Below are 142,983 nucleotides of genomic sequence, written 5' to 3'. Positions count from 1 at the left end.
GCTAACGAGCCATACACCTCCAGCATCTGTGTGACACGGCACACGGAGGAAAATACTTGCTGTAGGTCTGCATTTAAAAATACACTCAGGATGTAGTGAGGCGGGTTTAAAAATATCCATTCTTGGAAATTTTGAATCAATTTAAAAATGTAGGCATTAATATATGTGATTCAGCCTCTAGCTGTTGCACATAGGCTTTTTTTATATTTTGCATAGTCTAGTTTTTATGTCATAAAGAACACAAGAGGAAAAATAAACATGCATGTCAAACCGTTATTGGTTAATATAATATAATGAAGTGCTATATGGACTGCACATCCTTCAAATCAGACGTCCACAGAATGAAACATACTGGTGTATGGACATGATATCTTACTGTTATGCCTGCTGAACTCTCACTGAAGTTTTGCTGGAAGAGACCTGAAAATTGATCTGTAGAGAAGAGTAAGAACCCTGGATGAATATTACGTGATTCTAACTGAACGTTTTGTTTGGCTGATTTTTACTTTGTCATTAAATCTTTATAAAATCATTAATAAGTTTCTACCTTGTCTGTCTGAAGGTTGCTGCGGTCTCTGGTGCTTCCCTTGCATGCAGTGCCAGACAGCCTCTGACTACGGCTGGTGCTGCTGTATGCCACTCCTGGACTTTTGTTGTGTGGTGTCCTGCATCCTTCGCTCCTCCATCAGAGAGCGCCACGACATCCCTGTAAGACTGGTCTGGGGTGGTAGTGGGCGGATACGATGCTTTATTAAATGTTGTAACTTAGGTGAATTGGCACTTGATTTGTTACAGAAGTTTGTTTTTCTCTATGCATGAAGCATTAATAGCAAATAGCAGAGTGTGGTATTTCAACATCTCTCTTTAAACCACAACTTGAAACTGCACACAAGGAAGTTACTGTAGCTGTAAAGCACGTACACTAACAGAAGCTGTAGTTTGAGTTCTCCTTTAGGCCCATGAGTAAAACTCCTGCGAGCAGATATGGCAAGGACCACTTCCTCTGTTTCTCTATTGTGAATCCCAAACAGTACATGCATCTACCTAATAATTATTGCTGTGACAGCTGCTTTGATTTGGACTAACTGATAATTGAACATGTCTAAGAAAGAGAGACAACAAACTGTTGATAAAACAATTCAAAGATGCTTTGTGATATCAAACAGACGTGACGACAAAGAAAAGAAAAGTTAAACATATGTCCTATATTCTAAGTAGAGGCTGCAGGGTGGTGCAGAGGTTAGGTTAGTCTCACAGCAAGAAAGTTCCTTGTTTGGGGTGCAGGTGGCCGAGTGGTTAAGGCATGCACCCCATGTACGCGGACGGCATGGGTTTGAATCCTTTACCGCATGTCTTTCCCCCACTGTCATCCCTGTTTCCGACTCTATCCACTATCTTCCTCTATCAAATAAAAGCACAAAAATACCCAAAATAAACCTTAAAAGAAAAAAAAAAAGAAGGTTCCTTGTTTGGATCCCTGTTGTACAGCACTATCGTACAGTGTAGAGTTTGCATGTTCTCCCCATGCACTTGGAGGCTTCTCTCCTGATACTTTCTTCAACAGTCCAAAGACATGCTTGTTAGGTGAATTGGTGGCTCCTCTAAATTGACCATAGATGTGAGTGTGCCCATGACTGGCTGGCAGTCAGTCCAGGGTGTGGAATTGGTTTCAGTCCCCCAACCACCTATCTAAAAACTGGGTGGGCAGTGTCGATAATGGGTGAATGGATTTTTTAAGTTTAAGTTCAATATAGATATGACAAATAATAGATTGACAAAAAACTTGTAATAATAAAATCAACCATAAGAAGTTCTTGAAAATGTCGATTGAGAAGTGTGGCAGTAGAGGCGGAGAATTTCCACCAGACAGAGGTGAAAATTAAAGCAGCGCTGGTTAATAGAGTAACTAATTGACTGTTGAGTGGTAACAATCTCATGGGGAACAAATAAACATTGTAATCTCTGCATATGTGTCATTAAGACAACGTTCTTAAAAGCCTGACATGTCTGTATTTTTATACAGAATATGATAAATGTGCTGTTTATTGGTAATCAATGGATATAAAAGATGATAGGGATAGGAAAATTAAAACTATAAGAACGGTTCATCTAGGCATTGAGAAACTGAGACAGATGGATAAGAGGCATTAACTGATAATTTAGTAAGTTAGGAGTCCAGGAGATTTCAGTCGGATAAAGTACAAATTCAGCTTGATTTTACCCCTGTAAAGAAGTTTTAAGGGGAACGGGGTGATGATACTTTCATTCACATTCTCTGTTGAAGATCTGTCTGAGACAGAATTAGAAATGTCATCGCGTTTTTATTTTATTTCAGAATAAACAGTTCATTAACAGTTAATGTTTTATTGTTAATATAAATTGACTATCATTAAAGAAACAAAAACAAATAACAAGAACATTTAATCTCCAGTGTCTCTAACAGAGAAGTATGACACATGTCTCTGTAGTGTCTCATATTCACAGAGATGAGCTTTATTAAGAGGAGAACATTGATCATGTTCATGAGGGTAAAAAGAGAGCGCAAGTATTTCTAATACTGGAGGTACGTATGATATATAACACATAGTTTCTCAACAACAGAATTGCTGAGTGGCTAGTAACCATTAGCCTCAGTGGATGGTGTAGAAAAAAAGTTCATGACAAGGCAGCCAGATGGCCACAGACAATAACTACCCCACCTTGCTGAGGGTGATAATACAGTACAGGCTTTAAATTCCTTAGAGAAAACGATGCAGACTGGACGTCAGAAGTAGATCATAGAACGCTCATTATGACCATAGGAGACTTGAGACTTGACTTGGACTTGCAAAAAATGACTTGTGTGCATCTCTGGCGGCTGGATAGCTCAGTGGTATGAGAGACTGAGGGTTCAGATCCCTGTCAGAGTATGAGTGTCCAGTGTGGGCCCTTGGTCAAGGTCCTTAACACCAAGAACACCTGTCCCAAATGTAAGTCGCTTTGGATAAAAGCGTCTGCTAAATGACATTGTAAATGACATTGTAATCTCTGGGTCATCAGAGTAACTTTGGCTACATTCACACAGCAGGCCTTAATGCTCAATTCGTACCATTTCTCAGATCAGATTTTTTTGTTTGCCTGTTCACACTGCAGTGAAAAGAACAGAAACGTATCTGATTTAGAACCACATTTAAAAGTGGCCTGGTTCTGGTTTGAAAAGGTCAGATTCAGTGTGACTTGCGCTGTTCACACTGCCAGAAAATAATCAGAAACGAGTCTCATGTGAGCAAAAAAATCAGATTCAGGTCACTTTTAACTGCAGTGTGACTGTTTAGTGGCCCAGATGGCAGTGCATTATGTGAGGACAACTGCTTCTGATCTTTGTGAGTTGAGTTTAATGATTACTGCTAGCCAAAGGAAAAACAGTGCATTGTACACATTGTGCATAATGGCTGGTGTGCGTGTTTAGGGAATTACGTTCAAAGACCTCTAGGGCTACACAAACATTGTCGTTTTTATTGCTCGAGGCAACAAGTAACCCCATTGTTAATCCAGCTTGTAAAGCTTCATCCATTGCTAGAATTTGATTAGCAGTCAGCTGTACATGTAAATAATGTACGTAATGTAATATAGTATTACTGGCTTTCCTACTCTGCAAACAATGGTATCAATGTCCTGTTCCACTGTGCTCCATTCTCCACTTTATTTAGGAGTTTTTAGTGACAACAAATTTCGGGAGAAAAAAAAGATAATACCATAAAAAATCCCCAAAAACCAAAGGAGAAAATGTGTAAATTGATGACCTGATGCCTAACTGCTCACTATGAAAGCAGAAAAAGGAATGAAAGTTGTATTCACTTTCTAAATTGCTCTATGGTAAACAACCGCAGCAGAAGAGGAAGCTGCACCTGGATTCTTTGCAGAAAAGAAACCACAGAGTTTAACCACCCAACTACCACTGTTTTGGTTCTTTCTTTAAAGTGTTAGCAAACCCCAAGCTCAGAACTAACTCCGCCCACTTGAAGATTTCAGAAAATGCACAGAAAGTAAGCAGTTTGGTACTGAGGAAGGAGGGGAAAAGGACGTTTTTGTTGTCGTTGTTGTTTTTTAAGGACGAGGTTTTCCAAAATGCAGAAGTGACCGACTCCCCTTACCAGAAAGTGACACAGAGTCCCACAGCCATGCCTGCAGCATTGCTGCCTCAGAGCGATCTTTGAGGTGGAGGATTTTTCCCCTCCAGAGTCCCCTGAAGCAGGCTGTGGAGTGGTGGCAGACTGTGGTGGTCCTGAACACTACCTGTTTGCGCCATTTGCTCCAGCACCGGCGTTACTAAAGTTACTAGAGCCGAAACAGCGCAGATGCAAGACAGGATATGAGTGGTCTCTGAATGGTTAGAGGTGGTAACGTTCTACATTTTAAAAAGAGTTTGATGCCATAAGCCCCACCTTTTCAGAGGAGATTTTTCAAAGCAGATGTCCGTTTGAGCTAATTAAAAGTCATAAAATGCAGATTTTTTATCAGTTTGGTGCAAATGTCAGAAATAACACCAGCATTGATGTGTTTCATATTAATTCAGTCAGATACCTCAGTGTTCAGCTGAAAAAAAAATGTTAAAGTGTTCACTACTTCTTTAAAAAAAAAGGAAAGCTTCACAGCAATTAATAGGCAGGTTTACAAAGTAAGCAAGGCAGATGTTTTACAGCAATTAAACTTATGTTGAGCCCTTCTTTCTTATATTTTCAGAGGATGTAGGATTTTTTATCTCATAAGGCCAAAGAGTGGATGTTTACTGTCTGATCTTCACTCTGTCTCTCCTCTCTTCGCTTCCTCGCTCAGGGCTCGAACTGCGATGACTGCTGCAAGATACTCTTTTGTTACTCGTGCGTGTGGTGCCAGATGAGCCGTGAGCTGAAGATCAGGGCCGAACACACCAGCAGGGTGGTCACTACGCAGGCTGTGAATTTTTAACAGGAGGGCAAATGACCGTTGCCTAACAAATCACAGCTGATGAGTTAATTTTCATTGTGTCAGAGGGAAAAAAGGAATATAAAAGTTAGTTCTGTTTTTGCTGCAAGCAGTGTTAATTGAAAGATAATTAAAGTAGACTGAAGATGAAGCCAACTCTGTTTATGCTCTTTTACAACAATGTAATGCACACAGACATTTCAAAGTTAACATGCTGTTTATAGAGTTAATGACTCTGTGCCTTTTCTTATGCACGGAACTTCTTTTCTTTTTAAACTGCAGATTTGCTTTTCTTTTCACAAAAGTTAAAACAAGATTTTGTGTGCTGAATGCTAGCATGTTTGATTACACGTTCTTCTCTGACCATTGATTCATTCTAAACAATAAATTGACATTTGTTTAACCAAACAATCTCCTGTAAGTCAGATGGATGAGGTTTATCCTGTGTTTAAATACAAAGTTCGGTAAATGATCAGAACAAAATCACATACCAGCTTAAATTTTTACCAAGTCTTTAAGACTAGTCATGCATCTATAACAAGTTTTTATAGGTACATAAAATACACATTAGAACATCTTAGACTATTTGTTCAGTCAGGAGAGACTAATAAATTAAGATTCATTCTGCAAAGATGTGATACTGAATTATTGCCACAGTCTGAGGTACTTCAACTCTACAGGGACAAAGGATGATCAAACCTGAACTACAAGCGGTGCAAGCGAACATTAGAGACAAAATCCCCTTGGTTTTATTAGTTCCTACTGCAGTATCCAGATAGCATGCAGCAGTTCAGCATGATTCAGCATGGTTTTAAAACCCCCATTGCCCGGTTCCCACTTTACTCTGTCACTCACTTTGAGAGTTAAAAGGAACAAGGAAAGAGGGAGATGACAAGGTATCAGGACTGTCTGACAGGAAGATTGTCGTGGAGGAGGAGGGTCCCATGCGATGATGGGGGAGGAGAAGCCTTGTTTAAAAGACAGTAGCGATATGATAGGCTAATAGATAGGAAGTGGGGCAATGCTACCTAATAGCTGTGATCTGGTGATGTGAACAGCTGATGATTACGTGGAAACGAGTAAGCATGTGTGGAGGAGTGCATGCAACTTAGTATGAGAATGACTGATAAAACCAGCCTGCAGAATATACAGGAGTTTTCCTGCCTAGTTTGTCCTGTAAGCAGACTGTTAGACAGTAGTTGTCCCTACAAGCCCAGTTTGTTTGTCAATACAAACCCACTATATCTGCATATTGATACCACACTTTGTTATTAACGCTAAACATTAACAAAGATAGATTAAAAGAGTGTGTAAAGGTTGGGGGGCATGTGCTTTGATAGTTAAAGTCCAATGCTTGTAAATGAAAAAAGATATACGCCTTCCTAACAAGGACAATGGGATGGGAGCAAAGTCTCACCCAATTTCCCGACGACTTAATTTGCAAATGGACAATGCCGATTAGGGACAATTCTTTTATGTGTCAGGGCTGAAGTTCAAAGTTGTGTAACTGTAAAGTTTATGGTGCCATTACTGGCATTTAATGGTTGCAACACTGTTGTGTAATGTTATAAAATTTCCAGTCAGACCATACTCAACTTTATCCCTTAGGTTGTCTTGTTCTCTATTTATGCATTTCTACTTTATTATAGACTGAAACATCTTTTTGAATTATTGAAGCACTCAGGAGGAAAATTTCTACTGCCAATCACTGTTCTCGGGATGGATCTTACTTATTAATTGATAATTATAAACTTAAATATAGTCAATATAGGCCTCCTATGTCCCAGCACATAAGGACATTATATTTTGGGTTCCCTATTGTGGTGTTTTTTGTCGTTTTATTATCTTATTTTGGTTAGCTTCCGGTTCCGGAGGCTGTTTCTGGCTGCTAACTTTCTTTGCTTTCCCTGAGGCATTCACCCTTCCCCCCCTGGTGCTGTGGAGAGCGCACACCTGCAGCGAATCACTCATCGAGGATCACTATTTAGGACCTGCTGCAGCTCTCTTCAGCGCCTGAGTCTTGCCAACCTTACCTTACGGTAAACGTCAGCTCCAGGCTCCTTCTCTCGAGATCTCCCAGAGAAGTTTCCAGTGCTCTTTTTGAAGAACCTTTTTGAGTAATTTCCAGTGCTTGTATTTTGCTTCTTGTTGTTAACGTGCCTCTCCCTCTTCTTTCCAGTGCCTCCTGCCCTGATCACCGCAGCCAGCTCCAGCACACTCTCACTTTCCCTTGGACTCCTGAGATCCCCCCTCCCTTTGTCACTTACCTGCACAATAAATCTGTTAAATCTGCTCCATCGTCTCCGCATCCTGAGTCCTACCATTACACCTACACAACACCTATGACCGTAAAAAATAAATAAATAAATACAAAAAAACTAATAAATTGAACCATTAATTGTGATTTTTGATGTTATTTGGTTAAATAAGAATTAAAAGTAATGAATCATCAGATTTGAAAACAGTTCAAATAACTATATGCCTTTTACAAGAGAAAATATGATTAAGACTAGAGAAATGTTTTAAAAAAATATTCGATATTAGTTTAGTTTTTATATAGTAGTTTCTTAAAATATTATATTATTTATGGAAATTTGAATGAAATCCAATAATAGCTTTTAATTATCGTTTTCATTGTCTTATAAAACAGTAAGTATCACCTACACTTAACACTTGTTAAGATACAATGTTTATTATACTCATCAGGTCTTACCAATCCCAAATAAGTAGGAAATATCAAAATGCATAACAAATGAAAGCTCGGATCTAAGGAGGTAAGTGTAGTAGCGTTAGCATATAACCTGAATGAACGTTTTAAACATTGTTTTTGTTGTTGATAAATATAAACATGATTTGTTGTTTTATCTAACAAATACACTAAAACTGTGAGTCTCGCTGTTTCTCATGATGGTGGACGGTGAACTAAAGATGACAGGGGAGCTGTTTTGATGCCTGAATTAAAGGAATTTTTAAACACTGAGGAGAATTGCAGCTGTAACTGTGGGAGAGAAATAAGAAAAAAGGGGAACATTTTTCCTTGGAAAGAGCTGAGTCCCTGTAGTGCAGACTGACCCTTTAAACAGTGAGGAGGCATTTCCTGTCAGCCTCTTCCCTGTTTATCTCAGATTTGTCTGATGAGAATGCTTTTGGGTTCATGTTATGGTACTGTTCAGTTCTTCTATTAAGAGAGCCAGAAACCATAATTTCCACACCTCTGCTTCAATCAGGAGGATGTGGTATTAGACAAACATGTCATGCTGCTTTCTTTTTATTGTAGTGAATCGAACAATCTATACTGCTTGATCTGCAAATGTTTAAAGATATCAAAATATTTGCAAGAATACTGGGCTGAGTTAGTATCCCTGAGGAATCCCTATGATAAGGCTGCAGTTGTAAGGAATGAGCTCTTTGTCCCTCTAATCTTCTGACAGGGATCACAATGCAGAACCAAACTGTGCACTATACAGATATATATGGTCTATTAAGATAAATAAGGCAAGGTCTTTTCCCCAAAAAGTTCTTATTTTACTGTAATAAGCCAAAAAATATACATGAAAACTGAGTCGATTGCCCCTTTGTAAATCGATTTACAATTACTTGAGTAAACACACAACACAAAACTCTTCTCGTGGTTTTGTCTGAAAATGTTTCCCATAGTTAAAGACATAAGTTAGAGCTTCTCTCTCTCATTTCCTGTATTTCTTGTTCTTATCTGCCAGGTAGAAAGGGAAGTCTGGCAGCAAATTAAAATGATTCTGCCAAAAATTTGAGTGTGTGACTTCATTTTGACTTTAGGTTCCTGGAGCCTTGAAACTAAGCATTTTAAGCTTACTTGCATGCTTTCTCTGCCCCATATTGGCATACATTTATATATAACAAGTTGTTTATATATAATTACTTAAATTAGTCACAGCTAGTGCATCTGTACATGAGGTGTAATAATACCTCTGCTAATTATGACTTTATAATGGATATAAATGTGTCACAGCCACATTTCTTCGTTAGATTCTCTTTATCTGTGCAGTTTTAAAGTTTGTCTGAAGTACTTGGTGTCACATGAAATGTCACTTTATCGTTTTATTGTTTACAAGCATCCAGTGTTTTATTGCTTTTATTGTTTATTGCCAGCCATGAAGATTTCTCATTTTTGAAGAAGTCCATGACCCAAATCAGCTTCTGATTTCAACGACTGCTCTCCCTATTACTCCTCCGCAAACTGTCTGGGGTACTCATTCTTATGACGGTTACAAGATCTACAGGACGTGTTTTAACGGGCCAATTGAGAACAGAAATAACTGAAGAGCACCTCCTGCAGGAGAAACCCTCTGACCACAGGAATGCTTCCTTCAAGTGCACTCAGAAATATTGGAAATCTTTATGTTGTGTATTTTCAAATGGGGAAGTTCAATTTCATTGCATTAAAAACAGGAATCACACAACTCAAAGTTTGTGATGTGAGTAAGATAGAATGACTGTAGAGATGAACATGCAAAGTGACAGGATTTAGGAGGGATTAATCTTAAAAGTTGTATGGAAAATGGATTTTACTAACTAAAAGCCTTTTAAAGGAACATACCCACCCATGTGCATATAAACCATATAAACAGAAAGTAGGGAAATTTGTGTGTGGTAGAGTATTTCTTTGTTGTAACAATGCTTCTTGGCAATTTATCATGCCTATTTACTCCCATTTTAAATGGTGCCACATTTGTAAGGAACATGCATTTTTGGGATGAGCAGCAGAGCTGAGTATGTGGGTGAAAAATTTGCCAAATCTTCTCTGCCAATGCCAAACAGCTTATTCTGCCATTGATGCTTGTTTGGTGGACTCGATGATTGAAGTCTGATGAAACAAGACATATTGGCAATTTAACAATTTATTCATTTAACAAACAGAAGCCTCAGTAGCGTGTGGAAGAACCATACACAGCCATGACAGCCTGGCACCTCCTCCTCATGCTGGTCACCAGCCTGGTCACACACTGCTGTGGGATGGCATCCCATTCTTCAACCAGCATTTGTCGCAAGTCAGCCAACGTGGTTGTGTTGGTTACTCTGGCATGAACAGCACGCCCAAGCTGATCCCACAAGTGTTCAATGGGGTTGAGGTCAGGACTCTGGCAGGACATTCCATCCTCTCCACTCCCAAATTCTGGAGGTAGTCTCTGATAAACCCCACTCTGTTGGGGCGAGTGTTGTCGCCTTTGAGGATAGAGTTCAGTCCAAGACTGTGGAAATATGGGATTACCACTGGCTGCAGAATCTCATCTCCATATCTCTCTGCACTTAGATCGCCTCGTTTTTCCAGTGAGGGAGATGCTGCCAAACATCATCACACTGCCTCCACTAGAAGATGTTACTCTATCGGTACAGCAATCAGCATAGCAACTTCTCTCTGCAACTTCTCCACACTTTGATCCCAAAATCCAACTGCCATAGGCAGGATCTGAACAGTGTTAATTTTGGCAGCTATTTTTAATTTTAGTCTTAGTTTAAGTCTTTAAATGAAATGCATTTTAATTTAAGTCACATTTCAGTAATTTCTATCTTTTTTAGTTTTAATCTAGTTTTAGTTAACGAAAAATCAAAACATTTTAGTCTAGATTTAGTCCATAAAATGTCCTCACATTTAGTCTTTACTTTTAGTTCAAGCATTTATTTTCTTGACAAAATCTTGAACCAAATCATTGTAGTGTGTTCTATCCACCCTGCCAAACCTGTTGTCCCTGCTTTCTACAGCTGAGAGGCGGAATAGCTACAACTGCATTGTTTTTGACAGATTTTCCCACAGTGGAGAAATATAATGGATTTTGAATGTCCAACGAAAACTACATTACATTTTAGTCTAGTTTTAGTCATCTTGATGAAAACTAAAAAAACTTTAGTCATCACAGATCTATTTTTGTTAATTTTAGTCCAGTTTTTATCATGGAAAAAAGGCTGTGGACGAACATTTTTAGTCATAGTTGTAGTCAACAAAATTAACACTGGATCTGGACTCATCTCTGAGCATAACGTTCTTCTACATGTTCAGGTTCCAGTGCAGGGGTTGCTGAGGGCAGCGCAAACAAGCCTGGCAGTGAAGGGCAGACATAGCAGATGACCATCAAACGAGTGCATTTCCATTGTTCTCTTCAATTTATTGAAGGGTGACATGAGCTTATATACAGTGTGACAAACAAAGGCAAGTTTTACACAAAGCAGTGTACTCTGTCCAAAGTTACATAATTAGGTAATAAGAAATATTAGATGATGCATGATATCATGATTACATAAATGAGGCAATAAGAGACATTGCTTGATCATCAATTTGAGTTACCCTTTGTGCATTATACAAGAACTCCTTGAATTATACAACTAATTACAAATTGCAAAGTCATGTAGTCAAAATAAGAGTCAGTAGCAAAATAAGCTGTTTGGCATTGGAAGAGATTTGGCCCATTTTTCATTGGCGCAACCCAAATACTCAGCTCTGCTGCTCATCCCACAAATGTGTGTTCCATACAAATGTGGCACCATTTAAAAGGGGAGTAAACAGGCTTTCCAACGGTATAAGATTTATTGCCAAGAAGCATTGTTACAACAAAGAAAAAATCTACCAAACACAACTTTCCTCACTTTTAGTGCTAAGTTTAGTTTGATCTTTTGCCAAAACATTCAAACCCAGGTCTGGCCTTAGCAATACTACAAACAAGGCAGCTTTCAAATAAAAGCATAGATAAATCTAAATCAGTATAACTGAAGATCCTTTTTAAAGTTTGATCACATCTGTAATACTGACAACATACTGAAAAAAATATACAGCAACTGATTTAGTTTATAAATTATGGCAAAACACACAAAACACAGACCATTCAAGTTGCTTTTAAAAATGAAAGCAATGGTAGATTGGATGAAAATAGTGACAGCACAGAGAAAACAAAAGATAACACCAAAACCACCAACGGCACACCAAGGTGTTGCTGCATCTGTTTTAACACCCCCGTGAAACATCCGAACCTGAGTGGTGTGACTGTGGTATTTATCATGTCAAGTTTACACCAAGATTATTAAAGCTTCTAAAACTTACATTAGAAAATCACTTTAGTTAACTGAAACAAAATAAAAACTAAGATTTACAAAAATAAATAAATAAATAAATAAATAAACCTCATGGTACGCTTACAAAACTAACTAAAATAAAATACAGACAAAATATCCTTAGTTTTAGTCTTTGACACAACCATACTGACTGGCACCTTCACCCGTCTGGGGAGTGTAAAATTGCCCGAATGGATGGGTTTAGAATTCACACAGTAGTAGTTTAATGTTGGAGTTGTATTCAAACATCATCATTAAACAAATAAAATAATAAGTGAAGAGTAGCCTGTTGAACTATGTTTTTTAACATGTATGATGTTCACTCTGCCCTGACATGCATCTGAAAAAACTAAAACTACCAGTAAAACTAATAAAAACTAAACTAAAACAAAGCAGTTTTGCAAAATAAAAACTAAACCTTAACTTACAAAACAGCAGTAAAAGCTAATTAAAACTAAACTGAAATTGAACACAGAAAGTGAAAACGAAATAAAAAAAAAAACTAATGAAAATCCAAACTATTATAACCTTGGTCCACACAAAGCAGAGAGCGAGAGAGCAGAGAGAAACACCCCCCCACAGTCAATTTCAGGTAAGACACTAAGCATTAGAAATGAAAGGCATAAAGGGATATGCTGTCTTCTGTTTGACTGTAGAGGGCAGCATTGAGCTAAAGAAAGCCTTTAAGCTCCTCAGGGATCATCAGATAGGTTCCGTGGGCACTAACTGCTACTTAAATAAACCTCTCTTTTTTGTCCATAAATCATATATTATATTAATAATATATGATTTATGTCATGTCATTAGACAAGGGGACAAATAAAATAATTATTATGGCTAATGCTACTACATGCTTTCTTGAGCTGTAATTGTATCTGTTAAATAGGACTTGCAGGTTCAGGTACAAATATTTTATAAAATTTAAATTAAATAATGTGCACAATATTATTCTTAATTGTGCTTTAAATGTAATATTCAACACATTATGCAGGGCATGAAAAAGTTGCAAACACTTAGAAGCTTCTGATATTTTTCTGAAATAAAATTTCAGTTTTTTTGGCCCCCCCTGTGGAAAAAGCAGTACTTTGTATCGCTTTATTAGTTCTTCCTGTACATATGTGGTGTACTAAAGAAAAACATCTGCTGTTGCTGTCTTTTCAAAGTCAGTGTTATGACTCAATGTGAATTTTTTCTGTGTAAAATGCTGATGGCCTTGTTTGCTTTCATAGCTCACATGCACGCTTTAGTTTTTATTTGAGTCTGTCAGAAGTGCAGCAGAGCTGTATTAATAATACTGTTCTGCTGAAATCTGCACATTTGGAGGAAGTGAACTGGAACTGTTTGAATGGATTTTTAAAAAAACAGGTGGTAGTTCTCACCGGCTTTAACGGGTTTCACTCAGACAGGAAGCTGTATTTTCCTCTTTTGTGCATCATTAACATATGAGGAAGTTTTTTTTTTTTTTTTTTTTTTTTTTGCTCTACGCGTTCACATGCTCTCAGAGCTCAGCCTGCGCTGTGACGAGAAACATCTGAGAGCTGATGGACATCTACCAGGAGGCTGTGGAGTACCTGGAGTCACAACATGTACCAGGTGAGGGAGGGAGGTGGTTTTATTCTTACAAAAGTTTATAAAAATCTATATAAAAGTTTCTGAGGGAGGGTCAACATCAAGGTGAAACTTTAAAATAAGATGAACTTAAACAGAAAGTACTTTATTCATTTAGTTGAGTGTAAATATGGTAGAATCTACTGAAAATGTGATGTCGATACCTTTAATGTGAATTTGGCTGTGCTAATGATAGAAGAGGAAGTAGACATGAGAACTTTTTTTATTACCTGGCTTCTTCATGTTGTCTGTTGTGTGTATTTATGTGTAGTTGAAGCTGAGGCTGAAGTCCTGGAGGAGGATGTGTTCCAGGAGGATGCAGGGTCCTGTCTGCTTTATCCTCTACACCCAGAGATCTTAGATGACCCAGAAACACCTGTGAGTTTACCTTCCTTCAACAATACAAAACAAAAGGTGAAGACAGAATGATCTGATTGGTTCATTAGACTTGCTGCTATAATATCAAGGTCAGCTCATTCAGGAAGAATCAGTGAGATAAGGATTTGTTTTACTAGAGAGCATACTGTAAAATAAAAACATTTTAGCCAAAATAGTCTAATTAATGTAAATTAATGCATTAGAAAACCTTCAGAGTATCTCCCAATGTGGGAAATTACTTCTGCGTTACACTGTGTTATCTTTAAACATTTAACTCTATATTCAAGAAATAAACAAGTAAAATAAAAACAGTTTAAGTGGTGTTAAATATTAAGTTGGTTAGATGCAAAACGATACAGTGGTTTACTCAAGGTTCTCCCATCAAGCTGCCGTGTAAAGTTGTATATAACTTAATTTCAGCTATTGTAGCCACATACTCAACAAAAAAACATGGCAAGCAATTAAACCCAAAGTGTGGAAACTTTATCAGCGACTAAAAATAAGTGATTATAAATTCACACTCACAATGAAGAAGTGAAACCCAGGTTATTGGTACATTTCAGGAAGAAGGAAAACCCAGAATTGACCTCAACATTACAACGTTTTTGCACCAAACAATGAAGCATTTCATGTTTTGCATGCTTTTGTGGCTTCATATGCAAAGGAACATTTATTATTTGTTTGATATGAATACAGCAAGGTACAAAACAAAATAAGATTCATGTAAGTATTGCAATTTTAAAAGTGAACTCACCATTTAAATTCTTTGGCAACTGACAGACAATGTATAAGCTCAGATTTTCAGACTGACTCTGTTGTATTTATTGTTTGATGGCTGTGATTCAGACGTCTCATAGTCCAGAGGAAATGTTGGAGAGGAGACTGGTGGTCCTGAAAGGCGTCCTGGACAGTGAGGAGGTTTATCTCAGAGAGCTGGAGGCCCTGTTGATGGTAAAACACACGTCAAACATGAAAAACAAGTTCACATATTTTGCTTCAGATCAAAATTAAGGGTTTGAGATGTGAGCTCACGCACTGTCTATTGTGAAAACTTAATAGATTAATTAATCTAACTCTAAATGTCCCTTTTGTTGTCCCTGTGGCACCAGACAAATAAACTATTCTAAGTTACCTCACTTTGTTATTGAACTTTACAGTGACTTTGTATTTTTACTTCACATGAACACAAAGTAGGTCACTGTTATTTATAATGCATTTACTGTATCTGAGCAGTGCTTGTTCTGGTCTGTGGTTAGCACTGAGTAATAAAGTACAATATAATGTGCTGTACTGTTGTCTGCTTTCCTCTTCCACAAGTAGCCAGGTTCCCCTTTTTTCCACTAAGTCCAGGTACTTTTGAAAATATCTCTACTAAATTATAATTAAATAGAGATATTCATAAGATATTAATAACTGCGGATATGTTGATAAATGCGCACTGTGGTATTTAATAAACTCATAAATAAATAGTTTTGTGTAGCCAAAAGCAGTTATAGCCTAACATACAGTGCCTATAAAAAGCATCCACCCCCTTAGATTTTTTACCCTTTTACTGATTTTATAAATTAATCACTGTCAATATAATTTGGCTTTTTTAGACCAAAAAACCCTCATTAATGTCAAAGTGAAAACAGATTTCTACAAAGCATTGTCAATTGAATAAAAACAAAGGTTTGCACACTGCAATTTTACTCCAATCTTCTTCACAAGACTGCTCAAGCTCTGTCAGGTTGAGTGGGGATGGGGCATAAACAGCCCTTTTTAAGCTCAGCCACAAATTCCCTAATGGACTGAGGTCTGGGTTTTGACTCGGCCACTCCAGAACATTCACTTTGTTGTCTTTAGACCATTTCTGTGTAGCTTTCACTGTGCTTTGGGTCATTGTCTTGAAGGAAAATAAATCTCCTCCCAAGCTGTATTTCCCTTGCAGACTGAAAAAGATTGTCCTTTCAGATTGCCCTTGTATTTTGCCGCATTCATTGTACCCTCTACCTTGACAGGCCTTCCAGGGCTAGCTACCAAGAAGCATCCCCACAGCATGATGCTGTCACCACCATACCTTACAGTGGGGATGGTGTGTTTGTGGTGATGCCCAGTGTTTGGTGTCCACCAAACATAGTGTCTTGTCTGATGACCAAAAACCCCATTTTGGTTTCATAAGACCAAAGAACTTTCTTCCACTTGACCATGGAGTCTCCCACATCCCTTTTGGCAAGCTCTATTGGAGATTAAATGACTTTTCTTCAACAGTGTCTTTCTCTCTGCCACATAAAGCTTTGATTGGTAAAGAACCTGGGCAACAGCTTTTGTTTGCAGAGTCTCTCCCATCCCAGCTGCTGAGGCTAACTCCTTCAGAGTAGTCATAGGTGACTTGAAGACCTCTCTTACTAGTCTCCTCTTGCACAGTCACTCAAATTGTGAGGTCGGCCTGATCCAGGCAGATTTACACATGTGCCGTATTACTTAGATTTCTTGATGCTGGATTTAACTAAACTCTGGGGGATGTACAGTGCCGTGGATATCTTTCTTTTGTATCCATCCCCTTACTTATACTTTCCAATAACCTTTTCCCTGAGTTGCTTGGAGTGTTCTTTTGTCTTCATGATGTAATGGGACTGCACCTTCCAGCCACAGGTGTCTTTATCCCCATTTCACTAACTGTTAAGCTAACTGGCCTCTGTTGAATTAGGTCACTTTAAAGGGGGTGAATATTTATGCTGTTACTTATTTTACATTACATATTTTTATTTACTTGACAATACTCTGTAGAAATTTGTTTTCACTTTGATATTCAAGAATTTTTGAAGCCAAATTATATTGATCCTGGTTGATTTGTAAAATCAATAAAAACTTTTAAAGAGGAACTGTACAGGCTATAAGCAAGGCGAAAAAGATGTATGGCTCCTTCTGACAGGTAACAAATTAGCATTTGTCTCATACCATCAAAATGAACCAGACTAATTTCTGGCTGGGCAAGACTACTTCCCGGAGTCTAGCTTGGTTGTTTAAAATGTGGCAACTGCTTCCAGTAAGACTGTAAAGCTAACTCTTGCTAACTCTTACTTTTGATCTAGCAGTTTTAAAAGCGGTTCGGCTCTAAAACGTGAAACCAGTTAGCTGTAGAGGAAACAGTGAGATGTTTCGTTCATGTTTAGACAGCTGCTTTTTCCAACGGTCGAAAGTAAGCTAGCAAAGCAAAGCTACAGTGGCAAGCCGTTTTGATAGCAGCTTAAAGAGTTCTTGTACTTCCAGGAAAATAAAACTAGTAATTCAAAAAGGAAGGAACAAAACCAGTCACAGAAAAAAAGCCACAAGTAGCATTAGTGTTCAAAGTTAATTAACTTTAGGTGATTTATTTAAAACATGCGAAACTAAAGTCAGCGAGGAACGACAATAGCAGTCATTGCCATCACTCACAGCAACAAAGACTAATGTAACCCTTTAAAAACACATTTTAAGGCAGCAATAATGCGTTTGACTTGAAGGGCTACATACTGTTTCGTATTCAAAGTGAGTATGGTTTTTCTCACTTTCAGGCTGAGTAGCTGTATTTAGGTGTTATTTCTGTCATTTTATGTGCCAAAGTCGCTGCTGAAACACATGCAAATGAAGAATTATGCATGTGGGAAGTTAAAACTGTTCTTCATTCTTTTTAGCACATCATCACTGCCTGTTTCTTTTTTTCTTACATTTCCTTCTCACCTACATTGGTTGGCCTTTAGTCTCTGTTTGTTTAGCCAAAAGGTCTTCTGTTCTGTATCTTCTGTTTCTGTAGCCCATGAAGGCTCTGTGGGCCTCAGCGGGGACCTCCAAGCCGGTTCTGTCTAGTCGACAGGTCCAGACAGTTTTCTACCAGGTACCTGAGCTCAGGGACATGCACAAGAGCTTCTACTCGGACCTGAAGGCTCGACTGAGTGCACACTGCCAACCTGAGACGAACCAGTCAGGCTTTGAGCTCATGGTGGGGGATCTGTTTCTGAAAATGGTAAGTTCTCAGTTTCGTCTGGGCTGTTTTGGTTTTGTGCATGTATGCTGCAGTGTGCCTTCAGCGAGGAATTCACTGGGAAATTCCGGGTAAAATAAGTCAAAAACGTCTATCCAGGTATACCTAAATTAAGCTGAATCCTGTGTTTGAACCTGTGTTGAAATGTCCACCAAACCAGGTATGTTCCATGAATAATGCTGGCTCTGTTTGCAACTATTTTTAATAAGACAAAAAATAGCTAAAAGGAATTCCATACACACATCATTTTCAGTGCAAGTAAACATAGCAAGCATCTAATCAAATTTCCACTTATAGCAGGATAGGGGAGAAATTTAACCTAGAAGGACCTGGACAATTTGGGAGATAATTACAGATGAGACACTGTATGGAAAAAAACATTTCATTCATAAAAACAAAAACAATATATCGAACAATACTTTCAATTTCTTGTAACTTCTATTAAAGTGGTATGAAATGTGTCCATGGTTAAATAACAATACAAGCAAAAATCTTAAGGGGATCTTGAAGAGAGATCTAGGATATACAGTGGATGATGAAACATAGGGCAGGATTCTTTCTTTCTAACAATGGAAGATACATAAGAGAAGCTAGGAGCAAATTTACTCAGTGTAAGATATTATTGCACTCCTACACGATTCAGTAATATGGGTTTAATCAAAGACGGTTTGTGTTGGAAGTGTAAAACAGAACAAGGTACTCATGTGTTATGGGATTGCCAAATGGTCTTCCTATTATGGAATTGTGTTTTGGATCTCATGGAGGATTGTTATAATGTTGTTCACCCAGATCACCACAGTTATGTCTCCTCAGAGATAAAACAGTTGTACCTAATTTAAGCAAATACTTATTCAGAGTTTTGATGATTGGTTTGATAATGTGCTCGGTTAATCCTGCGATTCTGAGTCGATAATTCTGACACTAAAATGTGGAAAGAAGACATGATGGCAATAGTTGCATGTGAAAAGATGCTTGGAAAACTAAACAAGAAAAATAACTTATCTAAAGAGGAATGGGATTATTTTGGAAGGATGAGCCTGGAGATGTTGATGGACTGTACAAGCCCATTAGTGTAATTGTTCAGGTCTTGCATCACTGATGGTTCTTTATTAGTGTATCAGATGTACTGTATCCCTATCAAGTTCTGTTGTGCTTCCTGCCTGACCTGTTCCTGTTTATAGATTTGTTTTACCTTTGATTTCTTTATTTGTTTACTATGAAAAAAGCAAAACAAAGGTTGAATTATAAAAAAAAGAATGCACATATCCGCATCAAAAACTCCCAAGTAATGTCCATGTTCTCTAAAGTAAATTCGTACAGTTGTGCCATTGTCCTGTTTCACTTCCATTTAAATTTGCTTTAACATAGACCTTCTCTCCTTTTTATTTGCTCTACAGTGCATCAGGACACAGAACACAGCTAACATGTGCATGTGTTCTTAATACTGTTTGTTGCGCTGGTGGTTTGGGGCCACAGAGGGTGGTTCCTGTATGCTGGAGGTGAACTTAGCTAAATTTAAATCTAGTCCACACAAGGGTGATGGGTATATTTGAAAACAGAGGTTTTTCTGTGCATTTTGGTGTTATCTATACATGTAAACTGCATTTTAGGCCACTGAAAATGCACCTTTTGGAAACAGAAATGAGTTTCAGACTCAAGAGTTACACTAAACCTGCCTTGTTTTTCACAAGGCAGGTTTACGCACTGGGTGTTTTTATGCACTCTTGTGAATAAAATGATTGTACACAGGAATCGCATTCATCCTTTGGTTGTGTTGTGTTCACAGGTGAACCAGATCGGTCTGTATGGGGGTTTCATCCAAAACTATGAGGAAGCTGTTGAAGTTGTTCGAAAGTGTACTCACTCGGACCCTCGCTTCAGAACTCTGGCTGAGGTAACGAGGCTCTACATTTGTCAGCTGCATTCATGGATGTTCTCAGTAGTCTGAATATATCTCTTGATTTTCCAGAGCATGACTACTAACGGCGCTGATAAAACCCGGACCAAATACACCCTTGAAGGTATGTTCTTAAAATTGGTGAGTTTGTAATAGCAACTTCATGACTGACAAAGTCTGACTGTTGTGTTTCTTCTCCCAGCTCTGCTTTACAAACCTCTGGACAGAGTCACCAAAACAACACTAGCACTGCTTGTGAGAAATTCATCCATTCCTGCTGCTCTTCTTTAATTTTGCGCTCTTTCTTAGATCTTCCCATTCACTGTCAACCTTTCTGTCTTGTAGGACCTCCTGAAGACAACACCAGTGGAGCACAAAGATTACGTTTCCTTACAGGAAGCTTTAAGATTGTCCCGCAGCTTCCTGTCTGGTGTCAACGAGAGTTCTCAGAGCAAACGAGAGGTCACACTTAGTCACGGCATGGTGAGACTTTGAAAGCTAGAAAAGATGTACAGAAAAGTGCACAGCTATCAGTTGTTAATATGTGTTTCTATTATGTGTGTTTGTGTTTTTTGTTGCTCTAGAGGCGTCAGCTGATGCGTGATGGCTTTGTGTTAGATGCAAGTGATGGTGAACGCAGCCTGCGTCATCTCTTCCTCTACACCGACCTCCTGCTGTGCACCAGACTCAAACATTCAAGCAGAGGGTGAGGGTAGATGGAGATAGCACCATGGGTTTGTGGGAAATGTGGCTATGTGGTGATGATGTGGTGACTTGTTGTTTGGGTTTCTTCCAGGAAGCAGGACCAGTACAGGTTCAGCTGGTTTCTTCCTCTGGCTGGTTTGAAGCTTCACTGGGTTGCAGAGCAGGAACGCCCGTCAGATACACTCCTTCGCTTACACTCCATACGAACAAAGATGTACCACCTCAGACGGCAGCTACGGCAACACACAGTATGTTTGTCTGCAACATAGGAAAATACACCAAGGGTTAGCAGCCTTTAATTTACAGAAGAGAAGAAATTTACTGTGAAACTTTTCGTTTCATTGGCTTTTATTTTGGACAATTGGTGATATTAGACCAACCTCTCATTATCTTAAAACAGAGCTAGTGCTAGTGTTGGAAAGACTATTTCCCATGTAGCTCCCACTATTTCTGTGAGTGTTGCTGCTTTTCCTTCTTATTTTTGATCTACATACTATTCAACACAAAATGCGAAGGAGTCTGTAATTGAGGCCTGCCCTGTACCTGTCAAATCATGTGGCAACAACAGGCCAATAGAAAAGACTTGGCTTTAAATTAAGATGATCTCTTACAACCTGAATTCTAAAAAAGTTGGAGCGCTGTGTAAAATGTAAATGTAACCAGAATGCAATGATTTGTAAATCTCATGAACCCATATTTTATTCACTATAGAACACTATATCAGCTATATCAGATATTAAAATTGAGACATACCTTTTCATGAACATATAAGCTCATTTTACATTTGATGGCAGCAACACATCTCAAAAAAGTAGGAACAGGGCCATGTTTAACACTGTGTAGCACCCCCTCTTCTTCTATTAAAAGTCTGTAAGCATCTGGAAAATGAGGAGACCCATTGCTGGAGTTTTGGGAGAGGAATGTTGTCCCATTATGAAGATTATGAGCATTAAGGGTCACATATTATGCAAAATACACTTTTTCAGGTTTTTCTAACAAATGTGTTAGTTTGTGGCAGATTGGCAAAGCTCTGCCCACCTTTATTTCTGAGAACCCTGCCTCTCTAATATCCTAATAAGTTGCAAAAATCTTCTCTAGTTTGTCATTAGTACCACTTACTTTTCCAGCCTTTTTTTTGCCTTGTCCCTACTTTTTTGAAATGCGTTGCTAACAAGTTTAAAATTAGCTAATACTTTTCATGAAATGGTAAAGTGTCTCAGTTTAAACATCTGACATGTTGTCTATGTTCTATGGAGAATAAAATATGGGTTTAAGCAATTTGCAAATCATTGCATTTTGTTTTATCAACATTTTACACAGTGCCCCAACGTAAATGTTTTATAAATCTGTTTATAAGGGGACTTGGCCAGCTCGTAGCAGGAGGAAGCTGGAGCAGATGGAGCTTACACTGCTCACACACTCACCTGTGTACAGACTGGAGCTACACAGCCCGAGTGGCAAGGTACACACACATTAACACACTTACACTCACATTCCCATAACAGATGCACTCTTGAGTAACCATTAAGTAAAATAAAACAAAGAATCTGTGTACCCCTCATTTATAGAGTCATACTCTCCTCCACACCTCCCTATATGAACTTGAAGAATGGAGAGAGGCCATCCACAAGCTCACCATAGACAGTAAGTTCACTGCACAGTAAATAAAAGACATATCAGAGAATAATGCAGAGATCTACACATTATTTGATGCTTCCTAAACATAGATCTATCTCTGAAGACAGATTTTATAAAAAATTTGCCTAAACAAACATGTCTGTTGAAGGAGATCAGTCCACTACTGAGTTACTGAGCTGTCTGATCCTGTAGCATAGGCTACAGGTTGTAAACATAATTACCTGCAGGTGTGTCTGTGTCGTTTGCTGCCAATTATCCAGGTGGTAGTGCATTTAAAACAAGTTCATTTTTATTAATCTTCCAAAGCAATGATGTAGACAGTGTCCATAATAGCAAACGACAACATTAAACTTTCATTTAAAGGTGAAACACAACACTCTTACACTCAAAAACCCTTAGCCCTTCCGGGATCACACACCTAACCCAAACATACAAATCCTTAGTATTTATAACCAAGCTGCAGCCATGTAGCTACACCTGTTGACCATATAAAAAAACTACACTTAAAGTACCACTAAATACCATGAATGTTGGCTCTTACAATGTCTTTTGTACTTAAAGCTTCCTTGAGACTCTTTTATTTTGATGATTTTGGCTCAGTCCCTGCCCGTAGCTTAGCTCTACATCATCATGCTCAGCAGTGAACCCGTACGTGCATGTGAACCTGCTGCATGGTCAGAGTGTTGCTGACAGACACTCTAGCTACAGGGGACAGAGCCTTAAAATATTTAAGATGAAACACTTATTCCTCTTCACCATGTTGGATCTGCATATCTGTACGGAAGGGGGGCTTTTGATGTTGTCTGTGGTTCAGGAGCGGCTTGACACTAGGAACACGACTCTTGTAGCCCTTGACATGTCTGTTTGTGGTGGCTCTTGATTCTCAGACTCCATCCTCAGGAGGCTCAGGAAACCTTTTTAGCTATGTTCTAATATTTTGAGATAGTGGATTTTAGATCTTCATGTACTGTAAGCCATAATCATCAAGATTAGAACAGAAAAGTCTAGAAATGAAGAAGTTAAATATCCTGAATTAAATAACAACGAAAGTGAACTTTTTCATGATATTTTATTTTTTTAAAATGCACCTGTTTCTTCACGTGAATTCTGGTAACAATCTGACCTGACTATTGTCTGTATTTCCTCTGTGCTGTTTATCAGACATAGAAACCGTCCCTCCAGACCTGCTAACCCTCACCAGTGCGTGTGTGAAACTGAGAATGACTCAGCAGCCACCACTGCACAGCTCAAACCCTGGTACAACCACAAACACTGCTCAACTCTGTCCTCATTTCCTCCCCACAGGATCACACCCTCAGTCTGAAACACAACACTGTGATCACTCTCGACACTCTCATACATCTTTCTCCTCCTGCTCAGTTTGTTCAGGACAATTAGGTCTAAAGAACTTCAGGATATTTTTGTTTTTTTTGTCTCTCAACAGTGGAACATGAGGAGTGTTTGTGTGGGACTCTGAGTGTGGCGATCCACTCTGCCTCCGGCCTGCTAGAACCAGGATGTGTGTGATATTTCATTCTTTTGCAACTTCAGAAAATGAGCTCTTTATTGAGGAACGAATATTTTTAACTTAATAAGAAACAAGTAACTCGGTTCCTCTTTCTTGCCCTAAGTGACCTAGTGTTTGGTTTCCTTTCATTTTCAGGTGTATATGTGTGCGTGGAAGTGGATGGTTTTGAGTTTTACGATAAACAAGCTCAGACACACTCATCAGTCCACAGCCTCAGCCCACACTGGGATCAGGTTAGAGCATATTAAACTTGAATTAAAGTAAGCAGTAACTGATGTAAAAGGCAGATGATTTATCAGCTGGTAGAGGACTTCATGTCTAGACAGCGCCAGGCTTCAGAGGATTACAGAAGTCAGATAGCTCTGTGACCAGATCCAGACATGCTTTAAACATGATCAGCAGCAGTAAAATCTACACTAAATCTGACTGGTAGCTGGGATCTAAAGGCTTAAAATGAGACATGACTGCTTCTGTTTGTAGCTTTAGGAGACTGATGTCTTCTTTTCATTGTCAGTCACTCTTCTCTGTCAAATAGGAGCTGACGTTCCTGGTGGACGGGGCTCAGGAGCTGAGGGTGCTGTGTGTGAAACAATCTGATGGACAGGATGATATGGTCCTGGGGAAAGCTGCTGTAAAGGTATAAAGACCACCAACCGAGCTTTGACTTCAGCTCTTGGGTTTTGCGTTTACCTAAAAATATGCTGTCTCGTCTGTTTTTCACCATTCGTCCATCAGCTGGAGTCTAAATCCCTGACTCAGCGATGGAGAAGACAGACTTTACACCTGGGGCAAGTGGAAATGGCTCTGTCTCTAAAGTACAGTCCCCACCCGCTAGAACCGCCCAGCTCTACAGCTCAAACACACCCTGTCTTCTGTGTCCCCATAGAGACTGTGGCTCAGTAAGTCCCATAAGGATGTCTCATTACTCAGTCTAGTTTCACAGCTTGCAAATTGAAACTGAAAGCTGAAGTCAAGTCCAGACTTTTATTTCCCCTGTGGAGCTGATAAGAGGGAAGAAGGATTTTTTTCCCAATTGACTTTCATTTGTTTATCAGACAGGAGGGGGTTCTGGTTCCTCATGTGGTCCGCTGTTGTGTGGAGGAAGTGGAGAGGAGAGGCATGGATGAGGTCGGCATCTACAGGATTTCAGGGACCACAAGTGACATCAACACACTCAAGGCTGCGTTCAACAGCAGTAAGGAAAAGCACACAAAAATGTATATCTTTGAACACAGGATGATGACTCAGGAAAGTTCCTATAAACATATTCACCCCCTTGGATGTTTTACCCTTTGATTAATTTTATAAATCAATCACAGTCGATATAATTTGGCTTTTTTTTTTTTTTTTTTAATAAAAAAACCCTCTTTAATGTCAAAGGGAAAACAGATTTTTACAAAGTAATGTCAGTTAAAAAATGTAATGTAAAATAAGTAACAGCATAGATATTCAACCCCTTTAAAGTGACTGATTCATTATAAGAAATGCAGCCAATTATGAGAATAATCATGGTCCATTGCAAGTAAAAAGTATGAGTGTAAAATAGATAAAGCAACAGAAAGACAGCTTCCAGTGATGTAACATTCAGTTACATTTCCATGACAAACATAACATTTTCCTGGCTGTCATGACAAACATGTGCATTACAGCTATGATTTTGAATTATTTGAGTTTTTAAGTACTCAATAACAAAGGAGTCATCATTTTATTTAGTGTAGATATTTATATATAATTGGCTGAAGAAATTAGACAAAACTTTGCAGGTTTTAGTGAATAAAAAAAAAGGCAGAAGACAAAACTTGATTTGTGCTCCTGTTCAGCACTACTAAGAACTATAAAACAAACAGGGAGTACAGTATTGATTATTATCATTATCTATTATTATCAGATCTGCGTGAAGCCGTCAGCAGGCTTAGAAATTCAGATGTGCACGCCGTCTCTGGAGTCCTGAAACTTTACTTCAGAGAGCTACCAGAGTCGCTCATCCCCTCTGAGCTGTTTCAGAGTCTGGCTGCAGCACTGGGTAAGAACAAACATATTCTGCAATATTAACTAAGAGATTCAACTTTGGGTTGTTTGTAGTTGTTGATAGGTTGTTAGGTTGTTTTTTTTTTTTAATTTCTTTGAAATTGATGACATATTTACTCGTCTTTTGGCCTCTGCCAAGTAAGCTGTATTAGGATTGATGCTGAGGCTTTGAATTTCTAATTTGTTTTAATCTTTATTTTGTTTTGACATTTTATTTTCAGTTTCAGTTTAGTTGTTGTAAGTGTAAATGATGTTTTTTTGTTTAGTGTGTTCTTTTGTGTAAATATTTATATATATACAGTACTTAGCAAATTTATTAGACCACCCTAACCCTAACCAAAGTAAGGTTTATGCCACAGCTGCCCTAAATTAACAGCATTGGTAATTAGCAAATTCATTTTTTATGTTTCTGCAATGGTTAATACACCAATATGTAGAAGCTCTTCAACCCAAATGATATTTTTAATGCTAAAATATAATTATTATTGTTATCCATGAATTTTCACATTTACTGATTTACAAAAACCTGGAAAAATTGGAAAGCACATTATTATTTCTTGATTAATATGTCAAATTATAGTTATTTACTTGCATTCCTGAACAGAAAAATCAGTTTTAGTGGTTGAATGTTATGCTTAATGATTCATTTCTGACTTCTCAGAGAAGCCCAGTAAGACGGCTCAAATTTTGGTGAATTCAGTTTGAAATCCCTCATTCCTGTTCAAAATGGTAAAATGTGGAGAACTCACTGAAAATGAAAGAGTCCGCATTAAAGCACTTCATGATGCTGGATGGTCTCTGAGACAAATATGACAGGTGTATATATATATATATATATATATATATATATATATATATATACAGTAATATATATTGTAATTTAATGTGGAAGTAAAAATACCAGAGATCATTCATTAATAACTCTTTTTCTCCTCTGTAGACATCCAGGACATGAACTCTCGTCTTGTCTCCATGTTGTCTTTACTGCAATCCTGTCCTGACCCCAGCCGCCATACTTTCCTCTACCTGCTGCACCACCTGCAACGGTCTGACTACAGGAAAAAACAAACTGAATTCACCTGTTTTTGTCCAGGAAATGATCATATCTTTCCACTAATCTCAGCTCAATGGTTACAGTAGATTGATGGTAATGATTCAACTCTGTGTGTTTTCTTTCTAGACTTTCAGAGAAGCAAGAAATCAACAAGATGTCCCTCCTGAACTTAGCTACAGTGTTTGGGCCGAGCCTTGTGCGCCCCCCTGTGGTTGGAGAGGGGCATTACGGCCCTACTGTTGATATTTCCCAGGAGGTTGTGGTGCAGGTGAGAGTGAGAAAATGAAAAACAGTAGACTGCTGAAAACTAAGAGGCAGGAATGCTATTTGGTTTAACAGTTTATCACGGACACTGTTTCTGACTGAATGACAAAAGGTCATTTTTTTTTTCCTCTGGAGAGGGACAGACCACATCCAAAAAAAGTAAACTGTCTATATAAACATGTTTTTCCTATTTGCAGTCCAAAATAATAAAATGGATACACACACCTGGTTTAAAGACAACAAGATGAATGTTCTGGAGTGGCCGAGTCAAAGCCCAGAGCTCAGTCAAATAGAGAATTTGTGGTTGGACTAGAAAACGGCTAACGGCTAGCTAAACACTGACTTGAAGAGGGTGAATACTCATGCAGTTACTTATTTTACATTACACATTTTTATTTAATTGGTATTACTCTGTAGAAATCTGCTCTCCTCTAGACATTGAAGATATTTTTTGTTACATTGGTTTTGTCAAAAAAAAAAACCGACTTACATTGACCATGACTGATTAATAATATCACTAAAAGGGTAAAACATCCAAGGGGATGAATACTTTTTATAAGCACTGGAAAAGCACATTAAAATCACAACAAAAGCACAGCTCCAGTCTCTCATATCTCTTCATCCTAAGTAAAGCATCTACAATAAAGTAAATTAAACCTACTTAAATCTCATCGAGCACTTTCATTTTTATTTTACAGTATTAGTTACACCAGTATTGTAATTTAAACCTTTTCAGCTGATGGATCAGCTGTTCATCAGTTCCTCTGACAGAAATGTGTGGAGAAGGGAAAAGGAAGCTGACCACAGTAAAGATATTAACAGCCCTCATTTGATGAATAAACAGCAAAAAAATACAAAATAAAAAAAAAAATTGCAACAAGCCCTTTTTAAGTCAAAATCTAATGTATGAAAAATTATACCCTATTAGATTTTGTATTAGAGAAAATACATGGAGCCTATTTCTCACTCCCTCGAGCTTATCCTGTCAAATTTAGGTTAAAAAGCCATAAAAGTAATTAAAAATATATATATACAGTGCTTAACAAATTTATTAGATCACCTGTCATATTTGTGTCAGAGACCATCCAGCATCATGAAGTGCTTTATTGCGGACTCTTTCATTTTCAGTGAGCTCTCCATGTTTTACCATTTTGAACAGGAATGAGGAATTTCAAACTGAATTCACCTTTTTATACCCAAATTTGAGCCTGGCTCAGTGGGCTTCTTTAAGGAGTCAGAAATTATTCAAGCATAACATTCAACCACTAAAACTGATTTTTCTGTTCAGGAATGCAAGTAAATAACTATAATTTGACATATTAATCAAGAAATAATGATGTGCTTTACTATTTTTCGGGTTTTTTGTAAATCATTAAATATGAAAATTCATGGATAACAATAATAATTCTATTTTAGCATTAAAAATATCTTTTCGGTTAAAGAGCTTCTACATATTGGTGTATTAACCATTGCAGAAACATAAAAAATGATTTTGGTTTTACCAATTTTTATCAATGCTGTTAATTTAGGGCAGCTGTGGCATAAACCTTACTTTGGGTGGTGGTCTAACAAATTTGTTTGGCACTGTGTATATATATGTAGGTTGTAGAGTCTTTTCTTAAAAGGTAAAATAAATTCTAATGTAACATTGTATTCTTGTTACTTTTAAGCCATTTTTTGTTGTTTTAGTCAAAAAGAGCTGTCAGTAGTGTTCCTCTCAGCTAAACCTTGACATTCTTCTACATGTCAAACACTTCTTTACACACCTGTTGTGCCTCTCTGTGTTTATATCTTCATCCTATGTGTTTTTTCAGGTCCAGGTGGTTTTCAGCTACCTGCAGTGTAACAACCTCCCTGAAGCTCGGACCTCTCTGCTCCATGACACAGACGGTGAAGATGAGACCACCCACATGTGAGACCACCATCAGCGTCAGACCCTGTGTAACAGAAGATGGCAGCAAGAGCTTCCTTAAAAATAAACTTATTTATTAATTAAAATATGGACTAAGACTCTAACACTGACTGTTTCTGTCTAACCTTTTAAGTTTGGTTGTAACGTCATTAAAGATAAATCTTGACCAGCAGGTAAAAACAGTGATGACAGAATTTTCCATGTATTTACATGTTCATTAAGTTTGCTTTCATACAAACTCATTCTATACTTATTCAGCTTTTTACAACTAGTTCCTTTTAATACAGACTTTCACTTGAAGCCCCAAGTGACCTGTTGATGTTTTCAAAGAAACAAAGAATTTCAAATAATTTAAAGGTGAATATTTTATGGGAAAAAAAATTAGGTTTAATTCCAAGTAAGAATTGTTTTAGTGTATATAATGTGTACCCATAAACCTCAAACATAATAGGTGAATGACAGTGACTGTAAAGCACATTTAAGGCACACATTTAGACTTTTCAGGGATTAATTTGATCACAAATAAAGTGCCCAGAGTGAATAAAACACCATCAAAATAGATCTTTTTATAAAAATAAAATCCTGGGGGAGGAACCCCCAGACCCCTGAAATTCCTCAAGGAGCCGTCTTGGGGCCAATCCTAATCAGTTTGTATATTAACGACCTGCCAAACATCTGTGCTGATATAAGTCTTCAGATGTATGCTGATGACACAGTTATCCATGCATCTTCTTAAACTTGTGGTGCTGTTCCCAATACTTTAACTAAAATGTACAAAAATATCAGCTTGGCTAGAAGCCTTTTGTTTGGCACTACAAAGAAAACAAAGTCAATCTGTTTTTTTATCTAAAAGTTTTCTGATACAGAAACAGAATATTGAAATCAAAGGTGGACGTATTGAACAGGTCACAGAGGCGAAGTATGTGGGGATCATTTTAAAATCTCACTTATATTTTAAAAGCCATGTTGAAAAGATTTGCCACATAAGTAAGGCTTATCACTGTTGTTTTAGGATGATAAGAAACTGCCTGATAACTAATTTTGCTTTGGTTTTACTGCCTGGTCTCAGACAAATCAGTAACTACATGTCCCTACAACAGGCTCTAAAATCCTGAAAAATTACATCATCACTGCCACATGATGAAGTAAATACAAGATTTTAAATGTTCAAATCAACTGGATTATTTGTAAGAAATATTATCAGTTAAATTGAAAATTGCCCCTGGTGAAATTAACAATAAAGTTTTAGTTGTTTTCTGAGTTTGAACAGATAGGTCAGGGGTGCCACACACAGAAATGTGAATATGAAAGCTGTGTGAGGGGTGCAGAAGTTTGAAAAAAAAAAAGGTCAGGGGTCACCTCCACAAGCCTGAAATCCAATCGGTCATGGTTCAAATCCAACTAGACGGAGTTCACTGCGAGTGTACGGCCCATAAAAGTCCCCCCCCACACACACGTATACAGCCAGTGTTCGACCCGTCCACACTACACATGCGAGTCTCTTTTCAATCACACCACCTGGGCAGCCCGGGCTAGTGTTACCCCCAACCTTTTACCCCAAACACCCCCCGTACCCCTCCTTCCTCTGACTCTTTTTGATCACTAATCCTGTACCCTGACTCAGGCTCTGCAGTGCTAATAGACTCTGCGAGAACGCCATAACAACATCCAGAACAAGTCCCAAACTGAAAAAAAGAGAGTCTCCCTGTTGCCCTCTGTGTCGTAAATCACCTGTCCCCTCTAACACGATGGCTGCCAAAATAAAAGCCCTGCCTGGTGACTACAAAGACAGAATGAGGTTCAGACTACAAAGCAGAGGAAGGTCTGAGACATCGCAGACGTATGTGATGGGAGCAGATGGAGGTCGCCACCTGGGGAGGGTGGGAACAGTTTTAACAGGAGAGGTCAGATTCTGAATGTGACGGCACTTTTCCATTCTTCCTGCGCTCCACAGTCACACTGAGGTTTTACCAGCGCTGGTATGGATTCACGGGAAAAGTCTTTGCTCAACAATGTGGTGAAATTTCAGGCATTTTATGGGTTTCCTCTGTTGACTCATTATTGCCTCTTTTTATGCCAATTTTTGCCCATTTTAACCACATTTTACTATTTGGATGCCCGTCTTTGCCATATTAAACCATTTCTGCATATTTCTGCCTATTTTTCTGCCTCAGTTAACCCATTTTTGCCAGTTGAAACTGATTTTTCATCCCATTTCACAAAATTTTCCACCCATTTTTGCCACTTTAAACCCATTTTGACCATTTATTAATCCCCTTTTATCACTTTTATATCAAATTTTTGCCATTTCTAACCAAGCGGCAACCTCTGGTCTTGAAAAATGAAGCCAATGTGGAAGTGCAAAATATTGCAATATGGCATTTGTCCATTTTAGGCTGGCTGCAGGAACACCAGAAGTCCAGTCCAGGGGGGTGAATTTTTTGTACCACAATAGTTTCGATTATATTTGGGAAAAACCTCACTGCGGACTGATTGGCACGTCTCACTTGATTGACAGATAGATTGACAGGCAACCCTAGCTAGCTAGCTGACAGGAAGTTGAGCTTAGTGGGCAGGCGTTAGGTTGATCCAAAGTTCGGTTGAGACCGAATACAGAAGCAGCCACGGATTGGATTTGCTTCAAAAGCTGTTTGAGTCTGCATAAAGTAATCAAACTGCTGACTTCACACAGACTTTGTCCAATTCTTTTTACAGTCTATGCTTATAACCCATTTATGATACTTACAAAATCCCATTTCACCATCTTTTTCAACAATTTTTGCCATTTTTTAAAAACCTTTGCTAATCTGAACACATTTTTGCCACTTTAATACCAATTTTTGTTCATTTTAAACCATTTCCACCAGTTTATTTCTGCCTGTTTTTGCCACTTCTAAACTAATTCTTGCAACTTTCCTCTGGTTGTTGCCTCTGATGACCGATTATTGCCACTATAATCAATGTTTATCACTCTTATGCCAATCTTTGCCAATTTTAACCACATTACATTATATATTATACCTTTATTTTTGTTTATTTTGCCTCTTTTTCTCATTTTTACCAATTCTAACCCATTTCTGCTACATTTAAAATCCCATTTCACTCCCTTTTCCAACAATTTTTGCCAATTTCAAACCATTTTATCAATTTTTAACCCATGGCTATATACTGCAGCACAAATGAATAAAAAGAATTATTATAAAGATTAGATATTAAATATTGGATATCACAGCTTATCTTTTCAATTGACCACGATTTAGCTGATTTCCATGAACCACTGATGTATTGTACTGTTTCCTATCATATCAAATTATATTGTATTGTATCATATTGTAATATCTGATGTCTTACTACATTATATAGCACTCTTACATAACATAATGTGTCCTATCATATTGTATTATATTGTATCGTGTTATAGCGTTTTTTTTATCGTATCAAATCCTATCAGAAAATTTTGTTATAATTCAATGTTCCTTTGATTTGATAATTTGAAACTTTTTGGTGAAATGTCAGTTTCAAAGTGCCATCAAGTCAACTTTTTAAGGACAACCGAAAACTTTTCATGAATAACTTCAAACTCTGCAACCTGCAAGTTATGTGAAGCTCTGAGCACCAGGAGAGAAAGGAAATGAAGAGTTTTTCACTCCATTTATTTCTGCAATCATCTGTAGAAAAATCCAGTAAAAAACATTTCTGGTGTACACATGTTTTGTAGCACAGCGTATGTGTGTGTGTCTGGATGTGTGTCATGGTGTTGCTGCCCGGAGCTGTGCCATGCTTGATTAGTCCTAATCTAGCTGGGAGTCAGGTTGCTGTGTCGGCAGCCTGTCTGTATGGAAGGCATGCAGGCCGCAGATCACAGGGATTGACCCTCTGCCTCTCGGGTTAACAGAAGCCCGTGTCTGTGTGTGATAGAGTGTGTGTCCTGAAAACTGCTGAACTTGGACTTCTCTTGGATGTGAAACAAAAACTTTTCAGTGTTTGAGAAAAAGATGGACAAGCTTTGATTTTAGAGGAAAAGTCAAATTAAAAGAGTGTTAGAGGAAAAGAGAGGATATGAATGAGTGTGTTTGCTGGGGACTACTTGAACTTTGTCTCCTGCTGGACTCACGTCTCATAAAGAATCCCCTCAGCAGGTTGTAAACATAATACCACACACTTTCAACACACACCACTGCCCTGCAAACCAAAAAAGAAGTGAATTCCTACTTCCTCTGAAAGAGTAGAATAGTGTGAGTGTTGATTCTAACTGAACAAATACACACATTTTGCCCCCTCCTCATCTCCGCTGTGGGCTTAAGTCGTCTGTTAGTGTCTGTGTAAGAGTGAGTGTTTGGGGAGTTTTAGGATCAAACCCTCATGTCGACAGTGGCTGCACCAAGGAGACGACCGCTGACAGGTGCTTCCTGCAGCAACACAGCAGGTGCTTCACAGTCACACAGACACTCCGACTATGAGATATTGTGGGTGCTCACACACATTGTCCATCTCTTCTCATTCCCTCACAATGCACGAGTTTTAATCCTTGAGTGAATGCTAGCAAGAGCTTTTTCACATGCTAACTACTAAAGCTGCTATGTTGGTGCACCTCTAGGAATTTTAAAAGCTCAAAGAGATTGCACGCTTCTGTTAGCATACTTAATTGCAGTACTTTTAAATGAAGTATACAACACTTAATCACAGAGGGGTAGTTTTGGTTCCTATTGACATCTTCTGCAAGTTGTAAACAGATGTTTAAATAGATTTGTATTTTATGTTAACATTATTTGCTCAAAGTAAACAAACTTATTTTGCTGTAATTACCTTTGTCTTGATTGAAATGTGCTACTATTGCTATTAACATGTTAGCTAGCAAGCGTGCTAACATTAGCTAATGGATGTAGCAAACAGCTAACCACACTTAGCTGGTCCACTCCATAGTATCCTTTGACTGTGTAAGATTTGGAGTTTTTAGAGTCTGGTTGTTGGTGAATAAATGCAAGACAGGCTGCAGACCAGTCATCTCTGATGGCACTCACAAACTGTTCATCTGAGATGCTATATATACTATAACAGAACAGAAAACACAATAAACTTTAAAAATAAAACTGGATTAAACTTCCGTTTAGGTTTTAGGTAATGGCTGGAATACCAGAAGTTAAGTTAAAAACCTAATTACAAAACTTCTGATAAAGCCAAGCAAACAGTCTGGTTACCAAAACATTCCAACACAGCAAGCGTAGCCTAATTATGTAGCTTACGTAGAGCCCCACTATCTCAAATCTCTTTGCAGATTTGTGTCATCCTTATATTATTTTTAAGGTGACTTTAACGGTACTTGCCGCTCTGCACGGCCTAGACCTTGCTGATACAAATTTGCAACAAATTGTATTTGCACACAAACGTGCTGATGATTTTCCCTTCGGGGATAAATAAAGTTATTGTATTGTAATGAGCTTAAGCTCCACAGACGCCCCTTTTCTGTACAGTATTCAGTCCGGATCAGTCATCAGTCAGCAAGTTTATTTTCTTTCTTTACATTTTCAATCACAGGCTCTATCAACAAGTCCAAAAGCCAGTCACTGATCTGGTTGCTGCTAAAACACCATGGCCTCTCAACAAATAGCAGCCCTATCATCTGTCCTAATATACCCCTCCTCAACACTTCCAGCACTGTTTCCCCTGGGCTATGACGCCACATCTCCCAAATGGAAACACAAAGTCATGACGTTATGTGGGAGTGATGCTTTTTAGATCCATATCAGAGGATTCTTGCATGCTTAGAAAATGAGGCTGAGGTTAGTTTGGTCTCTGGGCCAGCTGTCCAAAGAGCGAGCAGATAAGAGACCGTGTCATTTTCCACAAATAATGGACAGTTAAATGCAAAGTTTGTTTGTGTGCTTGTCTTTTTGAACTAAAGCTACTATCTCTTTTATTACAGCTGATGAAAATGGACGTTAAGTTCAGACTTTTATCAGTGAACCATTTGAGCTGTAAACGCTAAGCTCCAAGTGGACATGCACCTAATTAATTTGCTGAATTTTCCATGAGAAGTAGTAATTTCCTGTTGCTTCCTTGAGCTCCAAACTTACTGTGACCCAGAGAGTGTTACCCAGTTTTCCACTTTAGAGTGCATGGAGCAAGTAGACGGCAGCAGAGATGGAATGGGATGGGGTTGGGGGTACAGTGCAAATTGGGATTGGTGTAGACAGAATGCAGCACACATGGAGCACAGTGCAGACGGAACATGGTGCAGACGGAATGAGGCACAGATTGGAACATGGTACAGAAGGACTGAGGGTTAGGGTATGTTCATATAAAAATGAACAGAAATGATTACAATTTTGTACGTGTATTTTAATGATTTTTAAGTTCAAATTAAACATGGGCTATCTGTTCGTGGTGAAGAGTTTACCTTTGAAAATCAGAAATTTGAAAAGCAATTAGCCAAAAATACTGTGCTGCAATTTGAGTTCTTATGTATTTTGAGAAAGCAATGCTGATTTGCCCATAAGATCCAATAAATCTTGAGAGGTCCCATTACATTTTTTTTTGCTGTTATCACAGGAAAAATAATTGTTTTTCTGTATTAATGAGATTAGTTGAGATCTCATGAAAACAACTTAAATATACTTTTTATCACAGTAAAATTGAGAAATGAATATATATGAATAAGTGCTGTCAAACGATTAAAATTTTTAATAAGATTAATCACAGGGTTGCTGTGGATTAATTTTGATTAATCATGATTAAATAACATTCATTTTTAATCTATATTAATCTTGTTTCATTTTGCAAGCTTGGTGACGCGTTAGCCAAAGTGCTAGCAGAATGTATGCTTCACGTTAATGTGGTATTTTAAGCTGGAAGTGCTTGGGTAAAAAAAGAAAACTCCTTCCTGCAGAATGTGCATAATACTGTTCCGACTGTTCCGTCTTGGGTTTTTTTGTACTCAAATTTCCCATTGAGAGGGCCACCGTGCTGTTTAGCGTCTTCCATATCGAGTTGGTTGGTTACTACCGGATCAACAGCCCATTTGCGCGTGTGCGGCGCCATGCTCGACGGTAGCCCTACAAACTGCCCAAAATGCGTTGCCAGAGATGTTTCAGGGATTTTGAGTCAATCTGCGCTGTAGATGGGTTAATTGCGTTAAAATTTGTAATCTAATTAATCATGATGATGGATTAATCCGCATTAATGCGTTAATTTTGACAGCCCTAGTATGAATTAATCTCATCTTTGGGACTCTATTAATGTAATAAAGATGCACAATTTTAGACTTATAAAGAAAGAAAGAAATGAGAATGGTTTCTTTTATAAAGAAAATATAAATTCCACTCAGACTGAAGCACAATTTTTCCACACATTATATTGTAAACAAGCTTAAACTTACACTGACTCAACTAAATATTGATAGAAAAACAGTTCACAAACATTTGAAATATATATCCTCAGGGTTTTTTCCAGTTTTAAAGCTGTACAAAATGATTAGATATCATTGTGTGTCTTTTCTCCATATGTAAACCACAAATACACTATATTGCCAAAAGTATTCACTCACCCATCCAAAGAATTAAAATCAGGTGTTCCAAACACTTCCATGGCCACAGGTGTATAAAATCAAGCACCTAGGCATGCAGACTGTTTCTACAAACATTTGTGAAAGAATGGATCGCTCTCAGGAGCTCAGTGAATTCCAGCGTAGTACTGTGACAGGATGCCACCTGTGCAACAAGTCCAGTGGTGAATTTCGCTCCTAAATATTCCACAGTCAACTGTCAGTGGTATTATAACAAAGTGGGAGCGATTGGGAACGACAGCAACTCAGCCACAAAGTGGTAGGCCACGTAAAATGATGGAGCGGGGTCAGCAGATGCTGAGGCACATAGTGCGCAGAGGCTGCCAACTTTCTGCAGAGTCAATCGCTACAGACCTCCAAACTTCATGTGGCCTTCAGATTAGCTCAAGAACAGTGCGTAGAGAGCTTCATGGAATGAGTTTCCATGGCTGAGCAGCTGCATCCAAGCCATACGTCACCAAGTGCAATGCTAAGTGTTGGATGCAGTGGTGTAAAGCACGCCGCCACTGGACTCTAGAGCAGTGGAGACGTGTCCTCTGGAGTGACGAATCGTGCTTCTCCATCTGGCAATCTGATGGACGAGTCTGGGTTTGGCAGTTGCCAGGAGGACGGTACTTGTCTGACTGCATTGTGCCGAGTGTAAAGTTTGGTGGAGGGGGAATTATGGTGTGGGGTCGTTTTTCAGGAGCTGGGCTTGGCCCCTTAGTTCCAGTGAAAGGAACTCTGAATGCTTCAGCATACCAAGAGATTTTGGACAATTCCATGCTCCCAACTTTGTGAGAACAGTTTGGGGATGGCCCCTTCCTGTTCCAACATGACTGTGCACCAGTGAACAAAGCAAGGTCCATAAAGACATGGATGAGAGAGTTTTGTGTGGATGAACTTGACTGGCCTGCACAGAGTCCTGACCTCAACCTGATAGAACACCTTTGGGATGAATTAGAGTGGAGACTGAGAGCCAGGCCTTCTTGTCCAACATCAGTGTGTGACCTCACAAATGCATTTCTGGAAGAATGGTCAAAAAATCCCATAAACACACTCCTAAACCTTGTGGAAAGCCTTCCCAGAAGAGTTGAAGCTGTTATAGCGGCAAAGGGTGGACCGACGTCATATTAAACTCTATGGATTAAGAATGGGGTGTCACTTAAGTTCATATGCAAGTCAAGGCAGGTGAGCGAATACTTAGTAAGCAATATACTGTAGTAAGCTACGATAGGGTGATCATCTCAAGCAAAACCTAAACAGACTCATAAAAATATATAAATAACAATGCTCATCATTTTGTTTTTATTTTATTCAAAACATCATAGTCCTTATAAGCTTATGTTACATTTTTTAAGTTATGATTTTGGTTAATCTGCACATTCTGCATCTTATTTAATCTAATTAAACTTTTTTAATTCCACTTCTTTGTGTATGCTATGCCTGTATGTCTTTACCAAGTGTTCCAAAATAAATGTGATCCAAACATTTTTTATAACAAAAATTATAAATATATATAGGACAAAAAATACAGCATGGCATTCCAGTCAGACTTTTATTGTCAAAAGCCTTTTAAGTAGAAAATACTGAAACATAACAAATTGCACCAGTTCTGTTGGTGGAATTCTTGAATATTATCATCGTAAGTCATTTTTTAGCTCTAACATCTAAAAACAAAAAACTGTTTTTCTTCACATTTTTAGATGTGTGTGTTTGTGTCTGTATTTTGAGGAGTTTCTCTGTTGTAAAGTTTTGGTTTATCCTGATGTATTCAGGACAAACATGTAAAAAAGAAAGCTGTCCTCTCCTTGGAGTGACTTGGACTGTCTGGAAAGTGGAGGATAAAAGTCTCTTTTTGTCTCTTTGTGTTTTTACTGTTCTTCATCCTGGACTTTGAGTGGAGCACACCAGTGCTGGCAAGGTTGTCGTGAGTGTGTTCACCTCTCTGTCTGTGTAAGAGTGTGTATGTTGTGAGCTGTGAGTGACGTCCACTTCCACAGAGTGTATTTCCCCACTGTGAGACTTTGTGTGTGTCTCAGTCAGCAGGTGTGGGGGGATGTACCCAGTCTGGGGCTTTGTGTGCTCCCTGTGATGGTGCTGGTTGTTGGATTTGGGCGGACAGCGGCCCCTTTTGTCCTGTCCCCGGAAACCCCTCAGTTTGGGGCTCCAGTGTTCCCGCCACTGGAGGGCCAGGGTGGAGCGGTCTGCCACCAGTCGACTCTCCTCAGGTCCCCAACCCCGCTCCCCCTCCTCTGCACCGATCAGGAGGAAGGTCCGGCCCACATGGAGGGCAGGGCAGCCGCAGCTTAGGTCACGGTCAGGGACCCAGAGGGACTGGGTGCCCCTGCGAACACGAGAGGTGGACCCTGTGCGGAAGACTGTTTGGACGGAGATGGAGAACTGCCACCAGGGACCTGAACGCTCCATCCCTCTCACTTGCACCTTCAGCACTGAGAACAGACAAACAATCAATATTTTTCAGTTTTCAAAGTAGCTCTATGTAGAACTTTTTAAAATTTTCTCATTTAGATACAGTCTACTATTAACCTGACACGGCAGATGGATGTGTTTCACACATCCATCTGGAAAACCTTCGATATACAGTATTTGGGAAAGGGCAGAGTCTTTGAAAAGAAAACCCTGAGGGAAATTTGATGAACGTTCTGTCTGTCACATCTTTACAGACCAATCAGAGCAACAAAACACGTGACGTCGCCACTGCTATCTAGGTACGTGTGAGCAGCTACCAAGGAATAAACTCCATATAGAACTGCATAACGTGAACCGTGATGACTGTAGCCACGTCAGTACACAACTTTTGTTGTTTTTTAAAAGAATACAACTCACTGCTGTTCTTTGTTCTTCTTTTAACGAAGAAATGTCTTCAAGCTCTGATAAAACTGGCGCTTTAGCAGCATCCACGCTAATGTCTTCCGCCAAAACAGCAACGGCCTTTTGATGCTGCTTGCTTAGTTCACGACTCCGCTGCGCCCGAAAGTACTGCCCCTCGTCGCTGATTGGTACTGTCACTTTCTAACTGGGCCCAAACAGTTCAGATGCGAGCTTTGCAAGATGGATTCACCAGTGAAAAACAAGGAAACGGGTGTATCCATCTGCTTTGCAAGGTTAGTCTACTACACAGTGCCTATAAAAAGTATTCAACACCTTGGATGTTTGATCTTTTTATTGGTTTAATATAAATTAATCATGGTCAATATAATTTGTCTTTTTGACACAAAAATTTTACCCCCCAAAAAATCTTTAATATCAAAGTGAAAGCAGACTTCTGCAATGTAAATTAACCAAAAATATACAATTTAAAATAGTTGATTGCCTAAAAATTCCCCCAATTTAAAGTGACTGACCTAATCAGCAGAGGTCCAGCCAATTAGTGCCAGTCGTCTCACAGTTAGTGAAATGGGAATCACCTGAGGGCAGTGAATGTGTCTGAAGTGATTGTAGTATAAAGATACCTGTGTCTGAAAAGCTTTAGTCACTGGTTAATCAGTATTCCTGGCTACCATTACACCATGGAGACAAAAAAAAACACCCCAATCAACTCAGAGAAAAAGTTGTTGAAAAGTATAAGTCAGGGGATGGATACAAAAACATTTTAAGGCACTGAACATCCCCTGAAGGTCAGATAAATCCATCAGGAAATCTAAGAAATATGGCACATGTGTAAATCTGCCTAGATCAGGCAGTCCTCACAAACCAAGTGACCAAGAAGTGTAAGAAGGAGACTAGAGAGAGGCCACCAAGATACCCATGACTACTAACCGTTAATGTATAGTAAGCTGGTTTATGGAAGTTATATACATTGTATATTTTAGCATAGCTGGCCAGATTGTGATTTTAAGAAAAAAGAAATGAAAAATATATTAATAGCATTTGTTTCTTAACGCTAGCAGCATTGGCCTGTTTGCAATCCTAAACTGCTGATAATCTACAATAAATAAAATGAACAGTATGACCACAGCACAAACCCAACAAATACTCTGAGGGAAGATAAGATCTACTAAAAGTGTTTATATTAAAATATATCATGGTGTTCTTATCAATCATTCTACAGTGAGGTGTTGCAAACCCCTTCTGTAAACTCTCCAACATAGGGCCAATCACAATGTGCCACATCATCATATCGGCATACAGCCAGCCATATTCTGTATTCTTCTAGCTGATCAGGACTTTGAGCTGACCTACCGACTGCATCAGTAGGGCGAGGCTGAGTGGTGACAAACAGAAATCCTCTGAAGGCCTGACCATCTAATTTCAGATCAATCTAAGCAGTCTAGGCTGGCTACGGAGGCAGGATCCTCTGTAGGCTGAGTCCTAAAACTTTTAGATCTTTCACATCACATACTACCATTGTAAAATTCAACGCACACATAAACTCAATTTATTAAAGTCTTACTATAGATTGAAGTTGGTAGGAGTAAAAACGAATGAGAATAAGAGAGAGGAAAAACATGTTTTCCTATTTTATAAGAAAATGATCATAAATCATGAAACCTACCAAAATCCTTCAGACAATACGTCTCCAAGTTCATCCTGACTTTAACCTGAGAGGGCTGGCAGTAGGAAACACACTCCTCCGCTGTAACAGAGAGAGAGATAGAGAGAGAGAGAGAGAGAGAGAGAGAGAGAGAGGGGGGCATAAAATGAGAGGGTATCATTTCATAGCAAGCATATCAGCACATGTCTTTTCCCCTAATTACAATATGGCTGCTTGTATTTGTCATCACAATATCCTGTGACTAACAGATGAGCCGGCTGCAGCAGGTGGGACATTCCTCAAGCTGCCACTAGGAGGGAGTGCTTCGCTGCTTTTGTTTTGATATATGAGTACACAGAAGTCATAGTCATGTTTATTTAACATAAATAGGTGACATAAATAGAGACAAAAGAGAAGTTTAGAAAGTTATATTACATTAAAAAAAGAAAAAAGCACAGTATTCAACCGTCTTAGAAGATGAAACTTCAAACAAGCATCATATTAAAATAGATATCGTCTATTACCAGAAACATACAGTTTGCGCTTTTATTAGTTACAAGTTATTCTAAGCATTTTAATTTTTTTTTGATAAGAAAAGGCAAAATGATAAGTTTAAAGGCTCTAAATTTGAGATAAAAAGTTAAGCTAGTTAGTTCAAAAGGTCAAAACAAGAAATGTCAAAATAATGTTTTAAAAAAAGGCAAATTCATGAGATAGAATAAATAAATAAATAAAACAAAATAAAATCATGACTTTTAAAAGTCAAACTATGACTTAAAATTTTTAATTATGAGTCTAAAAAGTCAAAATATGGGATTAAAAGCCAAAATGATAAATTCAAAAGATCAAAATCATAAGTTTAAGTCAGAATTGTGAGATGCAAAATTGAAAATATGAAATGAAAATCCAAATCAACTTCTTTTCCCACATTCCTGACTTTTTGCCTAATTATTTTTACTCTTTACTTTTCAAATTTTTCTGACTTAATAAGGCTCTCTTAAATCATCGAGGTTAGATTTACATTTTTATACTGGAGCAAATCTACAGACCTCATACCCGTGGGCCAGCTATGATTAGAATACGATATGATCTAGCAGGCCCAGTATGACTGTCCCGCAGGCCGGATTTGGCCCCCGGGCCTTGAGGTTGACACATCTTGTTTACGGTAAAAAAGCTTATCCTACATGCAAACATTCTAACGCATAGCCTATGTAGCCTACGCATAGTGTACAGAGCTATGTAGCTAAAGCTAAACTCATGAAGTGGCTATGTCAGCTAAATCAACGTAGCAAAAGTAGCTTTAGCTATGTTTGTTAAAGCTCACATTGCTAAAGCTAACTAAGCTACATTGGCTAATGTAGTAATGTTATTTGCGTAACCAGTGCTACTATGTAAGCTTCAGCTAAAGTCAAAGAAGGTAAAATGAGCCCTGTTTGTGGAACCACTTCTAAAATGAGAATATATATAATTTGATCCTGCCTTTTTCTCTGATTGATTTATAAAACGTTGCTTAGTTTGTAATAGTTTCAATGTGGTTATGTCACGAATATAACTGCCAGACTTTGATTACAAACAAGGTTGATTTTTTTCTTTTAATCTAAAACTGGAAACATGTTGTGCTGGCAAATTACAGCACTTCCATTCTGAGATATACAGTTTGTGGTCTCAGATGAACAGTCTGCAGCCAGACTGTGTTGTTGACTCATGTAGGGGTCAGATTTGTGTGCACACAGGAATGAAGCCATACCCACCTTTTCTTTCTCTATGAGTTATTTTTACATTAAAGTAACACAAGAGAAAGGCAGCATGAAAACTTCCATAGCTTAATTCTTTTCAAACTCCCAGGAGATGTTTGACCAAAGCCAAAATTTAAAGTACTTTAAAAGCAAACAATGAAAAAATGTCTGAATTGCAAAGAAACAGTGCAGCTGAGACAATAATTATGATTTTTTTTTGTTTTGCAAATTTTTATGAAATCATTCTTTTTGTATTACACACTTTAGTTAAGCCACTGCATTGTCTCCCTGCAGCCATAGTGATGTAAATTAAGCACACCAGTGCTCCTTAATGTCTCATTTAACTTAAAAACAGTCACAGACAACTCAGTGGAATAGTCAAGAGTCATTTGCACTTTTTGATATTAAACATTAGCCCTCTAAGTGGTTCTTATTTCCTTTTTCAATCCATGACAAGTTCCTTTTTTTCTCTGGTCAAGTTCATGACCTGAAATCCCTTGTTTATTTAGTCCCTATAGCCAAACAGCAAGTCAATTACCCTCAGCTTAAGGCACTACAAAAATTCAAAATGAAACACAAACCATTTAATAAACAAAACAGTGAAATTTTAAAATGTTACAAAAGTAGAGATTTATTGCAACTAACTATAGAATTAAGTATAGAATTTCTTTTTCTCTTTTTTTGTAAAAACTACCATTTGACAGCTGTAGTTTAGAATCTAAAGCAATGACAAAATAAAATGCAACATTTATGTGTAAAGAAAATTACTAGCCCCCTTTTGCAACAGATCCAAAATAGCTGATTTAAATATTCATCCTTTCAGATAGCAACTTGTGAGTGGGATTTCCATCCAAATGTGTTGCAAAAGTAAAATGAATTTCAGATATTCAGATAAAGAAAATGCAAATTCATGCATGTTTCCATTAACCACTGTTAGGTGAGTATTATGGCCCACAGGTAGAGCAGCAGGTGGTGTATCCATGAGAAAATATTTTAAAGAAAAACACAACAGAAGAAGAGAGTGAAACACAGCACTGCTTTATGATCAGTAGCCTATATCGTAGTTAGCTCCTCATTAGCTTTTAAAAAGACTGATGATTTCAGTTTTTAACATCTTTTTCTAAACTAATGTGCTCTCGCATTAACTCTAGCAACAAACCTGGTGCTTATGTAAACATGTTAATTGAAACATAAGAACATGACACTGCTCATGTTAAATTTGTTCATGTTGTACAACCCTACCAAATCAAACTGAGTAAATTACTAAACTTCCAGTTTAAAAAAAAAATGAAGGGGGCAGCTATTCATCGGTTAACATTTGTGTCATCTGCATGTTTATGAACTCACCTATGCTGTACTGAGGTTGGTATACGGGGGTCGGAGCAACCTCTTGAATTCCTGCAAACATAAACACACTTTCAGACAGGTGACAGGAACAGAAACACACACACCCGAGCTGTCAGGTTGTTGCAGACTGAGTGTGTTTGTTATGTGTGCTATGCAGGGATGCCTTTCATTGCATGCTGGCATGTCTGCTCAGAAGATAAGCAAGTGTCAAAAATGTGTGTGTGGTCCTGTTTTATTGGGCAAGAAACACACACATAAACACAAACTTTACTTTTGGTAATTTAATAAGGCTGAGCCATCACTTCTTGTATGTTTTATGTCTGAAACATGAAGCAGAGTCTAATAAACCTGCCTTGACTCTGTTCACATCTTTAAGCTTGTAAAAGAAAAATGAACAACCTGCTGGTCGGTGCATATATTATCCAGGTCTCTTGTAAAACTCTGTGTGACAGAGCAGCCATATTTTACCAAAGTTCACGCTCCGTCCCCCCGTTCATGTCCTGTCCTCTCTGACACAACTGGGACAGTGACACCCTACACCCCCACCCAGCTGACTGTCCCCCTCTTTTAAAACACAGGAAGGTGCAGTGTGCTTGTGTGAAAATGTACATAAAGTACATCTGAGAAAGCCAATTCATATTTGTAATAAACAAACTAATTCTTAAAGCTTAAGTTAATTTATCACTGAAATACAGTTTTTTTAATCTTTATTTCATTTATTTAAAAAAAACTCTCTCAACTTTAAAAAACCCTCTCACCACAACAGGAAATATCTACTGAGAAAGTAAGCAAATTAATTTAGCTTCTCAACCTGTAAATCAAGATTAAACATTTCATAAAGACAGTCATGTTTTTGCAAACTATTTAACTTTAAAACATCCTAATTACCGATGTCATCATATCTAGGTCCAGTACAGTGCCTTTAAAAAGTATTCACCCGCTTGGATGTTTTACAGCTTATGATTTTATAAATCAATCATGGTCAATGTAATGTGTCTCAAGTGACTGTAGAATAAAGACACCTGTGTCCGGAAGGTCCGGTCACTGGTTAATCAGTATTCCTGGCTACCATTACACCGTGAAGACAAAAGAACACTCCAAGCTACTCAGAGAAAAGGTTATGGAAAAGTATAAGTCGGGGGATGGGTGAAAAAAATTCCAAGGCACTGAACATCCCCCGGAGTTCAGTTAAACCCATCATCAAGAAATGGAGGGAATATGGCACGTGTAAATCTGCCTAGATCAGGCTGTCCTCACAAACTGAGCGACCGTGCAAGAAGGAGACTAGTTAAAGAGGCTACCAAGTACCTATGACTACTCTGAAAGAGCTTCAGCAGCTGGGCTGGGAGAGACTCTGCATACAACAACTGTTACCCTGGTTCTTCACTAGTCGAAGCTTTAAGGGAGAGGGGCAAAGAGAAAGCCACTTTTGAAGAAAAAACTAATTTGACCAGAGTTTGACTAGAGTTCACCAAAAGGCATGTGGGGGACTCTGTGGTGAAGTGGAAGACAATTCTTTGGTCTGATGAAACCAAAAAGGTTCTTTTGGCCATCAGACAAGACAGGCAGACATCAAACACTGCACATCACCACGAACACCCCAGCCCCACTGTAAAGCAAGGTGGTGGCAGCATCATGCTGTGGGGATGCTTCTTGGCAGCTGACACTAGAAGGCTTTGTAAAGATCAAGGGTAAAAGTCATCCAGGAGGAAAATCTTATTCCGTCTGCAAGAGAGCTATGGCTTGTGAGAAGATTTATATTCCAGCTAGACACTGACCTGAAGCACACAGCAAAAGCTACAAAGACAACAAGGTAAATTTTCTAGAGTGGCCGAGTTAAAACCCAGACCTCAATCAAGTAGACAATTTGCCGCTGGACTTGAACAGGGGTTTTCACTTCCAATCCCTGTTACAACCAGACAGAGGCTGAGCAGTTTTGCAAAGAAAAACGGCAGTTTTCAGATCTGCAAGTCTGACTGAGAACTATCCACACAGACTCGATTGCTGCCAAAGGTGAATCTACTAAATACTGATTTGAAGGGTGTGAATATTTATGCACTCAAGCATTTTACATTACATATTTTTATCTAATTGACATTGCTCTGTATAAATCTGTTTTCACTTTGACATTTTAGAGTTTTCTTGTAATATTTTTGGCAAAAAGCCAAATTATATTGACCATGATTGATTTATGAAATCAATAATAAAACATCCAAGGGGTTTGGATACTTTTGAATATGTGCTAGAATATGCTTGAAAGTGATGAATAAACATACAGTTTTGGCAAATTATCTAAATTTTATTATTAGTTTTGTTCATTTGAAATGGCTTTATACTGGCAAAGGTAGCAATTCAAAAAAATTATTTCACTGACTTAGAAGAAGAGATAGTGGCAGCTACTGAAAGCTGGTAGATTTAATCATACGTAGTCCTGTCAAACAACTCTCTTTTTAGCTATGTTAGTAACATTAGCTTTGCTAGAATTCAGCAGTTTTTTCCATAAAGGTAGGAATTAGCTAAAACTAAATCTAACCATTTAGAATGCCCAACTAACTCAAACAAAGATGAGTGCAGGTAATTTTAGCTAGCTAAGGCTAGCTGCAGCTTGCTCACTAGCTTGTTTTCCCTTTAATACCTCAGTAATCTTTTTAGCAAACTGATCAAATATTTAGACTTTACATTTTCCCTTTAAAAACTATGATGGCAAAGAAACAAACTATTCTCTGCTAAGTATATGTGCTGTTTAATGCTAGCTTTAAGTTTAGCCTGTCTGCTGGGTGCCTTATGGTCTGCCTGAAAAGAGGACTGGAGGAGGGTGGGTGCTACGTTGGACTGTGGGGGGTAAGAGATGCTATACATAGCCTGAGATGGTCTGGCAGTAAAAACAAACAAGGTTTTCTTTCACTCACTCCTTTCACTGAGAGAGTTATGAGTCTGGGCCCTGGGTTGGGGGCGTTGTGAGCAGCACAACAGGTGTGAAGCTCGCTGCTGCTGGCTTCCTATGTCACCTGATTGAGGCTTACACAGTGTCAGTGCCTGTGTAGTTGTCGGCACTCGTACGATTAGCCGGGAAGTGCACGTGGATTAGCGCTTGTGGCTGAAGTTCGGTGCTGTCCGGGGCCAAAGATATGTAGCAGCGAGCCATTTGATATGACTCTGATCCCACATCAGCTGGTGATGAGGTTTCCCCGTAGCGGTCAGCTCATGTCAAGGCTGCTATGGAAACCTTCTCTAGGGATGATGAAAAGGGGACACGCTGCATGATTAGGCCAAATTAATCTGGACAGCAGCGGCCCCTTTTGTACTGAGCTACTACTTGATAAAGGCTTGGAGAGCCTGATAGAAGGTTTAATCCAATAAGACCACAAGCAAATCATGTTGAAGGAGAAATTAGAGCGGTCACTTTGTCATGAGTGAAGACCAAATATTAAAATTCAAATTAATTTATCTGCATGGCATGCACAGAATGCAAAAACAATGCATTAGTAAGATTTACAATCATATACAAACATAACAGGAGTTCAAAGACAATCTGTCCTCTCTGATCTGATCTCCAGTTATGGTTTAAAATCTATTGGCTAAAAATACTCAAGTGATTGTTTTCTCCCTTCAGGGTAAATACTTGGTTAGGTTAATGTAACTTCTGAGCTACTTGGATATGATTATAAAAAAAGACCATCATCAAGGACAAGGACAGTCTCCCTGATTGACAGTTTCCCGATTAAAAATAAAACATACACTGTCAGGTTACTTACGTATGCAGGGTCGCAGCGGGGACTTTCCTTGTTTGTATCCCGGAGCGCAGCGGTTACACCTGAGGCCGGTCACCCCTTCCCGACACAGACACTGACCTGACGTCTGGTTACACCAGCGACCCACCGCTCCTAAAGGATGGCACTGACATGCTGAAAAAAGGATGAGAAGATAAGAAAGATTTTATGGCCATTGTAGGCCACTGAACAATCTGAATGTTTGACAGATATTTTTTTATTTCAACAGCTCATAATTGAAGACTTGAGGATAAACATAGCTTATTTTCAGTGGTCTTAAACCTCAAAATCCCTGCTTTCTGCACTGTTGCGTCTATTAATCGATTCATTTCTGAATAACTAGATAACCTTTGTTCCATGATACTAAAGAAAATCTTCCCCACATTCAGTAGTGAGATGGAACAGAACTAGCTCAGATCAGAGTACTCCTTCTCCTTGAGAATCAGGATTCTCTCTGCTCTCCATCAGGCTTTTGGGATAGATTGTTTTGCCAAAACTACCCTTGGTAGCAACCACAGCAATCCAAGGACATCAAGTATGCTTTTATAAACCTGACTCCTTGGCCTTTGCATGTCTCACTACATCCTGCACTTCCTTCTGCCTCGGTGGCCTAGCATCCATACTAAACTCTATCTTACCTAGAGGTGGCATGTCCTAACTCCCTATTCCTCCCTGGATCTGAATGAGTCCTTTTTAAACCCTCCTCTACATCTCACTTTGGTGCTTTAAGCTGCCCTCCCTCGTCCTGAATGAATAAATCTTTCACTAACTTAAATGGATCCCTATAAAATGCTGTCCTAGTCCCTTCCTTCTATTTCTAAGTGATAATACCCTCTTCTTGCAAGACATTAATTCCCTCTCTCTCCTCTACTGTAGCCTTCCTCCACTGCTTTCTTTACTGTGCCCTCTCCTTTACTAACCCATCTATCTCTTTCTGTCATCGAGATTTAACTGGCTGCACTTTCTCAACCCTATTTCTGTCATGCCGTATAGAGACAGTCCAGTTGGTAGAGATTTCAAGCTGTAAATAACTAAACCTAACAGACCTCTGGGATAACTGGAAGACTTCAACAAGCAAAAAATCTTCAGTTTTTATGAATACGAATTTGTCTGTCTTCTACAGAAAAATTTACCAAGTTGGAACAAAGCAAAAGATAATAAAAACCTAACAACTGCACAGAGGACAGACAAAACAGCAGACAAGCTGTAGAGGACCATCAATCAGGTTTAATCCCCCTTGACAGCATCCATCCTGAGTGTCCTTGAGCAAAGATGCAAGACTTCTACCTACATCATAAAACCTGTTTTGTTGCTGTCTTGTTGGGAAAACAAAGACAAATTCCCCCACTGAGCTATCAACAAAATTCCATATGAAGGTCGGTCATGTGTGTGCTTTGTGGGAGGACTAGGAGATGCCGCATAGATTTACAGGGATGAATCTAAGTTGGTTAACTTGATGCAAATGGCAACTGCTATTAATGGGCACATAGAACTGACATTGTGATTGAAGTAATTTTAATCTAAGTGACAATCTATTTTTTTTAACAATGTTAGGTGAACCTAGAATGATTGCTGTTTAGTTTATTAGCATTTGTTCAGTCAGTAAACTCAAGAATTGTGTCAACAGTTAAAAGTCATTTGTCTATGAGCTGAAAAAATTTAGCCCAAGTGAGCAGGAAATCAAGGGGCATGCCATGACACCACAGACTGTGTAAAGTATTGGATGAAGCATGAGTGACATATGCAGTCATTATTATTGTTATTAAAGGGCTTTTGAGGCCCATCCACTGCAGCCACCATGTTGAAAAAGTAACTTTAGAATAGCAGACAAAGAACTGGAGCTGAGGAAGCTATAATGTACTAGCTTGCAGTCATTTAAGCCATGCCCACAATTATGCATTAATTTTATGCTTCTAAAAACCAAAATACTACTACTGTGAATATTCCCATAGCATTTAGCCTAACCAATACTGCTACTTTGACTGTTTTTGCACATGTATACATCAGTGTCATCAGCATACAATCACATTTTTACACTGTGTGACCACAGACTGGGGAGAACATTGGTCATTTACACACACTATACCTAATCTTTTTTTTCCCTTACTATAAGCCATTTGATCCTGTTTCATAAGTGCGATCTGAATGTGCCATGATTTACATTGTTAAATGTTCTATTTACCTCTGCTATCAGGCAGTAAACCAAATGAGGGAAGACAGATAGAAAGAGGAAGCCAGACCTCAGCAGCACTGTTAACACTCAAGTACTGTTTATACAAATCCTTACAATGAATCTAAAATTAAATAATTGGCCTCTTAGGAAACCCCAGGGAAATAAAGCGACTATAAATTTTAGCTGACTAAATTCACTTAACGTTTATGTATTAAAAATAAAATCATGGCGACACTAAATCATAACTGTTCACTCCTAAAGCTCAAAGAGAGCCCATTAACTTTGGATATATTAGGCCTGTTGCTGGACCCCCACATGTGCATACCAGAGTGTCACAGTCACTTAGGACATGTGACCAGTCAAAGATCAAGGGTCACGGCACATGCCAACCAACGGTAACTGTGGGTATACAGGTGGCAGCTCGGTTGGGTTTGTGTATGTTTTGTGTCACTAACAGGAATTGCTGTCCTCTCTCACAATGTAAGCAGCCTATAAACACTTGTGCTTGCTCTGACTGGGACACAGTAAGCATGTAAAAACACACCTCAGACAGGCAGACATAACATGTCTCTAAATTTACTTATTTTATCTTCCACTACTGCAATTAAAAAAATACGCTTTCAAAAGAAATAGTTCCCTCTACCCCTTAACCCTGTCCCAAGCACCTGTACAGCAAGCAAACACACACACATGTAGGGACTGACGTTGGCAGGCCTTGCGGTGGTTCAACGGCTTGCTGTGGTCGCGGGTGTATCCGTTCTGGCAGTACTGGCAGTGGCGTCCAGCTGTGTGGTGGCGACACTTCTGGCACACACCTCCACTACGACGGCCTGACTGCTGAAACACCTCCATGCTGAAGCGACACTTGTTCGAATGGCCGTTACACTCACAGGCTAGACAAGAGAAGAAATTATTATTATTTCACTTAATCTTTGCTGAGATGTTTCTAAACCTTGATCAGAGTCAACCTGTGGTAAATTCAACTGATTGGACATGATTTGTTAAGGCACACACCTCTCTACAGAGGGCCTCAGCGGACAATGCATATCATACCACCACCATAGTCCTCCACTGATCTGGGCTTATGGCAGAGTGGCTAGACGGAAGCTTCTCCTCAGTGCAAAACACATAAGTACAATGTTTAATAAATAAAAGCTTTTTTCTTTCAGGATATATCCAATTTATTTTTTGCATCTATTTGGTAGAATTACCTGTGCTGTGTAAGACAATGGTGTCTTTACTAATTTATACAGTAAAATAGACCCATTGTCCTCATATAAGGACTTTTTTTTAACTACTTGTTTCGATTCAGTGTTTAGTTATTATACTTATCAGATCCTACTAATCCCCCAAAAATAGGGTATATTAAAAATGCATTACAAATAATAGTTTGGGTTTTTGACGATTAAGTTTTGACTTTTTGATACAATTGTGAAAAGATAAAGGAGATTTTATCATTTTGAAACATGCTTTTTAAAGATTTAGAAAGTGTTTTGGACCTAGATATATAAAGATGTTTTTGTGCAGTTTAGGACAGTGTTTAAGAATTTGTCTGCAATTCTTCCTAAGAATTTTTGTTGCTTATGTCAAACAGGTTTCAATATCATTTAATTTTTATTTTCATCATATCAAAGTTTTTAATTCTGGTATTGTGGCAACCTTTTATTATTTGATTAAAGAAAAAGGATCAAGAATTATACATTGTTTCACCATACAACTTAAAATATCTAGGTATGATTTATCGTCCATATCGCCAGCTCTAATTAAAACAAGTAAATTACTTTTGAGTGCCTTCAAACACAGAGAAAATAGTGTTTCTGTTTGTTATTACCCTGGTCTTTGAGGGCTGCAAGTTATGCCAGCTGATTAAATCCCTTCATGTTAAACATTAGAGTTAAAATGACAGTGACGTGACTAAACATTAAAAATAAAGGTCTGGGAATGATTTAGTTCCAATTTTACATACAAATATGCTCCAATAGCATTGTCTTCAAAGCTGCTTTTTGTTTATTCCTACTTATACCATCTTTTAGGCATCACAAGCTTTTAGCTGACAGCAGAATTATGACTAGAGGAAAAGAGAGAGGGGGTTAAAGATGGTTATTGGGACTGCTATGCTTTAAAACTTCTTGGCAACCAGGATCTCTGTTCATTCTGACAGGAAAATGTAAACCACATGTAAATGGATTTGCCTATTCAAGCTCCTGCCCTGCAGGAAAAAGGCACAAAGAGGGGCCAAGAATTGTGGTGTCTTGATCAATGACTCACACAAAGCGATGTGCACCAGGCCCAAGCACTTTTGACCCCCAAAGTCCAGTTTTTTTTAATGCTCCATACCACGTTCAAGCTAGTACACTTCCCTGACCCTGGCATAGATGGAAGAGGTGGACTCTGGCAAGGTACACTGGTGATGATTTTAAAGAATGGCAAAGTGTTAGAGGGCCATACCTGACCAAAACAGCTTCAAACAAGCCACAAAGTACAACCCAATTCCAAAACAGCTGGGATGCTGAGTAATATGTAAATAAAACAGACTGCAATGATTTGCAAATCTCATTAACCAACATTTTATTCACAATAGAACCTAAACAACATATCAGGTGTTGATGCCAAGACATTTAACCATTTCATGAAAAATGTTAGTTCATTTTGAATTCCATGGCTGCAACATATATTTAAAAAAGTAGGGACAAGGCCACGCTTACCACTGTGCATCATCCCCTCTTATTTCAGAGGGGATATGGATGCAGTATGTGGTTTAGCATTGTCTTGGTGAAATAAGCAAGGCCTTCCCTGAAAGAGGCGTTGTCTGGATGGGAGCAGATGTGCAAGCTGCCCACACCATAGGCACAAATGCAACCCCATACATCAGAGATGCAGGATTTTGAGTTGTGCGCTGATAACAAGCTGGACGGTCTCTCACCTCGTTCTTCTGCGAGACATAGCATTTGTGGTTTCTAAATGGAACAGTTTTCCGTGATATGATGTTTTTGTTCTACCATGAACAAAATAAGGGTTAATGAGATATGCAAATCATTGCATTGTTTCTATTTATATTTAACACGGCCCAGCTTATATGGGATTGGGTTTGTAAATAAATTCAACTACCTTGTTACATGATCTATTTTGTTCTGAGTTTTCTTCTACAGAGGCTTTCCCTCTGCCACTCTCCCATAAAGCTTTGACTGGTGAAGAACCCGGGTAGCAGTTGTTGTCTGCAGAGTCTCTCCCATCTCAGCTGCTGAAGCTTGTAACTCCTTCAGAGTGAGAAGTCCTAGGTGTGCTGGTGGCCTCCCTCACCAGTCTCCTTCTTGCACGGTCACTCAGTTTGTGAAGATGGCCTGATCAAGGAAGATTTACACGTGCCATATTCCTTCCGTTTCTTGATGATGGATTAAACTAAACTTTGGGGGTTGTCCAATGCCTTGGATTTTTTTTTCCACCCATCCCCTGACTCATACTTTTCAATGACCTTTTCTCTGAGTTTCTTGGAGTGTTCTTTTGTTTTCATGGTGTAGTGTAGCCAGGAATACTGATAAACCAGTGACTGGACCTTCCAAAGGTGTCTGTACACTGCAGTCACTTGAGACACATTCACTGCCCTCAGGTAATCCCCATTTCACGAATTGTGAGACTACTAGCACCAACTGGCTGGACATCTGTGGATCAGATCAGTCACTTTAAAGGGGGTGAATTTTTATGCTGTAACTTATTTTAAATTGTATATTTTTTATATTGGCATTACTTTAAAGAAATCTGTTTTCACTTTGACATTAAAGAAGCTTTTGATGTTGTTTTCTATCAAAAAAAGCCAAATTATATTGGCCGTGATTGATTCATAAAATCAATCATAGAGTAAAACATCCAAGGAGGTAAATACTTTATATAGGCACTGTATAACAAAAAGCCAATCAGTTACACATGAAAATAGCTTGTTAGCAACCTTTCAGCATCATTTAAGTATTCTGAATACTGTAAAATGAATCTGTTAACAATACTCTTCAGTTTAACATATTATTGAATTTCTCTACCTTGTACACAAAGAGGAATGTGTGTAGAATTAAAGTACCTATGAGGACATTTAAAGAAGTAGGAAAAAAGACCTAAATGAATGCCAATGCTTCTTTATTATATTCCAAAGCTAAATAGACCATCAGTGAAAGAATGATTATTTTTACATTGAAAATATATAGGCCCAAAACTGCTGCCATGGGGTAGGTGTCAGAGGAGCTAATATGCCAATGATATCCTATCTATTTAGGTACAGGACAAGATCAGCAAAGAAAGAGACAAATCTCTCTGTCCACAAGTGGCACCAAAATCAAGTAAAAAAAAAAGTCTTCAATGAATCTTATAATTGAAAATCTGATACGCCTTAATTTTCAGCTTTTTTTTTTACTGTAGTATGGCTTATTTTGCATTGTTTGTTTTTTGTGTAAACCTGACTAAAATTTTTAAAAACTATTAATAAAACTGTTGTTTATGCTTCATAATGTCATTCAGCATAACTCACCGACACATGGGTTTGGGTGCGTGGGTGTAGCTCGATGCCATGGTCTGTCACAATAAAAATCCTCGCACACATCACAGTCTGGTCCCGCCGTGTGGTGCTCGCACATGCACACTGCCCGGCCTGTGTCGTCACGTCGACACCTGGAAGCATGTCCATTACATTTGCACCTACCCCCGACCTGCAGGTCAGAGAGAGCCAGAGGAGCTCGGACAGCAGTCAAAAAAGCAAAGCGAGGGGCCGTCTGTAAATCCCTTGAGCTTTGTTTGGTATTAAGATTATTGTTCCTTCTTTTTCTTAGTTCCCGTCCTGTGTTAGTCCTGCCCCGACCCTCAACGGACCAATTACACCCTCCACTGGGACAAGGCTGCCAATGATTGTTTTCTTTCTTGCGGCCCCGCCCTCGGCCTTTCCTGCCTTTCTTTGGAGTGGCGAAGATGTCAGTGCTTAAACTATCCCCTCCTTCTTTGCTGGTCACATTGTGTCCATCTTCGCCTTGACTTGAGCCTTTCGAATGACCCTTTCTTCCATGTTTCTCCTCTTTGTTTCTCTCCCTTATCTCCAAGTTTTTCATCTCCCTGTCAAAAAATGCTAGTGTATTTTCTGTGTTTGACTTGTCAGCTCCCTTGTAGCCTGCTCTCCACCTTAGAAGCCCTGTCCCTTGGTCATCATTGACACTGTCACGCCATCGTACTTCCTCCTTTTTGTCTAAGTTTCCCACCTTGGCATCTTTGGACACTTGGTGGAAGACTATGCGGATGTCTGTGGCAGTCACCCAGTCTTGGAGAGTATGGCTGTGGTCAAAATCAGGTGAAGATGGGCGTCCGTCAAGGGTGGAGAAGGCTAGAACCATGCCACCTCTTTGCTTTTGTAGCGGTCGAGGATCTGAGCAGAGGGGCTCCGTCTCTTGGTGCCGACTCTGGGCCACCGTCTGGGAGGGTAACCCAAAGTGCCTGAGGCAGTCACTCGAGTAATGCTGCATCGGCCTCCATGATCGCCCATAGTCCATTGATTTTAAGATGGAGATGGAGATTGGATCTGAAGGCTCACCCTGCTGGCAAAACTGCAAACTTATGTAGGTAACCTCAAAGCGTCGGCCAAGAGGAAGCGTAAGGGCCCATTCGCCACTTTCAGGATCTCCGTGTGCCATCCAGCAGGTCAGATTGTGGGGGTTGTGGAGGTCTGTCAAGGTGGTGACATTGGCATCGTAATCGGACCCTTGTAGTGAGTGGCTGACATTGACCGGGATTCCATAGGCGGCATTGATGAACTCCGACAGGCAGTGGCGAGGGCGACCGTCCAGGTGGTAGCAGGGGTCATGGGGGGAAGTCCAGCTCAAGGGGATGTGGGAAAGGCCAGAAGAAATAAGGGATGAAAGAAGGAAAAGAAGGGATAGAAGGAAAACAGGAAAGACAGAAGGGAAGGGGGTAGGGGAAGAGGGTAGTTTCATCATGTCATCCAGCCTGCAGACAAAGAAAGGATGATTTTTAGGAGAAGACCATGGGAGCTGGATCATAAAACAAAAAAAAATCCCACAAAGTGATTGATTTATAAGACTTGGATTCAAAGCCAAAAAGAGACGGAAATCTAAGAGAGACCACCTGTGTCTTTATTGAAAACACACGATACCAGCTCACTGCATCACTTCAACTGCACCTCGTAGGCTTTCAGGAGATGCCAGTAGAGATCTCATCTCGTAAAAATGTAATCTCTGATCGTCACAGTTGTGTCCGCCACTGGTTTGAATCTTTGACCTTGACAGCCCTTAGGAACATATTCATCTTAACAAAAAGAAATGGATAATATAGGTGAAGAAGCATGAGCACCCAACCGGTCTGTCTGAAATGACAAAAAACATGCCCGACAGCTGGGGCTAAACCCCGGACTGGACCACATCCATCATGTTTATGGCTCTCCTCTTCAAATCATTTTACCAACGGCCTGTGCTGCAGGCGAGCGAGGTGTCTGAGCATGAAGTGTTACCGAGCTGAGGAGCGGGTATGAGAAAATGAGGGGAGGGAAGGATAGGAGCTGGAGATTAGTCTTAGGATGGTGGTTGGTGATTTATAGATCAAAATGTGTGTTCGTCTTGAGCCTCTTCACGGATACTTCCGTAGTAAAGACAAATACTGACTTGTGTATGTCCACTGCATGAGCAAATCCCTTCCCATCCCTTGCAACAGGCGATGAGTGTAATTTATTCCTCTGTCAGGATTTGATACGCAAGAGTGTTAATTTTGGCATGTGGACAAAATGAACAATGCGTGTTCTCTCTCTGGAACCAGTGATTTATTGTTTTTACCGCTCAAATGAAGCTCAGATTCACATTACCAAACAGTTCTTATTATGCTTTTCTTCGTATGAAAGTTCAACACCTGCTGCATATACTTTTGGGACAGTCTTCCCTTCCTTAAAGGACTGTCATGTTCAAACCACTTTCCCTTTGCTCTTCAGTCTCCCGTCCCATCTATCACCTGCCCCCTTCATTCTGTTCTGAGAATATTCTTAACTGCTGCGAGATTGATGATGTCCTAACAAGCGTTTGACACTGACAGCAAAGTCAGCAGGGCTGCATAAACCAAACCCGTAGGAGAAGACGAGGCCGAACGCCTCTGCGACCTCGTCATCCCGCTCAATTAGTCAACCACCGAAATATGAGGCTCCCCTCGGGGACCACACAGCTCTGAGGGGTCTGTGAGCAGGACACGGCATTCCCTCAGCAAACTGCTCTCTTCCTGACCTCCAAAGACAACCTAGAAAGTGAATCAGCCAAACCAAGCTGGAGACAAAAGCGAAGACCAGGCGTATCACGTGGAAATGTTTTGAAGCGTTGCTATAGGAAACGCCACAAGCAAAGAATACAGTGATGAGCAGTCTGACTGTGACCTGGTGCCACTGAACCACATTCCTGGCGTCCAGAATACCTCGGTTGGTCATTCCTGACGTGTCGAGACATGCCCCATGGGAATACGAACTCTCTGATAAAAAGCACGACTTATACGTTGATCGGATGATTAATTATGTCTCAGGTTTCATGGGGTGTTAGTGTCATGGCTGTGTGAGAAGGGAAGGGTAAAGGTTACAGGAGGATTCAGGGAAGAAATCCTGTCTGATGTGGAACGACAAGTGAGAATGGGGTTTCAACAAACTAATGACATGCTCTTGTTCTTGTCCTCGTCACTTTACACAACTAATTAAACATCGCCCCATTACAAGCGCTCTGATAAATGGATGCCCATCAGAGAGAGGCCCCTGAGGCGTTTAAAGCGCCCCTCCAGGCCAAATCCAGACTTTGACTTCTTCCGAAACCAGATCATCTGTCTGGCAACACCACTGCAACCCACCGGATATGATTTCAACCACTTTTCTCTGCTGCTTTCCATAAATTCACACAGCTGGGGCGTCTGAAGTACCTGTTGGACACAAGTGACCCTTTAAAGCGCCGTTTGATGGGAGGAAACTGCCACAGTGTGACCATTTTACAACACTTTGTCAATGAACAAAAAGTACAAAAAAAGTGACACCAAGCCTCTTTTTCTTTCACCATGGTAAACTTTACATTTTAAAAAAACTCTGCAGCAATCTTTCAAAAAGCTTATACAGCCAAATAGTGGTAAGATGAGATCAACATCTCCGGCGGGTGATCTTTAGAAGCAGCTATGCTTGGCTGGCAAGGGGCTGGAAAAATACTTGCTGACAACCTGGGGGCATGTTTACAGCATAGTCGTACAGAGACCAACACTTATGTTCATGCTCTGCAGACCCTTTTTATTTCCTCACTTTATCTCCACGATTAAGCTTGAACAACCGCCAAAATATTAACTAAAGAATGATTGTTTAATGATTCTGTAAAAGCAGAAGGAATTCACACGTATACATCACACAGAAACCCCCCCTTGATAGTTTATACATTTTATTGTCTTACAGCATGAAACATAAGTAGATTTACAGGCAGTAAAGGACAAAAACCCCCAGTAAAATCATACTTTAACAATGTGGCCTGAATTTATTTTAAATATAAAATGCAAAATACTTGTTTGCAAAGATATAAACGCCCCTGATGTCAGTATTTTATTGACTTGTACCCCATTTTTAAGAGTGTGCTGAGGATAAGAGAGGGAAGTGCAATACCACATAGTGATAAAAGAAGAAGAAAAAAGATAAAGAAGAAGAAAATGTGAATGCGATCTTTATTTATATATTTGTAGATATGCTGCCCTTGCAACTACTTTTTTTAGTTAATTTTTCTGGGTTATGCCTTTATAAACTGATGTAAAATATATAAACGTAGAGTTATTTTACGTTCTATAGCACACTAAAGAAAAAGGAAACACCATAAAATAAGAAAAATATGAAGTAAGAATGGGAATTAATCGATTTTACCTGCATTTTAATGTTAGGGCTTTTCTGTTTCCACCTCAAAGAGTGCTTGATTTTTGTTTCTGCGCTTTATGCCATTGGCTATGAATAAATACTAGTTTTTCATCATGTTTCTTTTTTGTCTCTTCTGTCTTTACTTATACAATAAACAGCTCAGAACAACCAGGATCCCTCTTGTTTGCGCTTAATTTGTCATAACACTTATTCTCACGTCACAATAGTTTGTTTTTGTGGTTTGGCTGGATGTCTAGATGGTAAATTATGCAGCGCAGAAGGCCCTTGTGTGTGGTGTTCTCTCTTTGGCTACCTGTTAACTCTCTTTGTCTGTTCACACTTTAGAGCTGCGGGCCTGTCCGGCTCTGGAGTTGTTCTGGTGAGCAGATGAGCAGGATTTGGCCCGTCTCACACGTTTTAACATTCCTCGTCATGGGCAGCAGCCCTGGCCGGCAAGACAGAGGCAAATATTTGAAATTCAAATTGCTTCTCTTCTCTGTGTTGAGGTTTAAAAGACTTAAGCTGTTGTTTTAACAAATAAACAGATGACAGCAGTTTAAAGGGCTGTTTTGTATCAGGATGATGGTCTCTTGGAAGATTTCCCAGGGTTTAACATTGCTGCCCCGCTTTACGCCTTTAAATAAATATGATCAATTATATAAGCTCTCTCTTATAGGCCACATGTTTGAAGCTGAACCAAGGCACCTGTTGGTGCATGTTACCACACTGACACCTTTGTTAATTTGCAATTGTCCTCAGCCGCTCAGAAATACAACACTGGTAAGGCTGTAGTCTCTAACTGCATTCCTGTCGCACAGTTGAAGCCCATGTGTGTGTTATTCCACACGGAGCAGATTCCGGGAGCTCTCTTTTAGGTGTAATAATCTAATTTTAGTGAGGCTGCCCAGGAGATGAACGCAACCCACAGCACAAAATGGATTATCACTGCTTGTATCTTTAGCTAAAGGCCTCTGTCCTTCACGTTTGCACCTCAGACAAACCTATAGGGCGGGTGAGCCAGGCCCTCAGGGGCCACACATCTACAGACTCACTGAGGTTGTCTTTTCTTCTGCATTGACGCTCCTACACTTATTTCATTGTTTAAATACAAAAAACACATGTTACCTACATCTTATTTGAAAGCGAATTTCCTGTCGACCCCCTTCTCTCTTTATAACCTCACACAAGTTGGCAAGACGCTCTCCTGCAGCTCGGGCTTCACATGTCGATATTAAAAAACAGATGGAAAGGAAATCATTGTGATATCATGTTCAAGTAATGCTGAAGACATCCCGGGGCATGATGGGAATAAAAAGGGAGGGCTTTGGTTTTAATTGAGTGTTAATTAAACTGAAAAAATGTGGGCTAAAAAAAACAGACTAAGAGTAAACAAAAATAACTGCAGACAGAGCCATTTTTGAGTACAAACACAAAAACAAGTAAGTTAATAAATAATTACATGAAAAGCTGCTTTGTTGTTAAAATGAGTTATCAGATTATAAAATGTTTGAATCAAGAACCTCCAGGCCCCAGACTCTATAATTGTTATTTCTCACATATGTCATAACAGCAATCCGTCTGATACATCTATTAAAGCAAATACGGTATATTTTCTCTGTATTTTCTCTTTGGTAAAAGGGCTCTAAAGGGACTTTAAAGCAAACTAATTAATTCGAGAAAACAGCCTGCAGTGTCACGCAGGTTGCATGCAGTGAAACTCGTAAAAATAATTGTCCTGTCTCGGTTCGTTTAGCACAAATGTTTATCGTATTTAGTCTGATTATTTTGGCGTTAGCTAACAGCAGAGCCCGCAGGCTAATAGTTCACAGCTAATTACACTTGTTAGTCAGAAATTAGCTATCAATTAGCTTTATCTTTCACAGAGGAACAATAATATTTACAGTATAAGGTCACTGATGTGGGCTGATTCTGTTTATTTTGAAATACTGGTAATACGTCTTATATGTTTGGCATTTAGTACTTTATATTTCTTATTTAATAAGTCGAGCTAAATAGATTGGATTCCTGTTATGTTTAGACTATGTTTAATCTTCTATTTATGACAAGTAAGACACTAAAAAGGAAGAATATACTTTTTATAGTATGCTTTTTGATATTATCTAAATATTCTAACTCAGAAATAAACGTGGGGCGACGTGTGACAATTAGTTGAAATTAGATTAAAATTGGTGACCCTGTTCCCTTGTTTCCAAAATAAAATTTTACTTTAGACTCACCCGCATTCTCAGTTTATTAATAAATTCTTGTATCAAAATCTTTAATTAAATTGGTACGACCAAAAAATTATCTATTGTGCCAGTATAATCCCACAGGTTCATGCACAAAAGGGGGAATAAAAATATAAATAAACAAATGATTTAATAACAGTAATATGCTTTGACAATTAAGAATAAAAAGGTTGGAAACTTTCAATGAATATTTGCGTTGCAATTTTTAGAAAAAATAAAGGCAACTGACTGTCTATATTTATGTTGAACCTACGCCTCTACTTTGCTATTTTAGCGTAATTTAGCGACCAAGTTTCGGAGAATTTTTGCCCCTTCTTCGCCCACGTTACGATGACGGAAATAAAACATCACGCACTTGTCCTTACGCGAGACTTTAGCAAAGATTAAACTTCATTTTCACATTCCCCCTGTGACTGAGAGAGTTAGGCTAAATACGTGCCAGTTCGCTAGCTTACCATGTGCGTCCCAGTGATCCTCCGTCTCCTCACTTCTCCTCTGGTTCCTGATCATGTAGAGAACCTCAGCAAGTGTCCGGACATCAGAGTCTGCGCGTCTGCGGAGGAGACGGAACAACCGGGAGGGGGCAACACGGCGGAGGAGGAGGAGAGGGAAATGAACGGGATCAGGTGGGAGGTGCGTCTGTCTCTATGTAATAAGTAAAGTGTTGAGAAGTCACATCCAGACTGGCAGAGAGCACCTCTGTCAAACTGTTCAAGTGGTTAAAGGAAGGACTAACTTAAACTGGCTGATTATGATTTAAAGGCAAATAGTTTCTGATTAATAATATTTCTTCTTGACCCGTGTAAATAATATGGAAATATATGTTTTATAATGTGGCCTATTTCGGGTTAAATTCAACACGTTTTTTTTTAATGTTTACCAATGCACAGCCAGTATCTCCCAGGACATGCTGCCCTTTGGGGTATTATTTCAACATTAGATACCTTTCTATTTTAGAAAAAAAAAAAAATCATGCCTACTTAAAAACAATTAAAAAAAATTAGCTTCTTCAAATTATTTTTTCATGTAAATGAATGAATAAGAGAGAGAGAGAGAAACGGACCCAGTACTATCCACTATTACAAATATCTTGTTTGAATTAAACCATCTCTGTGGTGACCCCATACTTTTATCCTACATATTGATCAGTGACAGTGCAGAGTCTCACTTTTCACCAAGATGAGTGTCCCTCAGTCAAATGTGTACTCTCATGCACTCATGATTTAATCCAAAAAATGCATTTAGGAATAATCCTCAGTATCTCACTCCTTTATATTAGCATGTAGCCCTGGCTCTCAACAGGAGGGTCAGGACCCAAACATGGGTCAAAGAGCCTTTTACAGTGGGTCATTAATCAATATGTGGTTGTGAAGAAGAAAGGTTTGGGTAAAAGTCTGTTTTGTACAGTTTTTGTATGGAGTAATAGAGTAGGCTGGTTGCATTCCACTGTTACAGACAAAAGAAGGTGTGTAAAGCTTTTTTTCTACTTCAGCAATGCATAAAAATGTCATGAAACATGGGAACTACTACTCTAGGAAAAATGAGACTTAGGTGAATTGTGAAGCCATCAATAAGGCACAGAATGATGTTTGTCTCTGTTTTATGTATTTTAATAGCCAGTAGACCTCTTGTTGGAACAAATAGCTGGTATAAGAAGTGCTTCCCTTTCCTCAACAGTCTTAGGTAACCCACAGAAATCCAAACAGGTTACACAGAAATCCACTTGATGCTAAACCTTAACTGTACACAAACTGGATGTATGTGGAGGTGCTTTGAAATCCTGTTCTGTTAAGAAAATATTGCAGTTTTTACACTGGCATAATTTTAACTTCCTGAGACCTGAGCTTTCATTTGTAACATCTCCTAGTTATCTGGGATTAGTAGAGCCTGAGCAACTCAACAATATAGCTCAACAACAGGAAGCTTCAAAAATCAACATCCTTATAGGAGGACAGTGGGTCTATTTTACTGTATAAAACTGAGTTGGAAATATCCTAAAACAAAAAAAGAAAAAAAAAATCTAAAGGCATACTGATAAACAGTTAAGGTAATGCATTTCCACAGTTTTTTCCACTTAAATCTGTTTGTTTGTTTGTTTGTTTGTTTGTTTGTTTGTTTGTTTTTTGTTTTTTTAGTCTCCTAGTATAAATAAAAATTTTCACTACACAAAAAAGAAGGAAATCTTAAAAAGCTTTATGGTTTCTTTTAAATCTACATATAGAAAATATATAATTTAATGAATATGCATTTTAAAAATATTTTTATTGAATGTTTTTTAAGTAGTTTTTCTCTATTTGTCATCATATATTTTGTTGTAAAGGCATTAATTTATTTGAACTGGTTCAATATTTGATTATTTTTGAGAAATAATGCCATGTTACAGAAGTGACAGCTCTCATTCAGTTAAATAAATGTGACTTTATTAGTTCTTTTTAAAATATATCAAGGAGGTATTTTTGAAAAATGCAACAGAAAAAAAAACCGCAAAAGAAATGTGACTGTATTATTCTCATGAAATAAAATTAAGGGTTTATGGTTTGAGACACCCACCTAAGAGTAGGAGGTACCCAATAAATGCGTATGTAATATAAATTATTCCTAAAATTATCTAAAATATATGCCTGCATTTGTGAGATAATAGCTGACTATTACAAAATATACTCGATTAAACCAACTGTACCTTTTTTTTTGGTCTACAGAGTGCACAAGTTTGGTAGAATAGCCCAATAAATATACCCCGAAAATGTATCCCAGACAAATAAAAATCCATGTAGACTCATTTGTACCGAATGCAGGAGGCATTTATACTCACTTTTACCTGTAAACTGATGGTTTATTTCCAAAATCTACTCAAGCTAGACACTTAACAGTCCAAATGTCCTAATATCAGCACTTCCAGTTTAGCAGTGTTGTAGCTTGCTACTGCAAAGAAAACGTCAAATTTGCAGCCATATCAAACGACAAATGTTAAAAAGCATATATAAACACGTTTTTGTACCTTGTACAGTTTTTTGTTGAGAAAGGCTGTGGAGCATTTTGGTTAGATTGGTGACTGTCTTTAATTTACGCTGATAGTTGTAATGTGCTTTTGTGACCACAAGATGGCAGACAAAGTGTCCATGAATGAGGCCAACAGGTCGAAGTTCAGCAAAATTAAGAGTTTTGGTGCAGGGAGCACAGAATTTAATGTTGTTATATGAAGTGCATAGGAGGAAGTACTTTTATCAAGGTTTTTATTTATTTGTTCAAAATTAGTTTCAAAGGGGAGGTGTCATTGTTATCAATTTTCAGTTTAGTATTTAAATTTTTTTTGATTAATCTTAATGTGGATATTAGGGCTGTCGCAATATACCGATATTGATGATAATTGTGGTATTAAAAAAATTAAATTTCAATATCGTGTTAAAAATGTGCATATGATAATGTCATGTAAATGATCCAGTGCCACTTGAACTGTTTGTTTTCAACATCCGCCCGTTTTCTTCCCCCCTGCTTCGTCTCCCTCCTGTAGCACCCCAACAACCCCTCCCCCTTCTTCCTCACACACAAACACTGATCCTCCGCAATGACACAGCAGCTGCCGTACCTCCTTAGACAGGTATTTTGAGTGTAATTCATATGCCAAAAGAGAGAACAAAACATAAATAAAGTTAAAGATAAATTTGATTAATTATCCCAATATTATTTAATTATTTTATTGAAATCGTGATGATATTGTTATCGTGACATTTTCATCACTTCACAATAATTGTGAAGTGAAAATCTGATAGATTGACAGCCCTAGTGGATACATTAATCACACCTGAATACATTCTGCTGGATTGTAAGCTTGTTACTAGATACACAGTCACAGTCAACTACTATGCTAAACTTTTGCATTCATTTATAAAAAATCTAATTTATAATGAAATAAAATACAGGAATAATATTGTCTCATTTCACACTTTGTTGGATTAGAGTTTTTTACTTTATTTTTATTATGTATGCAACTATTTGAAAAAAACAACAACAAACAAGGTTGACATTTGAAGGGAAATGTCTGAATGAAAACATGTTGAAAGCCTATCATGGCTGTTGGCAACAAATCCATTATTATCAATCTCTGACTCAAATGTCACTGAATCCAATTGGTGCATGAAGGAACGTGACATCAGCTTGTTCCCACAAATTCCCACCCACTCCCAATTGTTACAAAGGGCCCATAAATATGAAAACAACCAAAACTATTTCATCTTTGGCAGATAGTTCTGCACTCATGCAGAAACCTGTTGCTAAGAATAAGACACTAATTGAAGAAAAAAGTTTTCAGGGCTTTTATATCAAAGATCTCAATCCTTGTGGTTTCACAAAATAGTCATACAAAACAGCTCTTTGATGGACTTGAAGTGGAGTATCAGAGTTTATTTGACAATAGAGCATTGTGCAGTGTTTGTTGTTACAAGCTCTGGAGGAAATCTGACACGCCAATGACAACACACTTGAGGGGGAAAAGTTCCTGAAACAGGTTGATCTTTTCTTACACACAAGTGGCATTTTCTTCACTTTTAAGCAGATTTTTCCCTCTTTAAAAGAGAAGCTGAATTTTAAGAGTCAGTTAAACATTTTGTGGCTTGTTAAGCACAATTTTCTACATCGCGCAGATCCTCCAACTCCAGGTTTATTACAGCTGGCGGACAAATTGAGGGCACAGAGCAGAGCCAGTTGCAATCGTCTTATCTCGTATCTCGTCCAGGCCAAGATCTCACTCTCCAGTTTGTTCCAATTATCCCTCAGTGGAATAGGAAAAATGGTTGAAGTTAATTGGCCGCACTGGATCGTTCTCAGATGTGGACCAAAACTGATACAGATGGAAATATAAGAGAGAGGATCGAGGAGGGAAAAAGGGAGGGAAGACGCTTGATTGGAGAGGAGGAAACTTTCCCAGAGAAAGCCATAAAACTGATTGATGACTCCCCTCGAGGAATGTTTCCCCAGGTGTGCTTTTGTGAGAGTGAGTGTGTGTTTGAGTGTGTGTGTGTGTCTATTCGTTACAGTGCAGTTAAGCAATGCTATCCTTGGACACAGTACAAGTGCAATAAAGTAAATTGAGGGGTGAAACAGCACGTTTATGCGTCAATATTGCACTTTGGCAGCATTAAAACGAAGACACGAAATGTCAGTGAGCTAAGATGAAGTTGGAACTGATATTGTTGAATTTAATGACTAGAAAAATAAATAAAGCAGATAGTTAGCGATAACAGAAATCATTCCTGAAACAATGACAGAAGAAAATCCTTAAGTGCTTAATGAAACTCTTCAGGTGGTCCCTGATTGGTGCTTTTCCTGCCAAAATCTGCTCCCTGCAGCTAAGGGTGTGCTAAGAGACTCAAATAATAATAAACCAAATACCAAGAAGGTGTAATAATAAATGTCAACATTGAGCCATTAAGCATGACAGAATAATGCCTGATTTCACAACACTCCTCTCTCTATTTGATGGATCACCAGAGCTAGACAATGTAGGAATAGAGCATCATATGTCTACTACGTGCCTTAACCAAAGTGTGTTGCAGGGGATGATAAAGCATGCGATTAATTGGTATAAAAAAATTGTGCACTAATTGTGGTCCTTAGTTAATTGCGATTAACTTGACTAATCTTGACAGCCTCAGTTTTTAGTAACCTACTGTAGCAAATCCAAAACTTTTAAAAGTTATTTTAACACCAAGTTATTGAGAAAAAAGCAGCAAGAAAATACATGAAATACTACAGAAAATGTTAGTTTTCTAAGAGGTTGTCCATTTTTTTGAGACTTGTATAATCATTGTAATCACATATGGTTGTACACAGTCCATGGCACACCAAGACTTTCCTCAAGGCACGCCAGTGTGCCTTGCCACACCATTTGAGAACCACTGCCGTATACAATAAGAGAAAACAGACTTAAGAGAATGGGCGTACATCAGGGTTCTATGTTCGGTCCCCTACCATTTTTCAGTGGATATACTGGTTTGAAAAAAATGTGGTCCGAATAGTTCATATATTCATGGGCACACACAGTATAGGGGGATATTTTAGTAACTCTTCAGTTTTGTTTCAAGAAGAATAAAAGTAGGCATAATTAGCGGCATGACCGATTTGACTGCAAGCTGGCAAGGTCTGGAGGCTTATGACCTGCTTTAGCGCCATCTCTTTGAGACAGTGTTTTAAACATGGTGGTCGCAGCGGATTGGCTACAAAAGCCCCCTCTTATAACCAAACAACTGGTGTCGTTTCTGCTTATACCAATATTTTCTACAGTCCATAGTCATAATGTAAAAATGTGATTGTATGCTGATGATACTGTATTGTATATGAGCAAAAACAGTCAAGCTATATGGGTTAGGTTTACTGCTATGGAAGATACAACGCAGTCATACAACATATGATCTACTTTGCAAAACTAATCCTCTAGAATAAAAAACATTCACGTGAGAGAGCCTCTGTTTAAACCATGTGATTATGACTTTGGCATTAAAAGGAAGTCGGATGCTGATGTTGACTAACCACAAACCGTATTTTTTGTGTTTGTCTCTGATTTTCTTGAACTTCATGCTGTTTCTGTGTAACATTACCATTTCTTTACTGTAGATGTATCTTTAAGTCAACTTAAAATATCTCGTTTGCTCTAAATCTTAAATTTTAGGAGATACACCAGATCATATTGGAAGTAAGTTTCAAATGCCAGAGGAAAATTCTCTGTCAGCTTATGTCACATATCCTGCCCACTTGAAGGATTGTGATCTCTCTTTTATCTGTGTTGATTTTAAAGATATATATTTTTTTCCTGATCTGAAAATTTAACACCTAAAACACCCAATATAATAATTAATCTGTAAGCCATTGCTGGTAACTGCTGATTTGTTTACTTGTTTTATGAATCTTCCTCAGAAACTCAGCAGTCATGACTGAAGGCTTTGGCTCTGAGACCCGGTTGGCAAAAAGAGTATCCATAAACAATCTCGGTTGCCATGCATCCAAAGTCAATGTTTTTGTTTTTTCAAGATTCCCTCACTTTGTCTTACAAGTGTTGACAGGTGCTGGATGGAGAAAAAAACAACGCAAGTCAACCTGCTGCTGCATTTAAGGGTCATGGGTCGAGATAAACGATGAAAGTCAAATGTCCACACAGCTTTACTTTCTGCTGATAACAAAAAAAGCAAAATGTTATCATCAGAGGGGAACTAACAGATGACAGAAAGCTACAAATACTAAAATCCTCACTGGGATTTGGGAGCCTGGAGGTCAAATTACAGATCAGCAATCTTTGTTTGGAAAAGAGCAACCACCTGTTCTTACATCATATGTTTTGTCTCTGATCCTCTTTTGAGAAATAAAAGTGATATCACATTAATCAGAACTTTTCCTTTCATACATCCGTTGTTGCTGATGTTCATTTGTTGATTCAATAAAAGGAGCTTGAAATTAAAATAAACCCTTTGCTTTATTGCAGCCAGTTTGAGCACTTGGGAAACTGCATTTAAAGCATAAAAGGCTTGAATGCTATCTGCGGTGGTGTCTGATTTATTTAAAGGCTGTGTTTACCTGATATTATGATTTTGATATGTTGCCTCAAGGTTGAAAAATTTAAGTTTTAAGATATTTTTGACTGATCTCACCACCAGCTTTTAGATGAGTGCATTCAAACAGCAGATAATTTGTCAATTTGTAAAAAGAAAAACAAATTTTTAGGCGCTGATTACTACTTTCAGATCTAATTTCTTTTTTTTTGTTTGTTTTCAAGATTTATTTTTGGGCCTGTTCATGCCTTTATTGGATAGAGGAAGGACAGTGGATAGATTGGACATGGAGAAGAGAGTGGAGAGAGACATGGTGAAGGGCCACAGGCTGGATTCGAACCTAGGCTGCCTGCATACGTAGGTAATGCCTTAAAGCATTCAACCATTTGCGTGCCCCTTTTAGATCAAATGTGCTCAAATATTCTCTCATGCTTTGGAGGCTAATGAAAGTGTCTGATAAAATAAATGCTGGAAGTGTGATTTTTTATTCACAGTGTGAAAATGTTAGAGTTTAGATTAGATTATAAACACCGCCTCCTCCAAGTTAACAGAAGGGACATGGGTCATATTTTAAAGCAGCAGCCCGGGGGCCACATGCAGCCCAGAACCAACCCCAAAGTGGCCCGGCCTGTGGGCATGCCAGAAATGCAGAGGGCAACCTGTTTCACAAGTTTCCGACAATATTTCAGACCATGAATGCAACACTCCATGGCTAGCGATGCTGACAGAAGTAGCCCCAAGATACCGAGTATAAAACATGTCCTTTTCAACTATAGCTACAACTGTGCAAATTTAGTTTTTATGCACTTTAGATATGCCTGGGTAAGATGCGACACAAATTATTATTTACAGAATTTCACTTTATTGTTTCAGTCTTTTTAAAAATTTAATTCAAGTGAAAAAAAATTCTACTACCTCAGGTTATGTTCAAATACAGCTCTGTTGTGTTCTAATGCACTTTTTTGATGTGCTTTTGTCATGTCGCCAAATTTAAAAGGGAGACTATGAATAAAAAGTGCATATTTTCCATCAAATTCGTCTGTATTGGTTCAAAATTTGACATTACAAGCTGCTTACTGGGCGCCAAACATGACCGGCTCGGCTACATTTCTTGATTTTAAAATTTGGCCCAGTTGAATTTGTAATTGAATAGCCCTGCTTTAAAGTTTAAACACAGACCAAATCATGTTTTTAATGTCAAACCCAGAATCTGTCATGATAAGTATTTTCCCGCTGCCTCATGTCCAAGTGCTCATTTTTTTAATACAATATTTTAGTTAGTCATCTGATGAGGATATTTAGTTATGCTCAACAGCTCTGTTGATAAATGTGTCTCCTCTCAGTGTTACCAGCCGGAAAACACTGAAAGGAGACACTGTACTTTACCCAGCGTTCATTCAGCTTTTCAAAGGTTAAATTCAAGTACTTTTCAAGTCCTTTCAAGGTGCCTGTTCACCCCTCTCCAGTACCTTGAAACTGTTGTATATCCTGTATTTATAATGATTTATAGACTTAAAAGTATTATCTCACAACCCTGTTATATAAAAACAGATATTACACTACAGAAGACCCAGATTATGTTTCATAATAGCGATCTAAAGGTGATGGGTCTGTGCTTTAGAGAATCAATACGATACAGATGTCAGTGAATTGATATGGCTGTAAATGCTGTGTATTAGTAAAATATACACTCCCTATGTTGCAGTTCACAAAAAAAGCCAACAGATGGCAGCGGATGTTAAACTGCATGATGCAGCGCACGCCTCACTCTGAAACAAGTTACAAGTGGTACTCACACAGTTAGCATGGATTATAGTGTCTGTACTAGCAAGATTAAAGCCAAGATACTGGAATATTTTGGGTTTCTTCAAACACCAGAAATACTCAGCCCTAGGTGGATGACAAAGGAAAATACAGATGAGTCAATACAAAAACATCAGCCCAAACAAATAACATTTTCATACATTCTTTCTGAGAAAGTAACCATCTCTGAAGGTTATAACAGATACTTTGAGTTTGCTTGGTAGTGGCCTGACATTCCCCCAATAAAAACTGTTTGTTTTTTTCCCTACTGCATTACTATCTTTTTAACGCACCGGTATAAACAACGTGTAACAGTCTGAGAGATCTTTGATGTTAAATATGTGCTCTAGTATAGGAGTGAGTCTAGGAGGTATAGTGGTAACATCTTACTGCAGATGTGCACCGTGCAGACTCTGGCTGCAAATATGACAATGCAGGATAATTTGGCTTCACTTCTGTACAACAGGCAGATATGGAGACACATGTCCATACTAGTCTATAGTCAAACGTTGAAGTTTGACCCTCTACCCGTCTCTTCTCCATTTATATAACAGGCAAACTGTGTGTTTTTTTATTTCTTTAAAAAATTATCTTGAGTATTGCCTTTTATTTTATTTTGGTAAATTACTGATCTCTTTACCATTCCTAAAAATAAAATATTATCCCGAATCTATGTAGAACACTTAGAGTTGATAAAGCTTATTGTGGTTAAATATACAGTTTAATACATTTTTCATAATAATGCTTAGGTTAGATTTTTGTATCATATTTTAAAAAGATGATGTCTGTATAATCCTCCCCATGTAGTCTCAACATAGAAGACAAGTGGCACTACAATAAGTCACTCTCACATGTTACATATGTTTTAACACCAGTTTTATTAAACCTGATCACCATTTTTGTGTTTTTGTGCTGTAGTCAGAAATATCAGTGGAACCAAACTGGTTTCCTTTTCAAGAGCTGCAAGACAAAATAAAATAATCAACTGTTCATCAGCTGTTAATCGGCTGATCATTTTATAAACACCAAATCAAAATTTCACACTTTATTGGCGTTTTTATTCAGATATTCAGAATTTTAAGAACACAGCAGGGGTTGGATATATTACCAGTCTGTCTGAGCTGTGCTCGGCTCCTCTGCGTCCTCTTGTGGTTAGACTTGGCACTGCAGCTCTTGCAAACATGATCATTACCATCTACTGACCTCCATCTGAAAGAAACAGAATATTTTGAAGTATTTTAATATTGAATATACTTTAAAAAAAAGGTTCCACTTTTATTTTGATAGTAGCAAAAAGAAGGCCTACTTCCAATAAAAGAACAAGCCTTCCTCTCCTGGTTCTTACTCGTAACGGGTTCTGCTTCCAGCTTACATGTTATATAAATCTACATAATGACAGTAAATAACACATTTTGAGGCATTTTCTTTGAACTGCAAATGCAAAAAAGAACTGAAATCATTACAAAATCAGTGCTGACAGTGTTTCTGTGGTCCTGGTGGAAGAGGAAAGTTTGGAGTTGAATTTGCAGGACGTTGTCTTGGACTCTAGGCAGGAAACGGGAGCTGGAGCCGTGCAGCTGTGAGTCTGTGAAACATCTGTAAAGAACAGAAACACCCTTATCAGATTTATCCTCTGCGTTTATTACATCACTAATTTGGCTTCGTTTTCAGGTCCAGGATAAAGAAATAGTTCTGATTTATTCCATAGATTTGCTCAAAGGGGGGGTTTGATTGGGAGATGTAATTAGAGGAACTGCTGTAGACATTAAAGACTCACCCCTGGTGGTCTATGAAGTTTTATCTGAGGTCAGAGTTCACATCAGAGGATAAAGTCGCCACACAGCTGTTAACAAACAGGCAAAGAGGAGGAGGATGATCTACAGAGGCCTCCATATTGACCGTTTCACCCAGAAAGTAAACAGGAGACTTTCTCTCACTGCTCCAATCATCTGAGGAAAAATACAGAGCAAATCTGATTTTAATTTTTAATTCAAGGAAAACTTATTTTTATTTGCAGAAAGAAAAAAGACTCTGACCCAGATTAATTGGCTTTATAACATTAGTAGTAAGCACATAATGTATGTTTTAGAAAGGCTAAAGCATGTAAGGAGTATATTTATCTTTTCTGACTCCTTATTTTACTCTTTTTCTGAATGAAAACCCAGAAATTCACCTCTTTCAATGCAAATGTGCAAAGCTAAACAGAGTTCTTGCTTTGATAGAGAAATATGCACATTTTAGTAAAGAAATCAGGACTTATTTAAGCAGGACTGGTTTTAACAGACAGCATCACATCACCCTAATGTTAGCCTCTTTACACTGACTCCCTGTTAGTTTAGAAGATTTTACTCATTACTTTAAAATCACTAAAGGGTCTGGCTCTACTCTAAATAATAGAATTGTTAACCCCTTGTGTACCAGCATGCAATCTTAGCTCCTTGGCTGGGGGGGTCTTCTGGTCGTTCCAAAGTTGAGACTTAAAAATATAGGTGTTGGGCTTTTTCCATCAGGGAACCTCGACTTTGGAACCACCTGCCTGAGGAGATAAGGTGTGCAGTCATTTCTTTTAAATCCCTTTTTAAAACTCATACAGACTTGTTTTTATGTGATGTTATCTTCTTATTCCTTTTTATATGGATGTAATAGGCAAAAAGTTTCAGCTGTTTTTCACTCTCCATAAATGCTTTACAGCATAGATACATTTGTGAAAAGTTTATGGAAACTTTCTCAAAGCATTGATGAGATATTGCAACCACAAGAATGGCCCACACCAACCGACTCACTTATAGATGGACAACCTGGAAACATAATGCCTCTGGTGCTGGCTATTACCAGGACAGTATGAAAGTATGGAGTGCATTGTTTTCCAACCAGACTGAAATAACTCACCTGTCATGAGCCTGATCTGGAAGTCCAAGTCCAGGTGCTCTGACTGGGTGGAGATCAGGGGACTCCAGGTGGGTTTCAGGGCCCTGCTGCTCACTGTGTACCTCCTGAAAGTAGGGTAATTGATAACCAGGCAATATAGACACAACAGAGCAGATTCTTATTATTGTCACAAAAACGATTTGTAAACTGAAGGAAAAACATCAGATAAGACAAGAAAATATCCAAATAAAGTTCATAACCAACAGCAGATGATGTATGTCACTTTTTTTAAGACCTTCATTCAGTATTTAGTTAAACCTCATTTGGCAGCAATTAAAGCCTCATCTTTTTGAATATAACCCAATGGGCTTTCCACATCTTAACTGGGGGATTTTCTGTCTTTGCAAATCCTCTCCAGCTCAGTTGGACTGGATGGGGGCTGACAGTGGACAGCCATTTTCAGGTATCTCCAAAGATATTAAGTAGGGTTGAAGTCAAGGCTCTGGCTGGGCCACTCTTCGCAGAGTTGTCCCTAAGCCATCCCTGTGTTGTCCTGGCTGTATGCTTTGGGCCGATGTCATGTTGTTCATCGCGGTCTGAGGTCCAGAGTGCTGTGGAAAAGGTTTTCATTGAGGATATTTCTGCATTTTGCTCCATTCAGCTTTCCCTCAACCCTGACCAGTCTACGAGTCCCCGCTAGTGAAAAGCACCCCCACAGCATGATGTTGCCACCACCATGCTCCACTGATGAGTGGTGCCTGGTTTCCTCCAGATATAACATGACCAAACAGCTCAGTCTTGGTTTCAACAAATCAGAAAATCTTGCTTCTCACAGTCTCTAAGTCCTCTTTGGCACCTTGGCTGGGTGACCAGCTCTTGGAAGAGTCCTGGTTGTGCCAGACTTCTCCTATTTGAGAATTATGGAGGCCACTGTGCTCTTGGGGACCTTCAATGTGGCAGAACTTCTTGTAGCCCTCCCCAGATCTGTACCATGCAACAATCCTTTTCCTCTCTTGTAAAGTAGTTATAGTTAACACTAACATTTAGCATAAATACACTTTATCAGTCATATTACGCCATAGATAACCTTTTTCACGAGTGAATCCCCTTCTATATTCACACTGGACTGGAATAGCAGCTCTTTGTGCTTGTTTCACGTCTCCAGGTGACGATGAAAGAGAGTAGAGCAGCAGGTTGTGGTAGAGCAAAGCACTGTGGGTAAACTGCACACAAATCATTATTATGGCCACTAGGTGGCAGCATTAAGCAGCTGTAAACCACAACAGCATCAACATGTGTTTGCTCTACACAGAAAAATGACTTTTCTTCTTCACTGAACTCACTTACCGTCATTTGACTCCCACAGTCTCTCAGCGGCGCTCTGATGATATAATATCCGTTTCCAGCGACTTTAGCGGTGCAGTGTTGTTGCACAACAGGCCCCAGTCTCAAGTGCTCAGGCTCCACGGGAAGCTCGGGGTGGAACACATGAGCTTTCATCACCACCTCGATGCTGTCCTCGTGACATTTCAAAACAAAGGACTTCTTCGGCTTCTGATCTGCTGACTGAGGGTTTGTCTGTTTTAAATAGTTTGCTTCCAGCACGGCCAAGTCAGAAAAGGACAGAAAGAGGGGTTTGGTTTGGTAAGAGTAGGTCATTGTTGTCTCTATTAGACAAAAGAAGAGAAAAAGAAGAGGCATTTTGGTGGAAACTGCTCTCCTGGGCTTTTCTGTGTCAGGAGAAACACAGCTGAGGTCGATCATTTGTAATCCATCAACTGCAGAAAATACTACAAACTTTTCTATTGTTATAAAAAAGTACTTTATTCACAAGGATAAAAATGTACAAATTGCATTTAGAGGTTGCAGTATAGGGTAAAAATACTGATATGTACCATATAATGCATACAAATGTAACAGCTTTCCCATTTACACAGAATATAACACTAAAGGCTCAAACATTAATAATAAAAATTTAACAACATGATCCGAATAGGGTTTAAAAAGGTGTAACAGTTCATCATTCATACAACATTATAAATCCAAATGTAAACTTCATATCTGAGATTTGGCATCAAATGTAGAGTCAGATAACTTTAAGTCCCATCCTACTAAAAGCTGAAATTGCTGTTTGATTGTCCATCTTTGAAAATGTTTATCCTCAAAGCTCCCCAGCATCATGTGTCTTGCCTTCCTCCTCCTTTTCTGTGCTGATGGCTCCTCCTTTGTTTCCCATGTCTCCTTTCCACACCTCCTTCAAACATTCTGAGGGAGGGAAGGAAAATAAAGTTAACACGGTTGGAGCTTCATTGTACAGTTAAAATTTAAATGCTTTTAGATGAGACAAAAACTCATCTACCGGCTCCTGAAAAGACTCTTTCATTTGACTAGTTTTTATTCACATTTAAGTGATTATATTCTTTTAGAAACTTTGCTGAAGTGAAGGAATAAAGACAAAGATACAGAACAACAAACCAAACCTTTAAATAACATGTTAAATTCACTTAAATATTACTTATTTTGAGAGTAGCGATGTAAGCTAATGCTCTTCTTGGGCTGCTCGCCTCCTCTGACTTAACTTTGGACTCAATCAGTGACATTTTTTGGAGCCAGGACTCTGAAATATCCACTATATGTAACCAACAGAGCTTGTAATATATTTGCAAAATATGACATTCAGCAACATTAATTACAGCATGATCATTAGTCTCAGGAATACTGTGGGAAATATTGTAAATGATTTGAGCATATTTTTAGAGATTTAAACTCCTCCTCACATCCTGCAGTATCCTTGACTTTAATCTTCTACTGAGGACAGGTCCATAAAAGAATCACATCAATTATTTGTAAATAAAATATAGAATTTATGTTTGGTAGCTGTATTATTTTAATAAATATGGACACAACATTCTTCCAAAAGGTCTCAAAGTTAAGTTTCTTACATTTCAAACACATAAACTCTAATCTTGATTTAGTATAGAGATATTTGTCCTTTAAATTGAGGGCTCTTTGGCTTAAATGTTGGTTAAAACTTAAACAAAAGTTGCTTCCAACTGATGCTTTCCCATTTTAGTTTTCAGTTCAAATCGACTCGACTCTACATCAGCTATTTTGTTTCCCATTACAGAATATAATATCCCCTCAGTGTAGGCTGGGATATATAGCACAACTGTACAGAACTGGTGTAATGTCTAACACAACAGCAATAGAAGACATATTGGTGATAGTGTATCTAGTTTAAAACCTTGCCAGTTTCACCAAAAAAGTACCAGCTACCAGGTAAGATCCCCAATAGAAATTGAGGAAAAAATAGTGGCAAAGCACCATACCTTGCTCTGATGCCGTGAGGACGTGGTTCTGACAGAGGAAGTTCTCCAGCCTCTGGTCCTGATAATGGAAGTACCAGTCCTCCACAACCTCCTCGAACTCCTCCAGCATGGTCTCACACTGAACAGCACATACAAACACAAACATTAACGTGATCGGAGGAGGGTACGTTATGTATTTAATGTTAAATTCTCACAAAAAGCCAAGTTATAGAAATGTAAAACACTCTAAATAAGAATAAAAAACTGTGACATCTTCCTACCTGTTTTTTCATGTCTGACACCTCTACAGAGGGTTCGTCCCATAGCTCATAAGGCAGACCCAAGTCCACTTTTACTCCTTTATGGACCAGATTCTTCAGAGTTGACATGGTCTGACTGGTGCCCTGCATACATGCAAATAAGTTAGCTGTCAATTTGCAGCACAAACATTTCTCTCTCTCTTTTTTTTTTTTTTTTTTTTTAAATGACAAAAAAAGAAAACCAAAAGGTTGCAAGACACAAGGCTCTACATGTCTGGTTAAGCATTCAAATTAAAAAGAAGAAACTACTGAGCCAATCTTGTGAAAATGTAACTTCACCTTAGCATATCGGAGGCTTCCAGGTCTCTCTGCATGGACACTATACTGCAGGATGCGTTCACAAATGTTGTCCACTGCCTCAGTTAACCGAGTCTCTCTGTAAGGAAATAAAATGTTGCATAAATATTGACCTGGCATAAATACAGTTACAAAATATTTAGCAACTAAAAGCACTCGGAGAGCGCAGACCTCCGCCATTAGCCCCATCTCCCAATAGTAAAGAATCCTTTAAAAAAAATCCTGGATCCAGACGGTGATCCGGATCACTCCCAAAATCTAGCCAGTTTTTCCTCATGCCATTTCTGAAATTTACTAAAAATTTCATCAAAATCCGTCCATAACTTTTTGAGTTATGTTGGTAACAAACTAACAAATAAACTAACAAATCCTGCCGATCACATAAGCTCCTTGGCGGCGGTAATAAACCTGTCTAAATGACAAACTCATAAACAAATAAGCGTAATAAATCAAGTAAATATATTATCTGTGACAATGAAGAATGTTGCACCTGTAATTTTGATCTTGAATTAAATTGACATTACCCGGAATGCACTTACGAGGTGTTGTATTTGATCTTTCTTCTTCTCTTGCCTGTGTCCAGCACTTCTCCAACCTCCAGAACTTCTTTGGATCGACCAGTTTTCGCCAGAGCTTCCTGCAGCTCCAGCGTCAAGAACTTACACACTGAAACACAGGTAAAACTTCATAAAAGAAGCCTTTCTTTGTATTAACCTGCATGTCAGAGTTTAAGCAGAATCCCGAAATCTGAAATGTAGGTGCACAGTAGCTATATCCTTGTTTATAAGACGTAACTTAACAGTAAACACCATGACAGATCGTTTTTCGCCCTACCTTCACATTTATTCGGCAGTCTCTCGTCTTCCTGAGATGTGACGAAACCGCAGATACAAAAGAAAACTAACACAAAAAGTTTCATTTTAAAAGTTTGTTCCTAAACGCAAGGGGAAAACGTAAAACTCAAAATCACAGCAGCCACATCGGCATTTTTGAATACGGCGTTGCAACTGCGCATGCGTAGTGTACACATACAGACAACATAAGTTGATTCCTTGCAGCCGGATGACAGGGTAGATAGTCGAAAGACGAATATGAGGAACGGATACTTTGTTCCGTTATTGACACGGCAAAATATTGACGTGTACCTGGAGCACCTTAGGGGGGCGTCGAGAATTTGTATGGGTTACTTGTGAGTAACCCGCTTTTGCTTGACCTCGCGTGCCCTTTTGCGTTACCTAGCAAGACTTTTACGTTCCTTCGATATGCACGAAAGTATTGCGTTGCCTCGTTTGCGTGCCACCCTGCAAATCTGTTTACCTGCCTCGGCTTCTTACGCGAGCTATATTTCTTGATTTTATGAATGAATGACTTGATTATATTTCTTACAATATTGTAATAATTGAAGGCCCTGTTGGCTAGGATATCTATCTATCTATCTATCTATCTATCTATACACTTATACATACTGTATATATACAGTGCTTAACAAATTTATTAGACCACCACCCAAAGTAAGGTTTATGCCACAGCTGCCCTAAATTAACAGCATTGATAATTACTAAAATCATCTTTTTACGTTTCTGCAATGGTTAATACACCAATATGTAGAAGCTCTTTAACCCAAATGATATTTTTAATGCTAAAATATGATTATCATTGTTATCCATGAATTTTCAAATTTACTGATTTACAAAAAAATTGAAAAAATAGTAAAACACATTATTAAGTCTTGATTAATATGTCAAATTATAGTTATTTACTTGCATTCCTGAACAGAAAAAATAGTTTTAGCGGTTGAATGCTATGCTTGATTAATTTCTGACTTCTCAGAGAAGCCCAGTGAGCTCGCTCAAATTTGTGTATATAAAGGGGAATTCAGTTTGAAATTCCTCATTCCTGTTAAAAATGGTAAAACGTGGAGAGCTCACTGAAAATGAAAGAGTCCGCATTAAAGCACTTCATCATGCTGGATGGTCTCTAAGACAAATATGACAGGTGGTCTAATACATTTGTTAAGCACTGTATATATATATATATATATATATATCACCATTAAAAATTCAAATCTTTTGACAGTCTGTACATATGTATATATATATGTGTGTGTGTGTGTGTGTGCTTTATTAATTAATCTAAATAGTAGTCCTAGAGTTTCTTCAATATCTTAGCTCTAGTTCATACTGAGTTCAGCTCTGATCTCACAGGAATGGAAAATTATCTTATAATTATCTTGATATTTGGCAGTGAGGTGGTTAAAATAGCAGCCGCTTGCTTGCCTCTTGGTTTCTCGGGTGTCAGGGGCAACGCACTCAACGACAACAGATACTGCAAGAGTGTTTGGAGGAGAAGGTAGAGAAGACAGGAGGGAAGCGGAAGAGAGACCACAAAGATGAAGCAAGAAGCAAGGGGAGCAAGGACCATGTCACCATGAGAACCTAGAGGACAAAGATCATGGAGAAACAAAGGGGAATGTGTTCAGTCACCAACCAGAAGAGCTCAAGCAGCAGTGAGTGACACACAGACACACACTCCTAGAAAACACGTTTGTTTATACCCTGTAGCAGCAGAATGGTTCTGGTCAGAGGATGAAATGTCTGAAATTTAAGAGTGGCTGAAGTAACTGTAGCATTTTACAGCAGAGCTGTGTGTTATGTCACTTATAGAGGAGTCTGTCTGTCTATTGTCTGTGAAGAAGAGATCCTGTTACATAGCAGTGTCACCCTGCTCCCATGTGTCACGGCTGTATGCTCACAAACACATACACAGTTGATGCACAAGTGTGTATGTGTATGCTCACAAACACATACACACTTGTGCATCAACTCTTAGAGACTGTTACACACACACGCACACACAATGAAACATAAGAGATGGTGTCCGGGAGCTTGCAGTGCTCACATCAAGCTGCGACATTAGTTTTCATATTTGTGTTTGAAATTTTCTGATATATTTTCATTTTTCTTTCAGATCCACTGAGGCAAAAATCCAAGCTTACAATCAAGCAGCCCTGACGGACTCTGACAAGAGAAGCCGGTGAGCCTCAGGACTAATAGGAACAAGAGGACAGATGCTACCTTTTTTTATAACAACACAACAGGAATAGTTGTGTTTAAAAATGTGGATTCCCTAAATGATGAAAGGAGGACAAAAGACGGTCCTGGAATCTCTGACTGAGCATGATGAAAAGCTCCATCTAAAGAACATAAGAAGATAAACTTCTACCGTGACTCTAAGGTAAAATAATGCACTCAGAGTCCACATCATAACATTACAAATGGATATTTTCAGTGATTTATGACTGACAACACCAGTGCTGAAAATAACTATGAAAAAGCTGCTAATATTCAAGTCTGTTATAAAAATATGGTCTAAAGGTTGATGTTTAAATCAGGAGTGGAACAAATTAAAACTCTAACTGATGACAGCTCCTTTAATACACACACTAACATTAGAAAATTACCAGCATAAGTGTTAAATGATTTCACAAGAAGAGGTCTAATTATATGTTGAATAAAAAAATGTATGTGCTTGCTTGTGTAAAACCTTTGAATAATGCCTTTATTGTCATATTTGCAAAGAAAAAAAAAACGTTACCAAAGATATAAACTAATTTCTTTTTTTTTTGTATATTTATTTTTGGGCCTTTTCATGGCTTTATTTAATAGAGTAAGGATAGTGGATAGACTAGGAAACAGGGAAGAGAGTGGGGAGAGACGTGGTGAAGGGCCACAGGCCAGAGTCGAACCCGGGGCCGCCCGTGTACATGGGTAGCGCCTTAAACCACTCGACCATCTGTGTTCCCTTATATAAACTCATTTCTAATGAAGTATGTAATTGTGAATATTCAGGAGACACAATTTATAGTTGTTCACCAGCATTTATAGCTGTATTATTTAATTTATAGCTATATTATTTAACATGAACTGAATTAAAACCCATAAGACAGAAAAAGGAAAGACCTTTCTTCTTTTACTTTGGGCCCATTTGTTGGCACTCATTATTACATTTTTACTTACATTGTATATAATTGATTTAATAAGCACAATACAAACATTACAGACTAAGCAACAATTAATAAATGAAACTGAAAAAAGGTCAGAGGTGTTATCTGGGATTAGATTATGTATGAACCAGTTTCAGAAGTAGTAACATGAACGTGACTTGCTTTAGCTTCAGTAGCTTTAGCTAACACTAACATAGCTACACATGCTTTGTAGTTAATATTATAACTTAAGCTAATGTAGCTAAGTTAGCTTAAGCAACGTGAGCTTTAGCAAACCTAACTCAAGCTTACATAATTACGTAGATAACATAGCTACATAGCTTATGTAGCTTTTTTTAGCTTAGCTTAGCTTTGGCTACTTTAGGTACATAGCAGCATTAACTATATAGCTACATTAGCTGTGTAACTTTGTTATCTACGTAGCTTACACAGCTAACAGAGCTACGTAAGCTACATTTGCTGTGTTGGGACGTTTTCACAGAGGAATTGCTTTTCTTTTCTCCTGTAATCAGACAGTTTACTTGGCTTTATTGGATGTTTTGCAGTCAGGTTTTGCAGGTCAGGTTTTAACTTTGAACTTTGGGTATGCTAGCCGTTACCTTGACCCTTACCACAACCCTAAATGGAAGTTTAACCCAATTTTATTTTTAAACTTTTATCACGTATTCCCATTCTGACACCCACAGCATCTCAAATGAACAGTCAGTGAGCAGGGCTGTTAGAGATGATCGGTCTGCAGCCAGACTCCTCTCTGATTCTGTGGGGCAGTAGCAGTCGAAATGGACTTGATAGCCTGAGAGGTGCCAGTTACCTGCCAGAGTCCTACTAAGGTGCCCTTGAGCAAGGCACATTGCTCATGCAGCACTCTTTCTTGGGCAGCAGCCCCTACTCTAACATCCCTCCATTAATGCATGTCCGTAGGATCCTGTCTGTGCATGTGCATTTCAGCAAATGTGTGTGCAACATGATCATCAACACTGTATAAAAATTGAACTTCCTCTTTAAAATTCAATAAAGTTAATCTTTGCTCCTCTATTTCTATAAATTCAAACTGGTAAAATAAGACAGGATGTCTGGGGCTGAGGGTGGGCTTTGCTTTTTCTTGATAGGTGTTGATGGCGTGCAATTTGCTCAAGCAACTGAACTAAAGTGGCACCCCCCTTGCACCAAACTCTAAAACTGTAAGAGATACAGGGCAGAAATGAGGAAATCTGGTGCAGAGTGAGAGCAAGTATAAAGTGCCAGTCAGGAATTTATTGTTTTTCATTCATGATGGTTAGTGAATGTGGGTTTATAGTTTTTTGTGTGTCCGTCGGCATAAATCTGATACAAGAAAATCAAAACCTCACCAGTAATCGATCACACTGACCTGCATGGCATCTGCAAACATAAGCACCTACACAGTAAGGCCCTGAGATGACCCTGCACACACAACCTAGACCTGGCATACACCCGCTTACCAAGAGAAGTCTCACTTCTTCACTCACACACGAACTCTGCTGACTCAGAGCAGCCAGCAGGTCAAATCACCGATGACTAAAAGGGTACCGTTATCTTACACACTCAGGCCCTGCAATAGATATGTAACCCTGGGGTTGAACACAAAAACAACTTAATGCTAAATATTGATTAAATTCACCATAATTTCAAACAAACAGCACTGCACCTACAATGCCAGTTCCAAAAAAGTTGGGGCGCTGTGCAAAATATGAATAAAAGCAGAATGCAATGATTGTCAAATCTCATAAACTTATACAGTATTTTATTCACAACATGGATGACAAATCAGATGTTGAAACTGAGACATTTTACCATTTCATAAAAATTATTTCCTTATTTTGAAACACACCCAAAAAAAGTCAGGACAGGGCAACAAAAGGCTGGAAGAGTACATGGTACTAATGAAATTCAACAAGAGGAGGATTTTTAAACTAATTAGGTTGAATGGCAACAGGTTAGTAACATGACTAGATATCAAAGGAGCATTTTTGAGGAGCGGAGTCTGTCAGAAGTAGACGAGAAGAGGTTTACCAATCTGTGAAAAACGGTCTAAAAACTGTGGAATAATTTCATAGAAATGCCCCTCAATGAAAAACTGCAAAGACTTTGAATATTCCACCATCTACAGTACATAATATCATCAAAAGATTCAGAGAATCTGGAGAAATCTTGGTGCACAACGGACAGGGCTGAAGGTCAATGCACATGATCTTTGGGCCCTCTGACCACACTGCATTAAAAACAGGCATCTATGTTCTGTACCAGAAATCACTGCATGGGCTCAGGAACACTTCCAGAAATCATTGTCTGTCAATGTAGTTTGCCATGCCATCCACAAATCCAAGTTAAAGCTGTATCATGCACGGTAGACGCCATACCACTGTCCTCTCTGGGCCTGAGCTCATTTAAAATGGACTGAGGCTAAATGAAAAACTGTCCTGTAGTCAAATGAATCAAAATTGAAACTCTTTTTGTAAACCACAGATGTAGTTTCCTGCAGACTGTAGAGGAGAGGGACCATCCAGCTTGTCATCAGGGCACAGTTCAAAGCCTGCATCTCTGATGGTATAGGGTTGCATTAGTGCCTATGGTGAGGGCGGCTTAGAGTAACATATGCTCCCATCCAGACGTCTCTTTCTGGGAAGGCCTTGCATAATTCAGCAAGATGATGCTAATCCATATACCACATCCATCACAACAGCAGTTCTAGACAGCAGTCTAGAACTTTAGAAAACATATGGCTCATCATAAAAGGAAAGATTTGGCAAATAAGACCCAGAACTGTTGTGCAGCTAAAATCCTACATTAGGCAAGAATGGGAAAACATTCCTCTCCCAAAACTCCAGCAACTGATCTCCTCATTTCCCAACTGTTACAGAAAGAAGGAAGGATGCTACAAAATGGTGAACATGGCCCTGTTCCAAGTATTTCAGTGAAGTAGTGCATTGTGTTTCTGCTAAACTATGTAGACAAATATTTCAAGGTTTTAAATTTCAACAACCAGAAGAAGGTTTTGTAAGTTATTGAAACACAGGGATATTTGTAGATGCAGGCAACTTTGTTTCACACAAAAGTCACATACATGTGGCTCTGTCTCTTCATTGTCTTTGAGTGCACGTGCTGACAGGAACACACCTCACTAAACATGACTGAAAGATGTTTGAATATTTTTCAAGCCTGAAAAACAGATAACATTGTCACCTTTCACAAGAAAAAATGTTTCCCTTTTGTCTCTTTCATACTCTGTCATACGTAGGGATGGTCTCTGTTTATCTGTGTCAGTGCACTTTGAACAGCCTTTCTATCATCAGGTCAAAATGATGAAGGATGTGATTAGTGTTTTCACACAGTGGTATTTTTACAGAGTAAGATTAGAAGAGTACCCTTCCCCATTACAGCAAGACAAAATGTATTAATCAGCTTTATGCTACTTAACACATGTAAATATATAGGTGCATCTAAAAGAATTAGAATCTTGCACAAGTTATTTTTCCTGATTTACTTCAGACAATTAAATTTCAAATTTCAAAGTCCAATTTGGAAAGGCGTCCTGAGCCTTCATTCTCTCACTCTGGTTCAGTTCACACAACCACAATCATGGGGAAGTCTACTGGTTTCCTTTTGCAGAAGAACTTGGTACCTGCCCACAGTGAAGCTTAAGGCTGCTATCAGAGCAACCTGGGGCTCATAACACCTCAGCAGTGCCATGGACTGATTGCCTCCATGCTACGTGGTTAAGATGCAGTAATTCATGTGAACAGAGCCCCAACCAAGTACTGAGTGCATAATTGATAATCATTTTCCAGAAGGTCAACCTTTCTGTATTATAATTTTTTTTTAATTTTTTAAAATATTTCAATATTTTGAGATAGTGGAGTTTTGCTTTTCGTGAGCTGTAGACTTTAATCATCAAGATTAAAACAAAAAAGTCATGAAATATTTCACTTTATAATGATGAATCTAGAATATATGGGAGTTTCACTTTCTAAATTAAATAAATGAATGTTTTCATGTTATTCAAATTTTTTAGGTGCACCTGTATATATGCGTGGTATCAAGAATTCAAACAACAATATTTGAAGATTCACATACCTTCAATATTTTCTTTGATTTTCTGTCTTTGAGTCTATGTAATGAGCTAATACAATATTCTGTTTCCATTTCAAACTTGTATTTCTGGGGTTTTTCCATCAGCTAGGGCGCTAGCTCACTAACGGTACCACATCTGCTACGTCACCAATATGGCGTTCATTGAGGATGCGTCGTTCCACGCGCAGTTCTTGGACAGTTTTGAGTGCACCAGTAGAATATGGCATTTGAGTATATTTTTCAGTTTGAATGCATTTATGCACTCAAAATATTTAGCATTTAGTACAGATGTATGCCATTTGAGACACAGTGACTTCATTCTCCATTAGCTACTGCTCTATAATCATCTTTATCACATGACACGTTTCCTGAAATTAGCTGGGGGTTTTTTTCTTTATGTAGGAGTTATCAGTGGGAACCATTTTTGACAGAGTACAGTACTGGAGGGGCTAACAAATTATGCTAACAGAGAAATGCTAGCATTCTTGCTAATACCCAAACTGCATTTTTAATGAACTGAAGGCCTCTTGAATACTGAGATTGCTTTGGGAGACCTTTATTCTGAATAATTGTTAATTCCGTTAGGTATTATGTTTGATTTATAGTCATAGACCACAAAGCATTCTGGCAGTGTCCCCTTTTCCATGACTACATGGGTATTTTCCTACAAGTCTCTGACACATTCTTCTCCTCTCCAGTCATGATGCCTGAACGAGTTCACAGTTTTCGGGGTCAGAGTTTTCACAAGCTAAGACAGGCCTGCCTGCGTCGAGGTGCACTCTTTAAAGATCCAGTGTTCCCTGCCAGCGCTCAGTCTCTCTTCTACAAGAGGGAGCCCCCGCCGGGTCTGACCTGGAAGAGGCCGAGGGTGAGTCTGCATAAACGTTTGAGTCTTATTTTTACGCATTCGCCTTTAAACCAGTTCAAAGAATTATTCCAGAAATACATTACCAGTCAAGCCTCATTAAATGTGGAAGTACGGATCATAATGTCACATTTCCATCGGTTCTGTTAATTAAAGCTCTTTCTATTAAAGGCAAGGCGTCAGGCAGTGAAACTTGAACCTTCAGGGAGTGTACTGCCCATAGACCACTCTTTAGATGTGTTATCCCACACACACACTATTTGTAAAGCTAATTTAAATAGCCGAGGCATTTTTAGCACGGTGTTGAGATAAGTGTGTAAGAATAAATGGGTATTGTGACTACAGCAAGCCAAGTATCCTTGATGCATGCAGTGGAAATGAAGGTCAAAGTCAAGGGCTAATATCTAAAGAAGATATATTTTATATTATTATTTATCTAATGCTACAAGACTGGATGATCCATGCAATGTGTTGTGACATAGGTAAGAAAACTAAATAAGACATTGTACTTGCACAGTAACCCCGATGATGGGGTTTGGATGTTCTTGTGTCCATTACTCTAAATCCAAAAAATGCTCTTATTGACGGCTAGATCCAGATTATAGTCAAGTCTCAAAAGTTCCGCTGGCCTCCTCCATCTCTGCAGAAAAAGATCAGTCCTTCCATTGACATAGTGTCCAAGTTTTACCAGGGTTACAACCTCTGAGATTAGACTTCCACAGCTGGAGGGTCATCCATGATCCATTTCACCATTATTGCTTTCCTTCAAAAGAGGTCGGATCATGTCATATACAAGAGACAGGGATCTCTCCAAGCAGACAAAGACGTGACTTGGAATTTTATTTTTTATATGCAGGGACATGAAAGAAAGTGGATTTTAAATAAATTGGTATTTGGCAATCTGGAATCAAAGTTGGGGGGGGGGGGGTCAATCAGGAATCAACATTAACATTTTAGATTTGAACAATGGATTTCTCAAAAAAACCCAAAACAGCTTTATCATCATTAAACCTCTCCTTATTTCAGATTCTCAAAGTGCTTTCCCCCAATTTTATCAAACTAATTATATGCATTTATCTGGTCCCTCTGGTTTGACAAGCTAGATTTAAATCTTTTTAAGCTTTTAGAAATAAAATATTCTTCCCTGTCCAAAGCTGCAAAAGCCAAATATCACAGTAACCACAGGAAGTATAACCCAGGTTTTATGACATCAGTTTAGAAAAAATAAAAGAATAAATTTGTCTTCATGTAAGAAGTAGAAAGAAGACTACATGGATAATGCATTACAATGAATACCAGATATTCAAAATAAAATTTTAGACTGTTAATAGTTTCTAAGGAGTTCAATTAATGTTTTTAAGGGCTTTACCAGGTTAGAATACCTGTTCCATTCATTTATCACATGCATACTTACTTTTAAATTCTCTAAATTCATTGTCTTAGTGTGAAAAGTGGTTGGAGATTAATTGGGTGATTTAGGGCTGAAGAGAAAGGGTTAATGGTTTAGTGTTACTAATGGGTCACTCAGGTATTTAAAGCCTATATCAACAGGGAGTAGGGTGATAGAGTGACATGTCTGCTGACACACACGTACATAGAAACAACATCCAATCACTCTATTAACTTCCGTTCAGTGCCTGCTTCACACACCAGGTGGTCGTCTTCTAGTTCTAAACTGGATACGATCATGAGGAAGGATCATCTCATGTCTACAGTTGCATTTAATGAGGTTATGACCACTGAGTGTGTATTTCCTCAAGTGTGTGTGTCCAGCAGCACTTCTTGTGTTACCTGACCTTGTCCAAACGGGGATCAACAGATCTACGCTCACAGGATCTGTCTCCTCAGCAGAGCTCTGACACCCCGAATCAGCTCACAGGACTCATAAAACACTGTTACACTACTAACTACTAACTAACACTGTTAGGAATAATTATTTAAAGCAGATTAAGCATCAATATTTATTCTGTAGAGCATTTTACGCTCTATTTTTACTTCCACCAAGAGGTTATGTGATCGGCAGGGTTTGTTAGTTTGTTAGCAACATAACTCAAAAAGTTATGGGTGGATTTTGATGAAATTTTCAGGAAATGGCAGAAATGGCATAAGGAAGAACTGATTAGATTTTGGGAGTGATCCAGATCACCAGGAATATTTTGAAGGATTCTGTACTATTGGGAGATAGGGCTAATGGCGGAAGTCTACGCTCTCTGAGTGCTTTTCTACAGCACAATGTGTAGAACTTGGTTTTCATTTCAAATAATTTAACACTGTATGATCTTTGTCAGCATCTCTTTGACACTTTTTATCAGTTTAAAATTTGTAAAAGCCCACTGACAGATGTAAAGGGTGACCAGTAGCACTGATTTATAATAAAAATCAAAATCACATAAAATGGAGATACAAGGTTTTGGCCTGAGGCCAGTAATATGGTATTTCAATTTGAAACAGTGACTGCCTCAAAATGGCCAGCAAATCAACCAACATAGTTTTTATGTCTTCTTTTTCTTTTGCTTACACTTCAGGAGATCTGTAAGGACCCCCGTCTGTTTGTCGATGGCATCAGCACTCGAGACTTGCACCAAGGCAGTCTGGGTAACTGCTGGATGGTGGCTGCCATCTCTTGTTTGGCATCAGAGCCATCCCTGTGGAAGAAGGTGCCGTTTTTATGTTGCATTTTTTATGTTTTCCTGTTGTTTTTTCCATTTTTTGAGGCTTCATCTCCTTGCTATTATCATCCTCAGGTGATCCCTGACCATGTCGAGCAGGAGTGGAACCCAAAAAATCTCAACTTGTACGCGGGAATCTTCCATTTCCGGTTCTGGCGACTGGGTCGGTGGATGGATGTTGTTGTGGACGATCGGCTTCCAGTTAGCAGTGATGGAGTTCTGCTCTTCTGTCGCTCGGCTACACCTCGAGAGTTTTGGAGCGCTCTGTTGGAGAAAGCCTATGCCAAGTAGGTCGCCCTGAAAAATGGGTGCCAGGTAGATTGGCTACCCTGCAGGTTCAAATAACAACCCTTCTGAGATGATACAATACAACACAAGGCAACACAAGGGGACACAATACCATGAGCTGATGGCTTCAAAATACAACGTGATGGCCTCACAGTGCCATACGATGTGAGATTAAAAAACACGATGCGATACATACATCACAATATGGTACGACACAACACAACATGATATGATGTGGTACGAAATGATACGATATGACACCATGCCATGCCATATTTGATGGGAGATAATGCTATACAATAGGGCACGAGATGACACTCTCCATCTGTAGCTCTTCTGTAGCATCAATAAATTAAGAAATAGAACAAAATGCAATCTACGTGTAAACAGAGAATCACATCAATTATCAATCTAAACCACAAACAACATTTAATTCACAATTTGCCAAACCGCATAAGATCTGCATGAAAACACAACATAAACAAGAGAAAAAGATCAGATAAACCACTGCAACTGTTGCTAATGGCAACACTGGCATTGCCATCTTGTTTCTTCTTACTTTGACCTCTTTTGTTATCTTGTGCCAGATGTATTTAGCGATGACCAACCAACAGTTCCTCGGAGCAAGGACAAAATCTTAAAAGTTGCAACTTTCTACTAAATCTGTAGAATAATTTTCAGGAGCAAACACTATAAACAAGTTAATTATTTTATATGAGGCAATTATTTGTAAAATATTGACACTAGATTTAAAGAAATAATGTCCTTGAAAACGTAACTTTAGTTAAATTGTATCCAACTGACACTCTTGTTCAGCAAAAAAGGAGGGGAAAAATTACCAACCACCTACAAGATGAGCCATAAAACTGTAGCAACCACATAGAGGCAAGGTAGAATCAAAGCAACAACAAAATCATAACGCCCCAGAAACCCTATCCACTCAAGTCCATCAAATTAGTGAGATCTACACCCCTATTACCTGCACTAACTCTTAAAATTTCAGCTCTGAGATGTCCCAGTCTGACTTTCCCAAGTCAAGGAGAATGAAGAAGACATTTATCCCTCAGTTGTCCCGTGCTGTTGCTCTCTAGGCTGAATGGCTGTTATGAAGCCCTGGAGGGAGGAAATACTGCAGAAGCTCTGATCGACTTCACCGGAGGGGTTTCTGAGCCCCTGAGTCTGGATCGAGAGTCTCTCAAACAGCACGGCGAGCAGAGGAGGGCGTTGTTCCAGACGCTGGCTAAAGCGCACGAACGCAAAGCCCTCATCACCTGCTCCATACGGGTACAGGCTTTAGACTGCACACTGTAGATATAAAGTGCATGTGGGCGAGATATCAAGTGAGATTGGTATGTTTGATGTTTATCAGCCTGCAGAGGGGGAGACGGTGGAGTCGGTGCTTGATTGCGGTCTGGTACGAGGACACGCCTATGGGATCACAGCAGTGAGGAAGGTGAGGCTGGGGGAGACGCTGCAGAACAACGGCGGGATGTGTCGACTCTTCATGGTCCGCATGAGGAACCCATGGGGGAGCACGGACTGGACGGGCGCCTGGAGTCAGGGGTGAGGGTCTCTAATCTTCATCTGCTGAGTAGATTTAAAGTTGGCAGGATAAGTGCAAGTAAAACCTCTGCAACTTTTTGGACTTTTTCTAACATTTTACAGCAGTGTTATATAGTTTTTTACAAGCTGACATCTGCCGTTTAGATCTTAAAGGCATGAGAATCTCTGAAAGCATCCAACATGGACAAAGAAAGTTTTCCAGGAGCTGAAGCAAGACTTCTGTTTTTTATAAGACATTTGTGATGTGTTTGGACTTTGCAGCTTGGCTTTATTTTCTGCTGATTCTGATATTGTTGTGCTTGAATGCCCCCTGCAGGTCACAGCAGTGGCAGCAGCTAAGTCGGGCAGAGAGGGAGAAGATGGGCCTAATTGTTCGAGACGTTGGGGAGTTCTGGTACTTTTTAAAAAGTTCTTTACTATTTCTTTGAATCTTAACTTTCAGAGAGAAGGTATTTTTTTATTGAGTAGAAAAAGGCAATTTAAAATCAACCAGAAGCAGGAAAACATAATAGGACAATTCATCCAAACCTTACAAACTGATGGAAATAATGAAAAAGCCAAGTACATGAAGAAAACTGTAAAAATCTAAATGAACTAAACAACCATTAATTAGCATACACTCTGCTTCTAACCAGCTGCTGGAGTTTTTGAAAAGGAATGTTGTTCCATTCTTGTATGATGTAGCACTCTAGCTACTCAACAGTACTGGGTCTTCTTTGCCATATTTTTCATTTTATGATGCTCCAAATGTTTTCTACCCGTGAAAGGTCTGAACTGCAGGCAGGCCAGTTCAGCCCCCAGACTCTTCTACTGTGAGGCCCTGCTGCTCTGATGGATGCAGTATGTGTTTCTGCTGAAATATGCAAGGCCTTCCCTGAGAGAGATGTCTGGATGGGAGCATATGTAGCTCTAAAATCTCCATGTACTTTTCAACATTGATAGTGCCTTTCCAGATGTGTAAGCCGCCCTCACCATAGACACAAATGCAACCCTATACCACCAGAGATGCAGACTTTTGAACTGTGCACTGATTACAAGCTGCATGGTCCCTCTCCCCTTTAGTCCGAGGGACAAGACATTTGTGGTTTCCAGAGAGAATTCCAATTTTTGATCCATCTGACCACAGAATAGTTTTCCATTTAGCCTCAGTCCATTTAACATGAGCTTTGGCCCAGAGAGGACAGTGGTATGCTTTGGATTGTGTTCACATATGGCTTCTTCTTTGCATGATACAGCTTTAACGTGCATTTGTAGATGGCACAGTAAACTGTGTTGTCGGACAATGATTTCTGAAAGTGTTCCTGAGCTCATGGAGTGATTTCCAGTGCAGAATCATGTCTGTTTTTTAATGATATTATGTACTGTAGATGGTAGGCAATTTGTTTTTTGTTTGTTTGTTTTTACAGTTTTACTTTGAGGAACATTTTTCTGAAATTGTTCCACAATTTTGTGGCAGTTTTTTGGAAATTAGTGAACCACTGCCCATTTTTACTTCTGAGAGATTTGAGGGGTCTGGCTGCAGACCGTACACACACTAAAACTTTCTAAACAGAATCGGCATAATCTTTAGCTACGTAGATAATGTAGCTAAAGTTAAGCTCACAAAGCAGCTACATTCGCTTTAACTACCTTTGCTAAAGCTACCATTGCTAAAGCTACAGTGACTTATGTAGTAATGTTAGTTATGAAGCTACTACTAAAACGAGTCTATATAATTTAATCCTGGGTTAGACCTCTGCTTTGTTTATGAAATGTTGTTTAGTCTGTATGTTTGCAATGTGTTTATTTCAGGAATGCAAATGCAAGTCTTTGTTTATGAATAAAGTTAATCAAAGAAAAATTACGGCCCTACCTTTCTGATTTATACAGCGTCTCAGATGAACAGTCTGTGAGAGTGGCCGTCAGAGATGAACGGATTGCAGCCAGACTGTGTTGGGAGATTCAGCCTCTCTAGAGTCCTCCCTTTATTTCCAGTCATATTACTGATCTGTTGCCAATGAACCTAAATAGTTGCAAAATTTGCCTCCAGCTGTACCCCTTACTTTTCCAGCCTTTTGTTGCCCCATCCCTGCTTTTTTGAGATAGGTTGCTGCTATTCAGTTCAAAATGAGCTAATGTTCTTCATGAAATTGTGAATCTATTGTGAATAAGATATTGGTTTATGAGCTTTGCAAATCATTGTAATCTGTTTTTATTAACTCTTTACACAGTGCCCCAACTTTTTTTGGAACAGGGTTGTATAATTTTGTGCTTCTAAATTGTTTCTTATACTTCTTAGGATGGATTTCGAGGATTTCTGTTGCTACTTCACTGATATAGTCGTGTGTCGGCTGGTGGAAAGGACTCTACTGTGGCCGAGCTCTCATTGGAGAGAAGTGCGTTGCTATGGAGAGTGGACTTTAGCTCCAACTTCCTCTGAAATGCCTCCATCTTCCACCCTTGAGAGTAATTATTCACTAAGTCTGGGAAAGAGTCACATCAAACCTAGAGGGACCAATCAGCGGGGAAACAGAAAGGAGGCCAGACTTGGGGAGAGTCTGCAGCAGGGAGGGAGAGGAGAGAGCCAAGATAAAGCTGTGAAAGATGCGATGGAGGAGGAGGAAGGAAGAGAGGAAGAAGGATGGGAGGCACAGATGGATAAGAGGAGTCGATGTGGAGGATGTATCAACCACAGGGACACTTTCCTTAACAATCCACAGGTAAAACTTGAGAGGAAACTCTTTTTTACCTCTTTTATTAGGGATTTAAAGTTTGATATATTAAAGGGAGAGGAGGGCAGATGAAGAAGGCATTAATACATAAAGGGACATACAATATAGATATATCGACTTTAATTTGTCAGAATTCAATCCAAGACTAAGTAACATGAAAACATATGCCACTGGATATCATTATAAAAGTGGATCAGTGACAGAGAATAATTTTGAACATGATTTCTGGCTTTAGTTCATGTTTGAGGTGAGCGGTAAAAAGGAGGAGGTGCTGATCTGTCTGCAGCAGGAGGACCGGAGGATTCGTAGGAAAGATGGAGGAGGAGAAAACCTTCCTATTGGGTTTGAGGTGCTAAAGGTGAGAATGGTTAAATGCAGACCTTTTCAGTTCCCAATGAGAATCAAAATAGAAATAATGTCCCTATCGTCTGCTTTGTGTTTCAGGTGGAGGTGAACCGCAGCAGCCGGGTGCAGTGTGTGGTGGAGCAGGCGGCCAGCTCTGTCTACATGGACTCCCGTAGTGTGACGCTGAGGGGGACTCTGGCTCCTGGTAGCTATGTCGTGCTGCCCACCACGTTTCTGCCCGGAGCAACCGGACGCTTCCTGCTACGCCTCTTCTCCCACTCACACATACGACTCAGGTGGGTGATAAAATAGGTCCTGATACCAGTATGGATACCATTTGTCGGGGATATTCAACAATTTTTCTTTCTAATCATGTGTAGAATGGTTTGAAATAATTATGGCAGCAGCAGAACAAAGTTTGTTTTCGTCTTGATGAGAATGTATCTATAAACCCCCTCTTGGAGCCGTCAGGTGGATGTCAAGGGTTGTGGTGGGATTGAACATTAGAGTGCAGTAATAGCTAATAATGACGAAGAAGAAAAAGGAGAGACTGGACATTTTGCCTCTTAACTAGCTGCTTGGATAATGAAGCACATCAAATCTATATTTCTTCCCTAGGTTGCTTTCTTAAACAGATGACCAAAACTATGAAATATCTACATATGTGCTGAGAATATAGTAAAAAGTATGTATTTACATTTAGGGAACTGAAGGAGGATTTGCCATCTCCGACCACCCTCCACTGTTTTCTACCTCCACCCTCAGTGGTGACCACGGTCCATCTCCGCAGGGCGTCTGGGATCAATTATCCCAAACAGTCAGGTGGGTTTGTTAACTTGTTTATTCGATGAAAAGCTAGAAGCCTTGCTTTGCTGAGTCTGTAGTAGACATACAATTTACCAATAAATTTTGTTAGAATATTACAAATAAATAACATAAACATTACATAGCAGTACACTGACAATGACAATAATAACAAACACAAACAAATAAAAACTCAAAGAAAACAAACTGTACAAAGGCTCTGAATGAATGTATCATCTAAAAGATAACATATTTTAACAATTATTGACTGTATGGAATCTCAACCATCTTAGATGTCTTAAAACCTTTTAAAAGATTTCAGTTAAACATTGCACAAAAATCCATTCTTACTCAAAGATGAATACGTAGATTTAGGAAGCAAAAGGACAAGGTCATCGGCTCTCATGTTCATATCTGAAAGCATTATATCATAAACCATTTCAGGGATTTTCTTTCATGTTGACTCAATTCTGATTCAAGGATAAACTGATTATGAAGTGACATGTTAAAGGTCAAGGTCACTAGCCCACATGTTCATCCTTTGCCTAAGATGTGATATCTCAAGAATGCTGCAAAGGAGTGATTTAAAACTTAGCAACAATCTCCACTCTGGTTCATTTTCATCCCTTTCATGTAAATGCAATATCATAATACTCTTCATCTTCAACTTTTGTGGATATGCATTCTGGAGGTCAAAGTTCAAGGTCCCTTCAGCTTGAGCCTTCACTGCACTTTTACTGTCCATTAGATCAGTGGTTCTCAACTGATGGGTTGGGACCCAAAAAAGGGTCGCAGAAAAGTACATTTCAGCTGTTTTCTCAAGATCTTGACTCATTTGTCCCCAGGTATTTTCCCATGATAAGGCATTAAATCTGTCAAGAAACACACATTATTTGCAGTTATAATTTTTTTCTCTTTATTTTCAGTTATTAATTTGCCCTCATTGCTTTAATACCATATTTGGTGGTGTGGCTGTTCAGAGATGCCCTTGCCTTTCTACAAGCCTATGCGGAAAGCATCAAGTCAGAACAGCACATAATCCTGCTCTCCCCATGTCTACAAGGAAAGCCTGAGGCAGGGAGAGAAGCAGCAAAAAACTCAGAGCAGAGCAAGCATCAGTGACAACAGAATGACATTGATTAAGTCAGATATAGCATAGAGGAGGAGCAGGGGTGGAGGAGGGTTGCAAAAAGGAGCTTGCAGAGAGAGCAATAAAGCATGGCCAGGCTAGAGCGGCTTAAATATGGCCACAAGAGTGCAATTAGCCATTAGCATGCCTAGAGCAAACAGCCAATGAGGCTTGCGTGAGATCAGCTGATCTCAAATATATCACAGCGCTCAACTCCATGGCCTGCCTGAAATTACGCTATACACTTGATTTTCTCAAGATTTCTAGACAAAAAAGAAAATGTACTATCAAAGGAATTAAGGTAAAATGCATGCATATTTGTCCTCACAGGGCTTGTGTTATCACTCACACTTTCTCTACCATGTCTCTTTGTTCAGATGCATAAATGGTCCAAAATGCAACATTTTTATCAAAGGAGTGAAGGAGTGGCGGCTGGTCCTGAGGCCGTATCAGTTGAGAACCATTGCATTAGATCAACTAAGACAATTCTGAGCATATATCATGTTTTAGTATTACGGCTTGTCATCACCAGATGTGGTCATTTTCATCTTTATTGAAAAAAAATTGATGATCGGTATTCTTTCTTGGTCAAACACTAAGTTCTGGCACATTTATATTCTCTTGTTTTGCTGAATCACAGCTGATGGTGTTCATGTTTTATGCTCAACAGCTCCTGATGTTTACGCTGTTGTGCGCTGTGAGAACGACACCATACGAACAAGGGTTTTCAAAGGGGAGGGAAACCCAGAATTCAACCTCAGAGCCATCTTCTACAGGAGACGCCCAAACACGCAAATCTCTATAGAGGTCTGACGAGTTTCTACATCCCCTTTGTTTATTACACTCACACTTTAAGCACACAATCAGTCTCATTCTGAGCTTTCTTGTGTGCAGTTATGGAGCCGAGGCCTGCTGTGGGACTCTGTGCTTGGCAGAGCTCGGATTAAGACGTCCGAATCTGAAAAAGGTCGGAGCCATGTGATCGACCTACGGGGCGGCCAGTCACGCTCAGGATACAGAGGTTGTGTTTATGTTGAAACTTCTTCAAGCACCTGCCTCACAGACTTATGACGGCATTATGTGGTCACTTTGCTGTCCTCTCAGGTACTATTCAAGATGCTGGACAAACAGCAAATCTGACACACAGATAAGAAATGTGTTCTTAAGAATACGAACAACAAAGGTGCTCATTCAAAGTAAAATAGACATAAAGGCCTTCAAATAAAGTGTCTGTCCTTTAAAATATGTCCTTTGGTGATCTGCTGGTCAGATACACAGGAAGGGTTCTGTTTGACTTCAGCGGTTTATCAAAAAATACTGCTGCCAAATTAAATTTGTGTTTGTTCTAAATCCTGTATCTATCAGTGATGATGTTTTCTGACGCACTGCTGTGGTGCTCTTTGCATTTTTAATTTGAGGGATATTTATGATGTTTATATGCTTGAATCTAAATGTAAAAAAATACATTTATGTTTGTGTTTTAATAGCATGTTTTTGATGATACTTGTCCTACTTTTTTATTTTAATTATCAGGACTAAAAATAAATATTTATTCAAGCCCATTTTTTATTATTGTGTGGGCCTTTATATTTTTGTGTTGGTTACCATATTTAAAAGGAGACTAAAGATTTAAATTATCCCACTTGGTGACTCAGCTCATGTTTTTTTTTTTGCATTCCTGCATGTTTTACATCGAATAATGTCCACTTTGACTGATGCATGAACTGATTCGATTTGTAGATTAAAGGTCAATGTCACTAGGCTTCATGCTAACTCCTTTTTAAATAAGATTTCTACCTATTAGACCACCCTAGAGCCCACCTAGCCCCTCTTCTAACCCACAGTTTTCCATTTTGCCTCAGTTTATTTTGTTAGAGAATTTTGGGGGGTTTAATTTGATAGGACAGCAGGAGAGAGACAGGAAATATGAGGAGAGAGAGTGGGGGAAGATATGTACTAAACAATACCGTGATCAAGAATCAGTCCTGTGACCAGTGAGTCGAGGATTCTAGCCTCTGTTTATGGGTTCCTGCTCTACCAGCTGAGCTACACCAGCACCCAAGATACAGTAGCCTAAACTTAACAAGACAAATAGACAATATGAACACTTTCACAGTTCATCTGTGCTAATGGAAGGGAATGTTTTTAGAAATGGTAATACAAATTTGTAAGTGTTAAATTATAAACACTATGTACTCTGCCATAGGTTTTTATTTCTTATACATGATTTGGACAGTTTTTGTGCTTACATTAACGCCAGTGGACGCTCAGAACTCCTGGCAGTGCTGGCAACTTTTACACACCATGTGCCTTTGCAGTTGTTGACCCTGCTCTGTGATTTTACGTGGTCTTCTGCTTGTGACTGAGTTGCTGTTGCTCCAAAATGCTTCCACTTTACATAATATCACTTACAGTTGACATTTCACAGGAACGAAATTTCACAAACTGTCTTATTGCAAAGGGGGCGTCCCATCATGCCTTTGACAACAGGTCTGATTGAAACACCTGAATTCAATAATTAACAGGTGTGGCCAAATACTTTTGTCCATAGAGTTTATATTATACATACTGCAACACTACTGCAGCTGACAGGCCTACTACTGTAGTGCCTTCTATACGCATCCTAAGTCTGTTCCGGCACCAACCATTCAAAGAGAAGATAAGAGGTGAAAGGCTCATTTGACCCTTATCACTTCTCATTTGAAAATATTTGTGTATCCCAGGCCTCGGCTGTAATTTCTGACTGCTGCTTAGCAAACAGTGACCAGTCTTTAACTATAAAACATGGTTGGCTTTATGTTATTCCTCGAGGAGTTTTTTAGCAGCTGTGAATGTGTGTTGATCAAGTGTCTCCAGTGCTTTACACATTAGTTACAATGTAATATATCAATATACAATAAGTGAGAAATAAGTAGCCTAAATAAAAAAAAGTCTTTATGCTTATATAGGTTAAAAAATAATACTTTTATTTTCAAGTGAAGTAATGAATGCATACTTTTTCTCATACCCCGCTATTACGAAAGAGTAGTTTTGCTGCTTTGGCGTCAGTTACCTCTCAGCAGACAACATGAAAGCGTCTTCTGAGCATGCGCGCTCCCGAGACAAGGCGGTTTGGTTTGGCATCCCTGTGGGAGCGGCTTGCTGTCAGCAGCAGCACAGAGTCACAGCAGCACACAGGAGGAAAGGTGACTTCAGGTAAGCTCAGGGGGATTCACCCACAAATAGTGACTTTTTGTAGCTGTATCTTTCTAGTTTTGGTAACTTTTTACTGCTTTATTTGTAAACGAGGCACGTTTTTAGCGAGCAGATGTTGACTTTACGTCGGTGTGTCAGCGGGGCGGGGCGGGGTGCGAACGTGCGGATATCCAACAAAATAAAAGGCGAGGCTGCAGTTACACATTATCTCTACAGCATATTTTAGCATGTGACGGAGGTTTTTGTCTGTTTTTTACATATTTAATTTCACCTTTAAACTTTACCCAGTAGAAAGTCTTGGAAGTGGCGTTTTGTCCACCTGTTGCAGTTATAAAGGCAATATAATATACTTTATGATCATGTTACATTGATTTTTTTTTTTGTATTTTGTACTCCCTGTCCCCTTTCTGTTGTGTGTTTGTAAGTGACTGTGCACATGTTGTTTCATGTCGCTGATGTTCCTGTTATATTGGTCAGACAGGCTCTGATGGGAATGCAGCCAAACCTCTTTGGAGTAAATGAAAGAGTGTCCTTTTGTCACACTTGTAGAAATATCCTTACCGTCTGTACGTGAACAATAACTGTGTCAGTGCGTCGTCTGTAGTCATACAGTCATTCAATGCTGCCATTTAAACTAAATTGAATTCAGGCAGGGAAGTGAACTGACCTGACTCCTGATTTAATCAGTTAAATGAGCAGCAGCATGCATGTACGAAGAATTTGTGCTTCTTAAAAATGTATTGAACTTTTTAATAACTTTTAATTTAAATGAGTCTTTATAATAACAAGCATCAGCAATACAGCATAGTATATAGTCTTCCTGTTTGTTTGCCTTGCTGATACCTACACTACCCATAATACAGCACCAAAGCTGACAGTTTGGATTATGTTATTGTAAATTAAACTAATATTGTTAAATGTCATTAAACAGAGGTAAGTACTGAACCAGAGGTCTCAGCTCTTCTAGCCCACACATTCAGGTTTTAGATTTGTAGTCTTCAGCCCACACCAGTTCTGACTTAAATGAAATCACTCAAAAACTCAGCCAGGCCTCAGTAGAACCTCTTAACCTTTAAGACATATTTTTCACATGTATTGTTGCCTTAACCATGATGTGTTTAGAAACTTAGATGGGTAAAAGATGGTAGTTATTATCTTCATTTTTGAGGAAGTTTGGCAACGTCTAATCAGTTATCAGTGTTGGTTGTTAAGCAGCAATGACAAATATTTACTGCTCTTAGCCAAGCCTGCAAGGGGGATTTGGATATCTTTCTTTTTCCCTTTTCTAACCTTAAACAAGGGTGTTAATGAACTCTGCCTGTATTTTAAGTAAACTGTCAAACGTGCTTTTTTATGAACTGCAAATCCCAAACATGCAAATCACAAAATGGTTTACAGTGCCTGTAAAAACATTCACCTTCTTGGATATTTTACTATTTCGTTGGCTTTATAAATCAATAATTTTCAATATAATATGACTTTTTGACCCAAAAAAATGTAAAAAAAAAAAAACTCTTTAATGTCACAGTGAAAACTATTTTCCACCGAGCAATGTCAATTACATTAAAAAAGGAATGTAAAATGATTGCATATTTACCCCCTTCAGGTCTGTATTTAGTAGATACACCTTTGGCTACCCCAAGGACTTTGACCCTGTTGTCTTTGAACCATTTCTGTATGGCTTTCCTGTAGAAAAATAAATCTCATAAGCCATAGTTCTCTTGCAGACTGAATAAGATTGTCCTATATTTTGCAGCATTCATTTTCACCTCCTTTTATCCTTTATGAGCCTTCCCAGGCCAGCTGCAGATTAGCATCCCCACAGCATGATGCTGCCACCAATGTGCTTCAAAATAAGGATGTTGTGTTTTGGTGGCCTTTCTCAATAGTCTCATTCTTGCACGGTCACTCACAGTTTGTGAGGTTGGCCTGATCTAGTAGATCAGTGGTAGAGACGATTGGGTTCAATCACCAAGTCCTGCAGCAGCACACTGGAGTGTCCTTAGGCAAGACACTGATGGAGACTTTGTAAAGCATTCTCTGCCATCAGTGTGTGACTATGTCGTAAATGGGTCGTTGTGAAATTTCTAGTCTTTTTTTGACTCATCAAAAAGACTAGAAATGCATTATTCAAGCCCAAGTCATTTTAGCATATACTTCAAGTTTATTTGGATTTGGACACTGCTTACAATTATCTCCATTACTGATTACTCTAAATTTTAACTAATTAATTAATTTCTATAAAAAGCCAAAACTGGTAAATTTCTTTTTTTTTTTTTCACTAAAGCCAGAAGTGTTGGTGACCAAAGTAACTTGTACTGATTGATCATTGACTTTCTGGTTAGCGACTTGTTATTTCTGTATTGAGTTAATGATTAAACAACAACAGATTTGACACCATTATATCTGTATAAAAGTTGCCTTCACAGGCTGAAATAGAGCAATGGGATAACACAAAATCATTTACCACATAAAAATGTTCTGCTTTAATTTCACAGACTTTACATAATGTCTTCTCCTATTCCTCTTTAGGCTAAAGTCCATCTACTGTATTCCGACTATTACATATCACAATACATCATAATGTCAAGCAGTCGTCTGATTCAGCAAATCCGCAGGCCTCCCCAACCTCCAACACCCATACTAGGTGAGATTAAGTTAAAATCAGAGTAAAAACTGTTAGAATTTGAATTTCAATTTGAATTTCTTTCTTTCTCCTTGCAGCATGTTCAAAGTTGTTTCTTTGTATCATGCCCATCGCTCAGATTGCAATCGGTGAGTAACTGATGGACATTTACTGACATATTTACAGCCTTTTATAGTGAAAAAAAATGGTGACTAACCTCTTGTCTACCTTCAGGTGCGGTACACCTGGATGACTGTCCTCGGCAGCGCTATATCCCCATCTATCTGATTGTTGTGGGGGTCTTTGGCCTGGTGTTGACGGTGTTGTCCTGCCTGCCGTGTGCTCGGGAGCCGAAAGAAGGGCCTCCAAGTCCGCTCAGTCGCGTCTGCACCATCTGGAACTCTCTGACCTCCTTCTTTCTCTTCTGCTGGTTTATAGCTGGTGAGTTTTGAGCAGCTGTAGCCTGATAAATACTCACAGATAAGAGATAAAAATGCCCAAAGTTAGTACAGGTAACATAAGAAAACTCAGCTCTGCATTCAAATAGGTTTTTTCTGCAATGTTCTACTTTTAGAGACTATTATCTGTACACCCCTGCAACTTTGCATCTTCAGTTTTTTCCATATCTTAGTATTATAATTGGTGGCGTGTTTGTGTGTCTTTATCAATTTGCATGCCTCACTGTTGCTCCAATTGTCCTTGATACCTCTCATAAAAACATAAATAGGTACAGGTTTTCAATAAAATCTTAAAATGCTGTGCCAAGTAATAAGATTCCCTGTGGTCCAGTCCTCTTCCCTCTCATCCTTGCTCTGCTCATTTGTTCCTCTAGAGTTTAGGGTGGGGGAGTTAGCAGTTAGTATAAATTTAGAGTCCCTGTAAAGAGAGAAAAAAAATATATATATTCATTTTGGGTTTGTTGTTTGACAGTCAACTGTGTTACGAACCACCACGCCAAATTTCAGTCATGAAAAACATCTCTAAGTTTATGAAATTAAGATTCAAAATCACGAAAAAATAAGGCAGTCAAATCTGCTCCAGGATGTTGTGGGCGTGTCAGCTGACAGAGCTGAAGCCACGCCCACTCAGAAGAAATATAATTAATTTTACTGTTTTCTGGTACAGATCTCTTTGTTATGATACTTTTAATAACCCATAGGCAGTCTTGTAGTACTCGAGTCCAAGACTCGGATGTCCTCCTGATTTGGAGGAATAGTGACTTGACTTGGACTCGAGCGCTGATGAATTGGACTCGGACTCGAGCTTTAACTTAGTCAGGACTCGAGGATGAAGAGGAGGACTCGAACCTTTTTTGCTGAAGACTATTTTTTGTCTAATATTTGTTGTTTTCGTTTGAGAAAACCCCGGATAACTGATAAGTGTTCATGCAGTGCCTGGTATGTGTGTTCACCTGCATGCACGTTCACATGTGTCTAACCTGCTGTCTATGAAAACAACCAGAGGAGAGAGAGCAGGAGGAGCAGGCGAGCCTGGGTGACAGAGAGGAGCTGATAGGTTGATAGGTAGCTTAAACCTGTGGCTCTACTCTGTGTCCTGTGGTAATCTTTACAAGAAGTTAAACTAAAATGCAAAATCTCCATCAGCTGCTGAATAGCTCTGACTCGTCACATTAGCTGCTGTTGCTGCTGTACAGTAATCCTCCTCAGTGTTGGAGAGTGATAAAAACTCTTTAGCCTTGTATTGAGTCACGTTAATTAAAAATACAACAACAAATTTCAGATCCTGCATCTGACAATAAAGTATTATCAAATCAAATATCAATCCATGATTAGTGAGCTAAACAAGGTGACATACGGTAAAACTGTGATATGTTTAAAGACAGCTCAGACTTTAAAGTATTGAGGGGGGGGCAAAGTCAAGAGCTTTTTATGATGTGTTCAAATGTCCCATGGAGAAAATAGGAATTTTAGTTTTTAGTGAGAAATCTGAATAAATCCAGTCATTTTAAAGGAGTAATATTTAGTATAAGATAGATGTAAGGCATATGTTCAATTTAAAACATGTCTCATTTTCCAACCTAAATACACAAATAATCCTTTTAATTTAACTACTGTCGATGAAGAATGTGATCATTGAGGAGTATTAATAAGAATATCAATATCAATAAAAATCAATAATCCTCATCCTGGACTGGAATGTTTTTCAGTTTTCATCCACGAAAAGTAGACTAAAACTATGAAGGGTGATCAGGACTACATTATGACTAAATCCAGAGGTATTTTTGTCTACAGACTAAAACTAAAAACGGTTGCTAAAATTAACACGGTCTCTAAGGCTATTCAACCACGGGGTCATAGATGTCTGGTTTCATTCGTGCACAACTGCTGTAAACAGCTCCTCTAGTCCTTTAAAATAAAAAGTTGAAGAAATTCATACATCAATAAAGCACATCAACATAGCCCATCTGGAAAGCTGGAATGGCTTAAAAATTATTTGGCTCAAGGTTTTGGGTACTGGGGACTCGACTAAGACTCGAACACGGGTAATGGGGACTCAAATCGGACTTGACTTGGAATATTCTTTGTTGACTTGGATTCAACTCAGACTTGAAGACTAGGGACTTGGGACTCGACTCGGACTCGAGGTTTGGTGACTCGACTACAACACAGCCCCTAGGCCACCGTGGCTGATAGATTTGGGAAATTTACGTCACAATGAACAAAAACACACCATGTAGCTGGCTGTTAACTCTCAATGAAGGCAGTGACAGAAGCTAATGACAGACTATACTGAGATGAACTGCTCAGTGATTTTGTATTATTGTAGCATTAGGGGAGCAGGGTAATTCCCCATCGAGACTGATAATGTCATGAGCTTCAATATTTGTCCTGATCAAGAAAAAAAAAAAAGAAGCCAGGAAAGAGGTGAACAACTTTATAATGGTCTAAATCAAAAATTCAGTCACACATAGATCTCAGTGTTTTCACATGTTTGTAGCAACCTTATTCCAGCATATCTAGTCTGTGAAGACACAAAGATTTCACTTTATAGCGACTTTAACTGCTTACCATACTGTTGGGAGGGCAAATAGTTCTGGTTACAGTTTGTGTTATTACACCTGTAAGTTTGGAGAGGTGGTGGTTGATTTGAACTGGTTAAGCATGCTAACTCTGCCACAGTGTTTGTAGTCTGCTGTATAAACACAGTGGTGATAGGACTCAGCAATGGGACCCAAACTATACCTGATAATTAATTACAATTATAAATAATGATAATCATTGTACCTCCATGATAATAATGATAATTGACAAAAGTAGACCACCATCGTGTAACAGTTAACATCTGACAAGTGTTTGAAATGAAAGTCTCTCAGAGTCTCTGGTTAAACTTGTAGCCTTTAGTACTCTGAAGAGAAAAGCTGATATTTCTAGTCCAATAAAGTTTATTTCACATTTATTTGATGAATCTTTTAAATGACAATACTTTCTGACATGCATTTGGATGCAGTCATCATTGGTACTGAGTAAAGATGTTGCCATGTCTTTGTTGTTTCCCTGCAGGTAATGTGTGGATCTACTCTATCTACCAGCCAAACTACAAAAAGAACACCACAGATATAAGTTCCTATTGTAACAAGACTCTCTACCTGTTCGCCTTCTGGACCACCACCCTGGTCTACATCCTGCTGGGTGGCTTCTTGATCGGTGGCTGCTTTGTCCTCGTCTGCTTCTACCTGTGTGGCCGAGCCGACCCTGACGATGATATCTAGAGACAGATGTGAAAGAATGAGAAGACGGGAGGCATCTAGTGAGGCTGCACACATTGATGTTTGAAGCTGAGCCTTTTCTACCTCTGCAGAAGCTTCTCTCACTGCCTCTCCAGTCCATGCACAAGACAATTTGTTAACATGTTTAAGCTAGGGATTGGGCTTAAATTTAATAAATATCTGTTATGAGTGTAGTAACCTGCTTTCTTGTTACCTTTCTACTTATATTTGTGCAGAGATACAGACTGATTTCTTTGTTTGGCATTTCGGTTCAACGGCTAAATCACCAAGTTTCAATCCAGCATCAGAATGAGGAAGAAAAGTAAAGTAGTGATTATTAATGAGGAGATGTACCTAAAGAATTGGTCAGTGTATATATATATATATATATATATATATATATATATATTATTGGATGACAATCATTAATTAAAGAATGAAATATAAATGTTAAAACTAGAGCTGTCAAATAAATCTGATTTTTAATCAATCCCACTACTTTTGTGGATTGTGGATTTTGTACTGTCTTCAACTAAGGGTAATTAACTCCAGTCAGGAACACTCGTCACACATTTTACCATTTTATTGCAAAATGGATGAACAGTTTTACTTGTCGGGGAAGGCTGTGCTCAAAAGATGCTCCATGGGTTAGCCAAGCAGCATGCTTTGACTCTCCAGGTAGCACAAGGCTAGAAACTCCCAGGGGATAGATACATTTATGACAATACGTACTGAATACACTAAAATTAGTTCAAGTGATATAAATCCATAGAGGCATGAATCTGAATATGAGGGTGCGCAAAGCTTTGTGCTATAAAGGAGGAGGCTGGGGAGGAGGAGGTAAAGCTTTGCCAGCAGCAGTTTGGTGCATCAGCATTAATGCAAGCAGGGATTTGTGTGAAGTTTGTAACATTTAAATACACTGCTGTGTTGAGAGAAAGAGCTGTGATTGGCTATGGGAGCTTATAGGTGATAATTGGGATCAGCTGGCCATCAGCTGATCATGGCTCATATGTGACTACTGTGTCCTACATAAACTAACACTATGCTTCATTTCCTGTTTGGATACAGGACTGCTATTTTGAAAGAAAATGAGGGACTTTGGGTAGATCTTGACATGAATTTAACCATGGAAGAAGGATCTTTTTTTGGACTGAAGAATAAATAAGACGATTAAAAGGTAATGTTTTATAATAAAGGTGCAGATGTTTTTTGACTTGTCCACTGAACTGTTTGTGAGTTTTCAAAAGTGAAATAAGGCATTAAGGAGCGGTGGTGGACTGTAGAGAACTTTAGATAAACTGCTGTAACTAGAAATGTTCTGTATTTTCTCATTATGACAGAGTATTAGGGCCACATAAATAGAAGATATCTGATATTTCTAGAACAAAGTCATGAATAAAGTGGCAATTCTTTGAAGGAAAAAAGGAAATGTTCTAGATATAATTACATTTTGTACTTTTTTACAGATTTTAACGTTTTTATGACCCTCTGATAATGAATTTACAAGACTGTAATATTCATTATAAATATACATTTAACATGACTGTTTAAGGATTTAAAACAGCAACCTGTCATCCACAATGCCTGATTTGACCCTTATTTTACTTGGACTGGGATCAGTGCACAGAGACCAGCGGGAAGACCAGAGAGAGAGAGAGAAAGAGATGTTGGGGAAGCACAGAGGACAGAGACAGAGGCGAGGATCTTGCAGAGATTCAACGCACTTCGGCCCTATTACTGCTTATAGAGATACAAACCATTAAAATCTGTAAAAAAAAAAAAAAAAAAAAAAAAAAGTCATATGTTACAAGGGCAGCATATTTTTGCCTGACCTGTTTAGTACCTGCAGGTAAATTCTCTGTCAAAAGTAGCTAATTAACTCTTTAGTGTGCAAACATGCAGCACTCATTAAATAGTATCTGCACCTAATATTGGAACATTTCTCTTTATAAACATTATAGCAGCCTTTACATCAGCTTTTGCTGTATTGATGTTGCTAAAAAATTCCCCAGCAAACAGGACGTTTCATTGGAGCACATCCGGCCCCCGACCCAAAATGAATTTGACACCACTGTTTTCCTACAGTACATTATGATTCAATGAAAAAATTGCTGAAAATAGAGCCTATTGTATTTTTCTCTTAATAACATAATAACATAATAAAATACAGCTGATTTGATGCAGAAACAAAAATTAACCGTATTGGGTTGTTAATGGAACTTTGGACCAGATACACTTACTAAGATATTGTACCTGAAAACATGAAACCCAAGAACAGGAGAGTAAATGAACTTCAGAAAATGATGAACAAAAGCCACAAGTTTGTGTATTTTTTATTCTCTGTCTAAGGTGGATGCAGTTTGTCCAGCTTGATGTAACCAATTATTCACTAATACTTAACCTAACAAATGTTGGTTATAATGCAGATTTTCTTACACTGAATGGAGTTAAATGTATTATTAGTGGAGCACTGCACACTGTACTGCTTCTGTTGAATCACGTTTATATGGCAGTCATCAAAGAAGTTGAGGTGAGTGATATTAGGGGGGGCCTCACACTGGTCTTTGCCTGGGGCCTCCAAGTCACTAAAACCGCCCCTGTTCACTGATAATCTCCTTTGAAAGTGGCATCATGTGTGTCAGACTCTCAGCTGATGGAATACATAGGCTATATGAGCCGCAGCGTTTAATGATGCCACCAAACAAAGCTGTGCAGTTACAGTAGCGCTCACTGTATGTATCACGTTGCCAAGGGAACCTATAGCCTATCAGTATCAGAGTATCAGAATGTAGTTTGTTTTGATTTACAGGTTGTTACTCTGACTGAACTACTGAAGGTGTCTGTAGTGTTCTCTGGACATTTGTCCTTCAATAAAATCACAGAAGATTGCAAATTCACCCTATTATTGATCAGTCTGACGTTTACCTGCATATGAAATGTGCTATAATTTCTTTAAACCATTATGTTATCACCTTGATTATGTTTTTATGCTTGGTCCTGATTTGCTGAAGTCCGTTTTACACTGCTGGTATATTACAGCTAGTAGAACACTGATTAGAAAATTGCTCACTCTATTATTACCACAGATAATATTTGATCAATAAAAAACATTTCACTTTGATTTGCCAAAGACTATGGGACAGCGTCAGAGCTAAAGTCAGTTCTTCAGTATAATGTGTTTGAATTTCCCTTTGGGGATAAATAAAGTTCTTGTATTGTATTGTAATGTTTAAGTCAGCTGCATTAAGTTTTACCCCTCAAAGCCTGTTGTATTTTATATGACACATACTTTTATGATACCTCTATCTAACCAATATGATCAACAAATTACTAAAATGATAAAAAATATCCTCAAGTGGATTATCAGTTGCCAAAAACACCTAGTGTATCAAATGAGATACAAAAAATATATACCTATGTTAAATTTTATGGAAATTTTGATTATTTTTGGATTTCAGTAGAAAGTGAAATAAACATTTCAGCTCCCAAAAAATTAGAATTTTCTGGCTATAATTTGTGTTTACAGGTTTTAAAGGGTTAAAGTTTCAGAGCTCTACATTGTGAAGCTGTCACCAGAAATAAACGGAAGCCATTGAGAGTGCTCCGAGTGGTAAAATAAATATACTAATTGTATTTGTAGCAACAGTAACAATAATAGTGGGGACATGGGGCAATAGGTCATGTGGAATAATAGATCCAGAATCTGGAAAATAAACTACTTGTTAAGGCTACTTGTTAATTAGTTTTGTTTTCCTGTGGTTTAGAGGTCAACTATGGATACTCGGCTGCGAGAATTTTTGATGGAGCGCAAACTTGAAGAAGATGTGATCCAGAAACTTAAAGTTGAAAATGTAAGCCACTGCAGCTACTGTCTTTGCTTGCCAGGTGTGTGTGTGAGTGTGTGTGTGTGTTGTGTACTTTTTTCCAAAAAGAAGGTTAATATTGACTGTAAGTTTGTGTAGAACATAGTCACACCAGAACAGATAGACTCAATGTAGAAATTCAGATGCACACTCCAAATAATGCTGTATAATTTAATTTTTTATGTAATCAAAAATGTCTTGTAAAAAAAATCAACTGTGTTTACTCAGTAATTCAAAATAATTCTCAGTCATCTCAAGTTGGAAAAATATCTGCATCATTATCAAAAGTAAATGTTATCAAAAGTAGGCTACATAAAATGAAAAACTAATGATGTGAATAACTACACCCTTATACCACCAATATAGTTATATTCTTATCTTCCTTTAGATATCCATTGGCATTCTATATTATGCATTTGTATGTATTAATTCATTTATTTATTGACTTGGATTATCTTTTATTTTTTCAGATTGATGAAACTGTCATTCCGTTAACGACAGACAGTGACCTGGCGAAGTACATCCCCAAAGTTGGAGATAAGGTCTCCTCTGTGGCCTTCTGCAGACAAGCAGCACTGTCACAAAAATCTCCATCAGGAAAGAATCCATACTTTCAAGGCTAAAACAAAGACTGTCTGGCACTGAGGGAATACCTCCAAAAAAGAGATCATCTAAGTGGGCAGGAAATACAAATGCCAAACGGAAAGTGAGACGAATTGAGGTTGGCTGGATGGATTTTGATGAGGAAGAGGAAAGATACAAACAGGTGAAGTCTGTAAGTGGTGGAGGAACGAGGCATCTCTCTATCGACAAAGATGAAACAGCGGCAAATATCAAAGTTGTGGCTGAAAATCTTTTTTTCCCCAATGGCCATTCAAAAAAAAAAAAAACAAAGTCTTTCACACTATTCAACTCATATGGAGAGCTCACAGATACATGTTGATGTGTCCAAAACAGTAGAAGAGTTGTATAATGAAAGCAAGGTCAAAATTCTGCGACTTTATCTGTGCACCAAAAAGAAAACAGGACAGCAGCCCTCAGAAGTGGAGGCTGATCAGGCAATAAGCCAGCGCTCAGTGGTAGAGCTCACTGACAATGAACAGAATCAGGCTGTTGAGGATCTGTTGGTGGAAAACAGAAATTCAGAATCAACAAACCATGATGGAATTAATGATGGCGCTTCCACAAGTGGATATTTGGTACTGAACGACACATTACCATGGGATGGTCTGCTAACTCTGGGCGAAAGCGAAGATTCTGATGCAGTTATTTTCATAAGTGGGAATGGCAGACTGGATGTAACTGTGGATGAACCAAACCTTGAAACACTCTTTCCAGGTTGCACTCTTTCACTGGTGCTTGCAGGGGAGGCCGACGTTCCAGCCCAAGCACTTCCTGAACCACAACTTTGTCCTGTGGTGCTTATTGTAAGAAGAGGTCACTGTCTCACTGACTTGATCAGTGCGTTCAAGGACCCAAAAATTATTGCATTTGAGGTCAACATCAAAATGCGCTTACCAAATGGAGAGCTTGAACACGGGGAAGGAAGTGGTGTTTTGCGAGACTGCCTGACAGAATTTTTGATGGATTTCTATGACAGCTGCACACTGGGAGTTTAGTTGAGGTTTTTCGCAGCGAATTTCACAACATTCTCACAAAGCTCAATGTGGGTAATGGATGTGGTGTAGGTAATACAAACAGTAACATGAAGGATGTGACAGCTCCTTGCTAGACTGGATGGTTTTGTTATTTTAACTATGTAGCTTATTGTGCAATTTTATGTGATTTATGTGATTATGTGATTTCATCTGCTTCCAAAGCAGTTGCTGTGTTCTTTCACAATCAAATGGTAAGCTTAAAGGGATAGTTAGGGTTTTTTGAAGTGTTTTTGTATGAGGTACGTATGCTTAGTCAGTGTATTACCTGCAGTCAGGGGCATAGCTAGAGATGTTGGACCCCTGGAAAGAACATTACACAGCCCCCCCTCTTAGCTGGCTAGCCAAGCAACAAATGTTGCATCCTTTTTACAAATATCTATGCATTTTAATGAATTTTCTAACCATAATTTCCCCATTTAAGAGCTTTATTTTTACTATGATTAAATCAATTTTACTTACATTATTTTTCAGCGCAGGACTACACCATTTGGACATTTTTAAAGAAGCAGCAGGGGCCCCCTAGTGCTGTATTTTTCTCTGTTTGATACAAATTTCAGTCTGCTGACCAATTCATTTAATCGCTTTTGATCCAATAATGACACTAATTTTTAAGAAAAAATAAATTAAATCACACTTTTCATTGCAGGCTTCTCAATGCCCCCTCCCTACTGGGGGCCCAGGTAATCAGTACCCTTTCCCCCCCTTGTGCTACACCCCTGCCTGCAGTAGACAGCACTCAGCACTCTCCCAGTTTGCAGAAGCAGGGGGAGTGCAGGGACAGAAGCAGAGCAATACATTGCTGGGGACGGGGATAGCAACACAGCAACAAAACATATTTTAGTCACCTAAAAGAAGTCCCACCTCAAAAGAATACACCAGGTTACCTGCACACTATATTTGGAATATTTTCAGTTCTTTACCTGGTGGGAAAACAGCCATTTCTTTTGACACTAACCATAGAACTCCTGTATTCCTATGCCTAAAGTTTATCTGTGCCTGCTGCACACTATATTACTTTGGTTAGTGCCAAAAGAAACGACTACTTTATGAGCAGGGATACTAGGCATAAGTACAGCTCTGCTTCAGATCCCAAAATCCAATTGATTAAGCATGTTTTATATTATTATTACAGTTGTTTGAAGCAGGGACGGCGCCAAGATTTCAGTTTTTGCCCCTCACCTTTGGGGTGCAGAAGACTGTCTTGTTCCACTGACTGAAGATTTGACCACATGTAAAGACAGCTGCACATTTTTAAGTTTAGTCCCATGTGATGTGGACCAGGTACGGCACCAGGATTTCAGTTTGGGGTGGGCCAAACCAATTTTGGGTGGGCCTTAAAATTGGTAGATCACTAGCCTACTAAAATGAATAAAAACAACTGATTGATACTGATTGTTACTGTGTGTGGTTTTAAAGCGGATTTGGTTGCTTTTTGCCCCTTTAATATTTAATTGCATTTTTATAATGTTTTAGTGCATCAGAAGGACCTGCAAATGCTTTCCATGGTACTGACCAAAAAGTAGCGCTTTAACACACCAGCTGCCTGGCTGTTATGGCTTTCCATTTGGCAGTAGAGCAGCAACATTAATCACAGTTGAATAAAAGACAAAAATCTACAGTCTTTCCCAAACAGAGGTCGCGTTAACTGAATATTCTCCGTCACTGAGGATGTGTCCAAGGTGACTGATGATTCAAAACAGTTCCTGATGGTTCCACCTCATTTGCTCACCACTGATACCTCCCTGTAAACACCAAAGTTTGCTCTTTTATCATGTGGATATCAACCATGGAAATATAACAGAGAGATGGGTGGTTGATTCAGATCAGCGCCTGTTGCTTTATTCTCTCTTGCTCACTCACCACTGTCCAACCCTCTCTCTCTCTCTCTCTCTCTCTCTCTCTCTCTCTTTGAAGCCTCCCTTTATCCACCGTAGTTTTCCCGTGTATTATGTGGATATCAGTCATAGAAATATAACAGACTAAGGCATATGTTTGTAGCCTACTCATAGGTCATAACAGAGACAGAATTATAAAGTTGTTCTCTATCTCTCCAGCTTGTCTCTGTGCTTGTTATCAGCTATGGTCATCAAACTACAACATCTTGATATTAAAAATATCCTCAAAACTGTACGTGATATCTTAAATGGTGCAGTTCATAGTTGCTTGCTTAAAGACAGAGACTGTTTTTCCATTGTCACTGTGTAAAAATGATGAGGAGTAAACGCTGCTGTCTTCATCTCTCTCTCAGTGCCATTAAAATGCAGAACCTCAAAGATGGAAGCAGTCCACAGATCTTTTAATGAAAAGGCATGAAGATGAGAGACAGAGGGCCCTCCGTGATCGGACCATAGACGTGGAAGTTTACTCGGGCTGTCAGCTAATAGAAAAGTTTCATTTTAGCAGACAAGCTCTGATTGGATAACAGAATAATATCTACTGAATATTAAATGACGTGACAGGTACAGTTTCATAAATAATATTTCAACTGAAAAAGTGGGTCTTTGTGTTGTGAAAGTTAATGTTTATGCTGAGAGTGGTTGGATGAGCTGTCCTTGGTGCTGAAACATGGCAGAGTTGACTGACAGCTGCCACTCAGAGAGAGAGTGAGGGAGAGAAACGCTCTCCATAGAGGCCGATTTTAGTGCTTTTCTGCTGCAGGCGCATCAAAAATAAACATTAGTAGAGTTTTAATTTATTTATTTACCTATTTATTTTGCACAAAGCTATGTATTTAGCTGCTTTTGAGTAATTCATGACAAAAATACAATATTTATATAGCCTATCATTATGATTATTTTTCAGAGAAAAGTTTAGGGTGGGCGTGTCTGAAAAGTGGGTGGGCCTAGGCCCATCAGGCCCACCCATAACGCCTCCCCTGGTTTGAAGCAACCCCAGTAGAAACAAGAATGTGAGCCTAGACTAATGTCAAGGTGTTTAAAAATAAGTGAGTTGTTTACACTTTAAAGAAGCTTAAATAACATTATTTTGTTACTATCAGTATCAAGCTTACTAACAGGAGGTTTGAAAACTGTTCTTATCCTGTTATTATGTACGAAATACAACCTGTTCTGTTTTTGACTATGGCGTATTTTGAAAAAGACCAATAAACTGTTGAAGTTTGCACAAAATGTTGATGTCCTCTCTGTTACATTCTATACATCTTTATGCTTGAACATTTCTAATGGCACCACCCATAGTTATTTTACACCTCACTTTCTAGTGTTATAAATGTGCTGTGATTTCTTATGGAAGACACAATTCTTTATCAAACATAGGATTCTTTTAATCTCTTCCACTGTAATAAAAAGAGGCTCAGGAAACATACAGAGCATTGATGAAACAACCATCAAAATGATACACTTTACAGTAGCCTACTTGGTCTTCTTGTCTAATTGATCCTAACAGTAGATTTATGGTGTCATTTCCAGTTATCTATCGATATTATGATAACTTATAAACATTTATCACTCAGCTGTCCAGGAATGATATTATGCCTACTTTGTGGCCACAATTTAGTATTTCATGCCCACGAATTAGTATTTCATACGCACAATTTAGTGTTTCGTGGCCATGAATTAATATTTCGTGTGCACGATTTAGTATTTTGTGCGCACAATTTAGTATTTTGTGGCCACGAATTAATATTTCATGCCCACAAATTAGTATTTCGTGCGCACAATTTATCGTGACCACAATTTTTTTTTTTTTAACTATGTCCTATCTGGGGCTCTGTAATAATGGATCTTATGCAAGATAAAAAAAAATGTTGATGTCCTTTTAAAGAATGCAGTATATTTAGTGTTTATTTACAAAAGTTTCTTACAAACATTTAGTGTTCTCCTGGCATGCTCCTATCTCTTGCCTTTCTGGTAAAAAAAAAAAAAAAAACAACAACAACAAAAACAAAACCTTTCCCAGTGCCTGCCCATATAGTGCCAAAACTACAGAGTCTGTCAGAATAAAAGCATCAATCAATACTCAAATACTGTGAACAATAACATATACCATGTAAAAATTAATCCTTAAGAAGCTCTCCAAAAAAAAACAACAAAAAAAAACAAACAAACAAACAAACAAACAAAAACAAAACAAACAAACAAAAACAAATAATACAATAAAAAAGTGAAATAATCAAACTGCATAAAATAATGCCAATAGCTCCAACAGTTACAGGAACATCTGTATAATTATCAGGACTCTGAAAACATAACTTTATCCTAAATATAACAATTCTTCTTTAACAGGACCCTAATGCCCTAACATTTTCTTATACAACTGATAACTTCCTAGTGCTGATTTTTCATTTTCATGCTGAGGACCCTCTCATGTAGTGCTCAGCACACTCCCCAGACCAAGCTCTTAACTCAGCTACAACTTGCTTTTGACACTCTTCAGCATAATTATTATGACTTATTTTTATGAGGTTGTTTCGAGCTACAGGTATCTTGGTATTTTGAATGATGAATCCTCGTCTTTTACTCTTCACATCCAGCAACTGGTAAAAAGGCTAAAATTGAAACTGGGTTTTTATTTTGCGATCGAATCCTGCCTGTCTATTGAATCTAAAGAGACTGGTTGCTGCCACTTTTATGTCAGTCTTGGACTATGGAGATGTTTTCTACATGCTTGCTTCGTCTCAGAGCTTACATGCTCTGGACACTGTGAATCATGGAGCTCTGAGGTTCAGCACTAACTTTAAATCCCTCACTCATCACTGTTTCTTTTATGAATGTGTGGGGTGGTCTTCTTTGTCTTCAAGTAGAATAAAACACTGGCATATTCTTATCTACAAGGCTATTCTTGGTCTTCCTACCTTCTGACCTCCATCATTCAGAAGAGTACAGGAACTTATAATCTTAGTACCAGGATCTCTACTTGCTGTCTGCCACAAAGGTCAGAACTGAGCTGGGAAAAAAGGCATTTAAATTTGCTGCTAGAAGCATGTTCAGTTAAGAATGAAAATATGTGACAATGCTGCCATCTAGTGTTACTTTAGCGAGACATCCTGTAAGGGTTATTCTGTGGTGCAGCGTAATAGGATAAAGAATTTATACCATTGGATTATAAATAGTGGTGTATGAATGACACTTAAACACTGCAGCAAAGGAAGATTGAAATTTTCCTGTGTAAAAAGAAAAATAGTAGTCAAAAAACAAAGGATAAAGCAAACACTCCAATAAAATTATTTTTTAAAAATTATTCCAACAGCACCTTTGAAACCGAAGTTTACAACATGCATTGATAAAGACAGAAAAATAGATCCTCGGATAGCAAAAAACCCCCGCAAACATTTAGGTGAAAGTGAGAGAAGTCCAGAAAAGTCAGTAAAAGGTAAGAAGGAAATGTAAATGAAAGGTCTATTAAAACGTTAATGTGATTGATGTGAAGCTATTTTAATACTGGATCGACTCAAGATGCATTTTTTTTTTAAAGGAAAACCATCAAAAGCATTCTTTAGATGTTGCTTTTACAAGCAGGCATGAACAGAAGGTCCACTGACCTTGACCTTAAACCCCTTCAAAATCTTATCAAGTCATCCTTTAGTCACAGTGGACATTTGTGTAATCTTGAAAGAAGCAAGTCTTTTTGAGTTATTGCAAGTAGAATAAAGGTTGAGACTGAGTACCTCCAGTCCCACTTATTGTGGGTTTGAAGGCATAGAAACATGAGAGGTGGATTTTTTGGTGACTTGAAAAGTATTCCATTTGTGGGGGTGGGGTTCTTACATAACATGTGGACCATATAGACCACATATGGTGGCTCCATACTATTCCTCATACTCTAACCATGAACCCCAAGGGTTTTAATGAAAAGGGGGAAAAAATCACCCCATGTTCTTTACATTAAAGCCTTTTATATTTGACTACCTTATAAAATCCCTTTTGTCTTTACAATTTGAATCCTTTTTTCAAATTGTGTGTATGAACTGTGAGAAGTATTTGACTTTCTACTCAGTAAAGTTATGGTTTCAACACTAATTTAAAACAGGTTTGAACGTTTTAATACCACCTAAACACTTAAACAACAGCGCCATTCTAACTTGGCACAGCAGCACAGGTTAAACTTTACCTTTGTTAATCTGACACGCAAATATAGGCCATCGTCAAGGCAGCAAGAACAAGTCCCTCCTATTCCGGTTAGAATTTTTCAAAATAAAACGTTTGTTATGTACAATTGTATATATTTCTTTGCTGAATCACTTAACCTGGAAAAATAAATTTGCCCTAAAAATCTAAAAACGGTTACTTTGGGGTAATCGAACATGCTGATTTTGTTATTTACATCCATAATATATGTACTGTTTATACCATACCATGAATCCAACATGGTGACAATACCATACTATTTCTAGTGATACGTTTTTTATTTTAGATTAGATTAGATTATGGGCTGTCAAATTATACACATTTAAATCATGATTAATATCATAACCTCTGTAGTAAATCGCAATTAAACAAGCCAATCTTTAAACCAGATTTTAAAATTCCACTGTTATGTATTCTGAATTTAGCTTAAATTTTAAGCAGTCTTTCCAGTTTTGTCATTTTCTTCATCAGTCAATAAAGCGTGCTTTGCTATTGATCTTTGGTACAGCAGCTGGCATATCGTGAAAACTTGTGAAAGCATGCGAAACCATGCATGTATGTTTCGCCCTGTATATTTGACATTGTATGTTTTTTTCCAACTGAGGTCCAAAATGAAACCTTTGAAAAACATTTTTAAAAAATTATACATAAAATATCATAAGGGGTTGAAAATTCTTAGAAGGTGATGAAGGCTAGACCAATTCAGAACCCCGGGTGTATGCAATTGAAATGCCGTTAATATACAATAAATACCCCCCTAAATAAATATAGGCTAAACTGATTGGCTATATATATACATAGCGTTTGCTGGTTTAAAATTGATCATAATGGAAGCCTGTTTAAAACGTATTTTGAAAGTCAAACACCTTACTTCCGGTACCTGCCCTATACTAACTTAACAGAGTACCTTTATAAACTGTGCGTTTTCCTTCCATGCCGCTGTGTCTGTGCGGAGGGTTTCCGTAACGGTGGCAACAGAAGCGGCTCCCTCGCGGCCGAACAACCGTTGCCCCTCTAGCCTCCCTCCACGGCTCAAACATGGCGATGAGCCTCATGGAAATGATCAAGTTTGTGATCTTTCGGGCGGTCACTGGTTTCTGCTTTTTGATCTTTCGCCTGTTCGCCCCTCAAAGATCTCATCTGGTCGGGAAGAAGGTCCCGCCCGTCAGCGACCCTCTGCTGCTGATGTCGGCGAAGCAGCTGGCAGGGAAGATCCGGAGAAGAGAGGTGTGTACCTGGACAAAACAGTCCACAACAACGACCGGTTTAACCACCTTTACCTTCTCTTTACTGTAGTTACCACTCACTAGTGCAGGTGTATGTTTGTAAGGAATCATTTAAATTAGAAAGACAGTAAAATAGCACATTTGTTGTGACATTTGGACTACATTGGTGAATTTCTAAAAGAGAAAAAAACGCACACATCTCATTTGTAAGTTAAAGCACTTTTAGCAGATTTTAAGTCTGTTTTCTCCCTACAAATTTTACTTTCTTACATTGTTTCCACGAGTCAAAAATAGCACCTGTGGAATAACTGCACAATTTCTACTTTTTAAGATGGCATTGAAAGTACAGTTATTTCATAACTGAAAAAACCCAAATAAATAAAAAATTCGAACCTCGAAAACATTTGATTAAATGCAAAATGAAATACAAAGATATTTCATTCACTGCAGAAAGAAAAATTCACCTAAGGAAAATATTTTACAAAGAAAGTGAATTATTCTAGGTAGAAGGGATTTTCACATATTGTGATTTTTTTTCTGAAAATCAAATGTTAATTACATTTTGTGGAGTTTTTTTTTTTTTTTGCCTTCAATTTACAGTTGACTTTCAGGGCCACCATTATTGTTTTGTAGTAAATTAAAAAAAAAAACATTTGTATCACATGGGAAGTAGCTGCTGTACAACAGCCATGCTGCCATTTTTATGAAGACAAGTTATGTGGGATGCTATAGCGGTAGTTGATGAAGTATGTTAAAGTAATTGCTAAAGGTTGCTAAAAGATGTTACAGATATTTAAAGGGGGTTAGACAAAGTAATCAGCTATGAATATTTTTTAAAGCTATTGTAATGAGTTTCTATCTGGTTACAAAACACAATTTATAATATGTGCCTCTTTAAGATCTACAAAAGGAAACAAGACAATGTGCAACAAACTGGGCAGCTTTCATGTCGTCATTTGTGATGTATTGACCTGTTGGAAGGGGTAGGTGTCAGTCAAATGGAGTAACTACAGGCTAGAGCTTTTCAAAAATATTTTGCATCACAAATATTTTCAAGGAGTTACACATTGAGTGTTAAAATTTATCAGGCTAAGGCGGTTTGCCAGAGGAAACACCTGACACATGTCCAGGACAAAATCAGCATATAGGTAAGATGTAGCACATCATCCACAGGGGGCACCAAAATCAACACAAACTGAAATATTCTCACAGGAGCTTTAATAATTTTAAGCCTTAAAGAACTATCAGATATAGTGTGAATAGTTTTACATTTATTTTGATATGTAAACCCTTCTTAAATTATAACTTTTGTTTTTAGGCCTTTTTTTCTTACATGTTTAAACCCTGTAATTAATAGGTTAGATGAGAAACTAACCTTTAAAAACTGCACTATGTATTTACATATTTACAAAGCATTTGTAAATACATCTCTGCATTCATCCTTTTCCATTTTATGTGAAGTTGTAATGCTGATGTCTTGAATGCTCATTATATTGCAGTAGCCACAGCAGTCAAGTATGGCACTATTACTAGCAACCACTACTGTTTTAGAGTAAGAAAGAAGAACATTGTGCTGTTAGCTAAGAGTGAAGTGCAAGTGAAAGCTTTCAAAACTTTATTTTAATCTGTTCACACATTTAACACTGTGCTATTTAAACTTAGCTGTTGTGTCTGAAAGTGCAATACATTACCCACTCAGCAGTAACATAAAGAATGGAACTAGCCAAAAAAAAAAAAAAAAAACTACTGTTTTACAGTGGGAAGGAACACTGTGCTGCAAGCAAACCTCACGCTAGCAAAATAACATTTAAGTTTTTTTGTCTGCACATTTCTAGGCTGTATTTACAACAAAGGATTAAAAAAGAGTGAAAGAAAAAGGCTGCTAGCCAAGCTGCTGCTAATGTTAGCCTAGCTTGTGTCATTATGCTTAGCAGAAGTGAAAAAAGGAAAAGAGCATTTTACTGAAGTTAAAGTACTGTTTATTTTTTAAAAATTGACATGCATAGAGTTAGAAGTCCTGCTCTTTAAAACAATCATAATTGGAAAAGAAGAGATGTTCTGTTGAATTTTGTTGCCTTCTCTCACACCAAAATGTCAGGACAGGCTGCTAGCCAAGCTGTTGCCTACAAGTACAAGGCTATTAAAGTCAAGTAAAAGTACCATCTATTGTATTTATTAAAATTTACATGTGTAGAAGTAAAAGTACAGCTTATTGAACTTCTTAAATGAAAAGTATTTAACCCATCCATTATTCATCCATCCATCTTTTTCCGCTTATTTTAAATACTGAGTAATGAGTAGCTGAGGAGTTGAATGGTAAAATATGATTGTTCCTTTTTGGCTCTAAAAACATGAGAATATGGATCTTAACTTAGGTTGTTTGGGTAAAGTTACACATTTATAATAAAGTGAAATGCAACCACTGTTTAAAGATGTGATGAGGGACCATTCTCTAGCTATGTGCTACCGTGAAGTCAAAGCTAACAACTTGCCAGCTTTGAGTTGACAGAAAGCTACAACCACTGGAGTTTGAGTTGTTTTTTTAACTCAGTAATGGATGTTTTCAAAAAAGTACAATACTTCCCCCAAAATATACTTTAAAGTAGAACTAATGATTTAACACATACTCATAAGAGTACCCAATTAATTAAATTGCAGTAATGTGAATTAATGTAATTAGTTATTTTCCACTCCTAGTTCTCAGTTTGTTTGAATTTTCTTCTGTGAACTGAGCCAGCCAGTGATCTCAATCATATCATTCTCATAAAAAGTTTTCAATAAAGTATCTAGCTTTTGGTAATTTTATGTATATTTTCATTAACTCTAGTATCTAAAGGTACTATTTATTGATTTATTGACATTTATTGACAAAAAACTAAAACTCAAGTTTAGTATCTGTCTGCAACTGGCTAGAAAAAATGGTTTAAAAATGTCAAAGTGTAGGGCAAACCTGTTTTATAACTTAGCCGCAGGCAAACACTGACAGCAGATTTTTTTCCTCCAAATCTGGCTGTTCGTCTTGTTCCCTTGCTGTGATTTTTGTGTGAGTGTGAGTGTGTTTCTGTAAGTGTGTGCTCTCATGAGTCTAAATGATGTGTCTCTGCAGGTTACAAGTGTGGAGGTCGTGCAGGCTTACATTGACAGGATCCAGGAAGTCAATCCTCTTCTGAATGCTGTTGTCAAAGACAGGCAAGAGAGAATCATTAATCCATGTGCATTTCTTTTTAACATATAGAAGTTTTGTGTGCTGTGGAGTTAATTTGCCATTAAGCCCAGTGTTGGAAAAAGAATTGTCATTCATTAAGATAAATGAAAATAGTTTTACCAGGTAGTTGCTGTTGCAGGCTTATCAAAATTGAAGATTTGTAACATTTTTGAAACCACTTTCAGTACATTTTTAAATGCTAATTTTCTTACAGCTTTGCTTTAGTACAAAATGTCCTTGTGCCGTCACCTGTAAAGACACATCTTTCTTATATAACAACTCGTCCTCTGTACAAAATGTTCTTTTGCCTTCACATGTCAAATATGACACATCTCTTGACTCAGGCATTTTCCGCTTGAAATTATAGTGCTTTTGTCCCGGGGGGGTGGGGTGGGGATTTGTCTGACAACCAGGTCAAAGGAATTCTGGTAGGAAAAAGGCAAATTCCATATGTATGAAGTGACAGCTGGACATGCTCTATCATTAAAGAGCACCTAAACCCCAGACTCCATCCTGGGATTTCAAAAGTGCTTTTTGAACACTATGGAAAGCACTGGGTGGGGATAAGGCACGCCAACTTACTCACACTTTTTACCATCTCCATCAGCCACAACATTTAGCAGCCTGTGCTGCTTTAGCTGATTTGGTTGTTAGCTATAACGCCATTAACCATCCAAGTTAGACTTACCATAAGCTGCTTGAGAGTGAAACGATGGTATGCTCCTGTAGAAGGAGTAGCAGCCTCTCCTGTGTTCTCAGGATTGTTTTAAGAAAAACAGTTTATTCATGATGTTGTGGAAAAGAACTACACTACCCACAATCCTAGAGTATCACAGTGTCATCTCTAGTTGGTGGAGCCCACTGGTACCTATGAATTCACAACTATCTGTTGCTGCTACTACTGAAGTCATGGAAAAAGTGGGTGGTAACTATTGAGCTGTACAGTGACGAAAGCTGGCACCACGTCATGTCAGCCAATAGGAAAATTTAGTTGCAGTAGCAGGTTTCATCCTGTAGAGGGCAGTTACAGTGCATTTTTCTAAGGCAATATGTAGAGTTTAAATACTTTGCCCTTTTTAAATACCGGGCCCTAATTGATCAGCAATACTGCTAAATGCAAATACACATTGATTTCCAACTGAAAAAAATTAGTTGGGGTTAAATGAAAAATTTGAAATTAGCAGAATCATCATCTATTAAAATCTTAACAAAAAAATCAAATATGTATTCAATAAGGGAGCATACATCAAACATCTTCTTTATGGCGTTCCCTTCTGAATTAGCATTGAGTCACATTATTATTTTTTCTCCGCCCAGGTTTGATGCAGCCCTCCAGGAGGCGGCCCAGGCAGACAAGCTGATCGAGGAGGAAACTGATGGAGAGGAGGTGCTGGAAGACCGGCTACCTCTTCTTGGAGTGCCTCTCTCTGTCAAAGAGTCGTATGCTGTCCAAGGTAAACTGCCGGAAATCTGATCTCCTGTCAGTGTCAGTTACTTGACACCAGACCCTTTACTATGATTGCATACATCAGATAACCTGTAAACAAGTCTCTGGTAACCTATATGCACCTATATTGCTCAGCTGAAAACTTTAAACTTCCTTCTAAATACTTGCTCAAATGCTCAAAATGAAAGTGTAACCAGCATCTTAATATGATATAGAATATAATTATATATGATTAAAATATATATATGCAATTATTGTCCGTCAGGTATGCCTTACACTGGAGGTCTGGTCGCCAGAAAGGATATTGTGGCTACCGTTGATGCTCCACCTGTAGCCTGGCTGAAGAGAGCAGGCGCCATCCCAATAGGTGTCACCAACACTCCTCAGCTGTGCATGTGGGGAGAGTCCCACAACCACCTGTATGGCATCACCAACAACCCGTACGACCTGTCAAGGACACCAGGAGGGAGCTCAGGTTGGAGGATCATTTTGTTTGAATCAGGGTTCAAAGTCAAGAGGCAGTTGTTCACTGCAGCTTATTGCTGGAGTGTCTTTGTCCCCAGATCTGGTTTGGCCTGATGATCAAATTACAGCAGACAGCAGACACACAGGCTCGGCTCCTGTCTCCTTAAAGGGAGACCACTCTGACTTTGCTCTGCAAAATTCTGCTTGCAGGCATCAGAAATCTTAACACCCAAGCTTCTGCTGAGAAAATAAAATGCCTTTGCTTTCCATATGATAGTTTCAATTAGGCCGGGATGTACTTACTATTAACTACACGGGCATGGATGCATCATGGCTGCCATGTGTCCCCCGCGTCAGTGAGGCAGTGTGGAGGAAGAGGGTGTGTAAAAGTCAACAAAGACGCAGACAATAACAGCTGAAAGTTTTTAAGACAAAGTAATAAAGTCCACAAAGTTCCCTATCTTTATGATATGGTCTCACTTAAAAGCAGTGTTAATTTTGACAAGTAAGACTAAACATGTTTTCTACCAGGAAGACAAGACTAAGACTAGCTAAAAATAGATCTTTGGTGATAAAAACTACAGTAAAGAACATTTAGCTTTTGTCAAGGAGACTAAAATGTTAGAGCTGGGCTGCTGGACACTCAAAATCCACAATAATTATACACTGAAGATATGATGTCAGTATTTTTATCTATGTTTTAATGTCATTAAATTTAATTAATAGGAGTGTTTACAGTTTTATTATTTCTACAATACTTCCAATTAAATCAGTTAAAAGAAATGTCTTGACTTTAGATGATGACTAAAATAAAGGACTTTTTAAAAACGAAAACTGGACGAAATGTTTTTGTGTTTTCATTGACTAAAAGCAGCGAAAATGTCTAAAATATGATTAAAACTAAAAGTAAAAATCACTTTGATCTTAAGACGAAGACTAGTTTAAAAACAGCTGCCAAAATTAACACTGCTGCAAAAGACAAGGATGTTAGTCAGACCCTCTGGGATGGATAAATGCTGTTTAAGGAGTCGATGTTTAAACCTATAAAATAATGAATGTAAGATTGGTAGTACGGTTCAAAAAGCGACCATGTACACTGATGACATTCAGCTGAGTACCTTTGTATAAGTTGAGTTTTTCATTCAGTACAGTTCAGTCAGGACCACTTTGTCAAGAAAAAGACATGATTTGTGGCAATAAATTTCTCTTTATTAGCAGTTATAATATTTGGTGGTGTGGCTGTCTGGGACCCCCTTGCCTTTCCACAAGCCTATGTAGAAAGCATCAAGCAGGAACAGCATGCATACTTGCTCTTCCTTTGCCTACAAGGAAAGCCTGAGGCAGGAAGAGAAGCAGCAATGAAACAGAGCAGAGCAGATTTCAGTGACAACAGAATGGCATTGATTAAGTCAGATATAGCATAGAGGAGGAGCTGGGGTGGAGGAGGGCTGCAAAAAGCAGCTTGCAGAAGGAGCAGCAAAGCATAGCCATGCTAGAGCAGTTAAAATATGCCACGAGCATCCTTAGAGCGAATCAGCTGGCCATTGGCTGAAGAGGGCTTGCATGAGATCAGCTGATCTCAATTATATGGCAGTGCTGGTCTCCATGGCTAACACTATACGCTCAATTTCTGCTGAAGATATACTGACAAATCAATGAAAAACCAAAAAAAAGAGACATTTGGCACTGTCACCAATTAAACCGTTACACCGTGAGCATCAGGAGGAAAATGTTGGAAAAATCAAGCGCAGATTATGCTTATTTGACCTCGGGTCATCAGTTTGAGCTGATCTGCTGTTACTATTGATTAGTTATATTTGTTGTTGCGCTCAGAGTTATCAGCATATTCACTGTCCATGTTGATAGTTTACATCCCACACAGGGTAGCTGTATAGGGCCTGAGCTCTTTTGTGTGTCAGCTATTGCATAAAGGCAAGTATATTAACTAGAACAAGGGTGCATACATGATCACAAGGTGAAGCAACTAGTTTACTGCACAAGTGCACATTAGCTTACATGTCCTTATTTATGGTTGAAGCTATAAATACAACGATAACGGTTAGCTACGTTAGCTAGAGTCTTTTCATTACTAAGATTGTTTTCCGTCTCCAAAGTTCAGCATCTGCAGCAGAAGAATATTGTAGCAAAGCAAAGTAGATAGACAAATACTAAACTAAAGATAGACAAATACTGACATTTGTGGTAGACACTTGGCTACCTTAGCAGTCAGTACTCAGCCAAAGGAGCATGCTAATGCTTGGTGAAAATAGATAACTTTTCTTATATCTTAGTTCATGAAATTCAACAATCATCAGTCCGTACTGCTTGTCCCAAACAGCTGTTACTTCACATGAGCATGGTAAGAAAGTTGTCAGCAAGCAGTTTTAGTCATATTTCTAGTCAACCAAATTAACTCTGCCTTTCAGATTAGCTGACTCATCTCTGGTGTCCTCTTCCTCAGGTGGGGAGGGCAGCATTCTGGGCGGGGCAGGCTCTGTCATCGGCATTGGCTCGGACATCGCTGGTAGCATCCGCATGCCAAGTTTCTTCAATGGAATATTTGGCCATAAAACCACTCCAGGTAAGATAAATTTAATATTAAACCCATATTAATCAATGCTTTTGTGATTGAGTTCTTTGTTTCATTCACAAAAGATAGAATAGATACAGTTGTCACATGTTCCTGCAGGTGTTGTGACCTCTGAGCACCAGTACCCTCCTTCCACTGGCAGACAGGAGGAGTATGTCAGTAACGGTCCCATGTGCCGTTACGCCGAGGATCTACTTCCAGTGCTGAAGATCATGGCAGGGCCAAATGCTCACATGTAAGAAACACGATAGCTCCTGTCTCTAGGGGGAGGATTTACTGAGGGCCTTTTGTTCCTCTTCAACACTCACATACCAACTTCACCTCTGTTGCCAGAGAGGCTTCTTGCACGCAGAAAACCCAGTGCTTTAAAAGTACATCTTGCTGTATGAAAAAAGTGTGTATAGGCAAATTTGAAAGATGCAAACGTAGCTGTCATCAGGAGCCTGAAGGCCATCTTAACTTGAATTGCATGTTGAATAATCTGCACCCTGTACCAAAATATGCTCAAAAACATATAACCAAGACAGAAGAAGGGAAAAAAGTCATCGCTAGGAATAAGTGATGGTGTCTCTATTATGTAAGTAACAGTAAGCTAACCATATTAACATTTTTTTTTTAAAACCATATAATTAAATTTCATTGGCAGTTTCCTCAAATTCTCTCCTTTTACTTAATTTCTTTGTCAAACATGAGCTCCAGTTGACTCAATCAAGTGTTTCAAGATTCTTTTAGTCATCTTGTGAAGAATTTGGTCCCAAGCAGAAAAGAAAAAAGCAGAACAAAGCAAAAATCCAAATCACTGCTTTCATTCCTCTTGAAGAAAATTCCTGAGGGCATCCATAAGTAGGACAGGTGTTCACCTGTTACATGACTTTGACAGGTCTGGGCCACCCTTCGGCTCCACTTGTCAAATGCTACAAATTCTCTTAAATTTGCTTGTTCGTGAGAATCAGTCTGGTCAGGCAAGCTTTTGTCGGGGAAAGGTGAGAGTGAAATGTAAAATTTGTTAGCAAATTGAATAAGAGTTAAAATACCTTTGTTTTTGTGTTCACAGGTTGGACTTGGACAATAAAGTTGACCTGAAGACACTGCGGTTTTTCACTATTCCTCATGACAGCGGCGCACCATTGGTGTACCCCGTCAGCCAAGAGCTCATCGACATCCAAAAGAAGGTGTGCATGCATTTTTCAAACAACTTAAAATCTGGGTAGACTAGTGGGATTTAATTACCTAGTAGATACTTAGTAATCTAGTTACATGTAAATTTAGTAATAAGTACTCAAGAATAAGGTTGTAATTACCAAGTTATAACTTGGAAATATCACAAAGTAAGGAAGTATTTATCCATTAATAATGTATTAATAATCAAGTTATTCCTTATAATATTGTGGCATTTCTCTGTAATTAGGTGGTATTTTACTAAGTAATTTCTTTGAAATAAATGATGGAGGATGATAATCCCCAGGTAATTTCTATATTTTGGCCCACTAAAATAGTGAGTCCTTCCTGAATAATTTTAAGTAAGTAGTTACTTTTAGGTAACTTCTGAATGCCTTCATTAATTATTATTTTTTAAACTTCCATTATATTTCATTAGTATTTTCTTGGTAATTTCTGCCTATCAGCCCACTAAATTAAGTCCTTCCCCCATAATTCCCATGTAATTTTGAGTAGTTCCTTAATGCCTTCCCTCAAAAATGTAGGTTTTTTTTTTTTTTTTTTGGTCATTTCTGAATACGTTCCTTCAGAATTCACATGCAACTTACATGGAAAAATTTTCATCATTTTTCTAAGGAGTTCCTTGGTAAATTACCAACCTGATTACTAGAAAATTGTCACAATATCATGAGGAATTACTTTAAAATCAATACATCATTACTAGGTAAATAGGTCCTTAGTATTACCTGATTTCTGAGCTATTGCTTGAAACATTCCCAGGTATTACTAAGTTATTAAAACATTATTCTTCATAAATTACTAGATAATTAATCTGAAATGTAATTAGGGCCCACTATAAAAGAGTGTTACCCAAATCTTTTAAATGAGGACATTTTTAGACTTTAAACCCCGGTGCGATCTCTTCCTAAGGTGGTGGAACGTTTGGAGGAAGACCTCGGAGTCAAAGTTGAAGAGGTACATTTCCCTGAGCTCCGCTACAGCGTCCAGATGTGGAACACCTACATGGGCCTTCCTGATAACGATGGAAAAGTAAGTCCACCAGCTGAAAGCAAAGGTTAAAGTAATTGTCCTGCTAGTAAAATGAAGATAAACAGGTAAGACTGAAAGGATACGTGCTTTGGTTGCCGTGCTGTCATGGCTATCAGTCTAACACGACATGTGAAGAAAATGTGAGTCACAGTCACAGCAACTGTTGTTGTCAGCTGACAAGAAATGCTGCGCTAACCTGTTTAGCTGCAGGGAACGCAAAACCACACTCAAACACACACTCAGCTGTACTTTTCTACTTTATATTATCAGGTTAAACTGATTTTGGCAAATTATTTGAGCTCTCAAGGCTAGAGCAGGATGTCATTTCTATTTATAAGAGGAGAGCTGCCACAATTTACAGTACTACTACATTATATTAAATTTCTCTTATTTTTGGACAGAATTGGAATTAAAAGCTAATGTCTAGGCAGCAAATCTTAAGGAAAATTCAACTAAAAAGACATAAAATTCTCCAGTATGTATATATTTTTATAAATGGTCAAGACTGAGGCATAATCTTCTTTGATTGTCAGCTGATCACTCCAAACAGCCCATTGTTGTAAATGTGGCACTTCAAGAACGCTTTAAGGGATCTTGTTCAAACTTGTCTCAAGACTTAACTGATAAGATATCAGAGCTCAAAGGTCTAGGTTATTGGACCTCATTTCAGTCCCTTGCTTGTGAATGAAATATCTCAAGAAAATTTCAGGAAATTTCCTTTAATATTTGCTCAAATGTCTACTCTGACCCAAGGTTCAATCGAAATATTTTTAGTTCAAAAGTCAGCATAATTGGGCCTCATATTTATCCATTGTTTATGAACAAGATAAATGGCATAGACAAAAGTATGTGGCCACCCCTATTAATTGTTGAATTCAGGTGTTTCAGTCAGATCTGTTGCCACACCTAGCCATGCAGTCTTTTGCAAACATTTGTGATTCCAAAAATGGGTCATTCTGAAGAGCTCAGTGACCTCAAGTGTGGTACTGTGATGGATGCCACCTTTGTAATAAGACTTTTAAAAGATTTTATCCCTGCTGGATATTTCAAAGTCAACTGTAAATAGTATTATTATAAAGTGGAAGCATTTAGGAACAACAGCAACTCAGCCATGAAGCATAGAGAGTTCAGAACTTCCACTGATGTAATCAACCCTGGTTACACTGAGGGCACTTACACAGGTTAGAGTCAGCAGAATGACATTGATCAAATTACTCATAAAGGCATGTGTTCAAACCGATAAGAGCACAACTCTATTTTTGTTTTGGTGATAGAGTATTTCTGAAACTCAAAAATAATCCTGTAAAAATTAGATGTTTTTTTTTTTTGCAGGCTCCCGAGCCATTTAATGTTATTTTGGGGGAACCAGGACCACCTGTGAGGCCTTTGTGGGAGATGGTGAAGTGGTTCGTGGGAAGATCTAATCATACTTTTGCCTCCATCTGTAAGTTCATTCCTTTGTCAAGCCTTTATTCATTTGTTAGTAGTTAATTGTTTTAACAAATAAAATAAGATGTTAATTACGTCTTATAAATCTGAAAATTATCTGTTAAACCTATTAAGTAAATAATCATAATAAGTTGAACCAAAGAACATTAACAATTTATCAAGTAGTTTAAGAAAAAGTGTCTACTCCAAATAATACTGTACCTTTTTTTAGAACATTTTCAAAGATTTATTTGATAATGAGCTTGAAGGGTGCTCCACAAAGGCAAATCCAGTGGGGACCACCTGGGACAGCCAGGGCCCCACCTTGAAACTTGATTGGCCATCCCAGTGACCTAAACTATGATTGGTTTTTAGTCTTGTCAGAGGTGGAACTTGACTGTCTTGGGCTATAGAGTGGTGCAGGAATGAGTCCTAAAACGCATAAGCTAGTTAGCACTTTAGCACTTCTGCTTTCCTCATCTGAAAGTCAATGGGATTTTTGAACGAGTTTTCCGTTAAATGCCTGAATAAGGTCTGTGGTGAACACAAGCTCAAGAAAGTTTAATGTTTTATCCTACAACATAAAATAAATCTGAAAAGTGCCCCACCTTTGAATTGTGTATCTCTTCATGTCTTAATAAAGGCGATTGCTAAAAGACAGCTAACAAGGACTACAGTGTTTGTTGGGAAGCCTATACGTCATCATCCGAAGCGCTGGCAACTGAGCCTGCCATTCACTTGTATCCGCTGGTGATGACGTTAAATTCAGTTAACCGTGTTGTAGTTCAATATAGCATGACGTCAGCTTTTTGCTTTAGTCAGTTAGATTAACGAACCAGATATGATGCTTATATTATCAATTTATGAAGGTTATCTTTATGAACAACACGTCTAAGTTACATAAACTGTTATTAGACACAGAGATAATTTTCAGCAATAATCCAAAAACCCATTGAAAAACCCTATAGGCTCAACGCCGAGGAAACCCATGCGACGCGAACTTCGGGGTTTGCCTACAAAATTACGCTGTGAGCTATTGCAATTTTCATAGCATTTATCAATTTTTAGCTAATTCATACATTTAGCACATTAGCCTGTTTTCAATGTCTTTTCACTTTATCAAGCATTTCAGAAAACTTAATATTAAACTTTAAAAAAATATTTCATTGCAGATATCAAGTAAAACATAGAGAATGAGTAGGCACAGTTTATCTGAGCAGCCTCAAAAAAAGGAAACAGCAGCCATACATCTGTAAACATCTTAAAGCTATAAACAAGACTATTTTGGGTGTTTGCTGTTTTCAGGTCTGGCCCTGCAGGAGATGACCAACTCCAAGGCCTCACCGTTTATCATTGAGCAGAAGGAGACACTGCAGAAGAAACTGGAGGAGCTGGTTGGGACTGATGGTGTTTTTCTTTACCCCACCCATCCCAGGGTGGCTCCAATAACCCACCACCCACTCTTCAGACCCCTTGATTTTGCCTACACCGGTAAGCCCACTGTTTTGTTAGCTTATATTTCATTATGGTCCTAAAACTGTAAGTATTTACTTTCATTTCTTATTCCGCCATGACAGCAATGTTTACTAAAGATGGAACAAGTAGGGTTTTGTTTCATGGATGACTTTCACATAATGAGGGAGAAAAGCTGTTAAAAGTGACCCCCCTGGTTCATTCTTGCAAATGCTTTGCGAGTAGCTTGCAGTACTTCCCCTGTATTCCTCATCCTCACCTCACCTCAGTGTTTAGCCATCTTTCTCCTCCCTTTTCCCTCTCTAGGTGTTATAAATGTCCTCGGCCTGCCAGTGACCCAGTGTCCTCTGGGTCTAAATGAGGACGGTCTCCCCCTTGGTGTGCAGGTTGTTGCCGGGAAGTTGCAGGACCGCCTGACCCTGGAGGTAGCTCTCTACCTGGAGCAAGCTTTTGGAGGCTGGAAGGAGCCCATAGCCAACTGAAACCACACACACACTCACATACTGACAGCCGTTACCAAATCTCCAGACCGGAGCTGTATGATAGAAGAATGTCAAGAGGACACTTTATCTGCCATGCTGCCTGCCGTAGTACACAAATAGGTACAATCTGATTGTTGAACATTTGTGGAAGAGATTATTTTCACTAGTGACTAATAATAATGATATTTTTACTTTTACTGGGTTCAGTGACTGTTGCGTCATGAACACAAGCTTTAATTTTTTTTTTTATTTGGAAGTATGTTAAATTGAGCATTCCCATTAGCAATCAGGGCTTTTATGCTTTTACAGAAGTGTTTTTTGAATAAATCTGCTCACCTTACATTGTTTTAAAAGTGTACTTACATAGGTCATATTATGACAAATTAAAGCTTTTAAATGTTGAGCACACGTGCTCAGATTCTGTGAAGCACAGCTGGTTCTTTGCTGGTGTTACATGACTCTGTATACATTAAAGAATCATAAAGGTGTCATCTGATCCTGTGCTGAAAGGTTCAGCTCATCCAGAGGTGACAATCATGTGGGGTCAAAAACAACCAGGTAGACGTTTACTACAAGTGTGTGTGTGTGTGTGTGTGTGGGGGGGGGGGGGGGTTACTGTTGAAAACGATGTAATTGTACTGGGCAGTGAAAAAACTTTAATTCACTAACAAAAATTTGCAAAACCAGCTGTGTGGTTTTGTGAATGTTGCATAATGGAAATTTATGGATTGTGGTGCCTGTTTTCTGCTGCAAACTTTGGTTTAAGCTGATTAAAAAAAGAGAACTTGTTTGAATCCTTTCTGTCCTTCATGAATTTGCAACACATTTTAAGTCAAGGCCTTCACAAAGTGCAATCAAATTAAGGTGAAATCGAGTAAAGAAGCCTGGTTTGATAATTGAAACAAGGGGGTTTAGCTTTTGAAGACAACAGATGTTATTTGTCTGAATCACTAATAAAAGAAAAAATATGTTGTTTTTAGCCATTTTATCTTACTGTTTCATGATGATATGGACTTTTTTACAATAAAAGTTTTTAAACATAATAAATGGGGACTTTAATTTGCATCTTAACATTTTGTATGACATCAATTTATGTTACTTTTTTTAATCCACCACCAAAGAGAAAGAATACACAACTTTTGTACTCATGGAAAAGTTCTGTTTCTGTGGTTAAATTCAAACTGTTTTCAGGGGCTGGAGCCTACCAGCTGTCATTGGGCGAGAAACAGGGTATACCCTGGACTGGTCGCCAGTAAATTGCAGAGCTGATATATAGAGACAGACCTAATGAGCATGTCTTTGGTGGTGGGAAGAAGCTGGAGTACCCACAGAGAACCCATGCATGCACAGGGAGAACATGCAAACTCCACACAGAAAGGCCCTGGCCAGGAAGCGTACCAAGAACCTTCTTGCTGTGCTAACCCCTGCGCCGCTTTTGAAAGAGAAACATTTTACAATCTGAAAGAGCTGCAGTGACCTTTGAAAACAGCAAGGTAGGTCTCTTCTCTTCTCCCCCTACTCTCTAAAGCTCAGTAATGAAATCACTCAATTTTCTTAAACCTGGGTATAAATTAAGTTTACAGATGCAAATTTGTGTTTTTCTTTTCATCAAGGTTCATGTGTGGGTTTCTCTTTGCTTAAACTGTGGTTACACTAGAAAAAGTGTCCTACTTTCAATGTAACCCCAGCCAGTATAACTGCTGAAACTGCTCAATTATGGCACAAACTTCGACTTTAGTGATACTGAATTCCAGATCAGCAATCGTTTGTGAAGCTCAAACGTGTATAACATTTGTTGTGCTACCTCGAGAGACAGTCACCAGGTCTGACTCCTCAAAAACAGTTTTTCCACATAACTTTTGTTAATGAACAGCTGCCTCTCTGTCATCTTCTTTAGTTCTCACACTTAAAACCAACCAGAGTACATGCCATGGCTCCTCAGGTTATCAGTAATCATTGAACCTTGATTATCTTGTTTTTTATGTTTTGGAAAGGCAAATATTGATTGAATTTAAAACTTGATTTATCACCCAGCACTAGTAGCTCTAATCACATGTAGTTGTTTTAAAGTACAACAATCACAGTTATTAATTCACACAACTTTGGTGCTGGGATGTCTCTTTTTGAATAAACTGCATTTGTCAAAACACAAAGGTAAGATGTCAAATATTTTATGTGAGTATTAAATGTCTAAATCATTAAATATTCAGTCATTTTGGAGCAAAATCATCACATTTAACTTGGAGCTTGTACTGTATGTTACTCTAATATTGTTTGGTCCTTGAGGTCATAAAAACTGAGTCGGCACCTTACATCACATCTGGATTTTTGAAATGTTAAAATACACAAATATAGTGAATGAAATAAAATGACTGTTAATACACTAAGTCTGACAAATTTTCTCTAAAAAATTTAATTGAGAAGACTTAATTTTAACTTCCAGTTTTTGTATTCAACTTAAGGTCATAACTAAGCCGTGTGTGCTGAAATTGTTAAATCATGTGTTCCTGTTAATGCCCAGCATTTGTAGAAACTCTCCCAGGCATGTTAGCTAGCTTGTGATTATATTAAAGAGGTGTAAATGTAGGAAGGGATCCCTAAGGTACACCCAAAGGAAAAGTTTGATTCCAAGAACCTTTAGAAAGTGAGACGGAAGGATGAGAACCAGCCCCTGGAGTCTGTTGTCACTTTATTTTCTTCCCTTCTTTTGAAAAAGGATGAAAAATTATTAAACATCTACCAGAACGCTCCAAACAGAACCGGACTCAACGTTACACCGCTCTTTGTTTTAGTCACCTCCATGATGACTGCTGAAATGTTCTCTTATTTTCTTCTCAACATAAATGACGATTCTGTTCTGAAAGGCTTAGGAGAAGCTGCGAAGTCACATTCATACAGAAAAATACAGACAGCTCGTCTTCTCTCTAAACACGCCACATGCTTATACATCAGAGTACAAATGTTGAGAAGGTGCCCTCTGACAGTAACTCCTCTGCTGACTCAGACCTGTGAATATAACTCTCCCCACCCTAACAGCAGAATCAGAGGTGACTTAAAAAGAGAAACAATAAAAGGAAAACAATCAAACAGAAAGTACAGAAATATTCTTCAAAGAATCCTGCGTTTTGGCGGTGCAGGAAAAGGGAGGACCTTTCTCTCCTTGACGATGTCTCACCTGCCCAGTGCTCCATTTGGCCCAAACGTGTCTGTAAATACTTGAACGTATGTAAACATGTTTATTCTCGTTGAGTGGATATGAAATCATGTGTGTGTGATCTGGAGTCCCAAAGCGCCTCAGGAGGTGTTGGTGATGGGTTTGTATTTCTTGAGGCGGGTCCACTGTCCTGTGGAGTAGTTCATTTCGAACACCGTGTCCACCAGCATGGTGGTGCTGCCCGTGCCGTCTGCTTTGGGCAGAACCTCTGTATGCTCGCTCAGCTTGATCTGGATGATGTCCCCCTGCTCCGGGCATGGGTTCTCTGTGAGACAACACAGGAAGCCAACTGGTTATTACTGGACTTAACTGGTTTACTGAAAAATCAGGATTATAGTTTGTACCAGTATATGACAGTGCATTCAGAAAATTTTCAGGCCCCTTTCACTGTAGCTACAATCAATTACATTTTTTTCTATCATTAATCTACACTCAGTACCTCATAATGCCTACTTACATAACGTGACAACAGAATTGTGGAAATTTCAGCAAATTTATTATAAAACAAAAACTGAAATGTCATACTGACACAAGCATTCAGACCTTCAGTGCTTTAGTGGTTAGCTGAAGCACATTTGGCAACAATTACAGCCTTGAGTCTCTCTGAACATGACACAAGCTTTTCACACCTAGGCAATTTTCTGCCATTCTTCTTTGAAAATCCTCTCTTGCTCAGTCAGGTTGGATGGGGACTGTCAGTGGACAGTCATGGTCAGGTCTACCCAGAGATGTTCAATAGGGTTGAAGTCAAGGCTCTGGCTGGGCGACATTCACAGAGTTGTCCTTTATCCACTTCTGTGTAGTCTTGGCTATGTGCTTAGAGTCATTGTCATGTCGGAAAGGGGACATTCGGCCCAGCCTGGGGTCCTGAGCGCTGCAGAGCAGGTTTTTATTGAGGATCTCACTGTACTTTGTGCCATTCAGCTTTCCCTAAACCCTGACAGGTCTCCCAGCCCCTTCCTGCTGGAACAACCCCCCCCCGCATGATGCTGCCACCACCATGCTTCACCGCTGGGATGGCATTGGGTAGGTAATGAGTTGTACCTGGTTTCCTCCAGACATAACATTTATAAGTGAGACCAAACAGTTCAACCTTGGTTTCATAGGACCAGAGAATCTTATTTCTCACAGTCTGAGAGTCCTCCCGGTGCTTTTTTGCACACTCTAAGCATGTTCCCATGTGTTTTGCACTGAGGAGAGGCTTTCATCATAACTCTTCGTTCATCGTCAACTGGCCTTTTATGAAGAAGTGGGCACCTTTCCAAATCATGTCCAATCAATTTGATTTGCCACAGTTAGACTCAAGTCAAGGTGTAGAAACATCTCAGCAACAATTTGGAGAAATGGGAGGAAACTGAGCTAACTTTCAAGTGTTTTTGCAAATGGTCTGAATACTTATGTCAATGTGATGATTCTGTTTTTTGTTTTTTTTTTTCATTTAGAATTTGCACAAAAAAATCTGGTTTCACTTTGCTTTAGAGCAGGTTTCCTTTTTCTATTTTTTTCTAATTTTTTTTCTTTGATTGATAGACATAAAAGCTAAAATGCAACTTTAGCCTTCATTACTGAACCAAATCGGACAATACCTTTCTTTCATAAAATCTATATTTTTATTGTCCTTAAGTATATTTACCTTTAGCTTGAGGGTTTGTTCTGACGACTAAGATGTATGCTGTATCAAAATTGTGGGTCAACTACTTTTGACTGAAAATGTAAAAACAAGAGGGATTACTGCTGTGTGAATCACATGTAGCCCTATGGGCTAATCACACTCTTTCTGCTGCAGCACACAAACTCTCATACTTCTAACACTTTGCTATATGCTTTAGGGATTCTTCTTCTTCACAATGCCCTTTTCAAAAGACTAGTTGGACTGATTACAAAAGAACTTACCTGTCAGAGTGACAAGATAAATATTTTAACAATGTGTCACTAAACTAGCCACAGGTGTGAGAAAAGGGAGACTCTGCTTACTAAAGCAGAAAAATGACACCAGTTTAAAGTGAGCGTTTATTTATGATACTGTAAGGTAAGTTGTTTACCTCTGGATCCAGCCATGAAGCCCAGGATGAGAGCCTTCTCTGGTCGGGTGACTTTGTTGGCTGTCTTGAACATCTCCTGGGCGGCGTACATCTGGTCTCTCTGAGAAGATGGACAACACAGCAGACATTTACAAAGGAGACCAGAGAGCCTGAACACATGCTTCTTTATTATCCTGAAATCTGATTTACGTGAAGTCTTTGAACTAAACACGCTGTTAATCTGCTCCTTACCGTGAGCGACAGGTTCTTTTTGGGCTGTGGCTGAGGAGGCGTAGGGGTCGGTGTTGGGGTGGGGGTCTGAGGTGTGGTTGGAGGCTGAGTGGGGGTCTCTGGCTGGCTGGCTGTTGCAGCTGCCGGGGGCCCGTTGTTGGCCGGGGTGGAGGCTGGCGTGCTGGGGGAAGTGGGGGTTGCGGGGTTGGCCGTGTTACTGGCGTTGTACATTGGCGTCCTCTGTTTGTACTGGCCTGGTAAGGTTGCATTGGCGCCTGCGCCTGCTGTTGCTGACTCCTCTGGTTGGCGGGCTGACTGCAGTGTGTCCCGTCCCGAACCACCGGCATTCGCTTTAAAGGCGGTTAACAGAGGAACTCATTGTGAGACATCTGTTGATGTTTTCTTGACTTTTTCAATTTTTTAATTTTCCTTTTTTTAATCTATATATCAACTTCAAGTTGGGAACTTTTTGATTGTGTTGCTTTGTGGACAAAGCGTTTACTAGTATCTTTTTCTCCTGTGTATCTGTAAGTCATGTTTGATGAAAACTCTCAGTTTTTCTTCTTGTAACAAATGCACCGCTTCTTATTATGCAAATCTAAATTCTCATTATTCAGGCATGTATGTGTGAGCAGTGAGGTGATCTAACCTGGCTGTGCCTCGGAGCTGGGAATGTAAGAGGAGGAGGGGACCATGCTGGGTGTGGCTGGTAGGTAGCTGGTTGATGGAAGAGGATTCTCGTTCAACGCCCCCAGTTTCTGAAGAGTTACAAAAAAGACACATTTAAGTGAGAGGGTAATATGAGACGAAACAGGAAAATCAAGACTGTCTGAGTGATGTAACGGAAAAAAATGCTGAGTTTAGAACCTGCGCAGATACAAGGCCAGCGGCATAGTCTGGTGTCGTGTTTTCCACCACCGCTTCTTCTTTGGCTGCTTTCTCGCCGGCTTCTGTTTCTGCAGCAGAAGAAAGGAAGATGAAATGAAAATAAACATGTTCTCTGGACTAATAAATGAGATACCGGAGCTGCAAAGCGTCATACTGCTGGAGGGTTGGAGTTATAATTACCCAAAGTCTTTCTTCTCCTCTTTGCTTCTCTTCCAGCTCCGACCGTGTCCAACTCTGAAATATCTAACAACTGCACAGGAGGAGAAAGAACGCACAAATTATTCAAGACTGCAATGGCGATGAAACACAATCTTGGCAAAATGTAGGTGCTTTTACAGAAATGACACTCACAAATAAACCAAAGGCTTATGTAGGATTAAGTTGATGGAATCAAACATTACCTTGACCCCTCTCTCCTTCCGTAGGGGCGTCCGTGCAGGGGCGATGGGTGTGCGATTACTGGGAGGGCTGAACATACTGGGGGCCGTAGGGCTGCGGAATGGCGCTTTGGGAATTCCCTTGAGAGGAGCTGTGATGCAAATATCAATGCATGTATCAGAAGCAGGCATGGATGTCAGAACAGTCGAGTATTTGCCAGCGTTTGGAATAAGAAGTGCTTTAATGAATCACGTTTTCAGCCGACTGTGCACTAGAGAGCCTAATTATGAAAATTAAGTTTAAGCTCTGAAAAATGAGGATGTGTTGATGCTTTTATTGGTCTTCGACTCACTAGTTGTGTCAATCTTTTTGACCAATCCTCTCCCTTTGGCGTGGAAAGGCACTCCAGCTGTCTTCTTTAGCTGTTGGGCTGTCTCTGTGGCTGGAAAAAAGACAAAAAAAGGAAATTTAAAAACAACTGTTTGAAAAAAGAGGCACATCCACAGTTAAAGGTTGACCTTCCAAAACACCTCTTTAAACAATAAAACTGGAAAAAAACAAATCATCAAACCAGAATGAGTTCAGATGATTTATACAATTCTAGCAGTATCTTAAAAAATATATTTATGCCAAAAAAAAAAAAGTCACAAAACATAAAAACACTTAAATTCTAGTTACGGTAATATACACTGCTGCACTTTTGAAACAGAAAATAACTCACATTTCTGTAGCAGCTCTGCTCTCAGGGTGGCACTCTTGGGCTTCCTCTTCAGTTGGAAGTGTTTGACAGGAGGTGTGAGGGGTCCCACTAAGGTGGTTAGTGCACTCTTGTTCAGAAACTGGCACTCCAGAGGAAGCATGGCAGATGCCTCGCACTCCCCCACTGCAGAAGAGAAGAAATTAACCAGGAATTCACATCAGGACAGATGCTTTAATCACTGGCCATGTCTGCTGCTCACTTTTCTGCCTGACTCAACAGTGCTCAGTGTTGGGAGAATCTAAACTGACTCACAAAATAACACAATTTTCTCTCTGAATTCAAATCAGACACTTTATTCAGCCATTTGTAGTTTTGCGTTGGAAAAGAAAACACCTTTTTGTGTATATATGGAAGGAAAACTACATTTGCCTTCACGACAAAGAAACCAACTGTGTTGAACTACCACTCCCTATGCGAGCAGATGTTTTAACTTTTCAACAGCTGGCTGCGTAAAACCACATGTGAAACTGAAAATCAGTCAAACATGGACTGGCATTTGAATTCTGTGTGGGATGTTATGCAAAAATGATAAAGAGTCAAATCCTTTGTAGTTCTCTTCACCTTCCACCAAACTTCCTGGTTGCTATAAGTTTTCTAAGCAGGTTTCATGGAGTGGAGTCAACATTAAAGTGGCTGTTGCCACTCAGTAAATAAATTAACAGAAGCTGCCACACACTCCTACCTTTCTCTCTGAGCTCTCCCAGAATATCCTGCACATTTGGATTCTGCTCCTCCAAGTCCAGATTGAGAGAGCCGGTCTCTGGGAAGGACTTGAGGATGTCTGCAACCATCAGCACCCAGGGCTCTGAATCCACCGTAGCCAACTGGATTATCTCTGACAGGGCTTCTTTCATCTGGTGAAAGAGGAGGCCAATGTTTGAGAAACCACTGTATTAAACAAAGATGAACTAAGTAAAAGAAGAAACAATGCCAATGAGATCAGGGTGTTTATTTTTCTATTTGTTTATTCTATCCAACAGAAAGAACATAAAAACATTCAAATGAACTGCATTCACTAGTTGTCTTGTTTTCCACTCTTCTGTAAAGCGACCTTGGGTCTCATGAAAGGTGCTATAAAAGTCCAAGCTATTATTATTATTATTATTATTATTATTATTAAAAACTCAGACACAAGTGGGGTTTATCACTTGTAGACTCTTCCCTGGTGTTAACTTTGAGAAATACAAAAGAGCCACCTGCTGGCTGTTTCAAAAAATATTTCGTTAACCAAAAAAAGGAAAAGCTCTTTAATGCTGAGCAATGTTTAAAAAAATTCAAGTAAATGAAATACATTTGGTAGAATAAAGAAATGTAACTATACATTCACTTGTAAATCTATGTAGACATACAGTCACAAAATTGATACTTTGTAATTGACCGCAACTATTGATTATATCTTATTTACAATCCCTGCATGTTAGCTGAACTGCACCAGCATGTAATGGTATATCAGATATTAGTTAACATCACATTTTTGTTACATTATTTCAAGAATATTTTGGTTATAGATATAATGATTTCTCCATTAACTGTCAATATTAAACTGAAATGATCTTTTGAATAAATGTGTTCAACTCTGTTAGTCAGCACCCTCCTTGCACTTTTGTTCATTAAAGAGATAAACAGATGTGAATTTAAGGGCCACTCAAGGTTAGCTAGCAGTAACTATGCTTACTGTCACAATAACACTCCAGTAATTTGTATGGACATTTTCAAGAAATTGCTTTATTTGAGAGCTATTTTAGGCTGTTTTGGTTTCGTATTTCAAGTACATTTACTTACTACGCATATATTTTGGTTACATGTTGGTTTTAGAGATGTAAGAATCCTTTTATATATTATATACACCTGACCAACACACAGCCACAACACTCAAACATCTACGCAGTTTATTGCAGGAGCGGAGCCTTCCTGAAATTTACAGGCATCATTGTTGGTTAAAAAATCCTGTTCAAAGACGAGGCTGAGGTTTTAAACTTATCAGGTCCTACCTATCCCGAAAAAAAGTGGGAGAAACAAAAAAAATGCAATCCAAACAAAAGCTCACGTCTCAGGAAGTTGATATAAAAAAGTCGTCATGACACTGAGTTTGTATGGACGTTAAATGTTCAGATTCAACTGATTGTTTTAACCCCACAGGTTTAAATACTGGGGTGAATATGTAGCATATAGTGATGACGGCTGTCTAACGTTGAAGGCATCTGAACAAGTGATATCTCTGCACGCGCGCTGGTACCGCCCTCCAGCTCACTGTTAGCTCGCTCGTGCCCATCCCACCATAATGTCTGTCTTCACTGGACCCGCCAGGCTAACGTGACCCGCCGTAGCTGGTAATCGGTTGAAAAACGCAATTTTGAGTTACCGTCAAGTTAGTAGTATAGCTACCTAACGCTGGGTTACTTTGAGTACATCTTTTTTTCACAAGTGAGGTGAAGGCGTCGGAAAAGACCGCATAAATAACGCTACTTCTTAAGTTAGCTCGCGACGGTTCCCGTTGTTAGATAGCAGGCTAGCGCCAGCTAAACAGCCCGGTAGCATCGTGAAGTCACCCGGTGGTTTCAAACATAATCAGAAAAGCAATTATCAACCTTGGAGCAGCACATGAAGGGTGTATTTCTTTCCATGGCTGGGTGGCTAAGTTTACAGCTTCTTTTACCTGTCAGGCTAACACCTAGCTAACGTGCAGACACCCACCTCGTCAACGGTCCGCCGGGGAAGATGCAGCATCCCGAGCAGCAGTTTGAGCTTCACTGGCGGCGATAAACTCGAGAAGCAAAGCCGTATGTTGTCAATTACTGACACTGTGAGCAAAGAAGCGATGCTCGGAGGCGTCCAGAGCTCGTCTGTTGATCCAAGTTTGTTGTGAAGCCACAGGCCGGTGTCGCTGTCCTTCATCGACGCCATCTTGGAAAAAGAAGTGTTTTGAGTTCGGGCATTTTAACGGGCTACCTAAGAAAACAGCCAGGACCCCGCCCACATCGGGGACAGGGGCATCAACTTTGAGTGATGAAAAGTCTCAAAGAAAAACAGGTGTATTAAAACTGAAAAATCGAGTTTTGAGTTTTGTTTGTTCATGTTTGTATCTCTCACATTAAAAGTCAAAGGGTGGATGTAAGCTCGCAAACGCTTTAAATTGAAATATTTCAAATTTTAACTGAATCCCTTTTCTTCCACGGTATTTTCAACTTATTTTTTTTTGCTTTAAATCAAATGCAAAAAGCAACACAGTGTTGCAGTTACTAAAATTAATTTGTTAGTATCAGATATTCCAGATCATTGTTTTAAACATGAAATACAAACGGGAAATCAAAGAATTGTGATTTCTTCATATATGCATTTATTTCACCTTGTCATTTTTACAAAACATTTAGCCACTTTATATTAGAAATGGGCCAGAATGTTAATTTACTTTTAAATATACTAGAGAACTTTTTATTGCATCTAAGGTATTTAAAACTACCAAAAGGGCAAATGCTAAAGTACTACAACTAAAATTATATGCACAGAATATCGACACCCTGGAATTTTCCAGAAAATGCACAATTTCTCCCAGAAAATGTTGCAATTACAAATGTTTTTGGTATACACATGTTTATTTCATTAATGTGCATTGGAACAACACAAAAAAGCAGAAGAAAAAAGCCAAAATTGACATAATTTTACACAAAACTCAAAAAAATGGGCCGGACAAAATTATTGGCACCCTTTTAAAACTGGGTAAATTATTATATTTCAAACATGTGACATTTAAACTCATCTGTGGCAGTAACAGGTGCTGGCAATACAAAAATTACACCTGAACACAATTAGAATATATAAAAGTTGACTCAACCTTTGTGTTGTGTGCCGGTGTGTGTCACACCAAGCATGGAGAAGAGAAAGAAGAGCCAAGAATTGTCTGAGGACTTCAAAAGCACAACTGTGGAAAAATATGAACAATCTCAAGGTTACAAGACCATCTCCAGATATCTTG

General features: G+C 38.7%; 8 protein-coding genes and 1 pseudogene across 12 annotated transcripts in view; 5 read left to right on the top strand and 4 right to left on the bottom strand.

The window, feature by feature from the left end:
• ponzr1 (plac8 onzin related protein 1) overlaps nucleotides 1-7,237 on the top strand; it is a 20,190-nt gene extending 12,953 nt beyond the window's left edge. The window contains exons 3-5 of one of the 2 annotated variants that reach the window (XR_005991492.1): nucleotides 563-708; nucleotides 4,816-6,983; nucleotides 7,124-7,237. Coding sequence is in view for 1 of the 2 variants with exons in the window: in XM_041780013.1 (XP_041635947.1) it covers nucleotides 563-708; nucleotides 4,816-4,947 (278 nt within the window). In the remaining variant the exon portion in view is untranslated. Of the gene's footprint in view, nucleotides 1-562; nucleotides 709-4,815 lie in introns of both variants that reach the window. The other variant, XM_041780013.1, reaches the window with a different exon arrangement.
• Nucleotides 7,238-13,519: 6,282 nt separating this feature from the next.
• Nucleotides 13,520-29,206, top strand: si:dkey-33c9.6 (active breakpoint cluster region-related protein). 4 transcript variants are annotated; one of them, XM_041778886.1, is made up of 22 exons: nucleotides 13,520-13,617; nucleotides 13,904-14,010; nucleotides 14,857-14,961; nucleotides 17,786-17,995; nucleotides 19,800-19,907; nucleotides 19,983-20,034; nucleotides 20,113-20,165; nucleotides 20,256-20,393; nucleotides 20,495-20,616; nucleotides 20,707-20,863; nucleotides 21,973-22,077; nucleotides 22,184-22,259; nucleotides 23,415-23,510; nucleotides 23,698-23,772; nucleotides 23,917-24,014; nucleotides 24,317-24,418; nucleotides 24,517-24,680; nucleotides 24,837-24,976; nucleotides 25,670-25,804; nucleotides 26,750-26,855; nucleotides 26,990-27,131; nucleotides 28,942-29,206. In XM_041778886.1, the coding sequence occupies exons 1-22, from the start codon at nucleotides 13,566-13,568 to the stop codon at nucleotides 29,041-29,043; spliced, it is 2,445 nt and encodes an 814-aa protein (XP_041634820.1). In that variant the 5' UTR covers nucleotides 13,520-13,565; the 3' UTR covers nucleotides 29,044-29,206. The 4 variants fall into 4 exon arrangements, with proteins under 4 accessions (XP_041634820.1, XP_041634817.1, XP_041634818.1 ...); XM_041778883.1 differs by lacking the exons at nucleotides 13,520-13,617; nucleotides 13,904-14,010; nucleotides 14,857-14,961 and adding an exon at nucleotides 16,929-17,038; XM_041778884.1 differs by lacking the exons at nucleotides 13,520-13,617; nucleotides 13,904-14,010; nucleotides 14,857-14,961 and adding an exon at nucleotides 17,085-17,520.
• An 8,498-nt stretch (nucleotides 29,207-37,704) lies between these two features.
• On the bottom strand, nucleotides 37,705-61,824 carry ntn5 (netrin 5). The gene is made up of 7 exons (XM_041778908.1): nucleotides 61,692-61,824; nucleotides 54,617-56,076; nucleotides 50,808-50,996; nucleotides 47,916-48,065; nucleotides 44,161-44,211; nucleotides 41,099-41,179; nucleotides 37,705-39,032 (listed from the first exon to the last, which is right to left on the bottom strand). The coding sequence occupies exons 2-7, from the start codon at nucleotides 56,064-56,066 to the stop codon at nucleotides 38,464-38,466; spliced, it is 2,490 nt and encodes an 829-aa protein (XP_041634842.1). The 5' UTR covers nucleotides 56,067-56,076; nucleotides 61,692-61,824; the 3' UTR covers nucleotides 37,705-38,463.
• A 9,633-nt stretch (nucleotides 61,825-71,457) lies between these two features.
• LOC121505014 lies at nucleotides 71,458-75,104 on the bottom strand (annotated as a pseudogene).
• Nucleotides 75,105-75,254: 150 nt separating this feature from the next.
• Nucleotides 75,255-78,376, bottom strand: cnpy4 (canopy FGF signaling regulator 4). Its single transcript, XM_041778888.1, has 6 exons — nucleotides 78,205-78,376; nucleotides 77,910-78,036; nucleotides 77,353-77,449; nucleotides 77,035-77,157; nucleotides 76,775-76,892; nucleotides 75,255-75,710 (listed from the first exon to the last, which is right to left on the bottom strand). The coding sequence occupies exons 1-6, from the start codon at nucleotides 78,287-78,289 to the stop codon at nucleotides 75,607-75,609; spliced, it is 654 nt and encodes a 217-aa protein (XP_041634822.1). The 5' UTR covers nucleotides 78,290-78,376; the 3' UTR covers nucleotides 75,255-75,606.
• LOC121504211 (calpain-5-like) lies at nucleotides 77,988-97,388 on the top strand. Its single transcript, XM_041778887.1, has 15 exons — nucleotides 77,988-78,047; nucleotides 79,669-79,876; nucleotides 80,338-80,604; nucleotides 86,161-86,330; nucleotides 88,853-88,984; nucleotides 89,072-89,283; nucleotides 90,376-90,568; nucleotides 90,654-90,847; nucleotides 91,164-91,241; nucleotides 93,126-93,546; nucleotides 93,794-93,916; nucleotides 94,003-94,199; nucleotides 94,607-94,725; nucleotides 96,507-96,643; nucleotides 96,731-97,388. The coding sequence occupies exons 4-15, from the start codon at nucleotides 86,163-86,165 to the stop codon at nucleotides 96,905-96,907; spliced, it is 2,151 nt and encodes a 716-aa protein (XP_041634821.1). The 5' UTR covers nucleotides 77,988-78,047; nucleotides 79,669-79,876; nucleotides 80,338-80,604; nucleotides 86,161-86,162; the 3' UTR covers nucleotides 96,908-97,388.
• A 1,553-nt stretch (nucleotides 97,389-98,941) lies between these two features.
• LOC121504828 (transmembrane protein 272-like) lies at nucleotides 98,942-106,187 on the top strand. The gene is made up of 5 exons (XM_041779896.1): nucleotides 98,942-99,031; nucleotides 101,564-101,678; nucleotides 101,756-101,806; nucleotides 101,892-102,098; nucleotides 105,179-106,187. Exons 2-5 carry the CDS (start codon nucleotides 101,615-101,617, stop codon nucleotides 105,385-105,387), a joined length of 531 nt encoding a protein of 176 aa, XP_041635830.1. The 5' UTR covers nucleotides 98,942-99,031; nucleotides 101,564-101,614; the 3' UTR covers nucleotides 105,388-106,187.
• An 11,762-nt stretch (nucleotides 106,188-117,949) lies between these two features.
• Nucleotides 117,950-132,088, top strand: faah2b (fatty acid amide hydrolase 2b). Its single transcript, XM_041779843.1, has 11 exons — nucleotides 117,950-118,221; nucleotides 121,327-121,409; nucleotides 122,743-122,879; nucleotides 123,138-123,347; nucleotides 125,799-125,918; nucleotides 126,027-126,162; nucleotides 126,982-127,099; nucleotides 128,016-128,135; nucleotides 129,468-129,579; nucleotides 130,869-131,054; nucleotides 131,343-132,088. The coding sequence occupies exons 1-11, from the start codon at nucleotides 118,033-118,035 to the stop codon at nucleotides 131,516-131,518; spliced, it is 1,587 nt and encodes a 528-aa protein (XP_041635777.1). The 5' UTR covers nucleotides 117,950-118,032; the 3' UTR covers nucleotides 131,519-132,088.
• A 2,102-nt stretch (nucleotides 132,089-134,190) lies between these two features.
• Nucleotides 134,191-141,952, bottom strand: nelfa (negative elongation factor complex member A). The gene is made up of 11 exons (XM_041778757.1): nucleotides 141,705-141,952; nucleotides 139,693-139,864; nucleotides 138,972-139,133; nucleotides 138,603-138,692; nucleotides 138,274-138,401; nucleotides 138,053-138,122; nucleotides 137,852-137,940; nucleotides 137,634-137,742; nucleotides 137,006-137,334; nucleotides 136,775-136,874; nucleotides 134,191-134,997 (listed from the first exon to the last, which is right to left on the bottom strand). Exons 1-11 carry the CDS (start codon nucleotides 141,912-141,914, stop codon nucleotides 134,813-134,815), a joined length of 1,644 nt encoding a protein of 547 aa, XP_041634691.1. The 5' UTR covers nucleotides 141,915-141,952; the 3' UTR covers nucleotides 134,191-134,812.
• Between the last annotated feature and the right edge of the window lie 1,031 nt (nucleotides 141,953-142,983).

This window comes from Cheilinus undulatus, linkage group 22 (assembly GCF_018320785.1).
Source record: "Cheilinus undulatus linkage group 22, ASM1832078v1, whole genome shotgun sequence".
NCBI lineage: Eukaryota > Metazoa > Chordata > Actinopteri > Labriformes > Labridae > Cheilinus > Cheilinus undulatus.
Note: the sequence above shows the minus strand (reverse complement) of the source record. Positions and strands in the feature narration are given on the sequence as shown.

What these genes read in the sequence shown, in the direction of transcription:
- si:dkey-33c9.6 (XM_041778886.1), top strand. Translation starts at nt 13,566, where the DNA reads ATGGACATCTACCAGGAGGCTGTGGAGTACCTGGAGTCACAACATGTA. An exon ending in GCTTCAGAACTCTGGCTGAG is followed by an intron (nt 19,908 to 19,982) that starts GTAACGAGGCTC and finishes TTGATTTTCCAG; the next exon opens with AGCATGACTACTAACGGCGC. An exon ending in AAACAACACTAGCACTGCTT is followed by an intron (nt 20,166 to 20,255) that starts GTGAGAAATTCA and finishes TCTGTCTTGTAG; the next exon opens with GACCTCCTGAAGACAACACC.
- ntn5 (XM_041778908.1), bottom strand. Translation starts at nt 56,066, where the DNA reads ATGATGAAACTACCCTCTTCCCCTACCCCCTTCCCTTCTGTCTTTCCT. An exon ending in CCAACCTCAGTACAGCATAG is followed by an intron (nt 41,180 to 44,160) that starts GTGAGTTCATAA and finishes TCTCTGTTACAG; the next exon opens with CGGAGGAGTGTGTTTCCTAC. An exon ending in GTATTGTCTGAAGGATTTTG is followed by an intron (nt 39,033 to 41,098) that starts GTAGGTTTCATG and finishes GTCTGTTCTCAG; the next exon opens with TGCTGAAGGTGCAAGTGAGA.
- faah2b (XM_041779843.1), top strand. Translation starts at nt 118,033, where the DNA reads ATGGCGATGAGCCTCATGGAAATGATCAAGTTTGTGATCTTTCGGGCG. An exon ending in AGAGTCGTATGCTGTCCAAG is followed by an intron (nt 122,880 to 123,137) that starts GTAAACTGCCGG and finishes ATTGTCCGTCAG; the next exon opens with GTATGCCTTACACTGGAGGT. An exon ending in TGGCCATAAAACCACTCCAG is followed by an intron (nt 125,919 to 126,026) that starts GTAAGATAAATT and finishes ATGTTCCTGCAG; the next exon opens with GTGTTGTGACCTCTGAGCAC.
- nelfa (XM_041778757.1), bottom strand. Translation starts at nt 141,914, where the DNA reads ATGGCGTCGATGAAGGACAGCGACACCGGCCTGTGGCTTCACAACAAA. An exon ending in GGGAGAGCTCAGAGAGAAAG is followed by an intron (nt 139,134 to 139,692) that starts GTAGGAGTGTGT and finishes TCTCTTCTGCAG; the next exon opens with TGGGGGAGTGCGAGGCATCT. An exon ending in AGCAGAGCTGCTACAGAAAT is followed by an intron (nt 138,693 to 138,971) that starts GTGAGTTATTTT and finishes TCTTTTTTCCAG; the next exon opens with CCACAGAGACAGCCCAACAG.
- LOC121504211 (XM_041778887.1), top strand. Translation starts at nt 86,163, where the DNA reads ATGATGCCTGAACGAGTTCACAGTTTTCGGGGTCAGAGTTTTCACAAG. An exon ending in TCATCACCTGCTCCATACGG is followed by an intron (nt 90,569 to 90,653) that starts GTACAGGCTTTA and finishes GATGTTTATCAG; the next exon opens with CCTGCAGAGGGGGAGACGGT. An exon ending in CAATTATCCCAAACAGTCAG is followed by an intron (nt 94,726 to 96,506) that starts GTGGGTTTGTTA and finishes TATGCTCAACAG; the next exon opens with CTCCTGATGTTTACGCTGTT.
- cnpy4 (XM_041778888.1), bottom strand. Translation starts at nt 78,289, where the DNA reads ATGAAACTTTTTGTGTTAGTTTTCTTTTGTATCTGCGGTTTCGTCACA. An exon ending in AAGATCAAATACAACACCTC is followed by an intron (nt 77,450 to 77,909) that starts GTAAGTGCATTC and finishes ATTTCCTTACAG; the next exon opens with AGAGACTCGGTTAACTGAGG. An exon ending in TGTCAGACATGAAAAAACAG is followed by an intron (nt 76,893 to 77,034) that starts GTAGGAAGATGT and finishes TGTGCTGTTCAG; the next exon opens with TGTGAGACCATGCTGGAGGA.
- LOC121504828 (XM_041779896.1), top strand. Translation starts at nt 101,615, where the DNA reads ATGTCAAGCAGTCGTCTGATTCAGCAAATCCGCAGGCCTCCCCAACCT. An exon ending in ACCTCCAACACCCATACTAG is followed by an intron (nt 101,679 to 101,755) that starts GTGAGATTAAGT and finishes TTCTCCTTGCAG; the next exon opens with CATGTTCAAAGTTGTTTCTT. An exon ending in CTTCTGCTGGTTTATAGCTG is followed by an intron (nt 102,099 to 105,178) that starts GTGAGTTTTGAG and finishes GTTTCCCTGCAG; the next exon opens with GTAATGTGTGGATCTACTCT.